Source organism: Pagrus pagrus (genome assembly GCF_965226575.1).
Source record: "Pagrus pagrus genome assembly, chromosome: 12".
Classification (NCBI taxonomy): Eukaryota; Metazoa; Chordata; class Actinopteri; order Spariformes; family Sparidae; genus Pagrus; species Pagrus pagrus.
In genome coordinates this window covers 29,809,066-29,924,595 of record NC_140196.1, presented here as the reverse complement: position 1 = coordinate 29,924,595, position 115,530 = coordinate 29,809,066, and the positions used below count along the sequence as shown (strand labels likewise).

General features: G+C 41.6%; 1 protein-coding gene across 4 annotated transcripts; it reads right to left on the bottom strand.

Annotated features, from left to right (window-relative positions):
• Positions 1-37,159: 37,159 nt before the first annotated feature.
• LOC311265990 (junctophilin-1-like) lies at positions 37,160-101,614 on the bottom strand. Of its 4 annotated transcripts, XM_084368173.1 has the most exons (7): positions 100,947-101,608; positions 79,703-80,462; positions 62,584-62,702; positions 56,859-57,128; positions 51,758-52,176; positions 50,390-50,486; positions 37,160-47,053 (listed from the first exon to the last, which is right to left on the bottom strand). In XM_084368173.1, exons 1-6 carry the CDS (start codon positions 101,323-101,325, stop codon positions 50,406-50,408), a joined length of 2,028 nt encoding a protein of 675 aa, XP_084224299.1. In that variant the 5' UTR covers positions 101,326-101,608; the 3' UTR covers positions 37,160-47,053; positions 50,390-50,405. The 4 variants fall into 4 exon arrangements, with proteins under 4 accessions (XP_084224299.1, XP_084224302.1, XP_084224301.1 ...); XM_084368174.1 differs by lacking the exons at positions 37,160-47,053; positions 50,390-50,486; positions 51,758-52,176; positions 56,859-57,128 and adding an exon at positions 68,046-68,152 and having other exon boundaries at positions 62,599-62,702; positions 100,947-101,612; XM_084368176.1 differs by lacking the exons at positions 37,160-47,053; positions 50,390-50,486; positions 51,758-52,176; positions 79,703-80,462 and having other exon boundaries at positions 56,934-57,128; positions 100,947-101,614.
• Between the last annotated feature and the right edge of the window lie 13,916 nt (positions 101,615-115,530).

Below are 115,530 nucleotides of genomic sequence, written 5' to 3'. Positions count from 1 at the left end.
ATTACTGGTGACTGTAATTCCAATCATCATTGTTTTCTATATGAAAGAAGTTGGGTAGGCACCTTTAACAGTAAGACGTGACAGTCATTGGTTTCTGTTTCTTTTTAAAGCCTTGAAGGGCAACATGCCACCATATATCAGCTCTTGGTTAAACTGCTCACAGAGTCACTATTCAACACACTCTAGTGATTGTATAATGCTCCAAGTTCCCCGGGTAAACACTACATTTGGGAAACTGCTTTCAGTTTCAGTGCTCCATACACTGGGAACATTTTACAACGTACATTTAAACTTGATACAGTTATACCTATAGGTCAGTTTAAGACACTAAGCAGGTGCTACTTGGTCGAGTGTGAACAAACAAAGGCTGCATAAGGGCAAGCGTTCGTTGCGGTGACAATGCGGAACCTTTGTGTGAAAATGGCTTGTGTCTTAAGCATCTATACAGGAAGGTGCTGCTGAATGCAGGGGGAGCAGATCAAAGTAGTTTGTGAGCAAACACTAAAATAAGGTGGAGAATTCAGTACAATTAAAATGCTGAAATTAAAAATAATGGATACAAATAATGTAGCCTATTCTTTCAGACATTTTTAATAGAACTCTAAGTCTAAGTTGCCAAAGACACTACCAGTTACCACGTTACTGTTATTTGGTCCTGCTTTTCCATTCACACAGACGCCGGCTCGCCTATGCTGCGGATCTGATACCACCTCCGGGGGAGCATCAGAGCAGCAGCAAACTGTCCCCCCTTCACACAGATGACGATACGGAGAATCGCCACATGATTCCCACACTGGAAGGGCAGTGTGAATGGAGCTACTGACTAATATGCAATGTATGCATTTCCTGGTGTGACAAGAGGATCATTAAGTTTATTTACCTGTATCAAATCAAAAAGGGCAGGCCATTTCTCTTTGAGTTCAGCCAGCTGCATGGACAGGCCAACCACTTCCTTTCTTCTAAAGCTGTATGTTCTGGACATCATGTCATTTATCATCTGAACATCATCCTTTGTCTTGTTTGCTGCAATGAGCTCAAAGTCTCACATTCTCCAGGCTATCATCTGTTTCACCGGCTAGATGTGGGGGTAGGTAGTTCACCTCAGACTTCCTTGGTTTGTTGATATTTTTGGCAGGCTGTTTGTCACCCTCCTGTTTGTGTTTCAGTGAATTTATCAGCAGTTCAGGGTTTCCGTGTGCTTTGAGTTTGTTTTGGTAGTTTGCACATTTGTATTTTAGGCTTTGCTTCCACCCGTAACATCCATTAAAAGAACCGGGCTCCCTCAAGCAGGGATGCTTCTCTATTAGTGCCTGTGCAACAGCGGCCCTCTGTGGATCATTGGGATAAGCTGTGTAGGAAAACATGGCCTCTGCCAGACGCTCCAGGATGTCAGATTTGACACTTGGGGATGTCAACAGTATTCCGTCTTTGAGAAACTTCTCATTGCTTTGCCTCAAAGCCATCTCAGTGTTGTAGGAGAAGATTGAAATGGGAAACACAGCAGGCCAGAGGCTCTGCCTCTCAGTGGCAGGGGGACTGGGAACCAGATTGTCTTGTGAATCCAGAGAAAGCAGATCATCTACAGAAGACACGTCAGATGTGTCAGGGTTGCGTTCCTGGGGGACCGTGGTCATTATGTCAGGGTTGCGTTCCTGAGGGACCGTGGCTATTGTGTTGAAGTTGTGTTCCTGAGGAGCTGTGGTGGTTGCATTGGAGTTGCGTTCCTCAAGCACTGTGGTCATTATGTCGGGTTTGCATTCCTGAAGGAGCGTGGACGTTATGTCAGGTTTACGTTCATTAGGGACTGTGCACATGATCATGCCTGGTGGCATATGCACAACTTTGAGTGTGTCTTTATCCTTCAGATCACTTGTAGAAGTTAGTGTGAAGAAGTCATCATAGTCAGCATCTTTGTAATGAACACCTATGGCTGTGATGATGGAAAACGCTTGTTGAAACACTCTAATCAAGTCTTCCACAGATGAAGGGATGCCATTTTGGAAAGTTATCTTCTTGATGTCATGATCAATGATGACTCGAAATCTCATAGCCTGCAAGTGAAGGAAACATAAAAACTGCGTTCACAAAGTGAAGCAGTGGAGCACGGCATCAGTGTCTCCTACCACCACAAATAGAATCTTATTCTGTGGGAAACATTGAAATGACCTCCCAGTGATACACATTGTTTTCCCAGAAGCCCAAGAAATTTGCACTACAACTTCAAGCTACAAAAATAAATGACATTTTAGCCCATACAGAGAACAAAGAAGACGTATACCAGAACAAGCTGCCTAATGAGCAGCAACCATGAGTCTAATCAGAAAATTGTGTATATATAAATGTTTTGTTGTTAATAATATTGTTATTATAATTAAGTCTTAATTCTAGTCCCTCTAGAACACATGCAGACATGTCAGTGAGATTATTGTCCTGAGTCCATAATTTGAGGTTCCGGAGTGATGTTTCCCTTATTACTGATTTATCTAAAGCCTTCGATACTGTTGATCATCAAATTCTTTTGCAACGCCTGGAATCTATTGGATTGGGTGAAAAATCTTCCAGTTTACAAATGGTCTCAATGCAAGAACACAGGCTGTTGTTTATCAGTCTAGATTTGTTGGTGTTCAGATGTGCCACAGGGTTCTATTCTAGGACCAGCTCTCTCTGACTTTTCAGTACAATTCATCTGTATGTGGGGACACCATTTTATATACAACAGCACCCTCTGTTAGCCAGGTGGTTAAAAACTTGCATAGGAATTTTGGTTCTGTACAGCAAACTTTGCTTGATCTTGAATTACTTTTAACCAGATAAAACACAATACATGCTGTTCTCTATAAAAATAACAGAAAACAGTTCAACTGAAATATATTACTTCTCTTAATGGGACACCAATTGAAAGAGTTTAAGGGCTTACTCTTTCAATTAGTGCCCCATTAAGAAAAGTAATATATTTCAGTATAAATACCTTGGTTTCTGGCTGGATGACAAGCTGTGCCTCAAAAAGCATCAATGTACTACTGACCAAGTCCTTAAAAGCAAAACTGGCATTTTTTCTACAGAAAAAAGAAATGCATTAATAGTCAAAACTGCAGAAAACAAACAAACTAAATGGAAAGTCAGCTCAAGACACATAATACTACTACTACTACTACTAATAATAATAATAATAATATCATTTTTCACCTGTAATAAAAAAGTATCGTTTTGTGGAGATTTTCAATGTATTCCTGTTCAGAATGACTCTGACTATAAGCATGATATTGGATTGTATGAAAGACTTTGGAGTAGACAATTGAGGAAGAATTAAAGAAGACATTGATTAATTGATAGATAATTTTCTCACATTTTGACTGTAATAACAATGAATTCTTAACAGGTTTGCAGAAAATCTGAATGGATTCCTGTTGACCAGAATGACCCTGACTAAAAGCATGACATATTTGGACTCCTTTGACATCGACTCCATCCTGTCCATCCACATAGTTGCAAATACCGAGGTTGTAGTCCATGGCCACCAGGTCAGCGACCTCTCTGGTTGCCAAAAACTGTTTTGTGTAGCTGCAGCAGAGAAGAAGCTGCTGGTGTGTCTGTGCCTGAAGGAGGGCAGAGATTCAGAGAGCAGACTAGGGTACCATGAAAATTAACAGGAAATAATGTGAATAAAATGGAATCATAGGGCTTGTTTGATCAGACTGTATCACATGCAGATACAAACTAATCTTTTGCCACATCATAAGCAGACATTATTTAAAACTCATAGAAATGAAAAAGAAAACATTTTAGCTGCATTGACCTCAATTCAGGTTGGACATTGATGAAGCGGGTGTCTAGTGAACAACCGATGACTAAACACTTTTACTCTGAAGGCAAACAATTCTCAACTTTCGATCTTACAGTTTTTTTCGATTGCTAAGACGCATTGGTCGAAACTGAAGCGACATGTTCAAAACTCTTAACACAGTCTGCATTTCCATCTTGCAGCTCAGCTCAACAGTTAATCTCATGCCCAAAAGTGTGTCTCACCAACAAAACACTTCATACTTGTCTCAAGAGAAGCTCATTCAACAAAACACTAGCACATTGTCTCACTTTGGAAATACACACAATCACTCTTAACAAACGGAATGACAAAATACTAACAACAAAGAACATTACATCAAATACATCTTACATTTCAAGTTTAAATGATTTTTGTCAGGTAAATCAGTATTTTATAAAGGATCTTTTGCACTTTAATGGTTCTAAATTATTGTATGCTGTAATATATTGCACCAACACTGAATCAGGAATGCAGAGATTTATTCAAGAACATTTGTGCTTTTGCATAGGTACTTCAGGACCATACAAAAAATAAAGATTACGTAAACAGAATAATGCAGAATCTCAGAATTCCAGGGGCAGAATACAAATTACAGTAAGAGATAAAACTAAACTCCTTCCTCTCCTGGCTGCTCTTCTCTCTCTACCAACTTCACCCGCTGCTCTTTGATCCATACTTGCACAGGAAAAAGCATCAGAAGCCTCCTTTTGTATATGCTTTCTAATGAGGCCAAACGCAGATCACCTGAATCAGTTTTCAGCTGAAAACTACCATCAGCTGTTTGGAATTGCATGTTTGTTTTATTTATTTTTATTGTCAATATTTTGATATAATTTTCAATAGGTTTCAATGTGGCTGCAGCAGAAATTCCCTGTGTTTTTCCCCCTATCATTCTGTTTTGAGTGTGTTTTTAACTGTTTTGAACAAAGTGTGTTAGCATTTGAAAAATGTGCTGTTAAAGCATAGTGTTTTGCAGGTGTGAACTAGTGAATGAGAAAAGACTTCATCCATTTCGGTGACTGTGGTCACTGAAAGCACTTTGTCTGAAAGCAATGAAAAGTGAGACACAGTTTGGCCCACATGCATTCTGTTTTGCAGACTGTGTTAAGAGTTTTGAACATGCCGCTTCAGTTTCGACCAATGCGTCTTAGCAATCGAAAAAAACTGTAACTTGGTTTGATTGAACGCAGCCACGAGAAGCTGGATGAGCTTTCCTACAGGTCTACTGTTCCAGTTGTTCAATCCGTTGGGTTGAATACAGTACCTAGTATAACAGAGGACTGACATATGTATCTGATAAGACGAGCAGAGTCAGTAGAAATGTAGAAAAACTTCCAACCTGCTTTGTTGAACTGGAACTCAGACCTCCCATCCTCCAGCAGCCTCCGCTGGCGGGTTATCTCTTCTTCGGAGTTTGATACTGTTGTTTCCAGCAGCCCGAATATCTCATCGACTAAACTTTTTAACGTTTGCAGTGTGGACATGGTCAGAAGTGTGGTAAAGATGCTGCACTCCGAGCTGACAGACTGTTCTTCTTCTTGTTCGCCGTCTTCTTCTTTTTCTTCTTCTTCTTCTTGACGTTGTTTGGCGGTTGCGATAACACATTGTTATACCGCCACCCACTCGCCTGTTACCCTCATTTTAACTGGTCTGTCTGATTTGGCTAAGTACTTCTCCATTAGGCCTTGACATCGATCAAAAAGAGAGAATGGATGGGGGTGGAGGGTTTGTTAGTATTTTCTTTTTCTTCCTTTCTGTTAATTTGAGGTTCTGTATTTGGCATGCACACTGCTGTTGCCCATACGACAGTGATTATCTTTACTATTTTATTGTTTATGTTTATCGATACTCATCTGTCAATAAAAAAGAAAAATTTGATCATAAAAAAACCTTTTTATAAATCTTTTTATAAATCTGTGGAAAATGCATTCCTTCCTACTACATATACTGTATACGTACAGTAAACAGTGGGGTCTATAAGCCTGGAAATGATCAGAAATTTGAGGATTCAGAAAGTAAGTGAAAATGATAATCTGAGCAAAGAGGGGCTTTATCAGGGGGCAGTGCAGGGACTCAAACTCTTTACAGTAACTGGATCAGATGTATCTAAAGCACAATCAGGCAGAGCCAGTGAACACACCATGAGAAGATCAATACATCAAGCTTAGTTCACTAAGATATAGAAAAGAAACTTCATCACAGATACAGAATTGACTAAATAAACAAACACCTGAACAATCCAATCAGCAGTCGTCCTGTCAGAAGAAGCTGTCTTGTAGTTTCTCAGAGGACGAGCAGCAGTTTCTAAACCACTTCTCAGGAGGAAACAAGGACAAACACTTGAGGTGGGCTAAGAAATACCAGAATTTCACAGTGGATGATGAAAAAAGTCTATTTACGGATGAATCCCAGTGATAGATTAGTGTCAGTATGTAAGGAGATGAACAGGAGAGAGAATGATACCTAGGGGAAAAGGAATATGATGTGAAGAAAACGTGGAGGCAAATGAGGGAATTATGATGTACACTATGTCGTTAAACCGACAGCTGTGTGATATGCAGCTGTCACCTGAACTCTGACTTAATAAGAGATGGGTTTTGATAGCTGATTCCATTTTGGATCCACTTCCTGGTTGGCAAAACCCCCCCACATTTTTTAAGCTTCGGCACTCAAAAATCTTTGATCAAACCTTTTATCTTGATTTTTCTTAATTAGTAAAGAACAATGTAGTCCAATAATAGTAGGCTTTGTGTCTGTATTCAGTCAACTGCCAGTGGAATGTGTGTTTTTATAGTTCAAGAGAGACAAAAAGAGTCAACTCTTCAGCTATTTGAATGCCCTTAATTGGTAAGATGGTTACAAAGTGATAAATGTATTGATTCACTACTGCTGAAACTACTTCAGCACAGCAGCTTCATTTGCTGCTGCTGCCATCACTTGAAGTGTTTTGACTGTTAATTGAATCTTCTGTCATCAATACAATTCTGTCTTCTTTGTGTCCCTTTGTTAGTCTCTCACCAACAATATTTTTCCCTTGCGTGAATGGTCATGTGTTGTGTAAGATTTCCTTTCACCACAAACAGGACAACTACATGGGTTGTGCCTTGTGTGGACTCTCAGGTGTTGTGTCAGATTTCCCTTTTGAGTAAATCTTTTACCACACAACTGAAGGATCTCTCTCCAGTATGATATCTCATGTGTGTTTGCAGATGGTGCTTCTGGCCAAATCCTTTAACACATTTTGAGCAGCTAAAACTATTATTGCCAGTATTACATCTTAAGTCATGCACAGAAACTTTATATTTCTTAGTATTTACATCTGTCTGAGGCTTCTTGATATCCTCCGAATCATCAACGCTGTGTTCAGTCACAGCTTCAGAGGAGTGTGAAATGTTGTCATCAGATCCAGATAGATATTTAAAACCAGAAAACTCAGACTCTGTTTTGTTCTGCTCCTCCACAGTCCTCTCCATCAGGTTCTGTTTTCATCTGTTCAGTTGAGCTGCCAGCTGGAGGCTCCTCAGTTTGTCTTTGATAAAGCTCTGAGGACTGAGGTTTTTCCTCATCTTCTCTCTTCACAGAGACGTGGCTTTGTGGGAACTTGGTGATATCCTCCTCATGCAGTCTTTGCAGCTGCTCACCCTCCTGACTGATCCACAAATCCACATTTTCCTCTTTGATGTGTGGGTCCTCCTGCTCCAGGCTGGGGCTCCACTCCAACTGCTCTTCTTTCACCATCAGGTGCTGGACCGAAATACAGACCCACAGTCAACTTCAAATCAACCCAAACTTCAAGTCAACATAAACTTAATACCTTTACTTATGGAGGTGTCATGATTCTTCAAAATCATGTTTCCATTTTTATGTAACAATTTGATTTCCTTTTTATAAAGGTTTTGCATGTTGCACCTGGTGATGGGATGTGCATAATCTACTTGTTAAACATGTTCTTGCTGACCTCTGGTGGAGGAAATGTTCAGATAAACTTCAGAGCCTTCCATAGAGCAGACTGGACTGATGAACTAGCAACACTTTATACGAGATCACTGGACTATATGCACTTTATGGATATTTACACTTTAATAATGTTTTTGAATTTTTTTTAATTGTGAAATTCAGTAAAGATATTTAAAAACAAATTAACTTGTCATTTGGCTTCTGCAGGTATACCTGTGGTTAAGAACCTACGGTTCAAACGTTTGATGAAGAATGAATCCTCACCAAGAGGAACGTGCTGCTTCAAGAGGAAAAGGTTGTTGCGACGAGGGAGATGAGACGGCACTGCACCTATCACAGAACACACTCAGTTTGGAATAATGTTATCACAGTTTAGTAATCACAGCTGAAAGTGGATGACACCACAGAGTTATAGTGTACTTTTTTTACATTAATGTGCAGCTGTCATGTCCTATCATTCCACAACCTAGAGCCTCACTCCAGTATATTTCAGTATCCTTTCCAGACAATGTTGATGAGCCAAATATTTTTTGCTAAATATATTTTAAAAATGTCAGCTGTTACTGAAATGGAGCAGTGACGTATGACTGCAGTAGAATCTGTGAGTCATACATCCTCCTCCAAGCTTGCGCAGCTGCACTGAGAAGACAGTTTGAGAAGCGGTAAAGGCACTGGCTGTGTCTCCCAACATACGAGTCATTGGTTCAAGTTTATATGGTGTAAAAAGAGTAGCTTGGCTCCTTTAAGGAATAGCGCAGTGTGTAGTGTGTGTGTTTGAGTGAGAGAGATGGAAAGTTTAGTTTAGGAGTTGTCTAGTGGCAGCAAATATAAAGTACAGGTTACAGACTGACCATGAATATGATGTGATGGTATGGATTACACCCATTCTCTGAGAAAGAATGTTAAGCATTAGGCAGGAGGAAACACAGACTGGAGTGGGACTTTAATAACTTTGCATAAACAGATTATCTTGCAAAATCGATTTCTGAAAGTGTCAAAACACACAGAAACAATGGGTGTCTAAATATGGTCAAACACAGCCTTGATTTAGGTGATGACAACAGCTAATTGGAACAGTGCGTGAAAGATAGCAAAAGAGGGCAATAACCTAATAACTGTTGTTTTCGGGGTTTTTTTTGCTTAGGGTCCATTTGAGGCTGCCCCCCCTTTGTAAAAAAGTCTAAACTGGCCTATCAAGATTATTAATAGGCCCTAATGAGAATTCATTAATGTGGCTACCCTGGAGTGGGCTATTTATTCTCATTATGTACTTGGCATTTCCAACACAATAATACCATGTTTTGGTGCAAAAGTTTGCACGAAAGTATGTAGTATGTAGTAAGGCATGTGTAGGCCTACTGTACAATTGAGTAGCAATACAGGACTATGTAGAGGCGACTTGAGTCCTCCCTGTGTTTGTGAAAATGAATAAAATAAAAAAGTAGCCTTCTTTTATAATAAATAAAACATATAGCAGCAGCCTAGCTTCAAAAGTCAATCTCAATGTGAGGTAATGCGCTTGTTTTTTTTTTTCCTCAGCCACTTACAGAATTCAGACCTCAGCCCTGAACATAAATCACAATGATATCAGTTCAGGGTCATTCAATTCACTGACAAAATTAAAACTTGCTTGAACAGATACTACTCTGTGTGTAGGCTATGCATTTTCACAGGGAGTGGCTACAGAGGAGCAAAGCTGCAGGTTGCTGAGCCCGATCTAAAATAAATCACCTTCTCTACTGCCAGATGAAATACAATGAACATGAAAACACTTAAAGGGCATCTTAAACATTTTGGACAAAAGCCAATTAAAAACAAAAGAAAAATTCTCTCAAATTTGTTCTCCTCAAATATTAAAACAAAAATAGATAAGACTTCTCCCTGTAGATTCTTTGGTAAAGATCAGCTGTATCTGTAGGTTCTGATTGTGCAATTGAGCAATGTAACTATTTTAATTTACTTGTTTTGTGTGCTGTCTGATTTCCTCAGTCACTGACCCTGACCGAGGAATACAACGATGTTCGAAGACAGGCTTAGTATCCTGGTGATGCACCAACATCTGCTGGGCTGCCTCGCTAAGATGACCCTTGTGGCCTGTTCAATTTCCACATGTAAACACCTGATTTCAGGTGCATCATCAGGCATCAATAAGCCTGTGATGTCAGCGGTCTACCAGAGATAGTGTAGCGTGGTGAGCGTAGTTTAAGTGGTTTTAGTTGGTCCTTGGTCACAATAACCTCGTCCCCAGCCCCTGACTGAGAAGCAGTCTTTGTTCTAGACCAACAAAGTGTTGGTGCCAGTCATGCTATGCGGGGTCAAGGTGAAATCTGAACAAGTGAGTCTTTTGCGGAAGATGGAGAGCGACTCTGCTGTCCTGACATTGGTCAGGAGTTCGTTCCACCACTGAGGCGCCAGAACAGAGAAGAGTCGTGACTTTGCTGAGCAACCTTTGTTTGCTCTCAGTGATGGCGGTACCAGCCGGCCAGCTGATGTAGTAGAGCGAAGTGCTCGCATTGGGGCATGTGGTCTGACCAGTGTTTGGAGGTAGATGGGTGAAGTTCCGTTGACGGCCTTGAAGGCCAGCACCATGGTCTTGAATCGGATGCGGGCTGCAACTCATCAAACAGCAGCACTGCTACACTGTGTGTCTGTATCTATTGATGTAAATGGTTTTCTCAATTTTCTCATATTCTGCCAACTGGACCATGCCAATGAAGCCATTTAAAAAATGAGAATGTATTGAGGTGCATGAAACAGAAACTCTTGAGAAGCTGCATTACATTTTCCTGCGTCAGTCATTCATGCTGCAACGCTGGACTTTATTGCAGAAAAGGAACACAATTCTTTAGACTCCAAGAATACTTAGTTCAGAAGGTGACTTGTAGTTTCAGTAAAACTATAAAGTTTAATATGGTATAACTGGCAGTTTATTCTGCCTAGAGTCGAGGGGAAAAGAGAACAGACAGTTGGACGTCAGGGAGCCTCAATGTCGTCAGGAGCCTTGCTTTCTTGTGGTGGGCCATCAGACACCTAGCTGTGTCCCCCAGGAAGGAGACCTTTGGTAATTGTCAGAGGTGGAATCAGACAGGAAGCAAACCGGCTCAGGAAAAGGAACTGCTGCTGGAAAATGAAAGATAGAAACACCTGTGCACTTCCACACACATGTTTAATAAATGTTTCGATTCCATCTGATGAGGATCCCAGTGGGATCGAAAGGTCTGTATCAAACGTCAGAAGTTTGTACTGTCCTTTACATGGTGTCAAATTCTCTTTTGTTTTTTCTTTCAGTTCTTCCACAGTGATTCAAAATTTCCTGTTGATATTCTTTTAATTCCTACATATCTGAAGTTGTTTCTTGTTCAATAGTGATGCTTCCAATCTTTATTGGGATTTTAAGACTTTGTGGTCTTTCAGTTCAGTTTTATTCACACACACACACACACACACACCTCTAGAGGGCAGCATGACATCTATTTTTCCAGCCTGAATCCACACACCATTTTCACTAGACCTTTTGTGTGTGTCTGTGTCCACAGGGGGGTTTATATAAAAAGTCATGTTGTACAGTCAGCATAAAGAACTTTATTTTGAATTCAAGAGAGAATCACTTACTTTTCAACAATATTTGCACAGGACAATTATGTTATAGTCAAGATTAGGATCAGGTCTGTGGTGGTAGGCCTTCAGTCTTCTGTTATCCTTACAATCCAACTCTATACATGAAGAACGCTCTGCTACGACTACTGCACTGCCACTGGACATAAACTGAGGAGCAGTTTGTGCTGGGACAGACCAACTTCTCCCCCAACATGATAAGCACATAGAAAATGCAGGGTTGGAATTTTCAGGGTCTTATAGTGATTTATAAGCTTTAAATGATCTGGTGTTGACAGAATAAATCCTGTGGTGAGACTGTGCCTACTTTACACAGGCTCACACCAGCATGCACAAGATTTTCTGCAGCAGTATGACGGTGATATGGGAAGATGGAGGTAATCATTACTCATATAGATTGTTTGCTTAATATTTTCCATTTGGCAAAATTTTTAATTTAGTTTTTTTTGGAGTCATTGGTTTGAATCAGTTTAGCTCTACACCTGTCTTAATCTTGTTTTTAGCATTATTCTTAACACATTGTTATGTTGTAAATGCATTATAAAGTTTATACTGCGCAGTTACACTGTAAAGATAACATATGTAAGAATTTTCCTTTAAAAGCTCTAACATCAACTTGACCTTTATTATCTATGTTGTTAAGTTGTGTAATCACATTATCCTCAATGTTTCCAACAATGTTCAAACCAGAGAAACTGATTACTGATTACTCAAGCTGATGGTAAGTTTCATTAGGTTGCTGCTTCGGCATACAGGACTAAATGTAGTGCGAATGAAACTACCTCATCTGAGAACAATTGTGCCCTAGTCACATCAGTTAGATTTTCATCAGCACTGGTGGCTGTTGAATGGTGTATACATCAATAGTGAAGTGAGTTAGACGGCAGGAACATTTGTGTTTTTTTGTAATACTCACGCAGTGTTTATCTGCCCCAAACAGCCAGTTTACTTTACTGTGCACTAGCTGTAAGCTAACGTTAGCGAGCAACAACACACACAAGGGTCTCTATGTGGGTACATTCAGGACAACTCTTGGAGAATTCATGACTCCCAGGAAACTCTGCTTCTCTCTCTTCTCTTTCCCCTCTCCTCTCTGTAACATTATGTTCATGAAGTAAACTACATTTCCCCTACAGCTCCAGTCAGCAGTCAACATTACAGAACAGAAACACCTGAAAACAGAGTTCAGTTGCTGAAGTCGGGTAGATAAACAGGAGTGAAGATAAATCCACTTTTTAATCTGAAAAGTTAAAAAGTAATCTCCAAGCTCTCCTCTCGTCAGTAAATGGCCTCGGATCAGAGCAGAATCCAAAGGGCCTCCAGGAGCTGCTTGCACCAACAGGGCTTAAGACCAGCCTGGTCTTAAACCCAGTTAGTTGTTGCTTGGTGTTCTAAGTCCGACCTGACAACTGGGCCAGTTGCACCACCTGGGCTTAAGCCTTCTTCTCTCTAATACTGCTCATCAGGGCTGGGTCTAGGCATAGGCGATGTAGGCGGTCGCCTAGAGCGCCATCTGCTGGAGGGGCGCTGCCAGAAACCCTCGAGGGAGAAAAAAAAAAAACTATAATAATTTTCTATGCCCATTGGCGCCCTCCCTTCGTGTTCTGTCTTGAAAATAATGAATATTAACAAAATAAAGAAACAGATAAACAATTACATGTTTCTCACTTTTGGTGCTGAGTCACGTGACGTGTAGTCATTGGCTGCGCACCTCAGAGGGTCAGATAGGTGTCACGTCAAGTGACAGACAGGTTGTTTTATTATTTTGCGAGATGAAACGGCCGTCAAAGCCCTCAGGTGCGCGATACCAAAAGAGAAGAAAAGAGGAGGAGAAGAAGTCCCAATATAAAGGTAACATTATGTCATCTTTTTTTAAATGCCGTTTTGTGTGAAGACGTTTCATTTGTATTAGCTTGCTAGCTAGGTTGAAATAAAGCAACGCTGGCTTAACACGCTAGACAATGACACTGATAGCTACTACGAAGGATAAATGACTCATGAATCAAAGTAGAGGCCGCAGGTTGTACTCTGTGTTGTTTATTGTGAAATAGTAGTGAATCTTTTATTATAAGGTAATTATAAATGTTATGTTGAACACACCACTAATGCAAATAACTGCTGCAAGCTGCAACAGTTGTGTGTCCTATTCTGTCTGCTGTAGTTTTTTTTTGTTTGTACAGTAATAAGTGAATCTACTCTATATCTGTCTAGATGCGCTCAAAAATTATTTCCAGACGCCCCTAACAGCTGCCGGAGAGGGGCCTTCTGATGCAACATCCACACCACTCTCTGAAGCATAAGTTTAGCCAATTGTTTGTGGTCTCTTGTGCACTGCTATGTTGTTGTTGTTGTTGTTGTTGTTATGATTATTATTATTGTTGTTGTGACTGAATGGTACAAGCTTGTTAGCAATTACAGTAAATTTAGGTTTTAGGCAAATAAAATAAAGTGAGGGGAGTAATCTCGCTTAGGGCACCAAATGGGCTAGAGCCGGCCCTGCTGGTCATGAATCTTATGCCCCGTCAGGAGCAGGCGTGAAGTCAAGGCTGAGGCGGTGCGGTGCGCTCATCTGTGCAACTGATCAGCTGTCAACAATGCATGTAGTCTATCTAGTCCAGTGATTCTCAAACTTTTTACACCCTGTACCACCTCAGAAAATATCCGGCTCTCCAAGTACCACCATTATGACCCATGTAAAAATATAGTAGTATAATTAGGCAACCCTTTTCAGCTAAATGTAGTTCAAACAGGAGTCAAAGTTATTCCCAATAGGAATTTTATTTAATGTTGACTTGTCAGCCACAATCACACTGTGCAAAGGAGTAGCACTAGAACTGGCACTTAAACTATGGCGTGATATGTGTGCCACATTCGTGAGAGAGCAATTTTTGAGCATGGAAAGATATATCTTGCAAGCACAGAAATTATATTTTGAAGAGAAATTATTATTATTAACTATCACACCATATTAAACTCTTTCACACAACTATAATGCAGGGCAACCCCTCACACACATACCTATACAGTACATTGTCACGCCCTCCACTTCTAGGGCTAGATAGTGGCAGCCTCCCCCCCCCACCCTCTCGACCCCCCTCTCTTCTCCCCCTCTCTCTCTTCTCCCTCTCTCTCTTCTCCCCCCTCTCTCTTCTCCCTCTCTCTCTTCTCCCCTCGCTCTCTTCTCCCTCTCTTTCTCTTCTCCCCCTCTCTCTTCTCCCTCTCTCTCTCTTCTCCCCCTCTCTCTCTTCTCCCTCTCTCTCTTCTCCCTCTCTCTCTTCTCCCCCCTCTCTCTTCTCCCTCTCTCTCTTCTCCCCCTCTCTCTCTTCTCCCCTCTCTCTCTTCTCCCTCTGTCTCTTCTCCCTCTCTCTCTCTTCTCCCCTCTCTCTCTCTTCTCCCTCTCTCTCTCTTCTCCCTCTATTTCTCTTCTCCCCTCTCTCTCTTCTCCCTCTCTCTCTCTTCTCCCTCTCTTTCTCTTCTCCCTCTCTCTCTTCTCCCTCTCTCTCTCTTCTCCCCTCTCTCTCTTCTCCCTCTCTTTCTCTTCTCCCTCTCTCTCTCTTCTCCCTCTCTCTCTCTTCTCCCTCTCTCTCTTCTCCCTCTCTCTCTCTTCTCCCTCTCTCTCTTCTCCCTCTCTTTCTCTTCTCCCTCTCTCTCTCTTCTCCCTCTCTCTCTTCTCCCTCTGTCTCTTCTCCCCTCGCTCTCTTCTCCCTCTCTTTCTCTTCTCCCCCTCTCTCTTCTCCCTCTCTCTCTCTTCTCCCTCTCTCTCTTCTCCCCCCCTCTCTCTTCTCCCTCTCTCTCTTCTCCCCCTCTCTCTCTTCTCCCCTCTCTCTCTTCTCCCTCTGTCTCTTCTCCCTCTGTCTCTTCTCCCTCTCTCTCTCTTCTCCCTCTCTTTCTCTTCTCCCCTCTCTCTCTTCTCCCTCTCTTTCTCTTCTCCCCTCTCTCTCTTCTCCCCTCTCTCTCTTCTCCCTCTCTCTCTCTTCTCCCCTCTCTCTCTTCTCCCTCTCTCTCTCTTCTCCCTCTCTCTCTCTTCTCCCTCTCTTTCTCTTCTCCCTCTCTCTCTTCTCCCTCTCTCTCTCTTCTCCCTCTCTCTCTTCTCCCTCTCTTTCTCTTCTCCCCTCTCTCTCTTCTCCCTCTCTCTCTCTTCTCCCTCTCTTTCTCTTCTCCCTCTCTCTCTTCTCCCTCTCTCTCTCTTCTCCCTCTCTCTCTTCTCCCTCTCTCTCTTCTCCCTCTCTTTCTCTTCTCCCTCTCTCTCTTCTCCCTCTCTCTCTTCTCCCCCCTCTCTTTCTCTTCTCCCTCTCTCTCTTCTCCCTCTCTTTCTCTTCTCCCTCTCTCTCTTCTCCCTCTCTCTCTTCTCCCTCTCTTTCTCTTCTCCCTCTCTCTCTCTTCTCCCTCTCTCTCTTCTCCCTCTCTTTCTCTTCTCCCTCTCTCTCTTCTCCCTCTCTCTCTTCTCCCTCTGTCTCTTCTCCCCTCTCTCTCTTCTCCCTCTCTTTCTCTTCTCCCTCTCTCTCTCTTCTCCCTCTCTCTCTTCTCCCTCTGTCTCTTCTCCCTCTGTCTCTTCTCCCCTCTCTCTCTTCTCCCTCTCTTTCTCTTCTCCCTCTCTCTCTTCTCCCTCTCTTTCTCTTCTCCCTCTCTTTCTCTTCTCCCTCTCTCTCTTCTCCCTCTCTCTCTCTTCTCCCTCTCTCTCTCTTCTCCCCTCTCTCTCTTCTCCCTCTCTTTCTCTTCTCCCTCTCTTTCTCTTCTCCCCTCTCTCTCTTCTCCCCTCTCTCTCTCTTCTCCCTCTCTCTCTGGCAGGCTGGAGCATGATGCGGGTGCAGGGCGGACAGGTGCAGCCACTCCGCAATCAGCGGATTGATCCGTGCGGGGAGAAACAGACACTTTCCACAACCCGACGCCGGACCGTAACTCGATTACCAGTCAGTGTTGATGTTACTCTGCTCTAACCTGTTTTCCTTGAGAACTATTTCTGATCCCTGTCTCCAGTTTCCCTTCCCCGCCTGCTCTCCTGTTTCCTCCGCCGTGGCTTCACCCAGCTCTCCGGATCCCCACACCGGCTCTCCCCAGGAAGCCGCACCTGTCCGCCGCATCTCCACCTGGCTGCACCGCATCATCTCCGCCTGCCTGCCTTCTCTCCTCCAGCCCCGCAGCCAGAGGCCGCCCAGCTCACTCTCTCGCGTCTGGTCTGGTAGTAGGCCTAGTAAATTCCCGTTCCTGTCTCGTTATTTTTGTAGACAGCGCTTTTTGTTAGTAGTTAGCTGCCCCCTGCTTTCCCGTTTTTGCGTAGTATTTCCGAGTGTGTTTCCTTTTCTTTTGGTGGTGCGGGTTTGAATTCGTCCCGCCAGCCCTTTGGGTGAAGTGTCACCCCTTCCTTGGTTCCAGTTTTGTGTTTGTGCAGCCTTAAATAAATTTCCTTGGTTTAGAATTCGTCCCAGCCTGGTGTCTCTTTGTCGTGCACTTGAGCCTCAGTTTCTGAACCGTGACACACATAGCAAGTGAGAGTTAACAACTGTGTGTGTCCCTGTTATATATTTCCAGGAGCAGAGTTTGGAGCGGTGGTTTGCTCCTATGTGGTGTTTCTGTGGTCGTCCCTCAGTCTGTGGCAGGAGGACACATACTCAGCTGCTCGTCTGCAGCACTTTGGTTTCTCACCTAAAACATATTTAATTTGTAACACTTGTGGGTCGGCGCAATGAGGAGACAGGTTCTGCAGTGTTTCAGCATTTATTTTCTCCAGTCCTGCGGGCGACAATCATTCACAAAATGTCGGCATCCGTCTTTTTTTTGGCTCACGCCCTCAGCCATGGTAAACATTTCTGTGAGTTACACATTTTTCTTTAATACTTTAAAAGAAAATTACAAAAACAAACTATCTGTAAAACATGAGGTGTGTATTGAATGAATGAATAGCGCCATCCTGTGGCAAAACAAAAACACGCAGACTTTACTACGTTTAAAACTTTAGAAAATAAAATAAAACCACAAACCTGCGGGCGACAATCATTCACAAAATGTCGGCATCCGTCTTTTTTTTGGCTCACGCCTAAACATACAGGAGAGCACTCATTACACACACACCACAGCACAACAGTCTCATGTAGCTTAAAACGAGGCAGCCGAGTGGCGCCGATATTCGTAACAAAATAGTATTTGGAATGATATCTGAACTTAAAAACTAGTGAAAAACACAGCTAAACATATTTACATCCTTCATGCACACTTTTCCTCACACATTCACTGACTTAAGACCACATTTTCATGGAAAACAAACAAAAATGTCGGCGGGACTTTCCAAACCGAAACTCACCCTCAGCCATGGTAAACATTTCTGTGAGGGGAAGAAGGGAGGGGCTACCAAACCTGGAGGACTACAGGTGCCCAGGAGGGACAAAAAGAAGGCATAACGTCCTCTTAGAGGCAAAAAGAAAAGAAAACTATTTAAATAAGATAAAATTCACAAACAAAATATAATAAATAATAAAGGTGCATTTCAACTCTGTTACACCCACCCCCACTGAATTTTATCGAATTAGAGCACACACACAATACAGCGTCGACGAAAGAGACCGCCACAACACAAGAAATCACAAGGGGCCAGCACAAAAGAATCCAACACTACATGTATCCCATAAGGATGAAGTGGTATGAGAGCAGCGCTTATCCCTCAATCCAGCAACTGGCAACAGGGTGCCTTCTACACCCCACTAGACCCCATAAACATAGCATAGTCAGGCTCACAATACAAGGGGGGGATGAACTACCACAGAAACACAAAAATGCCAGTAAAGGCTACCTGAGTAAAGTCTTAGTCAGTAAGTGCCTGGAACATGGATCTACATACAGCTTTGACATTGAACTTATCCTGTGTCACATCTTGCCTGGACATGGTCTGAATCAGTCTGTTCACAGGCTTAACCAGACGACCAAATCTTGACCTGACGTGGGTGTGCGTGTCAGAGAGGTCAGAGCGAACGGGTGAGGTCTGGTCAAATATGAGGCAAGTACCTGGGTTAACATCTGTCTGAGTCACATAGTCAGAAACAGGGTCTGAGTGTCTCACATGAGGTGCAATGTTCACAGCAGTCAAAAATCTAGAGTCACTGGTCACAGACAGGTCAGCCACATGGCTCTTAGGTGAGAGTGAGGTCTCCTGGAGATCAGGGGTCACAGGGGTCACGTCTGTAACGTGCGTCTCTGACAAAGGCGGATCGGACAACTGTGTGACCCACTCTATGGTCCTCATCTCTGAGTCCACAGGCTCTGGATCAGTCAATGGGGCATGATCTTCATCCACAGGTGAGGTACCGTCATTTCCAGCATCAAGGCTTGACTCAGTCTCACAGACTGTCTCAGGAACGGACGAGGCAAGGTCGGACATTGCACTTGTTTCAATCACAGGGAGGAAATTGGCCAGCATCAGCAGATTCCTGTGAACCACCCTCTCATGTCCAGACACAGTGTCACGGATCCTGTATGTGTGAGTCTCTGAGTTCACATCAACCACAGTGTAGATATTTGACTCCCATCGGTCGGCAAGCTTCTTCTTACCCCTCTCCTTCTTGTTGGCCAGAAGTACCCTGTCACCGATCTCAATGGTGGACCCCTTCACTCTCCTGTTGTATAGCTGAGCGTGCCTGCCCTGCTCTTTCTTGGCATGATCTTGAGCTATCACCATCGCTTCTTTCAGATCGTCGGCGAGAGATGCCACATACTTATCATAACTGGTCACAACGGAGTCATGGAGGACAGAGCGGAAGAGAACATCAACAGGAAGACGGGGGACACGACCAAACATTAGGTAAAAAGGAGGGAAGCCTGTTGTCTCGTGAACCGCACAGTTATACATGAACGTCAGAGTCTGTAAACGTCTAGGCCAGTCAGCTTTTTCTTCAGGAGACAACGCACGGATCATGCCACCCAAGGTCCGGTTAAACCGTTCCACGCTCCCATTACCCATGGGGTGGTAGGGGGTCGTGTGAGACTTCCTCACGCCTGAGACCTTGAGGAGCTCACTTATCAGGTGACTCTCAAAGTTCGCACCCTGGTCGCTATGGATCCTTTCGGGGAACCCAAAAACACAAAAGTACCGGTCCCAGAGAACCCTCGCCACCCGCTTAGCTGTTTGGTCTCTGCATGGAAACGCCTGAGCCATCCGGGTAAAATGGTCAGTAACCACCAAAACGTCAATAGATCTATTTTTGGAGTCCTCGGCTGACCAGAAGTCTATACAGACTAGCTCCAGCGGTCTGGTCGATGCTATGCTCTCCAGGGGAGCCCTTCCCTCAGGCTCAGCTGTCTTGCTGACAATGCACCGCTGGCAGTGGCGAACATAGTCTCTCACATCTCTGTCAAGGGACAGCCAAAAAAACCTCTGTCTTGTTAAGCTGAGACTCCTGAACTGGCCCTGGTGGCCAGCACCATCATGAACACCTTGCAGAACCTCAGGCCTGAGTGCATCAGGAACAACATATTGAAAGCGCTTTCCCCTGGTTTTCAGGTCCTTTGAGATCCTATACAGCACGCCATTAATCACAGTGAGCCTATCCCAGTGTTTCAAATATCTCGTGACAGAAACAGACTCATTAAACCTCTCTCTCCTAGAAGGCCGCCTGCGCCTCTCAACATAGACCAAAACACGAGAGAGAGTCCTGTCCTCCAACTGTTTATCACCAAGCTCTTTTTCAGTGTAAGCAGGTAAGGAGTCTAGGCCAGGTGGAATCAACTGAGGCAGGAACTGCAAAACATCAACAGCACGGGCCCTTGAGCCAGCATCCCACTCAACGTGAGACTGCAAGACAGCAGACACATCCTCTGACGCAATACACTGAGTGTGCAGGGCAAGCGGGCTGCACGGGGACTGGGTAGGTTTGCTTGGTGGGGAGGGTTTCCCATGACCACTAGATGACCTGAAGGCGTCCTGGACCAACACACTCGACATATCCACGGCTGTAGAGAGGAGACCTGCATAGGGTTCAACAAGCAGCCTGCAGCCAACACTCTCTTTAACAAACGGCACACGACTCAAGGCGTCAGCAACATTGTTCTGGCTGCCCGGTACATACTTAATATCAAAGTCATAGCTCGCCAATTTAGCAACCCACCGTTGCTCACAACAGTCTAGTTTTGGCTTTGTCAGTATGTGAGTCAACGGGTTATTATCTGTCCAAACTGTGAATTTGTGGCCCTTTAACCAGTGACTGAACTTGTCACAGACTGACCATTTCAGAGCCAGAAACTCTAAACGATGAGCTGGATAATTTTTCTGGGACTGTGACAATGACTTGCTGGCGAAAGCTATTGGTCTGGCACGTGTTTCGCCGTCTTGAACCTGTGACAACACAGCACCTATGCCGTCCAGGGACGCATCAGTTGACAGTAGGAAGGGGCGTGTGAAGTCAGGGTGGGCCAGGACAACACTGTGAATCAATGAGGATTTCAGTTTCTCAAACGCCTGCTCCTGTTCCAGTGTCCAGTCAGAAGAGTGCAGCTTCCTGCTTGACATTTTGGTTTTATGTTTCTTTCCTCTCATTTTCACACCCTTCAGCAGGTTAAAGAGTGGCTTGGCAATGGCAGAATATCCTGGCACAAAATGTTGATAGTAGTTTACCATCCCTAAGAATGATCTTATCCGCTTCTGGGATGGGGTCACACCATCAGGTTCCATTAGGTCAGCACTTGTCATGCCTGTGATGCTCTCAACTTTGCTCGGGTCTGTTGAAACACCCCTCTTATCTATTATGTGACCTAGAAACTTGACAGATTTTCTGAGGAAAAAGCACTTCTTAGGGGCCAACTTTAAGTTATGGCTGCGCAGCCTGCCAAAAACCATTTCTAGGCGCTGCAAAGCAGTGTCCTCATCAGGTGCAAACACCAACAAATCATCTAAATAACACAACAGACTTAGATAATTGTGGTCCCCAAAAATACTGGTCATCATGCGCATGAAACTACCGGGACTGTTGCAGAGACCCTGTGGAAGACGATTGTATTCATATAAACCCATAGGAGTAGTAAAGGCAGAATACTTTCTATCATCTTCATGTAGTGGCATGTTGTAAAAACCCGAAGTCAAGTCCATAGTACTGAAGAGGCAGTTGCCACCCAGAGCAGCCAAACAATCCGCTTGGTGGGGAAGGGGATGAGCATCCTTCAGGGTCCTCTTATTCAACCAGCGAAAGTCTGTACAGATGCGGAGGTCTCCATTTTTTTTCCACACCAGTACCAGTGGCGATGCATACTCACTTGTTGATTTTCTGATGATTTCTCTTTCTTCCATCTCACTCAGTACTTGACGCAGCTTCTGGTACTGGCTAGGGGGCACTCTCCTGTATGGGAGCCTGAATGGCCTGTTGTCAGACAGGTGAATGCGGTGTACAAAACCCTTTGCTTCCCCACAGTCCAACTGGTGGCGTGAAAAGACATCTTCATACTGTAAAACAAGGTGAGTCAGCCTCCTCTTACAGTCATCTGACACCTCACACGACTCAATGTCAATGTTGCACAGTCCAACCGACCTGAGTCTGTCTTTCACAGAGTTCACATCAGCGGCAGGTGGCACAGCTGATTGGGTGCAACTAAGCAGGGGAGCTCCTGAGGGCGGGGCAACATCCATGTCTTCAAGGGCCACACAGGAGTAAACATCAGCCAGTTTAGCATTGCGTCTCAACAGCACAGGCCTGTCAGAGGTGTTAATCAGCTTTAAAGGGACCCACCTATCTCCCCAAATTGGAGCCACAATCCTCGCAACCAACACACCTCTAGGAGCTGAGCGGGATGACGTTGGCTCAGTCATGACGGCGCTGCCCGGTGAAACAGCAGTGTTCTTGGGCAGTTTTCCCCAGATGAGATACTCACGGCCGGGCTCCAGGCAGACAGCTGAGTTACACCTGACTGTGCCGATCCTGTCAGGAGCATCCTCACCTCTCCAAGGGTTCAGACCAGCCAGCATGGACAGGAAACGTTCCATTTCTGGATCTGTGGGTGGGCAGGGACCAGAAACTGTCCTCCAATACGAGTCACATAATTTAGACTGGTGCAGGATGTATTTTAAGACATTAGTCCCCAGTATTAACTCATCGTTCTGACCAGGGACAACCAGTGTGGGGACCAGCATCTTACAGCCATACACTTCCATTTCTATGTCAAAAGCACACTTTGGTTTCACACGAAGACCCCCACACCCAATAAGAGTCACATTCACATCAACTTGTTTTTGGTCAGATAGTACACCAGTCTCTCTCAATCTCATCTCCGCTGTCTCACTGATGCTGCAGGCCATTGAACCACTGTCCATCATGCCACCCAATGTAACAACCCCACCCACAGTCACAGGTGTGTAAAAGAGACTGTCACTATTCCCAACTCTGTGAATATTCTGGTAAACAACTTCAGAGTCAAGGCATGAGCCTCTGGTGGACGTGTAAACAGTTTCAGCATCAGACATGTCATCAGATAGGGAGTTTGTGTCGAGACCCGTACTGCCTCCCTCCGAATACAGGTCAGTTAGTTTCCCTCAGACTGGGGCTGGGGAGAGCTATTGGCAGTACAGTTCAGTTTGGTGTGGCCAGGGGCAAAACAGGCAAAACACAGTCTGTCAGACATGCAGTGAGAAATGGTGGTGTGGCGTGTATCATTACAGATTCTACAGGCTGCCTCCCTGGGACGTCGACCCCGTGTGGCACGCTGGAATCTCCCACCTTGACTTTGATGAACAGTGTTGCGCTGCTCCATTTTATCCATCATCTCCTGGAACATGTCAACCATGCGGGTGAGAAGTCTCTCCTCTGTCTGCTGGAGATTTTGTGCCACCGCTGGAGCAGAGGCGAGGCTTGTGGAACGGCGGGGTTCATTCAGAACAGGAGCGGACATTGGGGGAGTGAGAGGGGAACGGTACACATGACACTGAGCTGGGGAGGAGAGAGGAGAGGGACCTGGGGTGTGACACTCTTCGGACGCTGGCAGGCTCACTGACGGTGGACTGGGCTGCTCAGAGGCGACAGCGGTTATGTGACTCTTTAACTGCGCAGCTCCAGCGGCCCTTCCATTAGCCCTCAGCTCTCTCTGGTAGTCATCAATTCTTTGTTGAACATCACGGGAGGTCCACTCATGAAGTGGCTTACACTTCAAGATGCAGGACAGTTCTGGGTCGGGGCAGTGTTTGACAAACATGAGAGCTACTTCATCATTCATGTTTTCCGTCTGCTTCCCCTGTCTGTGAAGACCCTCAAGAGCCAGGTCCGCTGCTTTGTTCAGTCTTATCCAGTAGTCTACTGGGTTCTCTCTGTGCTTGGGCAGAGTAGCATAGAAGTCAGCGAGGGGGAGACATGAGGGAGCATCACTGAAATACTGGAGAAGGACATTGTATATTAGTTCAGGTCTCTGTTTAACATTCAGTGTAGGATCACTGCGCAATGCAATCTGCACGACGTCTCTGGCCTTGCCCATCAAATGGTTCAAAACTTCTTCTGCCTGATCGTGTACAGGAACATTGTGTCTCTTGAGGTAAGTCTTAGTCATAACAATCCAGTCTTGAACTGAATACTTGTCAGCGTTGTCACCTCTAAATGTCTGGAGGTCTTTGTCAGACTTAACATGAACTGTCAAATGTTGGAGATCATGCTTGCTAACTTCATTGTGCGTGTCCTGTGCAGTAAATGTAGTCTGGTGGTCACTATGCATATTTACAACACCAGCTGACATTAGCTTTGTAACAATGGATTCACCAATTTGAGCACCTAACTGCCCTACCATGTCAGTGAGATGGTGGATGGCATCAGCGTCACTGGTAGGTGTGGAAGTGTGGGGTCTCTCCCTCATGAACTCATTACCAGGAGTGAACAGTGGACCTCGACCTAACCCCAAATCTGTACACCCATCAGCTGTTATCCTAGAATGCCCTACCTCTCTACTGTCAGTAAGATCAGAAAACAAAACACCCCTACCTCTTGGTAACACAGGGGTAGTAAACTTATCCATTGTTAGTTAAGCAGATCCCCACAATCATTAAATGTGCCAATAATTACATGTACTTGCGTTGTGTAAATACAAGATGCCGAATGGAATTGAAAAACCAAGGTAAGTTTTAGAAAAAAAATAATGTTTACACTAATGAAAGTTGCCAACCCACTGAGAAAGAAGAAGAGAGAAAAAAAAAAAAAGTCACTGTCCCCAAACACACTGTATTATGAGATCTGGCCACACAATAATCATGAACTGTAGATCAGGACAGCAGCGCAGCATCCGCGGCGACGAGCATCAAGCTGATCTGAAGATCCGAAGGGTCACGGCACCAGTGTAACACTTGTGGGTCGGCGCAATGAGGAGACAGGTTCTGCAGTGTTTCAGCATTTATTTTCTCCAGTCCTGCGGGCGACAATCATTCACAAAATGTCGGCATCCGTCTTTTTTTTGGCTCACGCCCTCAGCCATGGTAAACATTTCTGTGAGTTACACATTTTTCTTTAATACTTTAAAAGAAAATTACAAAAACAAACTATCTGTAAAACATGAGGTGTGTATTGAATGAATGAATAGCGCCATCCTGTGGCAAAACAAAAACACGCAGACTTTACTACGTTTAAAACTTTAGAAAATAAAATAAAACCACAAACCTGCGGGCGACAATCATTCACAAAATGTCGGCATCCGTCTTTTTTTTGGCTCACGCCTAAACATACAGGAGAGCACTCATTACACACACACCACAGCACAACAGTCTCATGTAGCTTAAAACGAGGCAGCCGAGTGGCGCCGATATTCGTAACAAAATAGTATTTGGAATGATATCTGAACTTAAAAACTAGTGAAAAACACAGCTAAACATATTTACATCCTTCATGCACACTTTTCCTCACACATTCACTGACTTAAGACCACATTTCCATGGAAAACAAACAAAAATGTCGGCGGGACTTTCCAAACCGAAACTCACCCTCAGCCATGGTAAACATTTCTGTGAGGGGAAGAAGGGAGGGGCTACCAAACCTGGAGGACTACAGGTGCCCAGGAGGGACAAAAAGAAGGCATAACGTCCTCTTAGAGGCAAAAAGAAAAGAAAACTATTTAAATAAGATAAAATTCACAAACAAAATATAATAAATAATAAAGGTGCATTTCAACTCTGTTACATCTACGTCTGGAAGTGTCTCAAATTCTTCACAGTGGTTTTTAAATTTGGGGGTAGAAATTTTGTCTAATTTGTTTATATTTGTCACAGCGGAGTAGAAAATGTTGCTCAGTCTCTACTTCTCCCTGTGAGCAGAGCGAGCAGAGTCTGTCCTCCCTGGGAGTCCAGGTCCGTCTGTGTCGGCCGGTTTCCAGAGCCAGACTGTGTCCGCTCAGTCTGTATCTGCTCAGAGTCTGTCTGAGTCTGTGGTCAGGTACGGTGCTCAGGTATTCTGCCACTGTGTACGGCCTGTTTAAAGCTGAATAACAGTCCATTTTGCTTTGGTTCTTTGTGGTGTCTTTCCAGTAGGTGATGTATTACTCTTTCTGTCTGCTTATGATTTGGTGGGGCCGGATGGTTTGGGGTCTGTCCTGAGGGTCTGGTGTTGAGGTCGGGGAGCTGAGAGTCAGGGCGAGCTGACTGAGGGGGCTTTTCTCCAAGTTTGTCTCTTGGGATTTTAGTGCTTTGTAGTGGAAACTCTGGGGGTCACTTGATTTTAGGTGGTTGTAGAATTTGATGGCTCTTTTTTCGATTGTGATTTGTAGGGGGTACTGACCCAGTTCTGCTCGGCAGGCGTTATTTGGGATGTGTCTCTGCAGGTGTAATATGTTTCTACAAAATTCTACATGAAATTTCTCAATTGGGTGATTGTCCCAGTCAGTAAATTTTAAATGTCTACTGAGCGGGCCCCATATTTCACTGCCATATAGGCAAGGCAAGGCAAGTTTATTTGTATAGCACAATTCAGACACAAGGCAACTCAAAGTGCTTTACAGGCACATACAATTACAATAAAAGCATTTAAAATACATTAAAACAAAACATTAAAACAAGTTAAGAAATAGACATTAAAACAAAACATTAAAACAAGTTAAGAAATAGGAAAGTAGGCTAAAATAGAATAGGTTTCTTACACCAGCTTCCTGGTTTTTTGCTGGATTTACCTCCCATTGTTCTACTTGTCACTTGTCCCAGTGCACTTTATATTTATCCTTAGGACCCGGTCGTCACCGTGAATTCAGTTTGTTTACGCTACAAATTCTGAAAAAGCAGCCAACCAGCGGTGATAACCTTAAGAGACACCTTGTCTCCACTTGGTTCCACTCGGCCCTGAGTTGGCCCCAATCCAGCGGTAAAACAGCTTAATAAGAAAAAACACCTTTTCTTCCTGTTAGCTCCGGCGTTCCCAGAACCCGGTATTTACTCTGCCCTGAATTGGTCCGAGTCGCCCAACTATCACAATGATCAACAGAAATCCAGCAAAAAATACTATTCACAATAACAGAAAACAAAAGTCACAGAGAAAATAAAAGTTACAGTGCAGTTCAAAGCCTTAAAATTGCTTCGGTGAAAGGCTGTGGCAAACAGAAAGTTCTTACACTAAATGAAAGCTGCAGTAAACAGTAATGTTTTCAGCCCTGATTTAAATGAGTTGACAGTTTGTGCACACCTCAGGCGTTCAGGGAGTTTGTTCCACAGGTGAGGACCATGGAAGCTAAATGCAGCTTCACCCTGCTTGGTTCTGAGTAGACCTGTCCCTGATGACCTGAGGGCTCTGGATGCTTCATATCCCACCAGCAGCTCTGACATGTATCTAGGTCCAAGACCATTTAGTGATTTGTAGACCAGTAACAGGATTTTAAACTCTATCCTTTGGCTCACAGGGAGCCAGTGCAGGGATTTAAGGACAGGTGTGATATGGTCCATTTTCCTGCTGTTGGTCAAATCAAATCAAATCAAATCAAATTTTATTTGTATAGCCCAAATTCACAAATCACAGTTTGCCTCAGAGGGCTTTACAATCTGTACAGAGACGACACTCTCTGTCCTTCGACCCTCGATTCGAGTGAGGAAAAACTTGCCCCCAAAAAAAGGCCCTTTTAACAGGGAAAAAAAATGCGGAAGAAACCTCAGGGAGAGCCACAGAGGAGGGATCCCTCTCCCAGGACGGACAGACGTGCAATAGATGTCGCATGTACAGAGCAGATCAACGAGATCACAATGTATTCAATTATAAGCGATGGTTGACAGGAGTGAAAGTACATAAAGATGTATTACAGCAATAATAATGAAATGCACATGGAAATGTGATTACTAGTGATAACAGTAGTAGTGATTAATGGTAAGGATGGTATGTAGTAATGCATTACAATAATAGTAGTGGAACGTATGTAACAGATGTGACTAATATTAGCGACAGTAGTGGTGGGTGTCAGGCAGGGTCATGGCAGTAGGCGCATCCACGATCCGGCAGGGTCATAGCAGTAGGCGCATCCACGATCAGGCAGGGCCATAGCAGTAGGCGCATCCACGATCAGGCAGGGCCATAGCAGTGGGCGCATCCACGATCAGGCAGGACCATAGCAGTAGGCGCATCCACGATCAGGCAGGGCCATAGCAGTGGGCGCATCCACGATCAGGCAGGGCCATAGCAGTGGGCGCATCCACTATCAGGCAGGGCCATAGCAGTGGGCGCATCCACGATCCACGACCCGGGCGCGGCCAGGATCCATGGGAGCCTGTAGGACTAGAAAGCACAAGGACTCCGGGGAAGAAGTAAGTCAGTGACATGCAGAGATGGGGCATGTATACAGGCATAATGTATACAGATGGAGAGGAGAGGAGAGGGGAGGAGAGAGAAGCTCAGTGTGTCATTGTCCCCCGGACTGGGCCTATAGCAGCATAACTAAGAGCTGGTCCAAGACAGGCCTGGGCCTGTCCTGGCCCAGCCCTAACTATAAGCTCTATCCAAGAGGAAGGTCTTAAGTCTACTCTTAAAGGTAGAGAGGGTGTCCACCTCCCGGACCGAAACAGGAAGATGGTTCCACAGAAGAGGAGCTTGATAGCTGAAGGCTCTGGCTCCCATTCTACTTTTGGAGACTTTAGGAACTACAAGTAATCCTGTGTTCTGGGAGCGTAATGCTCTAGTTGGGTGATAGGGTAGTATGAGCTCCTGGAGATATGATGGTGCCTGACCATTAACAGCTTTGTAAGTTAGGAGAAGGATTTTAAACTCTATTCTTGATTTTGATTCCTTCTTATAAAAGCAATAAAAGGGGAAAATGTCCAAAGGGGTGAAATCCTTTTATAGGCACTGTCTATATGTGGTGTGTGTGTGGTGTGTATATATAAATATATAGCTAACATTAAAGGATAACTACGTTTTTTTTACAACCCAGAACCTTATTTCTAGCATAAAATACGACCATTTACTCACCCAGATAACTTTGGTGTCATTTGGCGTCGTTCGGACGAAATTAGATCCAGTGGAGCGCTGCGTATATCCATATAATGCGAGTGATCCGGGCACCGAAGCACAGCCTCTATGAGCATTATCTGCCACGAAACTAGTTCATTTCACCAATATTTTGTTACGATACGCTAGTGCTATTCCCCTCTGAGTCCGGGCTTGTCTGTTATCAACATCCGGGGTCTGTAGGTTGATCTACTACCTCTGACCTGGAAGATGTCGTCTCTGAGCTGCGCGCGCACCCGCGACAGCCGGCTTGTTTACCTGTAGCTGCTACTGCTAGTTTGACCCCGGATGTTGATAACAGACAAGCCTGGACTCAGAGGGGAATAGCACTAGCGTATCATGACAAAATATTGGTGAAATGAACTAGTTTCGCGGCAGATAATGCGTTATATAGAGGCTGTGTGTCGGTGCCCCGTCACTCGCATTATATGGATATACCGGCGCTACACTGGATCTAATTTCGTCCGAACGACTTCAAATGACACAAAAGTTATCTGAGTGAGTAAATGATAATATTTTTTGCTAGAAATAAGGTCCAGGTTGTAAAAAACGGTAGTTATCCTTTAAGAATGAGCTGTAATTCAGTACAGAGAGAATCAGGACTGGTGACAATTATATATGTTCTGTGGTATTCAGTGGGAATACCACAGAACATATATATATACAGTTTATATATGTATATATGTATATATATATATATATATATATTAGTGTGTGTTATAATTTTATTTTTTTCCCATGCTGCCAAATATGGCTATTGGTATGCTATATTGGTATGGTAATATAATAATGAAATAACAAGTCATAAATATGAGATAAAAAGTATTTTTAATGTTGACATTTTATCTCATAATTTCGACTTTTAAATGTAATAATTATGACTTTATCCCATACTTATGACATTCATTACATAATTTCATTTTTTTTTTACAGTTATTATCTCATAATTCAGAAGAAAAAAAAGTCATACTCTCTACCTTTTATCTGATGATGACGGCTTTTTCTCTCATTATGTCTTACCATGGGAATATTTATCCACCAAGCTTAGTTTTCATCTCATCCTTGTCTTTAACTGGTGGAATCACAGTGAACCTGGTGTAAAGCCTGACAGTAGGTGGTAACAGACAGTGTGACTGCAGCAGGTAGGTTGATGGTTCACTCAGAACTGCTGCTGTGCTCTGTAACTGTTGTCATAATGTTTGTCCCACTGTGAGTATTTCTGCCACTGAACATGTCAGAGCAGAAACTCGTAATTGACTGTTTTGATTGTTTTGAGTGTGTAGGTCGGTGAAATGAATGAATCAATCAGCACACCTTACGCTACACTACACCCTGAAGTTATGTATGTTACATATTTATTTTTTAGCCAAACTGCAATTTCTTCCTCTGTTCCTCTTCGACTGTGACTGTACGGCAGCGGTCCGGTTCACCTGTCAGTTGTTTTAGGAACTGTGATATATGTTGTTTTGGTAGTCACTGGAAGTTGACCTATACAGTTGTTTAGGCATGACGATGTGTTGAAGATGGAGGGGGGTTATATTATTTCATAGCAGTAAGAAAAGCACAGAAGCTCACATTTATAGCAGTTCATTACAAATCCAGTGGAGTGCGATATTGTAAACCCTAATGAACGCTCTCCTACCGAGTGCAGATCTGGTCCATTCATGCTTTAACATGCGGTGCTTACCACTATGTATTAAACTCTCCCGCTCATATTGAAATAGTGTGACGATGATGAATGAATGAAGTAGTCTCGACCTTTTGAAATAAACCAATAGCCCTGGACACAGGGACGGACAGGCAGACAAAGGATCATAGATCAATTACCAATACTCAGCAACTTTTATTTTTCTTATTCTCGCTTTAGATTTCTTTTGGCTTCCAAGAACATAAATTGCACTTGCCTATTGTGTTTTGTCCTTGCCTCTGATAAACTTAAAGTAATGGAAGTAGACCCAGTTTGAAAACTATAGTCTGACTCTGCAGGCACTTCAGCATTTTGCCAACATGATTCTTCTTCTGGGTTTTTTTTTCCTGGTGGCGCGCTGGTAAATTCACACCAGTAAACACCTAATTTTGGTTGGACATGCACTACTGGACATAGTAACTGTTATAATATTACATAGAAACCTATTAGAAATACGTTATATTACTGTGTAAGTAATATATTATATTAGATTAATATATTACATCTCACTTTTGTAGTATGTCCCCCCCAACACTGGTAATATAACCATTGAGCCAGGTTTCATCGCTCGTATTACTCCTTTAATGTATTTGTTGATATTATTTCTCCATTCGTTCTTTAGTTCTTTGAGAGACAAAGAAAAGACTTTCAGGTTATATCGTATTATATACATTTACTAGAATAAGTACATGTATCAAATGGAAGTAGTCATCGTTTTTTATAAGATGTGAAACCAAAGAAGTTTTGTGCTCCAGAGGGAGGCGTTTGCAGAGTCACTGCAGAACCTACACTTGATTCTTGACGTTTCCTTTGCTGACCACAGTCCTTGGTCAGCTTGGGGCTCTCGTTGGTTGCTGAAAACCAATGCAAATGTTAACATGTGTGGTATCCCACGACAGAGAAGTGATGACCTGTGAAATAGGAGAGCGTGTGTGCATTGGGAGATGGTTGAGGTTTGACACTGTCTCCTGTTCACATGCCAGCGGCAGCCTGAAACTGACGCTGTTTGACCTTGGTGATTCTCACACTGAAATACTGGACCTCTCAAACTGTAGAACATGGACTAAGTTCACCGTGATCCAGTCCTGACAGGACAGGCGGACCAGAGGAAGGGGAGAGGAGCTCAGACTGAGCAGTTTTATTTAGAGTGATGAATGTCTTGACCATCTCTCAAATGTCTTAAGCTGACTGTACTTAATAAGCATTAAATATGCATAATCAATCGAGGGTCGAAGGACAGAGGGTGTCGTCTCTGTACAGATTGTAAAGCCCTCTGAGGCAAACTGTGATTTGTGAATTTGGGCTATACAAATAAAATTTGATTTGATTTGATTTAAATAAGTCAGGGGTTTGTTCTCAACAGGTTGAGCATTGTTAAAATGTATTTTTGCAACAAAAACACATCTGTGGCTGGGATGTCGTGACTTCTAGTGGTGAGGATGCACTGTGCTTTGAGAAGACTTCATCAATACCATAAGGAAGGGATTCTGGCCCCCAGATGCTCTGGGCGACATGGTATATAATCTGTTAAAATGACATGACACAGGAATCGTCACTGATTTCTTGTCCTTTTCAGGAAATTTGAGCACTTTGGTTATGAACATGGTTTCAGTCAACAAGATAAATTCAACCATGAAAGGTTGAACAATGCTGTAGTTGCAATGAGCAGATATGGTAGGAAACAAATGCTGCCTGTGATCATATTGTGACTTACCAGATTTGGAAATTACAGAACTTCCTCATGATGTTGATAAAGAACATAATCATTACAGCATTGTGTTTCCCTCAACAGGTATTTGCTGTTGCAATAAGTAATATATAAATATAACTTCCACCTGACAGTGTTGTGTATTTTGCTGAGACATAATTATCACTGAAAGAATCATTTGATAAATTGCGTGTTTGCTATTATCAAAAAAAGCATGCAGTATAAACCTCTCTCACTGTTGGGAGAGACAATTACTCTGATTTTATTGTCAGAAAATTAATTGGCAAATAATTTGATCCTTAAGTGAAAATTCCAAACATCCTCTGATATCAGTTTCTAACAGATGTCCTGCTTTACATTGTCATATATGATGTGAACTGAAAATGTTTGTGTTACCACCATTGACAGTATAAAATAGTGAATAGTGACGTCACCCATAGGTTTCTGAAGAGCCAGAATGAAGCTCAAAGTGGGCTGTTGGCATTTTGGCAGTACCTGCTAACTCCCAGCTAATCAAAAGCCCTTTTCGCACAGAGACTCCCCATTATCGCCTAACGAAGGCTTGCCTTTTCTCCGAATTTGTTTGTTCACACTGAACCAAGCAATTCCAGATTGAGGCCGCTTCAGTGTGTCAATTCATACAGCATGCAGGCACTGTGGATCCAAAAGAGGCGTGACGGTACACATCATGACGTTGATGTCTGTGTGGTTTTTTAATGTGTCTCCTCCTGTTAATCTAAACATGTATCGGCCGACTGTTTATAATCATATGGATGCTGTTATAATGTGATTGAGATCCTGACCCACCATGCATGCTGGAAAGTGACAAAGTTAAGTTTTTCGCTATAAATTACATAATCGACATCAGTAAACAGGATGCTGTCCGCAGTCGCCATGAGACAGTAACTACAACAACACAATAGTGGAAGGAGACAAAGACATGGAGTTAAAGTTTTTTGCTCTGAGTCACGTCACATCATCACCACCATTCAACTTTGGGAGCCGCCTCGCTCTGCTGCTGGAGACAGATGCTGTTTTTCAGGCAGAAATGTGACGAAGAGTCGGTAGGACAGACAGGATGACAGACAGGATGACAGACAGGAGGACAGACACTTCTCCACGTACAACTGCATTTTTTTCCTCATATAAGTTGCCAAAGTCACGACCAGTTACCACATTAATGTTGTTTGGTCCTGTGTTGTTGCTTTGTGGGTTGAAGTGTGGGACATTTGTCTTTTATTTGATGAGTAAAGGATCTGTTTAGCTGTCAGACAGTGAACATCATACCAACACACGTCTGATCCGTGCCTCAGGCTTTTTCATTCACACAGACGTCGTCATGCCTCTGTTACTACCTCCGGAGGCAGATCAGAGCCGCAGGGAAACTGTCCTCCTTCTCCACATCTGTAACATTCACACAGACCACGAGGCGGCGCATGATTCCTGCACTGAAGGGCAGTGTGAATGGGGCTATTGATGGGCAGAGAGGTGGAGCGTGGGTGGAGCTGAAGCGAGTGTAGTCAGTTAAACAGGCCCACTGAGCTGGAAGCTACCAACCTAGCGAAGGCTAACAAGCTCAAACATAAAAAGAAGTGAACATCCCCTCACATTATTCTTGTGAGACTGATCGCAGGATTATTTGCCACAAACAGAAAGAATACCAAAATGGATATTAGCCGCCAGAGAGCGAGCAAAAACTGGCACCGAGGGTGTGTGTTTGTGTTCAGCCGTTCTTTGACCACAGAAGCACACACTAGATACTCTGATTCTTTCTGTTAGCCTCCACTGTCTTTTCTTTTCTGCAAATAAGAGAGAATTACAGTACATTATGGTATGTTTTCGGCACCTCCGTGGCTTGTTGCTGCAGACAGCTTGAGGAGGAGTGAGAATAAATCCACTTTTTAATCCTGGTTTGAAAATCAAAGTGTGCTTTCCTTGACTCTGGGTGTTTATTCCTCGAGAAGCTCCAGGCTCTGCCCACGGCTGCTCACTCACTATTTGATCAGATAGTGCGTGTACGAGGTAGGTATGGCAACACCGCTCAGAGAACTGCAGTAAAACCGATTATGATTATTATTACATTAACATTGATTATTTCAGATGAGAATGCATAGTTACTGCTGTAGCAAAGCATATTCTTCAGTGTTTGTATTGCTGTTGTTGTGTACTGTCTACATATTTGAATAAATTGTACATTTATTGTTTGGTGGTATGTTCTTATTATTTCCATGTCAACAAAGCTCCTTTGAATTGAGTTGATTGAAAAAAATTCTGTGCTACAACAGGCAATCATGTGCTGCCATCTGAAATAATTATCAGTAAATGTAATCATAATCATAAACTTATTTATCAAATTTGCGGTTCTGCCACAGTTGTGTGTCTGGTTTGTCCAAATATCCAGTTCCAACGGTCCAAGACGGCAGAGCCACTGGTGTATGCTGGAGCTTGACTGATGATCGGCTGTGGGCACTATTTTCACAAATGATTCAGTTTACTGTATGTCATTCACTGAGCGTTTTTATAATGGTACTTAACTATCTTTACAACAAACCCTCTCAACATGAAAAATGATCTTTTCAGTTGACAAACATCAAATGTGTGATTCATGGCCAATTCAAGTGAAATCAAAAATGTGTTTCTTTCCTGCCTTTAACCACCAGACATCATTTTTCTGAAATAAGGTCCCATGGGGCACAGTGGAGGGGCGGGACCTCGCCTCTCTATACAGTAGGCGTCTAAACAAAGCTACCTGGGCTTAAAAAATAACACCTATATTCTGAAGAACGGACAGAGTTTGTCTATAAGAATCCTCAATTCAATCTTAAATGACTCAAACCTTAAATTAATATTGAAATGTCTTCATCCAGTAATGTCTAGAAAAAATTAACAGTCTTTAAATCAGTTTCATGAAGTGAAACCAAAAACCCTTCTGCTTATTTTATAAACTCTACAACCCCATGGACCAAATTTGCATTTGTCTAAGCCTCCACTCAAAAACGACAGTGGTATTGTATGCACCACAGATATTTTTTAGTCTTTAGTTTATTTTTTAAGTAATTTAGTTGGTCATATTAAAGGAACAGTTGGCACAAACATGAAAATAAAAACAGCTTACAGCTCGTCTGGCGTAATCCAAGCCTCTGGAAGCCCTGAGATCAGAAATGAATTTGAAAACACGTAATGTGGTAGAATACATGAACCTACAGACAGTCTGCACACTACCACTGTAGTTTAGCAGCTACAGCCAAGATTTCAGCTTTAATAAAGGGTGTAAATAACATCTGTTCAGATCAGTTTGTGATCTCGGGGCTCCTGCAGACTCAGATTACAGCAGAGGAGCTGCATGGAGACATCTGATGTTTTAAATCATCTCCAGCTACTTCAGTTGTTTAGCAGAATGCTGCAACTCTGTTCTACTGTGAAACTCAAGAAATGTTTTGTGGACTACAAGACTTCCCCTGACTTCACCTGCAGTTGGACAAACTACACAGTTACATGGACACTAGCTTTCACAGTTCTTCATCAGAATAATGGCAGGCTCTCTCAAAGCTTCAGTGTTGTGCTGCAGTCTCCAGGCAGGCGTGCAGCTGTCAGCCATCAGGACTATTTTGGTCGACGAAGAGCTGAGCCAACTTTCACACTGTAGCGTTAAAGTATCTCTAATGGAATATAATTCTGCATGCTGGGGGACAGATCACTGATGCTCTTTTCCTCCCAGCTATTGTCTCACTGCACCAAATCAGACTGTCATACTGTGACCATCACCAGAGGTCAATAATAGGCGGACCGTGGACCAGGCCTATAACAGATCAATTATTCAGAATTATTACATTTCTCTTTTAACTGCTGCAGCTTTTCTAGCCTTTACAGCTCTCGATTAGCAGGCCTATCTTAAATCTGTGCATTTGGACAAGCAGGGCCACTGGTATTGGAGTGGAAGGCTCACACACAGGGAAGACAAGAGACAATTAAGTGAGTCAGAGAAGAGGTATTTGGACTCTCACGTGTCCATTCTTCTCCAAGGAAGTTCAAAACATACATTATATGTCTCATATGTTAAGAGACGGACGATTATTAAAAGCAGTAAAGTTAAGTGCTACTATGACACAGAGGCCCCTGTTTAGACGGTCTATGGCGCAGCATGCTAGTATGTTTAGGGCGTGTCCAGGTCCATTTTTCTAGTTAAACTGTGGATAATCTGGGCATAAAGAGGTGCTATTTAGAATCTGAATTAGTCATGAGTGTGTTTTGGGCAGAATGAAATGAAACCAATCCGAGTGTTGTCTCGCTTTAAGAGCCAGGAGCACCAGGACCTGACACATATTAACCAGTAGCACTCATCTTCAGTGAGGGACAGGGATGTGATCCTCTGCTGCTGGACCCTCTGTCCCACCATTTCACAATCATCTGTCCCATCAACAACTCTGTTTGACTGCATATGAAGAAATACACTGATATTAAACTGAGGAGGAGGAGCTGCTGCCGCTCGGACCTCTGTGTGTGCTGATCTCAGTCCGTGGATCAGATAAAAAGAATCATCCTGATCAATAACGGTGGGATGAAAGGGAGAAATATGTCCTTAATGAGGGAAATATTAATGACATTACCTGCAGAGATCCTCCAGCAGCAGAAACCAAATGTGTATCTCTACATTAACACTTCACTTTAAGACCAACATACCCAGGGGAGCACAGGTGGGTGCAGGTACATACAACTACTATATACTTTCAATATACTGTGTATGGTACTAAGTCATAAGTCAGATATTATGATGTTCCTTTGCTTGAGGATTTTTTTTCTCTGACTACACCCTTTTGAATTTGAATTGAATACCCCTGACAGAGTATCCGGTGCATGGATGATGTACTTAGTGATCGTACATTCCTCGTTCCTTGTAGAGGACTGGAACCTGGAGAAAGAAGGCCGGGGACAAAGAACCACACACACACATCATCATGTAAAATGTAAACCCACTTTTTAATTGATCTCCATAGAAACAACTGCCAAAACAAAACTCCCAATATTGTAATGTGAAATAACTTAGAACAATATGTGCATTGAATCACCAGCAGGGATCAAGATGATAGTTGCATTTGCAGTCGAGCCAAACATCAAAATACAATCATGAAGTTTTAGAAAAAAGGCTCTCAAAATGCCTTTAAAAGCCTACACAATATACAGTGATGTAGAAATCCTATACATAGAGAAAACATATTGTCATTCTTATTTCAGATATCAGTCATAACAGCTTGTCCTGATGGGGCAAAACACTGATGGTATGTTAGAATTAGCAGAAACTTTACAAAAAGCATTTCAGCAAGAAAATGTTGGAGCTCATTTCATACACACCACAGCCGAGCTGACACCTGCAGACTAACTGGTCTCATAAAATGAATGACAGAATAATAATATTATAAATTAGCTGATTAAATCATTCCTTATGAGTCAAAGACTCCTTCATCGTCCCTTCCCTACTCTTCTCAACAACATCATTTCATCCAAGAAACATCAGATCAGTGCTGTTCCGGTCCTTTCTTTCTCTTTCATCCTCACATGACCTCTCTCTGTAAAGACAGCCTCATTTCCTCTCACAGATCAGAACTGAGTCGACGCTGTTAGTATATTCTCTGCTTCACACCCACACTCCAGCAAAGGTCTTCTTTATGGAGAACACAGGCATGCACCCACCACAGACCTTCCTCAGAGAAAGCTGCTCATGACCAACTACACTGTTGAGTCGGCTTAGATAACTCTCACTAATAAGCGAGTCTTCAGGATGAAAATACCTCTTTAAAAGAGCTCTGGTGTGGGCGTGTTGCCACAATAACAAGATAAAATACTGCAAGTGAATTAAAGCGAAGGCCAATCCGACACCTCAATTCTGCATGTCACTTCATACAATGGGACAGGATTTTACACCCAAGGAAAGTAGGGATGATAATCATTTTATTAAAGAGCAGAATTTCTAGCATGTTGATATATATTATGTGCTGTGTCAAATATAAAGCAACGTTTATATTTTTGTCTGAGCCCTAATCCTCAATCCTTGATGATTATGAACGGGGCTGTACTCTAATCTACAGAACAGTTCTCAGTTCAAACTCAGAAATCAGACTTTTGTCCCAGACTCTGTGCTGCAGCCGGCTGTGATGTTATCCTGTGTTTCTCTGTGTACAGTGACGCAGTGAATAAAAAGATACTTCATTCTTAGTCAGAGGCTCCTCGGCTGATATTTTTAATCATCCACACTCTGTATAGCAGTACTACATTTTTTTGTTGCAGTGCTGGCCAGGACACAGCCTGAAGTCCTGGTCACACCAGAAGGTGGTGCAGTGAAATTACAACATCTTAATACATACATACTTACATATATATATATATATATATATATATATATATATATATATACACATATACATATATATACATACATACATATCTATATATATATATACATATCTATATTTCTATATATATACATATATACATATACATATACACACACACACACACACACACACACACACACACACACACATACATATATATCACCTTCCCCTACTATATATGTATAGACTTGCTGGAGAGTGGGTCTAATGCAGTTTTCAGATCGGGGTTTTATACCTCTGCATGTAAACTACGTGCTTCAATACCATAACGTTTCCTCATTTCACCTGTCGAATACAGCACCATTCATATTTGGCCTCACATACAGTCGTGACAGTGCATTTAAAGCTGTCATTTCAACCATTAGAAGTACCACCTTCCCCTATTGTACATACAACATTTTCCTTAACAGCCACAAAACTGCGCTGACTACAGCCAGACATTAAAACACCATGGCAGTTCTGTTCGTTCTACTCAGCAACTAACTGTAGTAAAAAAGATTCTGACACATAATCAACCTCTGCCTGTCCATCAAGTCTGCATCTAATCTCAAAACGTCCATGCACTGTAAACCCTTTCCAAAGAAATAAAACGGCAAGAAAAACAAAACAAAGCTTTGTCCTTTAAAATACATTTTCTCAAAGGTTCAATGCAACATTCATTGCCACTAGATATCACACTACATCAGAGCACCAGCACCTCAGACCCAAACAAAGGCTCAGGTCATTTACAAGTTGGAAGAAAACCAAAGCAGCACCTTAATACACACTGCTCAGGAAACTCAGATCAAACTGTCAAAAGCAGGCCATGCTGATCAGATAAGGATCAATACTCTGTAGATGCAAAGCCTATCTCTCCCCTCAAATGTTTTTATATTCATAAAATAACATATTTTAGTGTAACGGTGTGCTGCCATGTTGAGATGGACACGAGGATGAGGGGGACGGACTCACATGCACTAACATGAGCACGTGGACGGACCAGCTACCAAAACAAAGAACAGAGAAGCTCAAAGATCACAACACACACCCCCACACACACATCCACCCACACACACGCACACATCCACCCACAAACGCACACACACCCACACACACACATCCACCCACACACGCACACACACCCACACACGCACACATACCCCCACACACACACACACACACACACACACAGGACACCATCACTCCACTATATCTTTACACAGCACTCGTGTAATCGTAGGCTATTTCCCACTAAATGGCTTTTTTTTCATACATTCTTTGAAAGGTCACTTTCTGGTGATAAGTTCCTGCAAACTGTCAGCTGAGAATTCTTCAAGCTGGGAAAATAAAATCTTTCAAATGTTTACCAAACTTCATAAGAACATTTATAACTTAAAATCCAGATTTGCAAAAATTTCTTTTTTCAATTACATCAAAATAGTCAATGCTTTACTCATCAGGTGTCACAATATCAAAGACCTCATGTCTTCACTGTCTAGGCAGAGGTCTCACTCTATTTGATTACATCCACACTCATGTTGTGCATCTATTTAACAATATATGCCAAAAAATGACAAAATATCTCTCTTTGTATTCTTATATCAAAACATAATCATTTTTCTTCCTGTCAAACAGAACATGATATGTGCTTACAGAGGCTTGAACCAACATATTTCAATCAATAACACAATGACTTCCACTGTCAATCACTCTTCAACGTTCAGCCACACACAGCTCAGATTTATTAGTTAGATAGCAACAGTGCAGTGCGTCCAGCCCGTCCTCATCAGTAAAACAGCTCATTAGGACCCATATTTACATTTCTTGTTACACAGCAACCTCTAGTGGCTGTATTTACTGCAGCAAAGGAGGACATCAGGTAAAGTAATGTAAGGAGCGACATGAGGAGGCTGGGGAAGGACAGTTGGGTCAAACAAGGACAGGACTTTCACCCAGGAGGCTGCTGTTCATGTCCACTGTGAAACCAAAAGTCAAGGGTGAGAGCTTTCAGCTTACTAATGTGATGTCACATTCATCACATAACTGCTGTTACATACGTAACGGAAGTACGTTAGTAACTGAAGTTACATAAACACTAGCTATTTTAAGCCAAACAGCAGTGTCTGTCCTAAACCTAACCAAACTGTGAGCCTATGACTAAAATCCAGTCGGCCTGTTGCTAGTATGCTGTCACACCTTGTTGCATTTCCCCTAAAGACTGTGGTTACGGCCCACTGGCTGGACTTATTCACTCTGAGGTGGTGTCTGTGACAGCTCAAATTATGCTTCAGTAACTACATGAAGCATATGATGTGTTCGTCTGTCTCTCTGCCTGATGGACACTGCTGACACATCCACTTCTCAATGCTCAAATCAAATTCTTCCTACTGTTCTGTCCCGGATGCCTCACCGGTTTCACTCAGACATACATCAGATGCAGAAGCTAGATACTCTTTCATCTGGACTATTCAGAGCATTTTAATGCCCTCATTCAGCTTGGACACATCTCCTTTTCAGTTTCACACTGTACTTAGTTCTGTGAGTGAGATGTTATGTAACAATGTTTTTTCCACTATTTGTTTAGTGTGAAGTTACTCTTACAGAGCTGCTTAATGTAAAGAAATCATTAGGACAGCCTCAGCAGCTTCTAGACACTTAATATCATACAGGTGTACTAAATCCTTTAAGATTTGTTTTAAACTCCAAACCCCCGCCTCCTGTGTTATATCTGTGGTCAGTCACTGGGGGTTACAGCAGACTTCATATTATATTTCAGCTATGTTATATACTTTGAGCTATTTGAAATATTCTAACAAGCCTGGATGAGCTGCTAAATCACATTGTTGTTCCTAAACCATGATAGTATGGAAACACAGCTGCTGGCTGGTAACTGGACTTTTCTTCTGAACATGCTGTTATACAGTATGTAATGTAGCTGTCAGTCATCTGTGTTTCTATCCAAGAATGAAGAGGCTGTTTCCCTTCAGCATTAAACTCCCAGAGACAGAATGAAGACTCATGTCAGTGGTGTTTCTGATGGAGTTTCAGTAGGATCCAATAAACCAGGGGTCCTCAAAGTGCAGCCCGCGGGTAAGTGGCCGCCAACAGAAACAGCTTGTGTTGCCCCTGAAATGTGCATTACATCTAAATCATTTCAATACTTTCACTTTTAACAGTCCACATTTGACACACAGCACATCAAACTGCAACCCCCGAATGAAACTTTTTGAATGCTACTGGTTGCAAGGCAAGTGAGATGGAAAAGCCACCACGTGAAAATGTTGTTTGGTTGAGGAGAGAAGAAGGTTTCAGGACAAACGTATCAACTCTTACTTCATCAGAGGACGGATGAAGTGGCCGGCCTCATCTGTTTCATGATAAATGCCATTATGAGACCAATCTATGTAAAATTCATGGGTTTTCCGCTGCAACCCATAATCATATGCTGGCTCCCTGAACTGGCCCTCAGTCATTAAACTCTGAGAGCCCTGCTATAAACAGAAAGGAATGGAGCTTTTCATTAAGGTATCAATCCAAGTTTGAAACTAATTTAAGAAAACTAAAAAGGGTCAGAGACTTTTGCTTTAAAGCAACACGAGGTAGTTTGGTCTCATTACTACCCCCAGCTGGTTGAGAAGCGCAATTATCTGTTACCAGTGTCGTAAATACTGTCGCTGTATGAGCATCCCTGGGGAAAAGGAATACACATGAATTTGTTGACGGAGCCGGCGAATCACGAAACACGATGCTTGGGCGTGAATGTGTTTAGTAACGTCTGAAAATATAACTATGTTTTCGGGAGTTACTAAATACAATCGCAAGCTGACATTGTGTTTGGTGTAATAACTACAACCAACTCGGTACGACAACAGTAAGTAGCATGCTAACATTACCGATAACAATAATAGCGTAACGTTACCTCCCGACCACACTGTTCAACAATTACGTTGATTATCTGCATGAACTAAGGAATCTGCAACTTTTCAAGACAAGACGTTCATAGTGTTTTAGTAAGTTAGTCATCGTTTACAGTCACTACATGAAAACATGCAAGCTATCAAAACGGACAGCATTAGCTTATCTCCCGGCTTTACTACGGTTATAAACTGTGGACAAATAGTGCCCCAATGAACACCACATAACAACAAATCAACTCAAAGTAAAAGTCGGTAAGATAATAAATATGTATATATGTAATATATGACTTACAAATCCAGTAGCATCAAGGCTAGGCCGTCTTGACCCATTAACCCATTTCTTACTCAGCTCGCGCCACCGAGTGTAAGCTAGTCCAATATTTATCCTTTTTAGGCTTTTTTAGCTGGCTCGGCCATGGCTCTGGTTTGCGAAAAATCCAAGTAGCTGCTGGCTAAATCCACCGATGAATAAACGTGTGACGTATGCCGTAAAGCAGGTCGCACTAGACGCCTTTACGTCAGATAGGTTCTGACCCGCTCTGTGAAGTTGCACAGTGTGGTTTCTGCCGGCGTGACCCCCCTCAGGCTGCAGAGACGTCACCATTCATCCTATTAACCGTTATTCTACCACTTAACTGAGTTTAGAAACATTATTTTAAGGTTGAAAAACTACCTAGTGTTGCTTTAACCCAACCCATCCTAACCTGTCGACAGTTACTCACATTAATGTGAGTGAATAAACACTTCATACATCACTTTCCTCTTATATCAAATGAACAAAACAAAACAAGCCGATATCTGCATGCTACACTAAGCACAACAATCATAACAAAATAAGTTATGCTAAATCCAGCAATAAGGGTGGAAACACATTTAAGACAATGCTTTTTCTTCTCTGTACGTAAACTTAATTAAGAATCATGCGTCGTGTGTTAGAACAAATTCTTTAATTTGAAACAACCGTTCACACACCAGCAGCAAAAGAGTTCCTCAGAACAGAGCTTCTAATTACACTGATGATTTCACAGCCCCATCTGTTGCCCACAAAATGACTGCTAATCTCACACTCAGCTTCTACTGAGCATCATTTTTCATGCTTGTAAGTTTAATTTCCTAATCATTTCCTGGAAAGCTTCCTGGAAAGAATTATAATTTTATGACACATAAAAAAAGGCGCATCAGCCATCACACGGTTGCCGGGATCCAACGTTGCCAGCAAATGTTTCCGCAAACCACACAGATATGTTCACATTTGCATGTGCCGTATGCTCATTACCTGACTTTCACGTCAGGAGGGGGAGGGGACAGTGATGGAGTTACAGGCGACAAGGCTGCCAAGCTAGTGACTGCAGCTCAAGTCTGCATTTGTAAATGTGAACCCGCTGGATCTGTTTAAAGAGACCTCGGGACATCACCAGCGTCCTTTGTGTATTTTAACATGAACATGTTTTCTTAAACCGAACCAACTGGTGTCTGTGTCTAAACCTAACCACAGAGTTGGAACGGTGCTGTGACAAGAGAAAATGGGAAAATTGGACCAAACCATGTCGACACTTGAGCTGGTTGTTGTAACATACAGATTTTTGAACAATGACTGATGACTCAAGTTTATCTCTTCACTGATAAAATCCATTGTTAATAATATATAGTTTATAATTATACATCAAATAGTAGGCACATTACCATGTTCAATTTGTTAATACTGCACAATCACCAGTGTTCTGTTGAAGCTGTATGGCAACAGACAAATCATTATTGTCAACTCAACATCAATAAATAAAATGTCCTTAACAGAGGAGTCATTTTACAAAAATATACAAACTAAAATAGTACAAAACTCATTTTTAACAACCCCGCCTTCCCAAAAAAGCCGTAAGTCAAACAACTAAGTAGGCCTTAAAATAAAATGATAGAGTTAACTGTAGCCCTTCAACAGATGTAGCTCTACACAGAAGAGAGAAAAAAAAAACAAGTCATTCAAATTTTCTTGGACTGTGATTGTCAGTGCAGTTGCATATAACAAAGAAAAATGAAGAAGAAAAACATCAGCTTTGGTTTGGAGAAGGAGACTGAGACCTCATATCGTAGTGTCTAAAGACTGAACACCACGTTTAGCTTGAACACATATTTTGAAACTTGACTTATTTCAGTCATTTGTCCAAGTCACAGCTGTCTGTCAGCGCCATGACAGCTCGTGCTTTGAAAACCTACAGTCGCTCACTCTTCATATTACAACTCCAAAAAGAGTTATGCAACTATGGTCCTATGATTCTGGTTGACTGCTGCAGACACTGTGTAATATCTGATGTGATAAGGAAGAATGAAACAGAACTGTTCCATCGCTGACTTCTCTTATCAAGTATCTTGACAGAGGAGTGTCCTCTGAATTTTTCCTCACTTTCTTTAACACCTACAGATATTGTACTGGAGTAATGCATGATGAAAACAATCAGGCATCTGTGAGTGCGTATATGTTTGATCTGATACTGAATTAGGCTTGATTGAATTAAAGGGAACTGTTTGGCCTTGGTGGAGGTATGCACTCTCCTGAGTGCCATTGTAGTTTCATCACAATCAAATAACTTCCTCTGACTTCCACTTATTACTGTCTCACTGTCACTCTTGCACCAAGGTACTGAGTACTGACTTTTCACTTTGCAGAAAGGGGGAGACGGAGTACATAAAAATCAAAGTTTTGGGAGGATGTTCCTGTGACAGCAGCCACAGCAAATCTTCAAAGCTAGCTTGCTGTAACAGGCTTTAGTTACAGCTACATCTGCTAGCTCACTGTGGGTAAGAGGTAAGACCCTGAGCGACAGCTAGCTGCTGACAGGTTGTGAATCTGCCAGTGGAATAAACTGCACCTGCTAAAAGGAGATAGCAATTTATAAGTGGCATCAACATTACACTGGTACAACATCAGGGGTTTCTGCTAATTACAGTCAGACAGGATAAATTGCACTCTTTGCCCTTCACAAAATCAGGGAGTGTATCTAAATGTAAATCCGGCGTACCTTAATTTGTCAATGAAAACATTGTCTATTTAAACTGAAAGCATCAGTGATGGCATATTCTAGCAGTGATCACATCAACAAAAGAGGGATTTCAGTTCCAAAATGACACCAACTCTTACTTAACAACTGCATCAAGGAAATGCACTACAGAAAAATATTGTTAAAATCCACAAATTAACCTTTTAAAATGAGGTTGAGTTTTCCAAATGTAATTGTAATAAAACCCCACTGATTGCCTCACGACCACCTTATCTGTATATAAAACGGCAGGCACTGAGACCCACTAAAACAGATATGAACAGATCGATAGACAGACTGATATAAATAGAGCCACTCTTCAGGACATGGCAGAGGGAGAATCAGCCGAGCGCTTCACATTCCTGCCTGGGCCCTTCTCTCCCACCACCACGTCACTCTGTAAAACGGTAAGGCAGCTGTTGGCTTCCATCAGCTCAAAGTGCATCTCCGAACATATCCAGTCCACCACCCAACCACCCACACCCACACCCACACACACACACACACACACACACACACACACACGGACAGAAGAAGCAGAGACGTGTGAAAAGTACGCATAGATATGCACAAACTTGGTTTCCATCCAAATAGGTTGGGGTGGAGAAAAGCTGAATAGAAGCAAAATTCAACAAAAGCTTCTCAGCCACTGCGAAAAAACGTTTTCATGCTCACTCGTTTCTTGAACAATATTTTATGCAGCAGATGGCAACAGGAAATGCACTGACTGATTAAATAATAAAGGCTTGGTGTTACTGACTGGTGAACGATTATATTAAAGTGCACCACAGTTCAAAAGAATCTTTCATAACTGCTTTGTCATGATTGCCACAACTGGCAAATGTGGTTGAGAAACTTCATGACAGCACATGAACAACGCTGGCGGAACTGAGGTGCAGTAATGACTTCTCTAATACTAATCAACACTGTGAAGGCACGCTCTGTTCTTCTGGTGGATCATACAGGTAACAAATTCTCTTCAACTCAGCTGGACGACGCACAGGCTTTTTATTGCAGCATTTCAAAACTTCCAAATTTGCTCAACAGTTGGATGGAAATGGAACTACAGACAGACAAGCACACACATTACAGGCATTTATAGACAGTATAGATGCCAGGTCTTACACTCAATCACATTCACTCTACTCTCCAGGCCCCCTGTTATTTCTATCCCTGATAGAGGGGCTCGGGGGACCCTTTCCAACCAGCGACTGCTTGCTTCAGCTGTCACTGCACTCTGAGTGAAGTCACAAATCATCGTCAGTCCAATCAGGTGGGACTTGGACACCATGGGTCGGGGGTGGGGTGGTTATGGTGGAGGTTTCATCTTTCTCTCTCTCTGCTTTTTCCCCTCTCTTCCCTCCCTGTTTTTTTCTCTCCACTTCTTCTCCTCCTCCTTTTCCTCCTCCTTCATGTGGCTATTTTCAGTCCTCCGTTTTGCCTGTGTCTGCCGTTCTGACTGGCACCATTTTTGAAAAAGGCCCCTTTGGCTGATGGAGAGTTAGCCACTCGGGCAACTAGCTTGGATGAGTCCACTGCAGGGCAAGAAAAGTTGGGGGTTAGTATAGAATGACATTACCATGCTGAATGACGTTCAGGGACTGTTTGCAGCTAACTCATACATATGATGTAAACATAATAAATAATAATAAATAAATAAATAACATGACAAGGAATTCTCACAGAGTGGCCGGGGCTTTTATTTAGCACACCTGCAAAGAGAACCAGGCGTTTTTTTGAAACAGGTTTATTTTAAAGGTTGGCCTTTATTTTGAATTGACTCTGCTATAGGGTCAGTCAATTGTTTGCTAACGCCTCGATTCCAACGGGCACGTCTCTGTTACCCGACATGTGCTGCTGTTTTGTTGCGTCTTCCATGTCACTTCATATCCCACTGGGCGCGGCAGAAGTGGAGGGTCATGCCTGCCTGATGTTGTTGACTTGCGAAGACTGCTTTCATTTCGTCATTTGTCTTTGGTTTTTGTGCTTCTACTGTGTTTGAGTAGGCTTCGTAGTTATATTATTTCGTAGCTAAATTGTTTCGTATTGTTAATTTTTTCAACTTTGTTTGCTGTAGATCCCTAGTCAGCACCGGGTGCTTTATTTTGAAAATTGGCCAGATGCACTATGCCGTTCCTCTCCCTGACTTCCTGTCTGGCTTGATCTGCTCTATGTAGACCGATGCAGCTGCGCTCTGCTTACATCAAAAATAGACTTGGCTGCTTCTGGGACAACGCTGAAACATGCCGTGGTGCAGCCAGTGGAAATGCTAGCATTGTCTAGAACAGCCACGAACAGCTACGGCGACCGTAAAGTGGCCATGACAGGCCAAGTGGAAACTGGGGGTTAAATGTCCCCCCCCAAAAAACTATCATGGCCTTTGGAAGTCAATGTTTTTGTTGTGAGAAATACTGATAAAATCCTGATGATTTGTTGGGATCTGAACTGAACAAACACACGTTCTGACAATTGGAGAACAAGATTTGTGGGTCCGGACATCTCTGCAGCCATAGTCAAGTCAATTTAATTTATAAAGCCTAAACTCACAATCATATTGCCTCAGTGGGCTTTACAGTCTGTACAGTGTAGGACACCCTCTGTCCTCCCGATCCCTCTCGCAGGATGGTCAGACATGCAACAGATGCTGCGTGTGCTACAGCACTTCATCATAAGGCTGATGTCACACATTTTACCTTCAAAAAAAAAAAAAAGAAAAAAAAAAGATGCAGCTCCATGCAATTTGGAAATTGCACTTAGTGATATTGCAATTCTGATAATATTTTGATTAACTGTTCAGCTCTAATTAACTCAGTGTAATAAGATACAGTCGCGGGTCAAATGTTTCCATCCACTCATAAAGAACATGTTCATTATGTCAGTCTTCAGTTCCTGTGATTTCTACAGCTCTCATGTTTCTGTGATGAATGAGTGGAACACAAACTACTTTGTCACAAAAACATTCATGAAGTTTGGTTCAGTAATGAATTTATTAAAGGTCTTCTGAACATGTGACCAAATCTGCTGGATCATTAATATACATACAGTAATTCTAATATTTGGTTAAATGTCTCTCGGCCATTTTCACCTCAGTTAGGTTCTTTTGATCTCCATCCACAAGCTTCTGGTCGTCCTCTGGCTGAATCTTTAACCGCTCCTCTTGACAGAATCTGTGAAGTTCAACTAAATTTGTTGTCTTCCTGGCACAGACTTGTTTCTTCAGCACAGTCCACATGTTCTGATGGGGTTCAAGTCAGGACTTTGGGAAGGTCATTCAAACACCTCAATTCTGGTCTGATTGATCCGTTCATTTACCACCTCTGATGTATGTTTGGATCATTGTCCTGCTGGAACACCCAACTACACCCAAGAGCCAATCTGCTGCTGATGATTTTAGGTTTTCCTGAAGAATTTGGAGATAATCCTCCTTCTTCATTATTCCATTTACTTTCTGTAGAGCAGCAGATTCACTGGCAGCAGAACTGCCCCACAGCAGAACTCTACCAGCCCCATGTAGGTTTGGTGTTCTTGGGGTTAAAGGCCTCACCTTCTCTCCTCCAAACATATTGATGCTCATTGTGGGCAAACAACAAGAACCAACAAGAAGCAAGAGCTTCTTTCTAACACAGCAGCCTCTCAGCTCATGTTGATGTAAAACACACCTGACTGCTGACACTGACACCTGTCTTCCAGCAGCTTCTAATTCATGCAGACTATCTTTTTGGTGGTTTTTGTTGACTCTTGACCATCTTGACCAGTTTTCTCTCAGCAGCAGGTGATAGTTTGTGTTTTCTGATCGTGGCAGTGACACAACTGTGCCGTGCAGTTTATACTTACAAAAAGTTGTTTGTATAGTTGATCTTGGGACCTGTAACTGCTTGGAAATGGATCCAAGTGACTTTCCTGACTTGTTAAAATCAATAATGAGCTATTTCAGATCAATGCTTTCACATTGTAGTGTTTGTGGCTGAGTCTAATGGCTGTATCAAACAGCCCTATTAAAATGGCCCCAGAAAAGTCACCAGCAGGTATCAATCAGAATCACTCAGAAGAAGTTAAGATGCTACAAAGAACATTTGATTCACAACTTTCTATAATCACCAGAAGTGATTGTTCAAGTTACTGTATGTATATTAATGATCCAGCAGATTTGGTCACATGTTCAGAAGACCTTTAATAAATTCATTACTAAACCAAACTTCATGAATGTTTTTGTGACAAAGTAGTTTGTGTTCCACTCATTCATCACAGAAACATGAGAGCTGTAGAAATCACAGGAACTGAAGACTGACATGATGAACATGCTCTTTATGAGTGGATGGAAACATTTGACACATGACTGTATGTTTCAAGTGTAATTATCAATTTCAGAATTTACAACCATCAGTTCAGTGACCCACATGTCCAATGGATTATTTATTTAATTCATCAAATTAAGTTAATACTTCCCAGCATGCATTGCACTAGGTTATTAATATCCAGAAATGATGGAGGCTATAATGTATCTTATGTGTCTCAGAGGAGTCAGATAGTCTTCTTTTCTAACCCCGTTCAACCCATTTCCAGCGGAGGGTCACAGCCAGATTAGCTGCTGTGCATTTTCCCCTCTCACCTGTTTATCACAGCACAAGGCATACATTCATACATCCTGTGGGATTATTTACAAAACTCCTGGCATAGTAAGCATAGATAAAATGCAACAGTGTGAGTAATGTAGCTCTGACTAAGATTGAACATACATGAATTAAGCAAAAGAATATATGTAAAAAGTTTTAAACATGGAAATTATTTTAATGTGTTTGACTCTGTGCAATGTATAAACTTTTGGACAAGCAGATTCTTTTTGGAACTAAGAACTTCAAAGAAATTCTTACCTGAGTTCAGATTTGGTCAGGTGAGGAAATGCACAAAAATGATTGCTAGACCTACGTTCAACAACATCACTAAAGCCACCAAGATCGAGTTCGGGCCCTGTGGAAACACAAGAAAAATTTGTTGTAATCAACTTCATCACAGATACAGGATTGACTGAACAAACAACACAAGAGTCCAATCAGCAGTCGTCCTGTCAGAAGAAGCTGTCTTGTAGTGTCTCAGAGGACGAGCAGCAGTTTCTAAACCACTTCTCAGGAGGAAACAAGGACAAACACTTGAGGTGGGCTAAGAAATACCAGAATTTCACAGTGGATGACGAAAAAAGTCTGTTTACTGATGAATCCCAGTGATAGATTAGTGTCAGTAACAGAGGGGTGTATGTAAGGAGACCAACAGGAGAGAGAATGATACCACAGTGTTTCAAAGCCACACTGCTGGAAGATGTTTTCAGACTCCTGCACAGAACTGACTCCACCCTGACGGAGGAGAAGCACCACTCCATTCTTCAGAGACATGCTCCACCCTCTGGTTTGACCTTTGTGGAGAAGGATTCATACTGCGGCAGGATAATGAGCCCAAACACCTCAAAGCTTTGACACAATTCTGTCAAGACTGACACTGACTTTCCTCCATGTCAGGTCAACTGCATGCTATCAATTAAGACATAACAAATACTGAGCTATTCCGAAAATTCGAAGATTCAACTTTTCACTCATATTTTGCAATTGTTTCTAATGTAATACTATTTTATTAATAATATCTGATATATCGGCTTAACAATATAAGTATTTTGACTAACTGTAACTGTAACTGTAGCAGTTACAAATACATATGACAATTTGAAAATACATTATATTTTGAAAATAATGAGAAATGTCAAGTACAACACTAATGTGGTAATCTGTCACTTTTCACAAGAAAACTAAAAAAGTTCACTGAGGAGTCATTTGGTTTTAACATGCACCTCCATTATTTTACCTATTTGTTGTTTTGTAGAAACAATATATGTCTGTTGGATATAAACGTATCTTGTTGTCACTTTACAGAAAATAATTTCAATTTAAATCAAAATTATAATACAGGTTAGCAATTAGTTACTTTCCTTAAATGGTTCAGCCCTGCATTCAATGAAGTTAGAGCTCTCTTATTTGTACCACATCCAAATTCTATCAGAATTAAACACGGGCAATCAAGGCACCATCTCTGCAAGGTCAACCATCTTGGCAACCATCTGCCACCGGGGCTCAGAGTATGAATGATTTAATGCTAATCGAAATTTGATCAGGTGATTTCTGCACTCAAAGCTACAAGTTAAAATCAAAATCAAAATCAAAATCAGACATTGTTAGTAACTTAATGAAACTCACCGACTCCTCTTCTGCAATTTCAGGAGCTATTTCCATACTAGCTTTCTTGGTTTCTGCGAGGTTCTTTGGTTTAGTTGATTCCTGTCTTTTTGGCTTGGAAGGCTCTGGTGATTTGGCATCCTCTTTTGGTGGAACTGGTGAAGGGCTTGGGGCTGGCAGGGGTTTTAGTGCTGGTGCCTGAATCGGTTTGGCAGGTGGCGGCAAACGTGCAAGGCTTGATGGATGGAAGTCATCGTCAACACAGATTGGTTCTTCAGGTGGCAGAATCTTGACATCTGCCTTGACGTGGTAACCGTGGTACTCGGAGTGAATCTGCCCATTGCTGGGGTAACTGCTACCTGTGGGGGTAACTTCTTTTTTGAATGCTGGAGGAGCCTCCTGTTTCCTCACTTCCAGTTTTGATGCTGCCTTTGTTATGCCTGCGAGGAGGACATGGAGAAAAAAAAGAGACTTGAGTCTTGAGACTTTGGCAAAACATGTCCCACGAAGAAGTGGGACAGTGCAAACAGTGCAAATTCCGTTGAGAATGAATAACATTTTCTTGTTTGAAATAATCATGGTTGATCATCTGTGGGTCTTTTACACAAGTGTAAAATTTTTACAATGTTTGTTTATAATTTCATATGATTATATGTCAGCTCAGTACCCACAAAACCAGTTGTCCCAAAAAGAATTTTCAACTTTTGCAATTTGACAAAAACTGTGAAAAAATCATGTAAAATGTACATTTACATTTAGGGAATTTAGCAGACACTCTTGTCCAAAGCGACTTACAATAAGTACATTTGTCACAAGAAAGAAACTACAACATATCACCGTCGATAAAGTAGAAAAGAAAAAATAGAAAAAACTATTTGAAGAGTAGAATGTAAAACATCTTAAAGGATAAGTACCGTTTTTTACAACCTGGACCTTATTTCTGGCAAAACATATGGTCATTTACTCACCCAGATAACTTTGGTGTCATTCGGCGTCGTTCGGACGAAATTAGATCCAGTGTAGCGGCGATATATCCATATAATGGGAGAGACGGGGCATCGACACACAGCCTCTATATAACGCATTATCTGCCACGAAACTAGTTAATTTCATCAATATTTTGTTATGAAATGCTAGCGCTATTCCCCTCTGAGTCCGGGCTCGTCCGTTATCAACATCCGGGGTCAAACTAGCAGTAGCAGCTACAGGTAAACAAGCCGCGCTGTCGCGGGTGCGCGCGCAGCTCAGAGACGACATCTTCCAGGTCAGAGGTAGTAGATCAGCCTACAGACCCCGGATGTTGACAATAGACGAGCCCGGACTCAGAGGCTAATAGCGCTAGCATTTCATAACAAAATATTGATGAAATGAACTAGTTTCGTGGCAGATAATGCGTTATATAGAGGCTGTGTGTCGCTGCCCCGTCTCTCCCATTATATGGATATATCGCCGCTACACTGGATCTAATTTCGTCCGAACGACGCCGAATGACACCAAAGTTATCTGGGTGAGTAAATGACCATATGTTTTGCCAGAAATAAGGTCCAGGTTGTAAAAAACGGTACTTATCCTTTAAAACTAAAAGCAGTGACTTTTCAACAATATTTAATCTTATTTTGTGGGAAGACAAAAAGTATCTCAGGTTTTTGTCAACACCGTCAAATATTTATGAAAAAGCAATAAAATCAGACACCAACGTGGTCAACTATATTCCCGAGGACCTCCTTTCCACCCTCCATGTTTGCTAAATGCAACAAACTCAAAAAAGCTGCTAGAAGTTTGGTATTTTTTTAACATATTTATTGCTTGGTCTACTGTCACAACCATGACATGTCAACATCGTCTCTTTTGTATAGAAAGCCATGTTTTAAATGATCACATAAATGTATGCATTTTAAAAAGAAGCCAGAGGCATCAAGCAACAGAGAGAAAACAAGATGGCTCCTGTATACAACTCAAAAACATCCAAATCATCCCTAAATGGGGCCTTGAATATAATTCCGGATCACAATAAACATTAATATGGCTTGTAATGTTTCATGTTAACCTCTTTATTTACAATAAACATGATTTCTCTGTTTTTTCCTCCACAAACAGGCCTACGTACCCCCAACATGAATGTGACCCTCAATAACTAACACTATAAATGAACGTAGTTGCACCATTTCACAACCATTTTATAAGATTTCACCAAAGTCTTACCAAATTAAACATAATTAACTTCATAGTCACTAAGTGAATGGTAAATCCATTGAATTCTTACTTTTCATTTGTTTATTTAAGGCAGTTATGGTGAGACAGCAGCTATCTGTAGAGGGGTGATGTAAAAGAAGAAGAGAATACCAAAACATGCAAGATGCCCAAAATTTCAAAAGATCAGAGCTTTGAAAAATACACTTTAGGGGATAATTAAAGAGGTAACTATGGAGCCCCTAAAGGGACATGGGGAAAAAAAACAACAAAATTAAAGATTTCTTGTGCGCACGAGATAAGGTTCTCGTGCTCACGAGAAAGTATCTTGTGCTCACGAGAAACTTTCGCGTGAGCACAAGAACAATTAAATTTTTTCCCCCCCCATGTCCCTTTAGGGGCTCCGTAGATAACCAGCCTGAAGAGCACTGGCAAAAAGAGCAATCTAGAAATCTTGTGATGGGATCACATCAGCAGCATGTACATGAGTACTTGGTAATCATGGGTCAAACCACCCTCATGCTCTGCAATTCTCATTTGAAAACGTAATCAAAGTAATGTAACTTAAATGAAAAGCAATGACTGTTCAGCTTACAATGGAAGTCCATGGTTTTGGTTGATAGTCTGAAAGGATTCAGAGGCAGTCTGATAATAATAATGATTGAGCATTAATGCCCTGATGAAGGGCATGAATGGATTCAAGGCATCAGAGCATTCATTGATATACCAAATGTTGTTACAAGTTATTAATCAATGCAACATTGACTTTAGTGGTAAAATTGTTGGAATTGATTGTTTTAATTAGGCCTCAGTGACCACCAACAGCTCCATGTCAACACCGTCGAATTGGTTTCACAATCTGTTCCTCAAGTGTAACTGATTTATTAGAGTAATTCTCTTTAAAATGAAAATATTTTTTTTTTGTCCAATGTTCTTATTTTGTGTATCAATTGCTTATTATAAAAGTTGCATTACGTAAGAGTTTCTAAAGGAGTAGACATAATACTGCATCAGCTCTGAATCTATGTAAGCCTAAATAAAATTTTTACAGTGTCTGACATTGAGGACAAACACTAAGTAATGACAGGAAAAAAGCGTATTAAACAAAAAAGTACAAAATCAGGAGGTTGCACTGAAATATTGCATGATTGCTGAGACCTTGTTCTATCAATATATAACTTTAGATTTCTTAGTACTTACATTTATCTTATTTTCAAAATTGAAACCTGTTTTATCCAGTTTCTCAAGAATCAGTGATTTTTGACTTTTTGCCCGGTGGCTTGCAGCTCCTGAGATCAGACCTCTTTTAATTTGTTTTGTCCTGACTTGTAGCTGCTAACTAGCTTTTCATAGTTGAAACAAACTCTGCTGTGAAAACTATGGGAAGACAACTATACTAATGTAACATAAACAGAGACCTTATACGTCTTTTTTCAGGGTGCTCTGCCTTTTTGTGCAGCCACTCCGAGGACTTCGAGTTGAAAATCTCTCAACCTTTCAGAAAGTTGGAACGAGCAAGCTTTAAAGGTGATTTTTGGAAAGGGCTTGAACAAAGACCTGCAGGATGAGTTAGCCACTTGAGATCTACCAGACTCTCTGGAAGGGATGATCTCTTTAGCCCTCCGTGTTGATAACAGGCTTAGAGAGACAGCACAGAGAAAGGGCTAACAGCGCAGGCTAGTTACCCCCATTCCCAGTTTTCCCACGCAGTTCCTCCCCTGAACAACGCTCCCCTCTTTGCCCTACCACTAACTCAGGAACTCCCTCTGCAGCCCGGAGACACACGTGCAGTTAGGACGAACTCGCCTATCCCCTGAAGAACATCAACAAAGCTATCTCAACAAGTTGAGTATCTACTGTGGTCAGCCTAGACATGTCCTCGCCACCTGCCCCTACATGCCAAAAGGGCAGGCTTGCTAGTGGGAGAGAGCACACTAGAGTGAGCCAAACCACTCCCACTCCATCTTTAAAGATGGCCTCATCCTTCCTGCCTCTCTCACGTGAGTCACTCCCCATCCACGTTCTAGTTGACTCCAGAGCAGATGATAACTTCATTGATTCAACTATAGTAGAACAAGCTAACATCCCCGTTGAAGCCCTCGATTCACCCAGTGGTAAACGCCTTGGACCGCAAAGTTTCTCGCCACCATCATCCACCGTACTGCTCCCATCACTCACTTCTTCTTTGTGGAGAAAAAGGACAAGACTCTTTGCCCCTGCATTTACTATCGAGGACTCAATGACATAACCATCAAAAGCAAGTATCCACTTCGCTCTTCGACCCCTCTTTTGAACCCCTGTGCCACCCCAAGTACCTCATCAAGCTCGATCTACCTTTTGCATTGCATTCATTTTGTGATTGCATATCACCTGGTCTGTGTCCGAGAAGACTACTTTCAACACCCCCCTTGGACACCTGCCCCAGCTGTTTTCCAGGGGCTAATCAACAACATTCTTTGGGATATGCTTAACCAGTTCGTGTTTGTGTACTTGATGAAATCCTCATCTCCTCCTGCACCATGGATGAGCACACTCAACAGGTGCGACTGGTCCTCCAGTGGCTACTGAAAAACAAATTATTTGTCAAACCGGAGAAATGTGAGTTTCATGCATCTGCAGTCAACTTCCTGGGTTATGTGGTGGCACAGGGCCAGTTCAGCCAGACCCGCCAAGATACGAGCCATGGAGGAGTGTCCCACACCCACGTCCTGTAAACAGCTCCAGGACTTCCTGGGTTTCACGAACTTTTACAGGTGATTCATTCGAGACTACAGCAAGTTCGACGTTTGTTTTACACAGTGTCCAAAGTTCTTTGGAATCAGGGTTGTAAACCACAAACTTTTGCTGTTGATGCTGTTAATCGCTGATATTGCAGATATTTTATCATAAGAATGACATGCTGGTCAGATAAATAATAACCCAAGTTGCTTACCTGCTGTCAAAGAATCAGCTGTTGGGGTTTTGTTGTCTTTCCAAGCTGGAGCGATGGTGGCAGGAGTTTTACTGGTGAAAAAGCTCTTTTTAACAGCAGTGGGTGAGGGAGTGGGGCTGGGCCCTGGGCTCTGAGACGGAGACTGGTTGGGTGTTGTGCCTTTGCGGTAGAAATGTGGGCTTCCTGATGGTGATTTCTCCTTTTTCTCCTCCACAGGAACCTCCTTCACTTCCACAGGCTCATTATATTTCTGCCGTATGTAGTCAGGGCCTGGGATAGCATAAATGCAAAGATAAGTGTGGCTACAGAAAAATGACTGAAGTAAGTTAAACTGGTTGACAGGCCTAGCATGAAAGGATAATTCTGGTTTATTACATCCTGGGTATTATATTCACAGAAAAATGTCTGTTATCATGTTCACCATCACCTAAGTAAAAATCCCTAAATCCCTGATTTATTGGATTACATGGAGCACACAGCATCAAGCAAATGCAGATATATAACATGCTGTCTTTTGGGATTGGGATTGTTGAGTCTCGTTCCCAGGTCTTAAAACACTGGTGCTTCGGGTTGGTGGCTTGGTCAGAGCCCGTGACATTTACCATGTCTTTTTACATTTCAAATTGATTTAATTGTAAGTGACTTGAACTGATGCTGCTACACACGTTTAGTACAGTGTGCTACTTACATGTAAACCTAGAACTGATGCATAGTTTTGATGGGTTTCATTCCAAAACACAAAAGGACACAAAAAGGACTTAAGATAGCCAATAACTCCAATGATATTTCATCATGAGTTTTATATTCATGCAAGGAATCATTTTTGTCACACAAAGAAAGGTGCCAATTTTCACAAAAGGTAGATATCTCTTTTTGAACCAAACTCTTCACTGTTATGATATCATGGACTTGCAGTATATTTCAGATAATTTGGCAGCAATAGTGTTTTGCATTTAGCTACTGTAGCTGTGTATTTATATTGCAAAGCAAAACAGTTATTTTTTTTTTTCATATTGCATTGCAATAGCCTGTTTAAAGTGATCATATACCAAACAACTAATCAGTGCTGATGTGTATGCTAATAGATAAAGGAGTGATGATAATACAGTACATGCTTTGAATTCCTTAGATATAACTATGCAGTGTTCTATGTAGGGGTGGCTCGATACGACACTAAGGATCGGTATCGGTCCGATATTTGTCAAAATGTCAGGATCGACCATCGGAAAAAACGTCCGATCCGATACCTAAGCCCAAATGCTCAACTTCACTTTCCGCGGCATGCTGTAAGACACTATCGCCTCAGCAACAGCAGTTGCGCAACGTGCTGTTGCGCCGCGTGCCGTAAACAGAGATGCAGCCGCTGCAGCATGTGTAAACAGAACGTCGTGAGTGACAGCCTAGCGACACAAAGACGTGTGGTCATGTTTACGTGACTCCAGATTGTAAAAATCCCTGAGGAAAAAAAAAAAAATCTCTGGAGACACCAGGCAGTTGTTTTTTAGTTTTTAGTGCAGACAGTTGATATTATTTATCTAAATAGTATTTTTATTATTTATTTATTTTTGTGGTTGGTTGAACAGCATTTCAAGAGTGCAATCTGTAAGACCTGGTGTTACATAAATGTCTTATAATAACACATGATAATGATAATATTTTTAAATTTCCAGTCAACTTTTAACATTGATCTTAAAGCCTTATGGAATCACTCCTTCTAAGTTCTACTACTCCATTAATGAATCTGTTACCTATAGGGCCCTGCCATCAGTCAATGGTCAGGGTCAGGCCCCTGACACAAAAAAACACGCTTGGGCACCGGTGGGCCGCTGGTGGGCCACCCTACCACTGGGCTTAACAAGTTTTCTGGGGGAAACCCAGGATTTTATTTCTTCCTTTAGGGGAGCAGAATATTTGTTTGCACAGTTTGAACATGGTGTTTCTAGATGTCCATATTAAGCAAAGTACGTCTATACAAATTATATGTATTATTAACATGAACAGGAGAAAAGACGGTATCGGATTGATATCGGTATTGGCAGATACTCAAAGTTGCAATATCGGTATCGGTATCGGACATGAAAAAGTTGCATCGAGCCATCCCTAGTTCTAAGTAGACCGGACGGCATTCAGCAGATGGCAGAACGCTCATTACAACCATCAGAGACTTGAAACTTGACTTGAACTCCAGCTCAAAGACTTGAGACTTGACTTGGACTTGCAAAAAATGACTTGTGAGCATCTCTTTTCAGTACACACAATTGCACGATGTATATGTTCAAAGTTAAATTGGATAGTTCAGTCTGAGAACCTGTGATAATGTTCACACTGAACAGGTTTTTTTACAGTATGCATTTTCTCTTCTAAACAAGTTTGGGTGGACTTTTTGGGAAGATTATGATGAGTATAAGAACAATGATAACTGTGTTGTACTGAAGTGCATTGACTGTTCATCTTGACTGCTACACAGGGTTCATCTCATGCCTGTCAAACAGGTCCCTCTCTGTAATGCTTGTATATACCTCCTCTTCTTGTGAACCTCTATTTTGTGGGATTCCTGTCCCATTAATTTTGGGTCCTCTCTTAACCACTCACATGCTACCCCTGTGGCAAATCTTGTGTAGACATGCCTCTGATTTCCATTGCTACACAGTTGACGAGCCAGGTGTATTTTCCAATAAAGCGTGGCACTGAGGATGCATCCTGTATTATGTCCTGCCTTGCTGAAATTACAATTTTAAAAATTTTGCTTGATTTTAAAGCTTTGAATTTTTGGGCTTTTGCCTACATCAGTGATTTGCTAACTCCTGATGAACTAATGGTTACAAAAAAGGAAGAAATGTTGGTAACCACTGTGCTTCATCACAGAGAAATACAACATGGTAATATTCAGCCTTTCATTGGAAGCGAGCCACCTGTTAAAAGAATGTGTTAAAGGCAACAGCGACAATGTTAACAGGAAAAACAGTAATGATTTTGAATGTGTCCAATAACCAGCAAGTTATTTCAACACAGTATAACATCACACAAATCTCCTTGTAAAAAACATGGGAATACACATCTACCAACATCACAAAAACAAATACTCTTGGACTTGTCAACACAATGGATGATGTACACTTCCACATGAATCCAACAATGACTTTGTAGATGACAGTTGGTTGACCAAGGTAGTTTTCTTGCCAGGCTTGGCTCCTGGCATCACAGGGTTAACCCCACCGCCATCCCCACTCAGACATTCTGAGGGTCAAAAACTGGCATTTTTTCTTGGAGGCTGTTTTCGGTCCCACTCCAGCCATGTTCACTGGGAGGCTGCTGAGCCTGGTTCTGTTGCCTGCTCACCTGGCTCGACTTCTGGTGCCCAACTTGGTGCTGCTCCCTGCCAGCCACCCCATCCCTGACCTGAAAACCGAGTCAAGTCTAAAGCTCCCGTGCTAACTGTAAAAAAAGATCAACACTCCCCCAGTGCTCCAAGCTCCCTGACCGGGGCAGAGTCAGCGGATATTGCGCATATAGGGCTAATTAAACTAACTAGCTAATGGAGGCTGCATTAGCAGAAGTAAGCAGTTAAGTGCGCCACATTGGTATTTTCCTAGCTACTGTAGCGTTCAGACTTTGTGGGGCCGTGTGAGCATGTTCACATGGGAACACAGGCGTCAAGGCTCTCATCATATACCCCTGCCTGGTCATGTCAAGCCAAGTCAATTTCAATTATATACGGTCACAATATATATTATATATAAGTAGGGCCAGGACTCAATTAAAAAACTTTAATTAATTACAAAGCCTCTAATTAATTAGATAATCGAAATTAATCGCATTTTTAATCGCATATAAATATTTGACCTGAGAACAGTGAGAAGCAATTTTTTTCATATGGGTTTTAGTATACCATTGAATAATGACTGAATACATAAGCTTAAAGGATAACTACCGTTTTTTACAACCTGGACCTTATTTCTAGCAAAATATACGTTCATTTACTCACCCAGATAACTTTGGTGTCATTTGGCGTCGTTCGGACGAAATTAGATCCAGTGTAGCGCCGATATATCCATATAATGCGAGTGACGGGGCATCGACACACAGCCTCTATATAACACATTATCTGCCATGAAAGTAGTTCATTTCACCAATATTTTGTTACGATATGCTAGTGCTATTCCCCTCTGAGTCCGGGCTCGTCTGTTGTCAACATCCGGGGTCTGTAGGTTGATCTACTACCTCTGACCTGGAAGATGTCGTCTCTGAGCTGCGCGCGCACCCGCGACAGCCCGGCTTGTTTACCTGTAGCTGCTACTGCTAGTTTGACCCCGGATGTTGATAACGGACGAGCCCGGACTCAGAGGGGAATAGCGCTAGAATATCGTAACAAAATATTAGTGAAATTAACTAGTTTCGTGGCAGATAATGCGTTATATAGAGGCTGTGTGTTGATGCCCCGTTACTCGCATTATATGGATATATCGGCGCTACACCGGATCTAATTTCGTCCGAACAACGACTTCAAATGACACCAAAGTTATCTGGGTGAGTAAATGAACGTATATTTTGCTAGAAATAAGGTCCAGGTTGTAAAAAACGGTAGTTATCCTTTAAGCAACAAAACATTGTTTATTTTTTTTTCAAGGTGGTACTTTACCTTGGAATGGACCTTATCGATCGATTAACGATTACCTGATAAGATGCAATTTCCGAGAACCTAAATTTAAGGGGAAAATTTAAGCTGAACATTCCTTATACAGGACTCTACACTAGTTTGTTAGTTTATTTTTAGAGCACAGCACAATGAAAAATGTTTAAGTAACACGTTATTTGGTAAATGGTCTTTCCTGCCACTACACTATGATGATTACTGTATTTAACTACTTAAATCACAGTAGCATAAACTGATTTGTTGAACTCAGCCTGATGTAAGTAAGGGATAATGTAATGTAACTATACATTATCCCGCTTATTACACGGCCTTACGAGTGAAATAAATAATAAATAATCACCCACAATGATTCAGCAGCGACAAGGATTGCTCGGTAAAGTTTTAACTTTCACTTTCACTTTCAAGGCCGGCCTGAGAGAGGAGCTGGACAGCGTGCTGTGGTTGGTGTAACACGTTTAAAGTCCAGCTGTCTTGCTTATGTTGCTATATGTTGCCAGGGCGGATCAGAGCGCCGTCCCTAGCTGCCCTCATGTGTCCAGTCACAGACATGATCTGACGACTTTCAAGGCCGGCCTGAGAGAGGAGCTGGACAGCGGTGCTGTCTTGCTTATGTTGCTATTGCCAGGGCGCCAGTGTCGGTGGCTTTTTAACTCGTTAAATAATTGTGCTCCAGTATAATCAATACGCCTGAAACTCATCCAGTGAGAAACGTTCCGCGGTGCAAAAATAAGTGCGATTAAAATGCGTTAATTTTCTTAACGCGTTAATTTTTGTGTAATTAATTAATCTTAATTAACGCGTTAAAGTCCCGGCCCTATATATAAGTTATCTCAGGGTATTTTCTATACAGAGCAGGTCCGTCTGTACTCTTTAATAACATTTATTAAGACCGGACAATTCCACGTGATTAGCATTCAATCAGCAAGGAAACAGAAGAGGGACAAACAACAAGAAACACACATGAACTACAACGAACCGGAAATGAACCTGGTCAACTTAGACTTACTAAGTTTCAACAGTACAGTCGACAATAAGTGGGGCAGCCATTTTATGCTGCTGCTGTTACAGTACCTGGCTGATGGAAAGCCGGGGAGAGCTCTCTGGCCACAGCTCTGGCAATATCTGAATCCTGACTTGCTGAGTGTGCAGCCTGGTCTGCAGCCTCTGCTTTGGCCCGGGCATGGGATGTCCTGGAGAAACACACAGTAGTACATAGAGTGAGTTTAGTAACTAAGTGTGGTTGGCTCTGTTTTGCTACGTACAGTTCATTTGATAGTGACTTTAAAAAAAATCTTGACACTTCTGAACAGAGATTTTTGAAATTTAATGAGATTATTAATCGCACTAAAGCGCTTCAGTACTCGTTAATTTAAAGAGCTGGCTGATTGACTATCGGCTGAGTAGTGACATCCAGTCTGGCTGTCAGTCTGCGGACACCCTCACTACCTGTCTTTTAACAACCTGCTGATGAGTTTCAGGTTAACACTGCTGTCTGACTGTACAGTGTGTTTAGAGGGGTATTGTAACTTAAGTTAAGTACACGGTAAAAGCACTTCTAAGCATTTTTTAAAGACAAATAATTAAATTACTTAGGCCAGAAAATTGGACATCTGAAAATGTATAAAAAGCAACACTGTTCTGGATCATTATTTCACATAATTTTTTAATGTTTTCACTCAAACTTGACAAATCTATAAAAATCATTGAAACAGAAGGTGGGTAATTCTCTTATTTTGTGACAAATTTGTTTTGACATGTTTTGTGCTGAAGGTTATTCAGTTTCACCTTTAAATATTTTCAGTGTCCTCACCCATCTCGAATGAAACTGCTGGTTTGTGGCATCTGGTACTGCAACGATTTTTTTTTCTATTTGTGAAATCACAGTGAGGAGAATATTTCATATAAGATTAGATAGAATCAGATGATTTAAAAATAACAGATGTGTCAGGAAAGGTCAAAAGGCCTCATTTAATAATTTCATGGTGCAGTTTTATCCACCCACAGAAACTGTGTCAGAGTGAAGTGTAGTTGTAACGTAGCGGTAGAAGAGTTGTAGTCCTGCACATGCCTGACACTGAGACTTAGGTACTGCCAGTATCTGTATCTTTAAGACCTGACTTGACTGACCCTGGTTAGTGTAGTCAAATTTGAGCTCTGAACCCAACCAAAGCCATATTTTGGTTTTATTTCATCCATTACTGGCTTTTTACATGCTAGGATTATGCAAGAAAGTGGCAACCCTGTCTATGTCCCTCCTGTCTATGGGAATAGCATAGGCACTTGGTACACATGACACCAAGGGCATTCCCACTGGGCACTTTTCAAACTCCTATTTTTATGTAGGGTAGAGATAACAGATTTGTTACAGTCGGAGCTTCTAGTGAATTGCCAAGCCAGGTGTCAGAACAGAGCCAGTGAAAAAGTGTCACAACTCCTCAAGACCCAAGCTGGGTTCCTGTGTCTTGTTTGCCACTAGCTGATTAAAGTGAAGAGGTTAGCCCAGGAGTTAAAAGCTAAACCTTTAGTGGCAACTGACCTTTAAAGTGGACCGGCATTCTCATTTGAGTGAAAAGCTGATAAAAGTGTCTCCCAATGGCCAAACCACTGCTCCAATGGGTCAATGGGTTTTTTGAACAGGTTTTTGGGCAAATGCCTGGAATAAGGTCCGTGGTTAAAACAAGCTCAAGAGATTTTCATGTATGATTTATTAAGTGCTTCCGTGAGTTAAAAATGGTAAGCGGTTGCTAACAAGTGTCTACATGAGACTACAGAGGTTGTCGGGGACATTAAACGTCATCACAGCGAACACGGAGACTCATCTACTCTCTAGTCCGTCTTTACAGGCCCACTTTAGTTACAAACTATTCTAACTCTGACTTTACAACTTGTACATTGATGAATTTATCGTAAAGTGTGAATACTATAGTTTAATAAGAAGCTCAGTGATGGCGTTGAAGTCATGTGACCGCAGGGTAGTTTGTTTAAAGCCTATTCTATTGCATTACAAAAATCACAAAGTGGTGTTCATCTGTGAAGATTATCTTGCTGAACAAAACATGTAAGTATCACAAACTCGAACGCCATCTTTTATTTTGCCTCACTCTGGTGACTCCGATGCCGTCCAATATGCGTTTGTGTTCGACTAGGTGCCACTCACTAACTTTTGAACAACTGTCGTACCACACTGACAAACAATCCTCGTCCGATCCACCACCTACTCTCAGAAATGTTCCCACATTTGATTTGAAAGAAGCAAGGTCCTAGCTCTGGTGTCTCAATGAAGTCACCACAGCACACAGTCAGTCACAGTTTCTTCTTCGGTTTTATTGTGTCTGCTTCTTCTCCTTCTGCTTTTTGTTGGAAAACAGCTTTAAGATGCACAGACTGGACTGGATTGTGGATCTGAGCGGTCATGTGGTCATCTCCCCTACTGACATGTGACTGAGTCAGACGAATTATTCTTATCACTGCAGCCAAACAGTGACATCCATACTGTGACGTTCCATGCGAATACATGTACCATTACACCCCTACAAGACATTTGTAGTCCCTACACACATACTAAAAAAAATGTGCCCCACTTAACTGCTCAAATCATTGCAAATGAGAGATATCTTCAATTGATTGCACCCACTCAGTCTTTCAATGTTATTTATGATTAAAAAAAAAATCCCACAATGACTGATTCTGTCTGTGTGTGTGTGTTCAGCTGGCCGATGAGGCTGTGTGAGACAGTATTCCTGTCAGCTGTTGATAAGTCCTCCTTCCTTGCCTTATTTAGACAAGCACTATTCTGACACACACACACACACACACACACACACACACACACACACACACACACACACACACACACTTAGTACAGTGCATTGACTTCATTGACTTATATGCATTTCCTGGCAGCGTGGAGGTCGACCAAACTGACATATTACGATGTCCACAGTGAAACATCACAAAGGATGATGGGGCAAGTAGAGTGAATCCTAACCAGCTTATCCCTGTAGTCAGCTCTGCTCCTACACTCTCAACAAAATACGAGAGCGAGGAAATAAGAAGCACAAACAACAACGGCACAGTTGAAAGAGACACACTAACAGCAACCCACAGGAGATGAAACTCTGATGCTAACAATGTCAGCGAGCATCGTGGGTTCACCAAACAGAGCTGGTTTAATAAGAAAATAGTCAACGGAACAAAGAGCAACAACAGCCTCCGCTGTCAAACATAGCAAACCCAGAAAACTTACCCTGACCATAACTATAACCACTACTATAACCTTAACTCTTACCATAACCTTAGACCATGTCCTCTCTACTAAAATTGATTGATTTACACTATGGGGACTTGAGCTTTGGAAGGCCTGTTTGAACAGTCACACACACACACACACACACACACACACACACACACACACACACACTTGCATTGTTTCTTGGCCAGGTCTTGAAAGAGAGATTTTTTTAATCTCAATGAGGCTTTTACCAGGTGCCCCACCTGTAACTAAGAATTGAAATGAAAAAAAGGTTACACACACACACACACACACACACACACACACACACACACACACACACACACATATAATATAATATATACAGTTGCAATCAAAATTATTCAACCCCCACTGCAAATTAGGTTTACTGGCAAAATGTACAAACTAGCAGCTGTTTGCAACAAACAAATCAAACAAGAACAATTTAAATAGCTCAACACAACTAATATTACAAATGGTTTCTCCAAATCCAACACAAAATGCCACTTTTAATGACTACTGCAGTCTCAAAATTACTCAACCCCTTTATGACAAGCATCTTTAGTACTTAGTAGAGCACCCCTTTGCTGTTATGACCTGCTGCAAATGTGATGTATAGCCAGACACCAGCTTCTGGCAGCGTTCCTGAGGAATCCTAGCCCATTCCTCATGGGTAAAGGCCTTCAGTTCACTAATATTCTTGGGTTTGCGTGCTGCAACTTTTTCAAATCCCACCAGAGATTTTCAATGGGGTTCAAGTCAGGCGACTGTGATGGCCACTCTAGTATCTTCCAGGACTTCTTCTGAAACCAAGCCTTGGTGGACATTGAGGTATGCTTGGAATCATTGTCCTGTTGGAAGGTCCAATGACGTCCAAGCTTCAGCTTCCTCACAGACGGCATGACATTTTCTCCCAGGATTTCCTGATACTTGATTGAATCCATCTTGCCCTCCACACGCTGCAGCTTTCCAGTGCCAGAGGAAGCGAAGCAGCCCCAGAGCATCACTGAGCCACCGCCATGCTTTGCTGTAGGCAGGGTGTTCTTTTCAGCGTATGCTTCATTCTTCCTCCTCCAGACATACAGCTGATCCATAGGCCCGAAAAGTTGCAGTTCTGTTTCATCGCTCCACAGAACAGAATCCCAAAACCTTTTTGGCTTATTTATATAGTTTTGAGCAAATTGGAGCCGACTTTTCTTGTGCTTTTGGGTCAGTAGTGGTGTACGTCTTGGAGTTCGGGCATGGAGCCCTTCAGCATTTAGAATGCCCCTTACTGTGGAAACTGAAACCACAGTGCCTGCTGCCACCAAGTCTTGCTGCAGGTCTTTTGCATTCAGACAAGGGTTTTTGACCACCTGCCTCCTCAGGACTCTGATGGCAGCCGTTGATAGCTTCCTCTTTCTGCCAAGTCCAGGTAGTGTAGCCACTGTTCCTTTAAAGGAACATGGGGCAGGATTTGTGAAAACATAAACCTGCATTTTAAGTTTTTTAATGCTAATGGGTGATGAAGCGTTCAAAACCAAAAAGAATGAGCCAACCCACGTATCTCTCCATTGCCTTGAACAGGCTGTGTGCTGCATAATGTACTGCAATTCCGGCCCGAATTTCCCGCGCAGTCTTGCGGACTTAACTCCGATGACGCTGAATGCTTGTCCTTGGATATGGGAAGAAGGCAAGCGCGGTGGACCCGAGCTAGTGTTTGGGTAGTAATGGATTCTGCTACGGCCAGCAAACGACCCACCACCACACAAAGTCCACTAAAAAGTCATACTAAGAAGAAAACAAAGGCTTTATCAGTGGCATGACATGAGTCGAAACGAAATTACAACCAAAGCCGGGCTGGCACCTGAATAAACATCGGATACGCGTTTGACTCATGGACACATCAAGGTGTTGACCGGGCCTCCAAATTCCCCAGATCCCAATCTGATCGAGCATCTGTAAGACGTGCTGGAGCAGGTCTGATCCATGGAGGTCCCACCCCCCAACATACAGGACCCAGAGGATCCACTATAAAACGCCCTGGTGCCAGACACCACAGGACACCCTCAGAGGTCTTAAGTCCATGTCTTGACAGGTCAGAGCTGTTTTGGCTGCACAAATGGAACCTTCACAATATTAGGCAGGTGGTCATAATGTTATGCCTGATCGGTGTATATACATATACACACATACATTTGTGCACTGTCATGCAAACCCGCATGCACAAGCACACACAAACTGGCAATAAAAAACTGTCCAGGACTGTGCCTACTTGCTTCTCTCTCTGCAGCCCACTCACCTTCTCTCCAGACCTCTCTGTTTTCTCACTATGTTCCCACTCGCTCCTTCACTCCCTCTTCACTTGGTCTTTTGTCCAGATGACAAGAAAAGTGGCACAGCCTGAACCTTTTTACATGTTTATGAGAAAAAAGGTATTCATCAGCTACGGCTGCACTGGGTTAAAAGCATGTACTCATGTCTCTGTCTATTTAAGCATGCATAGAGGGATATACATGCATTTTCCCTGTGCCTATACATTAGACATTGGCTTTCAGGAATACAAAATAATCAGAGAAACCACTGTTACAAGTGGAGCTGAAACTCCTGCCCCATGCTGCTCCTCAGGTAAGTCTTAATCAGTTTCAATTTGGAGAAGGAGTGCTCAGCTATTGCCACTGTCACAGCTAGTGTCAAAAATAATAGCAGGGCAGTGCACACCTCACCAAAGGAGGATGTTATGGACTGATGATCAACCATCAACATCTTAGCAAGGTGGGAGACTGAGGTCTGCTGAGCAATCTCTGAATCTCTTAAACAGGCCCTGAATGACAGCAGTTGTGCAGGAAATGTAATTCCTACAGTATGTCCCTGTTGTGGTGGTCAGACCGATGTTTTGCTTTTTCATACAGCTCATCAATCACCTGTGAGCTGAAGAACTCACAATGAAGAACTGACATGAATACCAAAGGGGTGTAGGGCCTCAAACATGTCTGAGGTTGCTTGCATACTGTTAAATCTTTGGGAGAGCTGGTTGATTATTGTGTCTAGATAAGTGTTAAAAATGTTCGACAATAAAAATTTGTCGATGCGAAATTTTTGCGTCGACGCGTTGTATTTATTATTGTTATTATTATTATAATTTTTTTTAAAAAGATTTGAGCCAGAGCAAATCGCCTAGCAACGCTACTAGAATGCGCACCACAGTGTGGCGTAGAAGGAGAAGACGGTTCCACAGAAGAAGAAGCAGTAGCAGCAGCAGCAGAAGAAGAATATGAATGATGGCGGAACATGTTGAGGAGAGCAGGAAAGCAAGACCAAAAACGTCCAAAGTGTGGGAACATTTTGAAAATAAAACTGCGAAACATGTGACGTGCAAACTTTGTCAAACACAGCTGTCATTTCATGGCAGCACTACAGCCATGCATGAGCACCTGAAATGTAAGCACCCTGGAGCTATGCATGGCGTACATGCTATGCGGCATGTACGCCAGACGGGTAAGTTCATGAGTTGATCTGATAAAAGTAATTTGTCTTAGTTAACAGTGAGTTATAGCTGTAGCCTATCTGTTTTGTAGTGGTTTGGAGCATATCGTCGCTGTTGGGTGGAAACCTCCTATCTTCAATATATGGTATTAAATTTATGTGTGACACTGTAGTAGGCTACAAACCTACAAGCAAATCAAACCAAAATGGATTTGCTTTTTTTTTTAAGACATATTCATCCATTAATGTGCAACCAAAAAGTGATTTGTGTACAGACGTGAAGGGTGGCCAGTAGAATCGATTATCAAGTCAAATCTGCAAATAAGAGGTTTCTTTCTGACAGCAACGATATCAGTAATAATTCATGTGTAGGATATTAAATCAGTACAAAACAGTAATAATATAAATTGGATAACCCTAACCCTAACCCTAACACTGAATAGTAAACCTCCACTTAATGCAATGGTTTATAACATAATAATAATAATTCATTTGTAAGATATGTAATCAATTAAAAACTGTAATAATTAGTATTAGGCATTACAATGTGATAAAACAATGCATAGATTTCAGCTTCTTAAATGATACACAATGTATGTTATGTTTTCAAATACATGTTTCATGGGTTTTTAATTTGCTCTGAGAATATGAGGTAAAACCGAAGTCGAAACAGATGCTGCCAAAATAATTGTGACTAATCGAAAAAATAATTGATAGATTAGTCGACAACCAAAATAATCGTTAGTTGCAGCCCTACTCTAAAATAGCTTTCTGAGTTGGACAGGCGCTCATCTCCTCACAGTTCATCATAATGATGTTTCATTCTTCTGACTCTCATGTTTTCGAAGGTGGTCTGAGCTCTCCATCTCTCTGCGAGCACCTGTGCTGTCATCTTTGCCTGGTCAAAACCGACAGGCTCTGTATGGGGATCTCCAGCAATGCCACCGCCTTCTGTATGTCAGTGTTTGTGGCTTGGAGCATTTTAGAAACAGCATCCACACTCGCCAATACTTTAGTCTGCAGAACCACGTGAAAAATAAAAGTGGATTCCTCCATTTTTTTCTTTAGTCCTACTGCTTCACCACGCTCATCGTTCTTGTTACTGGTCAGAGATATTTTTGTCAGTCCTTTCATTACGTCCACATATCTGTACCATATAGCAACAATTGACTCATATCTAGAAGAACAGTGGGTGGGACACAGTCGCTTCAGTGTAACATCTGAGTCAGCTGAGGGCTCTGTGGAGATGATGCCAGTAAGCATGGCCCACCTTTTAATGCTGTGGCCAAAAAAACACATACAAATGTTCTATGGTGTCATAAAACTGGGCCACCTCTGGTATGATTTTTACTGCATCATTCAGCGGTAAAATTCAGGTTAGGTGCCGCAGAGTGTACACATGTCACAAGTGGCTCCACCTATATTGGCCGCTCCGTCATAGCCCTGCCCACGACATTTAGAAATATCAAGGCCATTTTTTGTAATGCTGCCAACGATTTTGTTTTCCAGCTCACAGATGTATTCGATGCATCCTCAAATCCCAGAGAAGGGATTTCTTTGATATTGATAACTATGTCATGACATATCTGTATACTTGATGTATACAATGATGCCAAGGAGTTTCCACTGTTCATACACCACACAAGCTCCAACATGTATCTGAGAGGATTCATGTAGGTTTTTTTTTTTCAGGCAAATGCCCCCAATCTCTGACTCCGTTCACCAATGCATTGTTTTAGTGGGGTGAATTGTGGTCTCCAAATAGAACCTTCCGAAAAACAACAATTATGTTGATTTCTGGGGAAAGGACCATAAGGTTTACAAGACCCTGTAGTTATGATGCAACGTTTTTACAGGATCGAAAATATTTTCATCAAAATGTCCCCTATCTGTAGGGGAAGGCTGAAGTGGCTGCATCCTCCTGCTCTTGTTCTGTCTCACTGGCACTGACCAGTGTCACATTAACCTGATCTTGGCTTCTGTCATCTCCTTTAGGTGTTGCTGCTTTTCTTTGGCCACTTGCAACTTACTGACTGCAACTGAACTGTCTCACTCTGACTCTGTCTCTGATTGGTTAGACCTGCAACTGATACATGTATACAATACATAAAATACATGTATGCCTTCTCTTAAAAGTTTCATCTAACATAATAGCCTAATGTTATGATTATTTAGACCAATTTTAGCTAGCTTGCAGCTCAGGGGTTACCTGCTGCGTGCTTGCTGACACATCACTGAGGGCAGTGGCGTAGCCGCTGAGACTTGCTCGGGCTTGATAGGAGTGAGTCTGTCCGGGGGGCTGGCAAGTGTTGTAAAAAACCCAAATGTATCCAGTTTAGGGAGCTTTGCCATCTTCTTCTCCTGCTCTTTTTGCTCCTGCCTTTTCTTACAAACACTTTTATGTTTGAGTGGAATGACTGCTCTTTTCACTTGTCTGTCTTGAAGGATTTGGTGTGGAGTCCTGTCGCCTTTGTCACATGATCAAATAAAGACTTAGGATTGGGAAACAAAATACACACATTACCCAGCAATCATCATTGCATCTGTATATGACATGAATAGCAAAGAAAATAAGAAAATATTAATTCAATTGAATCATTTTTAATAGTTTATTCATAGTTTTTATAGTATGTGTAAAATAAGCCTATATATTTTTTTTATACTTGATTCCTATTGACTTTTTTCAATAACTTGAGGGTATATATACCAAATTATATTGCAGATAAAGAAGGTCATGTTGGGATTCAGCGACTGAAAGTACCATTGTGAATCTTCATCACATGCCCATTAGGGGGCCAATCTCCATCGGGTGGGGCCTGCTCACGTCACAGGCCACTGTACAGCCTGGGCCCCAGTGCAGCCTGGGCCCCAGTGCGGCTGCATTGTCTGCGTTGTCTATAGCTACGCCCCCGACAGGACAATAGCCAAAATCTGAGATGATATGTAATCTCCTATCACAAGAACTATGTAATATCGATATATTGTCCAGCGCTAAATTATTTACAGTTTGAGAAAGTAAAGCAATAATCACTGTCCTGATTCATTCTGTTCTTCATTTGTGTTGTTTTCACACCGATAAAAGTACTGTTAATATTGTCAGATTGATAAGCAGTATCTGTTAGCCTAGCATTTTTTAAATCTTAAAGATACACATCCCTAAATATAATATTGGCAGAAATTAAATATAATATTCAAAATTGAGTTTTTACTAGTGTATAATGACATTTAACTAAGAATCATTTCTTTACCTTAGAATGAGCCTTTGCCTTTTATATCTACAGAGGGAGCAACTCCTTTTCCAACATGTTTGTACAGCAGCCCGGAACAGACAAACCAAACAAAGGCTTGACAGAGGCAATTTCATGTTTTTCGCAAGTTTAGCGGCACCATAGGGGAGAGTGAGATGAGGGGTGTTCAGTTTGTGACAAACTAAAACTTTCAACTACATTTCAGTTATTCTTTTTTCGTCAACAATATTGAATGTTGATAGGTCAGAATCACAGGGTAGCTCACGAAACAATATGCGATACACGGCCCACAATACCAATAATATCACATAACAGCGATTCTGCGATAATCTATGTATTGAAAGCGCTCATAAAACGATATATCACGATATCTCTCTAACTTAAGAATACAAAATGCTTGTCCAAAGGCAAAAGTCCAAACTGTTAGAAACAGCACAGTTCTGCAGCAGAACAGGTTTTTCAGTCTGTATATTAGATTTACACAACTATGAATGTAAAAAATGATGGGTTGAGAGATTGTGCTTTGAGTTTGGGGATGGAAGATTTGCTGGCTGTGTTCATTGATGTCAGTGGTGTGTGAGTCAAAGTGTAGTTTACTGTCCAGCGTGTTTCCAGGGGATTTGAAGCTGTCACCAGTGATGGAAATGGGGCTGAGGAGAGTTTAGTCTGTGTTGGTTGTGCCAATGACCATTTTCTGTATGTCTTTTGATGTGAGATACAGTTCCTCTGCTCTTTCTCCCCAAAGCCTCAAGTTTAAAGGATATGGTCACAATTATCCAGGGCTGTCTTTAAACAACAGCCTGGTGTCCATGTGAACATGGACATTTTTGCTTGTTGTAACAAGTCCTGTTCATACTGGCCATTACAAGATTCCTTCCCAAAGTGATTCCAAGTTGGTAATAGCGGACAAACTCTATTGTCCTCGCTCTGTGCAAAAAAATATTGTAAAGTTGATCTGAGGTTGAAATGAGGCTTCAACAGTCTGAGTTAACACAGAGAGGGAATTTATCAATGTAGTTTCACATTAATAACTATAAAATGGGGCGTTGACTGTTTTGTATACTAACTAAACTGAATTCAAATATGATTAGTACGTAGTACATAATGTACAAAAGTTGCATGTATGAGTGTATGACACGTACTAGGCCCAAATGAAACAAATCAACATTACAGAGAACCTTACTACATTTAACAGTATATGGCCAGGTAAGGGGCATCAATCCCAATTACCGTGATTAACTTATTGGCACCGGAAGGACACGTTTGTTTTTTTTTACCTAATGGGTAGGCGTGGCTTTTTACAACTTTGGTTTCATTTTTTAAAATAGTTTTGGCATCAGTTAGACTCACACTAAGCTAACCAAGTTAACTGCTGAGATCTTGGAACACGGTGACATAAACAAAGGCCAATAGGGCAGGAAACACAAGCAGACGATCAGACGATCAGACAGGTAAGAAACAAGTGTGTCCAGATTATCTAAACTACTTGATGTGCAGAAAGTAAGTTAGGCCCATTCTGCATCAGCTATGAGATTCCGCTGTTATATAATAACCAGTATTGTTATTTTTTCTCAGATTTGGCTCCGATACAGACTCGCCTCTCTGTCGGTAGTCACCACTTTTTATTCTTGCTCAGTGTCCTGCCACCAGCTCCTGATTGGTTGCACAGCATGAGTGATATCCTATAAACACTGTAGGCCATTGTGCCACAGATGAGCAAAGAAGAAGACATTTGCAACAAGGTGCTGCTCCTGTTGGGTGGAGCTGTTTTGAGGGTAATGCAGCAGATACTGCTGAAGTTACAATAAATACCACAATCTCATGATCTATTTAGGGCCATGGGTTACCAAGGCCGCTGTGTTCACTGTACCAGGTGAGCTAGAGTACTAGGCCACACCCAAGTGAGCACGCCTTCAGTGAAGTCTGAAATGGGACTACTAATTGAGAACAGGGGCATTTAGGGAAAGACTCAAATTTGAGTACAGCATTTGAGTGATTAGTTTTAGTTTTCTTCTTTTCTTGCTTTATAAAGTTTGGGGAGACATCTTGTTTTGTATTTAAAGTCAAAACTGTGTTTTTGTTCTTGTTCCTACAGTTGAATGTCTAAGTTTCACTGTGTAGAATGATCTATGTGCAGAGGTTGACACGAGAAAGCTGTTTTCACATTCATTGCTCAAAGTGTAAATTTTCCTCTGTGCTCACTGAAAATCCCATTTTAAAGATGTGGACCAATGAGCACAATTTGTTACATTACAACTAGGTCGAAAGTTAATCCTGGTCCATTATTAAACTTACAAAAGATTGATGTTGAAACTTGCAGCTTGCAGTGCAAGAACACTGAGAATGGACTTCTCAGTGAAGGGGGAGAACTTTTACAATTAAACATAATTGCAGAATCATAGATTTGGGATTTTTTTTTATGAGGAAGAGGTAGTATATTTAATGTGAACAATTTTAAGAAAACACATTTTTTTGTGAAACACATTATTAGTCAAAGTACAGTGTTTAATATACATCTTAAAACATGTCTGGAACTGTAAGAAATGCTGCAGCACTTAAAAAGCTGTCTTTTGCAGCATTTAATGAAACAAATGTTTCAGTTTAGTTTGTGTTTTTCTAAATTTCAACACTAAGATTTTCTTTTTTACTGCAAATGTACATTGGTTCCACATATCAGTTATAAGTCTCTGTGATTATTACTAATCAATATTCGGTAGTGGGTGGGTTCGTTTTGCTCTTATTAAATCAATACTTAGTTAGATGACAGACGCTACAATTACCAACTGTCAATCAGGCATGATTAGATGTCAGGCATCTACTCTGCAGCGGGGCTTGCAGCACAGTTGCAGCGCAGAGAAGCAGGAGTCACATTTCACTTACATCATGATGAGATGAAGGACAACTGACTAACAAGATGATGGTGGAGGATTTTTGTCAAAGCGAAAAACAAAAGCACCTTTTTGGCATATGTCGGATTCAAACCCAAAGCTAACAGGGAACCTGATAACGTTAATGATGGAAAAGGAGTTGTTCCCTCAGAGAAGTTGGAGGTGTTCATCTTGTTGCCTGCAGCTTTTCATCAAACAGCTCCTTCTTGTTTCATCAATCCCACAGAATATTTAGAACTACTCTGACATACTTCAATTGATCTGCTGTCAACAAATGATGAAAACAACCATTCTTTTGCCCTGAAGACACATAGTATCGATACGTTTGTGCCAAATATTGATATTTTAATTTAAAAAATAAGGCGCTCTAAACAGATTTCCAATTTGACTCCAGCATCGCTACTTCATGGCTCTTCACGGTGGCGCTCATCATATGAATGACAGAAGTTAATTGGCCAAAGAAGAGGAAGTTTACAGCTCTGGGATAATGGTGGACATCAATGTTAAAAAAGTTACATTAAGAGACGCCCCAGCCACGTTTGATAGGACAAACAAAACCCATAAAGACTATGCGATATGTAAGAACTGTCTGGTAAAAGTAAAGTACACAGGCAGCACGCTGATCAGTTGTTGTCCCTGAAGAACATGCATATTAGAGGATGAATTGAAATGTTCTCAGGTTTATATAAAACAAGTTGATAAGCAGTTAAATGTGTCCAGATATACACAAATCAAGATTGTCATGCTTTAAAAAGTTGAAGCACTAAAATGTGTCAAGGTGAACATAAAGACAAGTTTGTTATGCTTCTAAAAAGCACAAGCATAAAATGTGTACAGGTCACTAAAATTTGTATTTTTTTATGTGCCTTTGATAAAGAAATGTTTATTTTCTTTTATTTTTTTACATTCATTTGTTTTCATAGTTGTGTAAATTTAATATACAGACTGAAAAACCTGTTCTGCTGCAGAACTGTGTTGTTTTCCGACAGTTTGTACTTTTGTTACAGTCACTGTGTTTGTATAAGAGGTACTATGCAAAGTTCAGTTGTTCAGTGTTTCTCCTCAGTTCGACGCCAAACTGTAGTGAATCGGATACCCGCAAATTGAAGCAAACATCACGGAAATTTGAAAGGAAATGGCGTTCCACCAATTTGGAAGAATCTCGCTTAGCCTGGAAAGATAGCCTTAAAATATATAGGAAGGCCCTCCGCAATGCCAGAGCAAGCTATTACTCGTCATTAATAGAGGAAAATAAAAACAACATCAGGTTTCTTTTCAGCACTGTAGCCAGGCTGACAGAAAGTCACAGCTCTACTGAACCATGTATTCCTGCAACGCTCAGTAGTAATGACTTCATGAGCTTCTTTAATGATAAAATTTTAACTATTAGAGACAAAATCCATCATCGCTTGCCCTCAACTGGTACTATTGTATCTTTAAACACAGGAACCTCAGAAACAGTTGCAAATTCTGACTTATATTTAGACTGCTTCTCTCCCATTGACCTCCACCAACTAACTTCGATGATTTCTTCATCTAGACCAACAACTTGTCTCCTAGACCCCATCCCAACTAGGTTGCTGAAAGAAACTTTACCTTTAATTAGCTCATCTCTACTAGAAATGATCAACCTGTCTCTATTAACAGGATACGTACCACAGTCCTTTAAACTAGCTGTAATTAGACCGCTTCTTAAAAAGCCTAATCTTGATCCAAAAGCTTTAGCCAACTATAGACCTATATCCAACCTCCCTTTCCTCTCCAAGATCCTTGAGAAAGCAGTCGCCAACCAGCTATGTGACTTTCTTCATAACAATAGTTTATATGAGGATTTTCAATCAGGTTTTAGAGCACATCATAGCACAGAGACGGCACTGGTGAAAGTTACAAATGACCTCCTAATCGCTTCTGACAAAGGACTTGTCTCTGTCCTGGTCTTGCTAGATCTTAGTGCTGCATTTGATACCATTGATCATCACATTCTACTACAGAGACTGGAACACTTAATTGGCATTAAAGGACCCGCATTAAAGTGGTTTAAAGTCCTATTTATCGGATCGATTTCAGTTTGTACATGTTAATGATGAGTCATCCCTGTATACCAAGGTTAGTCATGGTGTTCCTCAAGGCTCCGTGCTTGGACCCATACTATTCACCTTATATATGCTCCCTCTAGGAAATATAATTCGGAAACACTCCATAAACTTTCATTGTTACGCAGATGATACCCAGTTATACTTATCAATAAAGCCAGATGAAACTAATCAGCTAACTAAACTCCATGCATGTCTCAAGGACATTAAGACCTGGATGACCTGCAATTTTCTGCTGTTAAATTCAGATAAAACCGAAGTTATAGTACTTGGTCCTAAACACCTTAGAGATGCATTATCTAATGATATAGCTAGTATGGATGACATTAACTTGGCCTCCAGCACCACCGTCATGAATCTGGGAGTTATCTATGATCAAGATATGTCCTTCAACTCCCACATAAAACAAATTTCAAGGTCTGCATTTTTTCCATCTACGTAACATTGCAAAAATCAGGCCCATCCTGTCTCAAAAAGACGCAGAAAAGCTAGTCCATGCATTTGTTACTTCCAGGCTGGACTATTGTAATTCTCTATTATCAGGCTGCCCTAACAAGTCTCTAAAGAGTCTCCAGCTGGTCCAGAGTGCTGCAGCACGTGTACTGACAGGAACTAAGAAAAGAGATCATATTACTCCTGTATTGGCCTCTCTGCACTGGCTCCCTGTAAAATCAAGAATAGAGTTTAAAATCCTTCTCCTCACCTACAAAGCTGTTAATGGTCAGGCACCATCATATATCCAGGAGCTCATACTGCCCTATTACCCAACTAGAGCATTACGCTCCCAGAACGCAGGATTACTTGTAGTTCCTAAAGTCTCCAAAAGCAGAATGGGAGCCAGAGCCTTCAGTTATCAAGCTCCTCTTCTGTGGAACCATCTTCCTGTTTTGGTCCGGGAGGCGGACACCCTCTCTACCTTTAAGAGTAGACTTAAGACCTTCCTTTTCGATAGAGCTTATAGTTAGGGCTGGCCCCGGCCTGTCTTGGACCAGCTCTTAGTTATGCTGCTATAGGCCCAGTCCGGGGGACAAATGATACACTGAGCTTCTCTCTCCTCCTCCCCTCTCTATCTGTATACATTATGCCTGTATACATGCCCCATCTCTGCATGTCACTGACTTCACTTCTTCCCCGGAGTCCTTGTGCTTTCTAGTCCTACAGGCTCTCATGGATCCTGGCCGCGCCCGGGTCGTGGATCGTGGATGCACCTACTGCCATGGCCCTGCCTGACACCCAACACTACTGTTGCTAATATTAGTCATATCTCTGTTACATACGTTTCACTACTATTATTGTAATGCATTACTACATACTATCCTTACCGTTAACCACTACTACTGTTATTACTAGTTATCACATTTCCATTATGTGCATTTCATTATTATTGCTGTAATACCTCTTTATATACTTTCATTCCTGTCAACCATCTATTATAATTGTATACATTGTGATCTCGTTGATCTGCTCTGTACATGCGACATCTATTGCAGGTCTGTCCGTCCTGGGAGAGGGATCCCTCCTCTGTGGCTCTTCCTGAGGTTTCTTCCGCATTTTTTCCCTGTTAAAAGGGTTTTTTTGGGGCAAGTTTTTCCTCACTCGAATCGAGGGTCGAAGGACAGAGGGTGTCGTCTCTGTACAGATTGTAAAGCCCTCTGAGGCAAACTGTGATTTGTGAATTTGGGCTATACAAATAAAATTTGATTTGATTTGATTTGATTTGATTTGAATAAATAGAGAAATCATGCACTTTACCTGTCTCGCAATATACCCACTATCACAGAATCGCTGTATCGTGATATAGTTGGTATTGTGGGCTATGTATATGTATTGCACAATATCATATCGTGAGCTATCGTAAGTGCTAAAGTCACTGAAAACATTGCTTTTCTTGTCACTAGCCTATTTGTTGTTTTCAAACTGAAGCTGCAGCAGTACTGTATGCATAGTGAGAGTCTTTTCACATAAAAAGCCAGTGTACTGGATATTACCAGTGTTGTCACAAGCTTATTATTATACATGGCGACCCAAGTATCAGCGATAACAAAATCGCCTGCACCCACATCTCAAGTTCAAGTGCAGCCAGGGACCTTGCACCCATTATCTTGGGCCTCACTTTCTGTCAGCTCTCTTCAGCACGCTTTTTAACATAAAGGCATGAAACAGGCCAAAATGTTTAGTTAATGCTATGAAAGAATACATGCATGCACAGTGATTTCTGAGATTATCTTACACAGGATATTTTACCTGGAGATGGCAATCTCCACTTTGGTTCTGGCGATGGCTGCAGCTCTCACTGCTCCCTCAATGGCTCGATCCACCTTCTGTTTGGTCTTGGTGTTCTTCAGCGGGATCAACTGCTTCCTGATGCTCCGGGCCAGGGTGTTGTTCTTGTACTTCCCTTCTTCCTTGGTGCCATCAGGAAAGATGGTGCAACCGTAGCCATGGCGCTTGTTATTCAACCACTCACCTTCGTACTTCATGCCATTGGAGCGCTCTGAGACACCAAAGCCACTGCGCTTGTCATTCTTCCACTCGCCCATGTAGGACTCGGTGGTGGTGGCATCCACATTGTCCTCCAGAGGCAGGTAGTCATCCCCTGGGTCTCCATCTCCAAAGCTGATGGTGGAGTTGGCGTCACTTGAACTGATGCGGCTCATGGTGGTGTCACTGTGTGCTGAGCTGCGTTTACTGGAAATGGACGATCTTGAATCCGATTTGCGCAGTCGTTGAAGGCTACCGAAGAGAGAGCCACGGCGAAAAAGACCCTTCTTTTTCTCCGAACCTTCTCCGTCTGAGTGGAAGTTGAGTACGAAGCCACCACGTGTGCCAGCAGGGCTGTCAGACAGGCTGTCACGCAATACTGTACCATTACTCTGCTCACTGCGGAGGGAAGCCAGTGAGGTTCGTAGAGGGGAACGGATGACAGAGGCCATACCATACGGAACACTTTGACGTACGCCGTAGCCATGACGCATCCCACCAGTCCACTGACCCTGGTATGTACCTACAGCAAGAACAAGGGAGGGAGGGAGACAGAAACTAAACTGTAAAATACACTCATATAGGGCCATATCTTACCAACAAGTGTCATTGCTAGTTTCTTAATAGCAATTAAGTTGCCAATATCATGGCTAGTGCCCACGTTGTTTAAGTAGCAAAGCCAGATTATGTTTAACTAGTATAAAGGAGTTGGACATGCCCTGAATTCACTTGCACCATTGATTTTAGACTACAGTGTTTAAAAAGGGCTCATAGAGAGACAGAAAAAAAAAAAGGAATGATCCAATAACAGAATTACTGATAGATTACAGAAGTCAGTGAATAGAAGCATCCTTGGAAGTTGGATGGTTTAGTGTTCTCAAGACTGGATAAGTGAATAATTGGCAACAAGAACTTAAGTCGACTAGAAAGACATTTAATTCATCCATATTGTACAACCCAGATTCCAATAAAGGTGTGACACTGCATAAAATATAAATTAAAGACAATGTGATCCTATCTCAATCCTTTTTGGCATACTCTATACTTAATAAAAAATAAATAAAAAGGCTAAATATTGTCGTTGATGGTGAAACGTGACTATCTTATCACCACTGCATGCATTACGAGGGTGTGGCCTATGTAACATACAAGTGCCTGTGTGCCTCCATGAATGTTGATCATGGGGAGGGCCTGAGGGCCAAAGTGTCATCTTAATAAAGAGAAATGCAGTGTGTGCAAGTGTGAGACTTTTTTCGAACTTTCAAGTCTAATTCCAGTGATGATGCGTGTTGCTTATTATAAGAACCTTTAGGTGATTCAAAGCTTTGTGTCGTCTAAAAGCTAGGGTTGGTCAGCTATTCTAAAAGTCTTTTTTGGGATATTTATAGAAAATCTCTTAACATCCTCACAGCAATCAATAAATCGAATGCTCTGACAATAAGGGAAAAACAGTAACTATGGCCGTTGCAGACCTTTAAGAAGCCCATCCAATTGTCTTAATCGGCCTATATGAAAAGGCTGGACTCATTGCGTATCACCAGAGCCTTCCACAGAGCTAGGCGAATGCATTGCAAACACTATAAGAGAGCTTGTGGCACACAAATGACAGAGAAAGTGGAGCCAACATTTCCAAGTGTTAACTTACTATCTTGACAGTGATGAATACTAACAATAGCCATGGTCATTGTTAATGTTCATCATGATAATGTGAGGTATGTTTACTTGTAACCTTGATACCTGATATGGTCAGTGATAACAGCGATGTGCTGTGCTTGCAGTACACAGCCACTGGGCCTGCTCTTCAGCAGCTTGATAACTCAGTACCACATGGTGTACGGCCTCTGGGCTCAATAAATGCTGCGGCAAGAACACACTCCTGTAGTGGCTAATGTTAGCATGAAGCACACATCCAGAGTAACTGTTGTGCTGGGTAGGCTTTTTCACACTGAGGTACGTTTGTGGCAGCTATATTGCTTGTGTTTATATGACTGTGGTATTTCAGATTTATGTATTTATCAGTCTTAAAAGCTCAGAGAGCACATTCGCAAAATGTAGCGAACTTGCTGCTAACATATCTCCCAACTGGCCAGCAGTGAGGGCTAAGAGGCAGTCTGAAGTCAGGCAGTGCATGTGCCTATTGTAAAACAGCTTTGAAAAAAGTCTCAGTTTAATACAAATGCGTCTATATGGCCTACATTGGCAAACGCCTGCTAGACTGGATTCCAAAAGTGAAAAAAATATTTTTGGATTGCTGAGAGTTGAGGTGTCCTACAGCGTGAGGACAGAAGCTGCTGCATTGCCAGACAAGCAGCAGAACAACAGGCTTACAACATTTTATGATGGCCTTGACTGAGCTATACAGTATCTTGCTGTTAGTTTATTATTAGGAAGACATAACATCACCAGGGAATGTTGATAACTGTAGCTTTGGCTCAGCAAAATTAATATTACCAAGCAACTAATCTATTAGCTGCACGATTAAATGTAACAAAGTTGTATTACCTGTTACGTTACTAAAACATTTACTGTGTTCCACCGTTGTCATGTGACTTTGTTTTTTACAGAGCTTTCTAGTCACTTTTATCTCATTGGTTTAGTTTCAGTTCTCTGTTCTACCTGGTTCCCAGCAGGAAGCTGTTTTTGGTGAAAAGCTCTAGTACACCCCCTGTACACTATGTGCCCGGGACCAAACAGCAGACAGACAAAGTTAGCAACTGGCTGGTGAGCAAAGTGGAGAATTTAGCAGCTAATGAGCCATATACCTTTCTCTGGAGTTGGTGGACACTAAACCACAGCTAAAAGGAGAGTGAATGTTGGGCTTACATTCTACAGAGCACGTGAGATCGAAACTATCAAACACTGATTTGATGCTTTGGCCCTAGAATTAATTACTGTACTTAATTACAACGACAGTAAAGGTGATCATATACTTGAACTGTTGCTGTGAAATGATACAAAAGTGGCCATTGACAATTGTCATCATGTACCTCTATGAAATTCACCAATCTTTGGAACTTGCCTTAGAAATAAATTACTTACTAACAGGACAAAAACAGCTGGAACGAACATCTGTACATTTGTAAATGTACTGTATTTTGACAACTTGGACATAAACCAGTTGTGATTCTAAAACCACCACCAGTGAGTGTCATTAGGTGATAAAACAGTTAGCTTTGTGGCCTAGTTAGGAGAGCTCAGGCTCTGGCACTGATGGCTACAGCTGAAGAATGTAAGAATGTGCTATTTTAAAAGATGGAAGTAACTTGAGACACTGGGAAGTCTGTTGGCTGGCCAAACATAGATCCAAGCAGCTATCTTTCTATGAGGAATAAGCCTTCTTCACAGTGGTAGACTGAAGACACTGGAGCAGCCTCTGGGAAAACTTGTTATTCCTGTGTAAATCGGACTGATCCATTCTAAGTGGGTTCCTTGATTTACCAGGGCCTTCTTTCTAACCCCAACCTAATCAAGACTTAGGTAGACTGCAATAACTGAAGTGATTTTTTTGTGAGAGCTTGTTCTTTTGATATTAATTCTCATTTAGCTGATTGGTTAACAACATTTTTAGCTTGTGGCTCCTTTTAAAGTAATTTACATCTGTGACCTCCATTGTATATGCCAGACACCAGTACAACCAGAAAGATTTTTTTCCCCTTTCTTTTGTTTGAATATTTGTCTAAAAAGCATGAAACTCTGGACATTATCCTATAATTCACAGAAAAAAATTTGGAAAAAAATCAGAACATAATAAGCCTGTTTGTCTAAGAAATTAATTTTTTTGGTTTTCATCTGCTTTTTTTAAAAAAGAAAAAAGAATCTTGTAAAAAGACCTTCGGTGTAACATATAATCAGATAGAACTAAACCACCGTGAGCCACCCAAGGTCCTATTTGTGTTGCACATGTCCCCAAAAATCTGTCAAGCACGCCTTAATACTTTGCCGTAGTTGGCCATGGAATGGCCATGGAGGATAGATTAAGGGAGTGAGATGGTGCCTGGACACGGTCAAAAGATGTGACCTCCTACCAAATTATCATAGTTTATTAGGGTTGTGAAGATACACTCAACTCACTAGAACGAAAAAATACAAAAATAAATAACACAAAGCTTTTCTTGGTATTGTTTTTTAAGTGTAAACAATAATCAAAGTAGTACTCTCTCAATACTTAAGGTTCAAGCAGAGACTGACCAAATTTCTCTTCAAGCATAATACAGAGCTGACAGCTGGCTACAACTACACCGGCCAGCCGAAGATATGGTCACATTCTTTTTCAAGAATATAAGCATGTCTACGTTTTCTGGCAGCAGTTGAGTCCTTTGGGCACTAACTATGTCTCCTTCAGTTGAAAAGACACGCTCACTTAGAACGGAGGTAGCAGGGATGGAAAGGTATGCTATCTTTGTAGAGGTTCGGGAGCACTGTGTGAGTAAAATGCACATGTGATGGAATGGTGTACTGTGGCTCTAACGTGTGGAGGAGTCGCTGGCCTCATATCCGCTGCAATGAAAATGCAGATGTCTTTCATTATTGCTGTGGCTCATACAATGTCAGACTCCATCATGCTGGCTGCTGCTCTGTGTCCGTTAAGTACTGATATTGCGAGACAGCTTTTCACCTTGATAAGAAATATCGTCACGTTTTAATCCCGTAGCACGAGATCTCGTCACATCCCTATAATTTATAAAGGATATTTAGGATATAGCCATTTTATAAACAAGACGTAAACTACAACACTGACTATCCTGTGCTGGACCAGCTCCTGTGAGTCAGCTGTTTACTTTGTTCATCTGTTAGTATGGCAAGTTTTTCCTTATACGAATCAAGGGTCAAAGGACAGAAAATGTTGTTCACTGTACATATTGTAAAGCCCAGTAAGGCATTGTGATTGTGATTTTGGGCTATATGAATAAAATGTATTTGATTTGATTTAAAGTAAAAACTCTCACCAAAATGCAACCTAGGCTTTTTTTGTGAAGGAACCCGAGTCAAACCTTTGTGTAAAAGCATAATTACGATGAAAAGCCACTTTTAAGATTTACCATATTTTTGTTAATGGGTTTAAATCATTTTCAATGGCGTGCTCACGCTAGCAGTAGCTTGCTCCGCTCGCAGTCCTGCCAGTCGAGGTTGCGAGCGGAGCAAGCTACTGCTAGTGTGAGTTGTTCAAAAACCTTCTTTTTAGTAAACTCTGCAGTGTTTCCCCTACCGTTGTATAGGGGGGGCGCCCCGAGCCCCCCCTGAAAGTCAAGTTAATTTCATTTATATCACCAAATCACAGCAGAAGTCATTTCAGGTCACTTTTCCTATAGAACAGGTCTGGACCGTGTTCTTTTAATAAATAATGATGTTACTGATCTAATTTAAGCGAGGATATTTCATTTCATTTTCTTCATCGTCGCACATCTACACTTCTCCTCCGCTCTCTGTTTTACGATGGGCGGAGCTTTGCACCGGCGTACACACAAACAAACACGTGAACACACACCTACAGACAGACACGGAGAGAAGAGGACAACATGTCGCGTCGACCCCCACTGCCTGAAAAACAGGCAAAAATATCCACGTTTTTTAAGCGCACTCAAAGTGATTCTGGCGAGGCAAACGTTAGCTCTGCTGCTAGTAGGAGCAAGAGTATCTCTGCCGCTGCTGGTTCAAGCACAGAGCAGAGTACATCCATGGAGCAGAGCAGTAGCCATCCTGCTTCACCCCCTCCCCCCAACAAGCAGCACAAGTCCAGTCACCATAGGTTGACAGGGTTCGACCCAACATGGCTGTCAGAGAGGAAGTATTCCTCCTGGCTGTACAAAACCAATATTGGTAAGTAAGCAAAAAAAGAGAAACAAATAAAACACAGATAGATGGATAAATAAACAAAAGTAGATTGTACCTGTAATTTGTACAAAAAAGAAAGATATTGTAAAAGTTGTTGTAATTGTTGGAGAGAAAAGAGAAAAATATTGTAAAAGAGTGTTCTAAAGTATTGTTATTAAAATGATTCCTGTTTGTTAACTGACAGCCTGTTTGTCCTGCCCTCCCGCCCCGCACCCCAAAGTGGCTTTTTCGTCATAATTATGCTTATACATGAAGGTTTGACTCTTCACAAAAAAGCCTAGGTTGCATTTTGGCGAGCGTTTCACTTTAATAGAGAATCCAGTCTGCAGTGTAGTTCAAACACTTAACTAATAAAGCAGAGAACTGTAAAGTCACACAGGGCTTAGAAAGTTTGTATTACATCTAAACTTCTGTCTATACTCAGCACACTCCCTTTCTCTCATCTACATGGGCATTGCCTCTCTCTCAGTGGTGGACAGTAACGAAGTAAATTTACTTGAGTACTGTACTTAAGTACAGTTTTTGAGTATCTGTACTTTACTTGAGTATTATTTTATACTTTTACTTTCACTCCACTACATTTGAAGGACAAATATTGTACTTTTTACTCCACTACATTTCTATTAATGCTCTCGTTACTCGCTACTTTTGATCTTACGTCAGCTGATGATTTTTTTTTTTGTGCAAAATTCAGAGAAAATAAACTGTTTCTGCTGATTCGCGTATGGTTTGTCTTAGTCGTATTGCCGTACCTGTACTACGTCATGAGCACCCGTGGCCTTATCTCAAACCCATGTTTGAGATTTTTGTCACAAAAACTGATTCGATTCAGTTTAAATGTTTGTTGTGCTTACCGCGGACCAATTATATCACGGACTCGTCTTCCAACCGGAAAAAGCACGTCGCGGTATGTAAAGTAGCTACTAACGTTAGCTAGCTTAATGTTTGTGAAAGAGAGAGTGTGTGTGTGTGTGTGTGTGAGAGAGAGAGAGAGAGAGAGAGAGTGGGTGTGCACGCGTTAGTGAGGTGCGGCTGTCTTTGATGTGGGTTATCCGGCTCATTTTTGTCTATGATGTATGATATAAGTAAACTAGCCAATAAGTTGTTTATCTGTAAATGTCAATATCAGTTCTTGTAGTGCCTGCATCTACATCTTTTTTATGTAGAGAAAGCGTGGATGTCAGATGCAAAAATATACTGAACTGACCGCAGCTGTCTGCAATATATTTCATGTGTTGATGAATGCAGCTGAGTCTGTGTTCTGAGGCTTCTTGCCTTTATTTGCTTATTTTTGAGCTATAAACACGTCTGTAGCAGAATCGCATCAGTGTATTGTATAATGACATTAAGCTACTTTCCTTTCCTGTATTTCCTGAGATATTTTTTAAATACTTTTACGTAAGTAATTTTTTAAACAAATACTTTAGTACTTTTACTTAAGTAATATTTTTGACTAAGCTACTTTAACTTGTATTGGAGTAATATTTGACAAGGAGTATCTGTACTTTTACTCAAGTAGTGAAGTTGTGTACTCTGTCCACCTCTGCTCTCTCTCGCTCTTGGCAGCACAGTAGTCTCCATTAAAACTGATAAATTAATACTGAGCCAAATCTATGGCCACTTCTGTAGTGTGTAGTTTTAACACAGAGTATAATACACTACCTGGCCAAAAATAGTCACCACCTGCATTTAACTAAGCAAATAGGTAAGAGCCAACGCATTATTAAAACTTGGAAGGACAGTGGTGAACCATCATCTTCTAGGAAGAAATGTGGCCGGAGAAAAATGTTGACTGATCGTGATCGGAGATCACTTGAACGTTTGGTGAAATCAAATGGTAAAAAATCAACAGTAGAACTCACAGCTATGTGTAATAGTGAAAGTAAGAGCATTTCCACACACAATGGCCCTCATTTATCAAACGAACGTATAACAGAAAACTGGGTGTATGGTCATTTCCATGCAAAGCTCGGCATTTATCAATTTGGACGTGAGCAGAGGCTACGATCAAATCTCATGTCAAGTCTCAACTCATGTACACAAGTTTTCATGTCAGTGTTGATAGTAAATCTGGCGGAGTCCGAGAATTGTTATTAGACCATATATCCCTGACATTAAAGGTAGCCTACTAGTTTCAAATAGTTTGCAATTAACGGGGTTAACAGTTTATTGCTGTAATATTAAATCCTCTTATATTTTGAGAAAGATTTTGAGGCAGGTGACATAATTACATATTGAAAGCAATGTGGTAGGTTAGATGCTTACTCAGTTACCTATTTAAACAAGAGCTTTGACACTCATCAAATCTCGACAATGGCAGATCTGGCTCTGTTAGACGACCTATATGCGCCCGTAAGACGTATGAGGGTTTTTTTCGGGACCGCAGGGATGTTTTTATGGAGAGTGATGAGTGGCTATTAAGTCGCTTTCGACGCTCGAATGCCATACCTGTGCCAGTGCAGGTGCTCGCCACATCGGGGTTCGGTCCGGTATGTCACAGCCAACCATTAGCAGAACGATGCCAGCAGTGTTGCTGGCTATCAAGTCCCTTTCACGTCAATACATTCAATTTCCTTACAATGGTGCTCAGCAAACTGTGATTAAGAGAGAATTTTATGAGATTGCTGGGTTTCCTAATACGAGTGGTGCGATTGATTGTACCCATGTGCGTCTGAAGCCACCATCCATGAATAATTACGCATTCATCAATCGTAAAAACTATCACTCCATAAACGTTCAGGTCATTTGTGATGCCAGGCTCTCTCTCCTGAATGTGGTAGCCCGGTGGCCCGGTGGGACGCATGACTCCTTCATTTGGCAAAATAGCAGTGTAGGGACACGGCTACAGGAGAGTCATCTCCTCGGTGAGTAGCCTAACTACTGCCTTAAATTAATATTCTAAAAGTAATCAAATTACTAACATTTTGTGTGTGATTCATGTGCTAGGTGACAAATGCACACACGGGCCACATTGGAGCGCTGCATCGGGTCGCTTAGGGGCAGATGGCTCTGTCTAGGATCCGCGGGGGGAACCCTATTGTACACGCCAGAGAACGTTTGCAACATCATTTTAGCCTGTGGGGTTCTGCACAATATTGGGCAGGATAACAGGGTGCCATTTGATGTCCCGGCGCAGCCAGATGAACCTATGCCCAGAGAGCTGTGGCCAGCAGAGCCCCAACTGGAGGCTATACAAAGGAGACAGGACCTCATTCATCGCTTCTAAAATGTGAAGTGTTAAATACTTATGTTTGGCAACTATTCAATACAGGGAAACAGACAATGCACAACGTTTAGTCAAACATTTTATTCATCTGATGCACGTTTCAGGTTTTCGTTTATCTCTTTTAAAGTGTCGTTTATTGCTATCAGTGAGCGATTTATCTCCGCCATTGACCGACACATTTCGGTTTGTTTTTCAAGGACCTCTGCTGACAGAATCCAGGGTCGTGGCGGTGTGCCTCGTGCGTGGTTGAGGTGGTGGTGTGCAGTTGACTGGCTCTGTGGGACTGGCTCCAGACCAGTTTCTTCAGCCGAAGCCTGAACAACGCCACTCGTGCCTGGCTCCCAATGATCTGAAACATCATTTAAATAACAAAATAAACTCTGACTGCAACCGTGTAATTATTTAAACTACAAACATGGTTCCTACACCTTTTCCCAAGTCAAATACAAACACTTTTCATGGTGCATTTGCAAGTTTTTCCAGCATCATACAGCTGTGTTTAATTTAAATATAGGCTAAACAGCCAAAATGCTTCAAGCATTCAGGGATTGCCAGCACCCGAACCCTATACAAAAAATATTAGTAGGCTATTAAATGTTCACCATTATCTGGCTCAGACTCAGGTGGTGCGTCTGTGTCTCCTCCGACACTTATGCCCGAAATTGAAGAAGACGCGTTCAGCGCGGCCACCCGCTCCTCTGTCTGGGTCAATGCAAGGCTGGGGTCCAGCTGGCCTCCTCCAGTCAGCGTGGTACTGCACCTGAGGGTCGCAACACGCTTTTTGGTGGCGAGTTTGAGGTCTGACCATTTTTTCTTGACCTAAATATAAATTGCGATATAATCGATTATATATACATATACACATATATGACAATACATATCGTGGATGTATAAATTAAATATACAAACCTCAGCTGGAGTTCAATTGACGACGGCGACGCTGTTGACCGCAGCAGTGATTTCTTTCCATATGGCATTCTTATGACTTCCTTTGATGCCACTTTTCAGGCTGCCAAATAAAACTACTTTGTTTAATTGTAAGTAAGATGTTATGGTCTTAATTTCAAGGTCGGAGAAGTTCCTCTTCTTGGACGTCTACGCATCTCCATGTCGTAAACTCTAGGGGCGAGGCCTCTAACCTGAGAATATTTAAGGGTGTGATATTTAAATGACGATTGTTTTCAGCTTCCACATTTATCAACGCCCGATCATTCTTATGCTGTGATCGGCAAGATACGAACGTTTCATGACTCACACATGAACCCTGTCGTAAGATGATTTCTGCGCTCGGATCTGCGCTGGTTTCTACATGAGATTGATAAATGAGGGCCAATATGAAGAGAACTCAAGGGATTGGGACTAAACAGCTGCGTAGCATTAAGAAAACCACCTATCAGAGAGGCTTATTGGAAAAAAAGGCTTCAGTTTGTTAGGGAGCATAAAGATTGGACTCTGGAGCAATGGAAAAAGGTCATGTGGCCTGATTAGTTCAGATTTACCCTGTTCCAGAGTGATGGGTGCATCAGGGTAAGAAGAGGGGCAGATGAAGTGATGGACCCATCATGCCTTGTGCCTACCGTACAAGCCTGTGAGGGCAGTGTTATGAGCTGGGGTTGATTCAGTTGGTCAGGTCTAGGTTCAGCAATGTTATGTGCCCAAAAAATCGTTAACCAGCAAATGTTAGCCTTAAGTATCAAACTTGTTAACATAGCTGTAGGATGTAGCTTGAGCATGCTAACTGACAAGTTTTAATTTACATTCATTCTTGAGATAAAAGCATTTAACTGCCTCTGCAACGTAGTAGATTCGCAATGCAGCGGAGCCAGTGGGAGTAAACACATAGACTAGAGCTGCTGTGGTGGAGCGGAGACGGACCGAACACAGATCTGGTGGAATTTAGGGGTTACACAGACATGGGAAGGGAGAAACTTTTGAGAGGTCTATCTTTTTTCTATTTCTATAGAGGAAAGAATTTCACACAAGTGTACTTATACAACTGGAGCGATGATAATGATCTTGAAGCTTAAGTCTAGAAAGCCTTCTCACAGAAACATTAAGCATAAATATCACAAACTGGCATGGTTCATCATGGCCCAGGACAGGAAGGCTTTACAGCGGGTGATTGAAACCACGTGAACATCACTGGTACCATCTACAGAGCATCATTGACAATGGTGAGGTGAGGGGCCTGTGCAGAGAAGAATACGCCTACCCAACTTACAGTCTGTTCACTCCTATTCTTGACTGTGCCTTATTACAACATTAGTCTGACACTGCCCCAGACTGTGCCCAAGAGTGGCCACATTAGCAGAGCAACATGCAATCTTCAAATTAAACAGACAACGAAATAAAGAGTAAAGCACATAAAATATGGCAAAGCTGACTTTCTGCACAGTTTTTTATAACAAGACTATTTAGGTTAACATTACGGTTGTGCATCTCTACCTTATAAGACGATTCGATATGTATCTAGATACATGGGCTACAATCAGTTCAGGGACAATACTTTTTATTATTGTGGAATTATTCGATATGAAATGATTCCGTACAAATTCAATTCTATCCAGTTTGGGTATGATACAATACAAACCTATACAATTCTTTGTTTCATGTGGACACGCATTTTCTATTATAAATTAGAATAAGCCAATTCTAATTAAGTGGCATTGCTTACCTTCAAAAAGATATTTCATAAGACCACGGAACACCAGGGAAGCCTATGTATTTTTCTTACTATTATGTAAACAGTGTGCAGTATGGTTCAATTCAGTACATAATGTCAGTAGACAGTTAACAGTGTGCAGTATGGTTCAATTCAGTACATATTGTCAGTAGACAATGACGGTTAACAGTGTGCAGTACTACCAGCAGTCACAGAATACAGCTAATGACAGCAATACGTTCAAAAGCAGACAGGTCGTAAGTCCTCAACAATAAAACGTGCTATAGATGCTGTGATTACCTTTGACCCGCCGCGTTGTGGCTGTAAAAAGAGTTTAATCTCTGTGTCTTGCTAGTGCTAGCTTTACTAGCATCCTCGTTGTCTGCACAGGTTTCACCATGCCGGTTTCATGGTTTTTTCACAGGTTTCACCAGGTGAACACTAATTTGTCATGCTGCCACTGTACTTAAACACTGTTCTACAGAGCTTACAAACGGCCTGCTTTTTGTACAAATTTCCATCCTTCAAATAAAATCCAAATCTCTTTCAGACTTGACGGTCTGCGTTGTCGGTCATGTTGCTTTTGTCTGCTTGGCAACGCTACGCTAACATCCCACGCTGACCTTTGAATTTTTAAACCCCTGGTAAACATTTACCCACCCAGTGTAAATGGAAAACCTACCCTTACCTAGGGGTTTGTGGGTTTTAAATTCTGGCCCAGCTGGGGATACAAAAACTTTGAAAATCCTGAAACAGAAATGTCATGTCTTATCTGTGGATCAGGGGTGGTTGCGGTTTAGGAAGTCATTAACTAATTGGAGGGTTGGTGGTTTGATCCCTAGCCTCTGCTGTCTACATGTCGAAGTGTCCTTGGGCAAGAAACTGAACCCCAAATTGAGCAGGAAACTAATTCATCAATTCCCAGTGGCTCTTCCATCGGTGTGTAAGTGTGCATATGAATAGCTATTGCTACTGATGAGCAGGTGGTGCCTTAAATGGTAGACCTTGCCACCAGTGTATGATTGGGTGAATGCTGACTTTTGTTGCAAGATGCTTTGAGTAGTGGGTAAGACTGAAAAAGCTTTAAAAATGCATAAATGCAGTCCATTTACCATATTAATACAAGTATATCAAATCATAAGTAACTATGACAAAACATGAATAAATGATTAAACTAACTTTTGCAAAATAGGTAGGTTTATCACCTTTACTTCCAGGACATGGATTTCCAGTTGGTGTCCCCTAGTTTTATAATACAAATAGCTGTCTTGTTGTCATTGATTGAACAATATTTTTATTTTCATTATACTTCATTTAGTTGCTGGTTCAGGTGTTAGTCCTGGTTGATTCCTTTTTCCGGACTGGACTGTGGGCATTTTCGTTTCTGAACACTGTGTAAATGTTATTGTTTGTTGCCTGTTGTCAGTTTGACTATAACCCAGCCATAAAAAAGCCACACACTAATGTTTTTTGTTGGACCACCTTTAGCTTTGATTATGGAACGCATTCGCTGAGGCATCGTTTTGATAAGCTTATGCAATGTCAAACATTTATTTCCATCCAGAGTTGTATTCATTTTTCACAGAGATCTTGTATTGATGATGTTTGGCTGCTGTGTAGTCTTCTCCAGCACATCCCAAAGATATTCACTGAGGTTCAGGTCTGGACTCTGTGGTGGCCAATCCATGTGTAAAAATGATGTCTTGTGCTCTCTGAACCACTCTTTCACAATGTGAGCCCGATGAATCGTTGCATTGTCATCCTGGAATATGCCCGTGTCATCAGGGAAGAAAAGATCCATTGATGGAAAAACCTGGTTATTCAGTATAGGTAGTCAGCTGACCTCATGTTTTGTGCAGATAAAGTTGCTGAACCTAGAGCTGACCAACTGAAGCCACCCCAGATCATAACACTGCCCTCACAGGCTTGTATTGTAGGCACTCGGCATGATGGGTCCATGATTTCATCTGCCCCTCTTCTTACCCTGATGCTCAAATCAATATGGAACAGGGTAAATCTGGACTCATCAGGCCACATGACCTTTTTCCATTGCTCCAGGGTCCAATCTTTATGCTCCCTAACAAACTGAAGCCTTTTTTCCCGATTAGCCTCTCTGATAAGTGGTTTTCTTAAGGCTACACAGCTGTTAAGTCCCAATCCCTTGAGTTCTCTTCATATTGTGTGTGTGAAAATGCTCTTACTTTCACTATTAAACATAGCCGTGAGTCACGATTTTTCTCCGGACACATTTCTCCCTGGAAGATGATGGTTCACCACTATCCTTCCAGGTTTTAATAATGCGTTGGACAGTTCTAAACCAAATTTTAGTAGTTTAAGCAATCTCCTGTTGTTTTCTTGATGCAGGCCAATACTTTGACCCCTTTGAACCAGAGTTACATCTTTTCCATGACCACAGGATCTCTCCTGAAATGGTTGTTTAAGAAATGAGAAGCTCCTCACTGCATCAGTTAGGGTTAAATAACTTGTTGCCAGCTAAAACATATTAATCACTGCAGTAATCCACTGGAAGGTTCTTATCTATTTTCTTAGTTAAATCCAGGTGGTGTAGTGTATGCAATTAATGACCGGGTGCTGGCAGTGACAGTGTATGCAATTAACACAATTTATTTAAAATAGGAATACAAGTCAATACTTGGAGGTAAAGCATTTAACATGCCATTAAGTTGATTAATTTGATTTACTATCAAGCTCTCTGCAGAAAGAAGTTAATATTTTGCCATTATGCTGACCATTAGAGAAATGTGGTAAGTTTGTTGTGTAACTGCAAAACAACAGTTAAAAAAGTATGGTGGATAACTATGTAGCTCTTAAGTATTCAATATTAATAAGTTAACCAGTAATTTAGAAATAAATACTCACATGAATAAATTGTGCAAAACACATAAATGAAACAATAACTTTTTAAGAGAGAGAGAAAAGACTCAACTTTGTACTTACCAGTTTTATAGCTTTTATTTCATAATCTAACTTTTTATACAGTCGCTTTTCATGACAGTGGCATGACAGTTTTCATGACAGTCATGTGCCCCTTTCCTTTAAAGCTGGTAAGCTCAACAGCTGCTACCAGAATCAGCCATTTAGCACGTTAGCTAGAGCAACAACAAAGTCAAAGTCCAACCCTGATTCCAAAAAAGGTGGACAGCACCGTAAAACTTTGGTAAAACAGTATGTGAATATTTGCAGCTAGTTTCAGATATGTCAATGCTCAACTGAAGAGAGCACAAAGACTATATATTTCATGTTTGACCTCATCAGCTTCATTGATTTTTGTAAATATATTCTTATTGTGAGTTTGATGTAAGCATCACTTTTCAAACACGTTGTGACAGGAGCAACAAAAGAAGTTGTGGAATGATCCAAAAACACCTGTTTGAAACTTTCCACAGGTAAACAGGTTCATTGGTAACAGGTGAGAGTATCATGATTGGGTATGAAAGGAGCATCCTCGAAACGCTCAGTCACTCACAAGCAAGGATGGGGCAAGGTTCAACACTTTGTAAAACACATGATTATATAAAGTAGATTACTACACGTCCAGGAACACCTTGTTAAACAGCTGTTGGTAAACACAGTTTATGTGTAAATGATTACCAGCTGGTCATGTTTTCACCATGAGAGCCTGTGTGTGTGTGTGTGTGTGTGTGTGTGTGTGTGTGTGTGTGTGTGTGTGTGTGTGTGTGTGTGTCATTATGGTAAAAAATGGTCCTGGAGACACCTATTGTAGCCGGAAGTAACACAGCAGTGGTTTTGAGTATTTTGGAGTTGTAGTTCTGAATCAACTGTCTAGCTGCTGCTGTAAATAAACAGACAACATGGACACAGACACTAAGGCTCATCCACACTAATACGTTTTCATTCAAAGAACTAACATTGAAAAAAGACAAAAGAGAAAATGTACTAACATTATCAGCAGTGTGAAGAAACAACAGTATTGACATTAGGTCAAATCTGTGTACTGAGCTACAGCGATGTCTACTAAAGTTAGCCCCCTCCTGTCTAGTAACACCAATTTGTACCTCAAAAGGCAATAGTCTGATAGTATAGTACATAGTACAATACAACAGTATACCTTCTGAATGATCTTTTACTGAACTAAGACGAGCTTAATTGCGTCATCATTGTAAAACATGCTTCAGTCAAACTAAATAAAAAGTCACCAATACAGTCTTGGTTTGTCTTTCCACCATCACCTGTGGTCAGTTCACAGAGTAAGACATGAAAATATTCCAGCTCTACACGTCGTTTTCACCCTCTGCTAATGTCCGACTCTCTCTCTCTCTCCTCTGCTGCTTCATGTCTCTCCTGTCCCCGTCTGCCTTGTCTTCTAGTCCCCCGGAGTCATAGTCCTGGTCAGAGCCGCTGTAAATCACCTCTGTACTGTATCCCCTGTCTTCAAACTGACCTCTGTCTCTGAAGCTGTGTTCAGTCTCAGTCTCGTTTCCAACCGTGTTACTGTGATGATGTTCAGTGCCCTGCTCCTGCAGCGGCTCTTCCTAAGCCAGTGCAGGAGCAGGGCACTGAACATCGTCAGGGATCCCTTCCACCCTCTCCACACATTCTTTGAACTGCTCCCATCAGAAAAACGGCCGAACAAACTAAAAGGCCGAACAAACATACTAATCAACAGCTTCCTTCCACAAGCTGTTAGACTGCAGAACTGCTGATCTGGAACATGCGCACTACTGCACTTCATGAGCCTTAAGGGTCGAATATACTACTCCTACTACGTGATACGTAATCCGACTCGGGGAGCATACGTCAGTCCGACGGCCCAAAAGTCCGACCGCCCATCTCTCCGACTACTCATTAATCCGACTTTTATAGGCCCATTGGCCCGACTGCCCATTGCTCCGACCAAAATAATCTCTATATTCCGACCAGGGCTAAATCCGACCATCCAGAATTCTGACTTTGGACCGAACCGGCTCTGGGTCATGGCTCGAGGCGAAGGAGATTCACAGTCACAGTTTAAAGTAACCCCGGGTAGGCTGAGCTTGCTTTTATTCATAAAATAATCAGAGCACAAAAGTTACCCGGGGCATGCCCCCCCCCTGGTTCCGCGGTGTATGATTCGGGGTCACCTCTAGTGTTAACAAAAGTCAAAACTAACGGAACATAACTGTAGCCTACCCAGCACCCCTCAAAACAAACTCCAGTATATGGTTATTGTCCCCAGCACTTTTCAAAATAAACTGACGCCCCACTTGTGCAGCCGTCTTGTCTGTGGATTTCACTGAACAAAATGTCATGCAGAGATTTTTATTTTTATTTTTATTTTTTTAACTTTAGTTTCTTTTGGATTTTTGTGCGTATTATGTAGCCGTTTTGGTCCGTGTTTGTAAGTCTTTTTTTTCCTGGATAAAATTTTCTAAAGTTGCAACATTTGGGGTCGGAGTGTGTGATTGAAATCCACCACGGTCTGCTTCCCGTTCAAGGCATCTCCTCCTTCGGATGCCGAGACTTTGTGTTTATTAATTAAGCTTTCACTGTTTGTATCACATCTGTGCACATGTCTTAAAAAATAAAAGGAACAGGAGCAGGACCCACGCGCTTTTGACTACACTGTGGCGCCGTCAAAATACAGGAGATTAAGTTGATATCTCAGTCTATCCTGCTTCTGGGCCGGATTAGTCGGTCTAATAAACTGTCGTAATTACTGGCAGTCCTAACACCGGGCATACTTAAGTCGGGGGAATGGGAGGTCGGACCAATGGACGAAAAAATATAGAAATGTATGGTCAGAGAAATGGGAAGTCGAAATTTTGGGTAGTCGGAGAAATAGAGAGTCGGACTAATGGACGCAAAAATTAAGAAATGTATGGTCGGAGAAATGGGAAGTCGGACAAATGGGAAGTCGGACAAATGGGAAGTCGGACAGACGCCATGCACCCATCCGACTCCGTAACCACGGAGACCCCTCGAGCCTTCGCAGTTCTCCGTCGTGGTGCTGGATACGCAATGCAATTTCCCTCCCGATACAAGCGTCATTGTATGTCTTTAAGGAGGTTACGTAAAGGTTCTCGTATTAGGCGTTCTCGGCTAGGCGTTCTTCGATCGGGTTCATTCTCGATTGCGAACCGGTCAAACTCTTTCGAAAGTAATTCCGGAAATGATGTTTTTAGAGGACCAATCACAGCCCTTGCCGTCTGAAAAATATTTCATGTGCCCGGAGAGTACGGACAGGGTCTCCAACAGGCTCTCCGGCGACGGAGAGGGCTCTCCGTGTCCGTGTACAGCACTTTCCGCAGTAGTATAAATTGGGCTTTAGTCATAGTTTTAGTTTTAAATTATAGTAATATATTGTGTGTATTTATTGTATTCATGTTATGGGATCCTGGAGAAACGCAATCTCATTTTTGCTGCACTACTTTTGTAGGTACAGCTAAATGACAATAAAGCTTTGATTGATTGATTGATTGATTGATAAATGGGAGGTGGCTAAGCCCTGCTGCCCTGTGACTCCCCCCAACATCCTCATAACAAATTTCCCATTTAAACAGAAGTTTGAACTTTGATCAGTCGACTAATCTAAAAGAAAGAAAACACTCCGAAATTGAGCATAATTTAATCAATTAGGTAATATATTGTCTGAAAAAATATTTCTATATGAGAGTAGCAGCGTTTAACCAGTCAGCAACACTTGTGCACACCTTAGTAAGCATATTCCCTAATTTTTGTTATTGCTCCTTTCACATGTGAATGTAGCCTTTTGTTGAGGTTGATCATGGCCACTCTGGACAGCTGAAAGTTTTCTCACCATTTTCATACAAACCACAACGTAAAAGGCCTGGGCGACATGGCTAATACAGTCTATCAGGACAGTGAAGTTTCATATCTGCTGATAACTATAATTATTCATCATCTTTAATGACATGTCCCATTTTTAATCATTTTTAAAGATGAGGTAATAAAAAAGGTCAAATTTAGCCACTTTATTTTGAATATAACCACTTTATCAAGACACACAGGTTATAATTATGTCAACACAACAATGAAAAACTCAAACATTAATAAAAATACTGCCATACTGGCGAGCTGACCCACTCTTTTTTAATTCACAGTTTCCTCTCCATCAGCACGCATTATCTCACTCTGGTGGTAATGGATATGCTTGTGTTCTTCTTGCGGTTGGTTTGTAAAACACTCGGCCAGCGGCAGAGCTGGTGCAGCAGATTGTGATCCGTATATGCCCCAGTTGGCTGGTGCAGCTGCAGTGTCTCTGGGCTCGTAGGCAGAGCAAACAGGCCAGGCAGATGAAGTGTTGGACCCGTCATGCCTAGTGCCTACCGTACACTAGGCATGACTGACTAACTGAAGCCACCCCATAATGGCACAGTTATGATCTGGGGTGGCTTCAGTTGGTCAGCTCTAGGTTCAGCAAAGTTATGTGCCCAAAAATAAGGTCAGCTGACTACCTGAATATACTGAGTGACCAGGTCATCAATAGATTTTTTCTTCCCTGATGACACAGGCATATTTCAAGATGACAATGCAACGATTCATCAGGCTCAAATTGTGAAAGAGTGGTTCAGAGAGCACAAGACATCATTTTGACACATGGATTGGGCAGACCTTAACCCCACTCAGAATCTTTTGGATGTGCTGGAGAAGACTTTACACAGCGGCCCGACTCTCGAAGAGATCTCGAAGAAAAATTGATGCAACTCTGGGCATAAATAAATGTTGTGACATTGCATAAGCTTATCATAACGATGCCACGGCGAATTCATGCTATAATCAAAGCTAAAGGTGGTCCACAGAAATATTAGAGTGTGTGATTTTAAACAGATGCAGGAGAGTGAAATGTGCACAGAAAGATTGCAAAATTGCAACTGAGTTGTAGTTATAGACAGACCCTGTGGTTGCTCAAGCCTACAGGAGCTAGCAAACAATGCCAAAACGAAATATGCCATATTGAAATAAACTTTATATCAAGCAAAATTCATTCAATGTGAAAATGAATGACGAAAAACCATTTAATAATAATAAATGTAAAAATACATCAGTATATAAATAAATTGTAATAATTTCTTCAATTATTTCACAAATTGTTGGTTCACTTATTTTATATTTTGTATATTTTACACAATTTATCTCTTTTCATCGGTTCTATGTCATTTAATTCATGTAATACTGTGCACTTTGAGGTTCTGTCTATAACCATGCATGCATAGCAATGTTTCCACTACAGTCATTCACAGAAAATCACGCTAAGTCTTCTTACTGGCAGTCGACCAACACAGACATTAGATCCAGTGAAAACTATAGTCTCATTAGCATACAGTGGCTCTGTCTCACTGAGGTTAATTGTCCAAATTATTGCTGGGTCCATAATCTACCATATTTTGCTCTTGCCATGTGGTAGTGTTGTCTGAATGTCTATTGAGAATTACTGCATAACTGATGCACTCGGTAATAATTCATAATGAATTCTTTACACCACGCCCATTATGATTATTATTTATGACTTTGCACAAATGGAAAAAAAACAAAAACAAAACATATTTACAAAAGTTTGGAAAAAAAGTAGTAAGGATGTAGGATGTCAGTTTGATTCTGCTAAAGACCAGCCTGGATTAAAACTTTTTTGTGAAATAAAAAAGTACTTTTATGTTCAGCAACAGACAAAACTAATGAATGTGCTAATTAACCTAAAATGATCAAAGGGCCACAATCAGGTTGTTAAAGGTCTGGTTTCAGCCCACCACAACCAGTAGAATGGGTCTGCTCTACACTTTGGATGCCATATGTAAGAAATGACCCAAGTAGTGTCTCATATGGGTTCTCACTCACGCCAATTAACACAAAATACAGAGTACATTTAGTGACTACAGACGAAACAAATGACTTTGGATAAAGCCTTAAACTATTTAAAGAAGTGTGTGTGTCACAGGTTTGAGACAGGTCAGTCATGTTGGTGGGGGCGTAAACCTTATTACACAATCTAACACCAGGGACCGTTTTGGAACAAATCTGACCAACAAGTAGTCATTCTAGTGTTCACCGAGACACCAACGCTATGGATTAATATTCGTGGCACCAACCAACCAAACAATCAAAACATTATTTGATTACAAGCCTGGCAAAATGTAGACTTTCCACCTCCTTCATGCATTAATCAAATTAATGAACTAGCTCAAAGGTAGTCTATATCCACAGTAAAGCTGCATGACAGTGGGCTGTTACAGAAGCTGCTGTGTTTCTAAAGATAGATGTTCTAACAGTGATAAATGAACTCTGTGTCCCCTGTGATGTCTCCCTCTCACCTCCATCACCGTACGTCTCCACGCCATACCCGTCCTGCAGTCCGTTACTCCAGGTGCCCTCGTACCTGGCCGGTGTGTTCAGGCTCTGCCGGACTCCGTAACGGCCCTTGAACCCGTGAGCCCACTCTCCCCGGTAAATCCACCTCCCCTTCGTTTCTACGCCGAGTCCGTGGCGTTTCCCTTGTGCCCAGTAGCCCTGGTACACGTTTCCGCTGGGCCAGGTGTAGACGCCGACCACCTCAAACCCATTGGACCAAGAGCCCGAGTACTCGCCCTGGCCCTTGGGTCCGGTACACACCCCATGGCCGTGGGCTTTGCCGTCCTCCCAGCCTCCGCAGTACGTGCCACCATCGTCAAAGTCGAACCGACCGCCCGTCATTCAGAAACGGAGGGTTTCTGTGCTGCTCGGTTGCTTATTAACAAGTCCAGAGTGTGCGATGTGTTCTTAGATGCGAGGAAATGTTGACAGGGAAGCCCCGGCGGCACTGGGAGCACTCTGCGGGGGTCTGAGGCGGCGGGGACTGGTGGCGGCAGGGCGCATCAGCAGTGCTCAGTCGGTTATTGAGACCGGGACGTGGGAGGGTGAGAGGCGGCCGCCACGGCTGCTACAGTCGCTCCACTAGTGGCTGACTGCTGGGATACTCTCCCACTCCTCTCTGAAGAAGACTGCTGAGGTGTCGGTGATGAGACAACACGGTGCTTCCTGTTTGACTTTTCAAAACAAAAGCCATTCAGACAATATTTTTGGAGTATTGCAGCAGTTAGTATGACTGCAGGAGCAACACAGCAACAGGTGGTGTCAGCCGACAGGGATCACATTTATCGTATGTGACCACAATAGTGACATTTTGATATAAATTAGTGGCCAGGCCGGCAAATGCAGGGTGGGATCAGCTCAACAAACTGCGTCTTGTATGGTTTCTGACTTATGATTGGGTGGCAGCCTGCACCCTGCAGCGCACTGTGCGCCCCTCTTCTCCTGCTGTCCAGGCACTAACGCACAGCTCTGACGCAGACCCGTGAGCCAGGGCATGTTGAGGAGGGTAGCTCTGGCTGCACACACACCTCCACACCGCTCTTGAAAAATCACACATTCAAATGCATAACCTGCTTTGACTCGTGCATGGATTTGAACAAATGAGTGTTTCCTAATGTTAATTTAACTTTAGGAACGTTTTAGTTTATTAGCCTCCTTTTATCAGAATCATCAGGAGGAGCTTCTTTGTACCAGATTTAGAGCTAACTAGCCTTCAAGATAATTCAGCAGTCCATTTGTTAAAGGGGCACTGTGTAGTTTTGGAGCAGAAATTAAAACTGAGAATTTTAATATTTACAATATTAATGACGTAATAATTCAAACTTTTTTCCATCAGTGAATAAACAAGCTGTTCTCAGAGAAAAATAAGGTCCCAGAACACTGTTTGAAGCTAGAAAGATGGCAGGGTCCGCCACATATGAACAAAGTAAAACAGTAAAAATTGTGTTGTCCTTTAAGGTCAGTTTGTTTATTCAGTTTATTCAGTCATGAAAACAAAGAGAGTTTGTTTATGTAGTTTGTTTAGACACAAAAAAGATCAGCCAATAAAAATGTTTCTCTGCTCATTAACATTTCTTCAACACAACTACAGAGTGCACCTTTAAATGGCTAATATCCCCTACCCAAAGCCCCGCCCCCAGCAGCTTTCCACCAGCCAGTGATTACTATTGTTCTTCACACTGAAAGATACCACACTACTATGGAGGACTGAACCTGCGAAAATCAGAAAAAAATAATTTTTTATTTTATTTTAAATGGCTCAATAAATAATATGCCATTAAATGCACAACAAATAACATTTTAAATAGACGTAGGCATGAGTTAATTTATGAAATAAATATTTCTGCCCTGTTCCCTCTTTATTTATTTACCTTTTTCTTAATTCAACCATTTATTTACTTTCCCAATTAAATTTTCCCTTTTATTTATGAATTTTAAAATTAATTTATTTACCCATTTATTTCTGTAATATTTTCCATTTGCATTTTTTCCCCTATTTATTTTCACACGCTATTCCTGTATTTCTTTTTACATTTCTGTATGCATTTCTTCATTGCTTCTTTATGAGGGAGCTGTTATTCAAGGCCAATCACAGCACAGTAGGGCAGGACTTGATGGAACACCGAACAGGCTTGCCTTGAGGTGCTTAAAGCGTCTACAACCAGAGGGGTGTACTTACGAAGCAAGATTAGTGGGTCGGCAAGGTTTGTTGAGTCTAAAGCTAGAGTCTTCCGTATCACTAACATGGCTCTGTTAACCTGGCTAGATCACCGTGGTAACTGATGCTGCAGACCTAACCTGGTCTGGACGAGGTTATGTTCAGGGTGTCTGCTTGTACTGAAAGTTTTTTGCCATAGGAACCTCCATCAGAAACTCTGAATAAGAATATTGTTTTGTTTTATTTTGAAGGTTGTTCGTGCTCTTACTGAACTACTGAATGTGTTTGTAGTGTTCCATGGCCATTTATCCATGCTGCCATAAAACTGCAGAACATTAAATGTTCTTTATATATCAATCTTATAATGTTTGCTTGCATATAAATGTGGTGTGATTCCTTACCATTTGAGGTTGTGTTTTAATGCATGGTCCCTATTTGCTGAAGTATGTTTTATACTGCTGGTGTATTGCAATTCAATGAAACACTGATTAAAAAATTTATTATTCTCTGTTGGTATTAATCACAGACAAAATTCAACTAATAAAAAAATTATTTCACTTTGATTTTGCCAAAAACTAATTGATCACCACGTCCTTTGTTATATAACAGTGTCAGACCTCAATGCAACTCTCGAGTATAATCTTTAAATATTCTGCATCATATTTGCTATGTAAGCACTATATATAAATTATGCAGAGCAAACTGACTGGCAAAATAGAATTATTCACAATTATTCATTTTCTACTAGCATTCCTGCCTTAATTGCAGCAATAGTGTTGTTTTTCGCTGCAATAGGCAGATTTGTTTGCATTTTTAATTGGCAATAGTTGAAGTGTCCTTACATTTTGTGCAGAAGAAGAGTCACATGATGCATCAAATGACCCTTTAAATGGGAATGCGCACAGAGCTTGAAGAAGAAAGCCCGACTTAACAAAGCAAGTCTTCGTGCCCATAATCTCTGACTGAGGTTTTGTCGTGCCAGCTCACACAAAGAAAACCTGGCTCTGTTGAACTTGCTTCGCAGTACAGGGCTCAGTACTTTATGAGTAGGCCCCTATGTTGTTACAAGAGCATGTGGGCCAGGTGGTACACTGTCCTGTGAATGACTTCACAGCAAAAGCAAACATGGATACAAACAAATAACGCAAGTTTCAAGCTAAGTGTTGCTTTGATTTGAGGAAACAGTGAATGTGAACAAGAACACTCCGGAGGGCACCTTTCATTTTTATTGAACCAAGCTTATGATAAAACAAAAGGATAACCCCTGATTGTTTGTCATGCCAATATATTCATTACATATGTATGTATGTATATATATATATATATAGCCTCCGATGCCACATCTGTCCCTCCTTGTTCAACCTAAAACAGTGGAGCACACACAACTATGTTTCAATGACCACAAGCAAGTGACTGTGATTTTGTGATTACTCTGCTGCCTTATTTGGGTTTTACAGTAATCTATGTGTAAGATAGTACAATATAAATATGTAATGTATGGGGTTATGTTGAAATATATTAATGATTATAAAAGCATTGTAAAAAAAAATCATGAATGCCAAACATATTTGCTACTGTGAAAATAAGTTCTGAAAAGTTTACAAGATTATACTATGTGGCATAATCTGTGTTGAATAATGTCATGTTCTTTTTTTTTTAAACACCAATTAAGGGTTAAATTTAGCATGAAGGTTTTGAGGAACTGTAAATGTACTTGCTGACAATAAAATTGCAGCTCCACATTGGTCTTTCACAAGTTCCCCCTCAGTTTAACTTTGGTGCTACTGCAGAACCTTCAGAAAAAAATTTAGTCACCTGGAAAAAAAGTAGGTTTAAAACTTGATAACTGAGCAGGCTGAGCTGTGAAAACTAGATTTTCCAGAAGATGGCAGTGTTTGTCTATGCATTGAGATGGCAGTACTCTGATCTGTCCCTGTCCACACATGAGGTGGACTGTTGCATTCTTAGTGAGCTGAATCCAGATGTCCACCCTCTGGACTTCAGTTGTACATACAGTGTCATGTTCACTGTCATCATGTCACCTCTGTGACAGCTTAAGACTATTTAAGCCACTGATGGACAGGCCGGAAGACTAGAGTGATAAAATGCATTTACCTCGACAGCCTGTTCTTCTACATACTGTACGTCTGTATTCTTATTTTTTTGTTATTTTTGTTTGTTTTACACACTTATAATAAGCTCATTTTTGTTTTTTCAGTCGGAAACTTGAAAAACCATGTCATTGTGGGTTATTAAATAAGTGAAGTTTTTACCTCAAAGGGACTCTTTTGAAGTTTGCAGAAAGATCGCTAGTTCCCGTTATGGAAATATTGAGTTTATTGAATAAAATCAAGCTATTTTTTGCAATTGTGACGTAAAAGCTAAGCCATGAAGAACTGCTGTGATCGAAAGTGTTTTTGTCCTAAGATGAACCATCTTGTACCCCCATCAAAGGGTTTCTGTGTTTTGTAACAACTTTGATATCATGCATTCTTTGCTTTCGCCGTAACCAAGACTGTTCTGTGAGAGAAAGTAGATAAAACTACTTGCTTGTCTCTCTCTCTCTTCTCCTGCTCTACCGGCTACATGGGATAGGATTTAGAAGTTTTTTGCAGGCATCACAGACACTTTATTGATCCACACACTGCCTTCATTACTGACGTAGGTGGCTAACATTATTATTGTATTTATGTTTAAAGTAAATGTCATTTTAGAAACTTGATAACAATCATGTAGTAAGTATTTCAGCTATCTATCTGGTATTGTGTAATTTCAGTGAAAATTTTCAAGAGGTGATTTATGCTTCTTTGGTTTTTGCCTTTCCTTTTTCGTGTTATGTAGCATTTGTGTGCATGTATAAGGTCTGCAAAGTGAAAAAGCCCAAAGTCCACGCCAAAGGGAGTTACTGTCTCCCACAGAAAAAAACTGCTCCTGCACTGCCAGAAATGCCTGGTTTCGAGTCGAGCCTTTACTTCCGTATTATGTGCATCACTATGTAACAGGCTTTATATAAATATATGTATATTTCTATATATATATTATAAAATATATACATTCCAGTCAGTCAGCAGACACAGTTGCTACTGCTGTAGTGGAATTATTTGTGATCACACTACACATGACCCACTCTACTCTGCCTCTGATTGGCTACATCCTGCCCGTTAAGTAGTGCACATGTGCAACTCTCACTAAAGACTGAAGAGAGGCGAGATATCTCACTCTGTAGCTGAAATGGAGCGGTTAAGACAGTGTGAAAAAGCAATGCACCATGTAAGATTTTTTTGAAAATTAAAGTATGTAAACCTATTCTACTAGGAGCCCCAAATAAAAGTATGAACCTGAAAATTAGCGTTACATGACCTCTTTAACTTCAGCTAAATTAACTCCCGTTGGCCTTCTTGAGGAACAAACACCCTGTTACCGATTAGAGAGTGGTTTTATCTTCACTCCTGTTTATCAACCTGACCGCAGCAGCAATCCGTGGAGTTGATTTCCATTGTCGGGTGTTTACTGTAACATTGACTGCTGACTGGAGCAAATGAATTGGAGGGGAAATTAACTTTGCTTCATAAAGCCATTACAGAGAAGAGGGTGATAAAGAAGAGAGAGAAGTCAGCCACCACTTGCAATTGTACTTTTGTGTATTTTGTCTAAATAAATTTGTCGTGGCTTAAAAAAAACAAAATAACAATACAATCACATGAAAAATGTTTATTTCAAATTATTACGTATGGTTATTCATTTTGAATTTTTGTTCCATGCGGCGGCTGTAGCTCAGGAGGTAACGCAGGTCGTCTAGTAATTGGAAGGTCACTGGTTCAAAACCCGGCTCCCTCCCAGCTACATGTCAAAGTGTCCTTGAGCGAGATACTGAACCCCAAATTGCTCCTGATGAGCAGTTGGCACCTTGCATGGCAGCCTCTGCCATCAGTGTTTAAATGCTTGAATGGGTGAATGTGGCAAGTAAGTGCTTTGAGCTGTCAGTAGACTGGAAAAGCGCTATAGAAATGCAAGTCCATTTACCATGTATTTTTTGGTCTCAAACACAGTCGATCATTGAAGGAAGCTGAAGCCATCATTCCCGGTACCATACTCGTATGACAAAGTGCATGGACCAAAGCTTTGTGACTGGCACCTAACTCATGACGAGCGAGCACTTACAAGCCTTACAAGCCTTACAGTAGCTTCTTTGAACACATGCTGCAGATCAAGCACCCTCAGTTTGTGGCACCAAGTGCTGAAAGGCTTCCCATCTCCACCATTTTCCTCTATCCTTGCCCAGCACCATCTGTTCTTCACATCATTCCTTTACTCTCTCAAGTTCACCAGGTTTAATAAACGTTGCTTCCATTGGAGCCGAGTTGCAGGGCTACCACACAGCAATCACGTTCCTTGGCAAGACCTGCCCTACTCTGCCTCTGGCTAACGCTTGTTGGTCGGCCTTATACCATTTGTAAGAGGAATTACTCCTTTGCTGCACTGAAGATGGTTGGTTAAACCACATCAAAAACAAATCCAGCTGGACTTTTTTTTCTTATTCTAAACTATTCATACGCCGGAAATTCGGCAACACACCGGAGTACTTTAAGCCCAGGGCAGGCTAGTGGCAGTACAGGTGTATTGCTGCTCCAACAGATTAGTTGTATAACTCAATTGAAATCTCCTGTCCAAATTGCTAACCTGACACTGGCTCGGGGGTTGATCAAATTCACCACTAAATCAATTCACCACCAACGCCGCTTGCCCTTGATTTAAACACACAGACACACACACACACACCCTTGAGTGTGCTGTTGCTCACTTACAATAGCTTTTGGTTAGTGCACAGTAAAGTAATCTGGCTGTTGGCGGTGGATAAACACTGCATGAGCATCGCAAATATACACAAATGATGCTGTGGTTAAAAATCACTTCACTGGTGGTGAAAATATTGTGACTCAGACACAAATGTTCACAGACAAAGTGATAAGTTCAAGCTTTATCACTGTTAAGTCTTGTTCCCCAACATCCCTCCCAGGAAGCAGCAACAGGTGGGATAATGTAAGTACACAACTTATATAATGTCATATAAAATTTTTATAAAAATGTTATATGACCTTTAGGGGGAATCAAATATGTGATTTGTTCTAATATTTTGTCAATTGCACACCTTGGGGAACACACCCAGCAAGCATGCCTTAGGACAGAATGTGTTTTTATGCCACTGTGAACAACTTTTGGAAATTCCAAAAGTTAAAGCTCTGGTCTACGTTCTGAGAAAGATTTGAAAAAAGCATCCCCCCCACACACACCCCTCCCCTCTGTACTCCTTAACCCCTCCCCTCCGAGCTCGTATGGCTCTCCCCTCGGAGCCTCCCATGACACACCCCCTCCTGCAACAAGCACCAAGAGCAACAAGCCGGCAGAAACCAAATACGGTGCCAGCTTTGAATGCGGAGTAACGATGTCAGATTCACAGGTAAAGTTATTACAATGTACGTTGAAACTCACGTAAATCTTGTAAGTCATTACAATGTCCATAGCTAAGCTCCACAGCCAAGCTAGCCTAACGTCATTAGCATGCTACAGATACGTTACACTTTACAGCTACGTAATGAGTAATAACCCAAACAACATATACAGTCATTACTTGCTGACAAGAAATATAACGTTTCTGTAATGTTACACACCAAAATCATTCACATATCTTAGCCACTTCTAAAAGTTATTGAGGGCCAAGAGACTAACAGATGCTGCTGTTAGCTTTAATCACAACGATCGCTTCCACATTGTGGCTGAAAACTAAACCTGCATGAGCCTCGGACCAGCTGTGTCCCAGCTGTTGTCTGAGTAGCACCACGACCGCGACACAAACGTGCCCCGTAAACCGTAATCTCTTGTGTATGACAGATAAGACACACAAATACACACATTGTAAGGCGTATATGATAATCCATCATATCGATTTAGCAAAGGCTTTGTTGAAAACAAATGGACAAGACCGGGAGGAGGGTTAGCAAAACAGTTGAATAGTGACCGGGCGAGAGGTTGTTATGGAGAAACAAATCAGGACAGGATGAATGAAACCCCTCCGCTTCGCGTTGGGGTTTCATTCATCCATTCATTCATCTTACTTGCATTACTTGCTGCTTCATTTAGCTGCCACAAGCAAATAAAGACTGATTTGGTGTAAACATGATAGCAATTTTAGCTTACAATGCTAACATACAGGCTAACGTCTCCGTCAAACAAGTAAACAAGTGTTGACAATAATATTGCAGAGACAGAAATTGTTTCGACACCGTCTAATAACACAGAAACAAACTAACGGCAGCTTTCACAGTCATAAGCCAGCATCGGCATGAAAGTTATCTGTGTCACAACATCCACAATAAAGACGAAAGATTATCTGCTCAACAAAAACTCTGCTGTATCAGCATCGCTTTTCAGGTCCATATCTTCACGGAGCTTTCGCCACCATTCAAATGATGACCCAATGTTACAGGGTTTGAGCCCTCTTTCTGTCACATCTCCACTTTGTCTCTGCCTTTTCAGTGACAGACTTGGGCTTTTCTTTCAGCCTTTGTCGGTGGGGCAAGCAGAGGCCGTTTGCTACTGTCGCTCTGTTTTCCCTCCATACCTGAACTGCTCAGGGCCAAACAAACCTCTTGCCCGCTTGTAGTTTCAAATGTGGAAGTGGGTTGGGACGAGACGTGACCAGGAGCAGGGGAGTGAGCGAGGGGAATGGATGGAGGGTCCGAGAGAGAGAGTGCAAATTTGAGCAAGGGGAAACTCCCATCCGGACTGCATGGCTGCTATTGGTCAATTTCTTTGCAGTTTTGCAGGCGCTAGAGAGAATGGATTTATTTGGTTCCTTTTGCACTTCACATTGTGTAGGTCGTACTATTGGGCCATAACCACCATCTAAATAATGTTAATAATAATGATCAATCTTTCACATCGTAGACCATAGCTTTAACTGTTATCATTTAATGTGCTGAGTGTGTGGACCAGTGCATGACCGACATGAACCTGTGTTTACCACTATGAAACCGGAGGTGAGAGAATTGAAGGAGCATGAGGCTATGTTACATCCACTTAGGAGGTTATGCATTTGTCTGCTTGTTTGTTTGATGGTTGGTTGGTTTGACAGCAGGATTATACAAAAACTACAGAACAGATTTCCACCAAACTTGGATGGAGACTGGGTCTCTGTCCAGAATAGACCTCATTAACTCTGGGTGTGGATCCTGATAAAGGGACAGATCCAGGATTTTAACATTGTGAGATGGCGTTTTTTAACATTTCCCTTAATTTCTCAAGGAATAACACATGGATCTTGATGAAAGATTACATGAAAAGCAGGTGTATTTAGGTGGCTGGTGTCTATGAGTGAGTACAATTTGATGTAGATCCTCATTAAAAACAGAATCTAGCGGATTTGTTTGATTTGATATTGGATTAGACTTGATCGAAATAAAGGAGACTGTTGGGCCTTGGCAGAGGTATGCGCTCTACTGAGTGCCATTCTAGTTTTGTTATATGAAAAAACAGAAAATCTTCATGTTCCTATCCATTATGCCTTGGCACAGGTCATTAGCTTGTCCACTATTAATCCTCACTTCAGTGATCAATAAAGCTTACTGGTTGTTGTTAGTCCAACTGTGCTGGCTATGCCACATGTATATACAGTGTACACTAGCAGATAGAGCACCTCTGTGCTGTTATGAATAACTGCAACAGTCATGTTTTTCAACCAGGAGTGCTTTTTGGTGCTCGGAGAGAAGAGGCAGATATGTGGCCTGTACACCCTGATGTCAGTCTGTCGGTCAGGTGGATAACACTGATGCTCTGTTAAGTGTTTGCCTTCAATGAGGGTCACATAGAGTTCAGAGAAATGGATGAAGACAAGCATCTCTGATGTGTCCCGATGCTTTAAGCTTTTCACATATTGAAGTGAAAGCTTTCTGTGGTGAGGTTTACTGCTTTACTAGCATTCTGAAAATGAAAGCGTCCATTACTGCTGATTGAATGCATCCATTATGGCTGCAGTGTGGTTACAAGGCCACAAAAGAGGACTGGAACTACAAGTATTCGTTATTGTTAAGGGAAAGCCTTCAACCAGTTGACTAGCCACTTCCATTCAGCTAAATTTACTCTGAATCCTAAACAATTTGCTGATATTTAACTAACTAACAACACTGTTTTAAATAAATCTTTACTTTGATTTACAGATAGCAAGTAGTTGAGGCGCGCTCAGGGTTAGCGTCAGCTCACAGCAGCATTCATGACATTTTACTCTCGGTTACATTGTTGACAATTTGTATGACAATCACAAAAGCATTAAAGCACCCCAGAACTACGGTATAGATGGGACAAAGCAAGTCAAGTCAGGTTTAATTATACATTTTAATTGACAGGTGTAGACTAAATGTGCTTAAAAAGAAAAAATGACAACGTAACAAAAACGTATACGATAAAAGATAGATATAGAAGGTTCTACGTATATAAAAACATATAAGATTAAAAACACTAAATAAAAAATATGAGATGAGAAGGTAACACAGTAAAACGGAATCAGACCAAAAAGGATTTATTTTCATTATTTTTTTTAAAAGGGAATAATAATAATAATAATAATAATGATAATAATAATAATTATAATAATTCTTAAGTACAGTGCTACCTGTTAACCAGAAGCTGATTTAGAATTAAGTGTAGGTTAAGTGAGGAGAAGTTCACTTTGTAAGTCTGCTGTGTATTTAGTGAGCAGAGTTCTTACAGTATAAACGTTTTCATGTTATTAAAATATAAATTATCAAGTTAAAACGTTGAACTTTTCTCATTCTTACAATATAAATTATCAAGTTATAATGTGAACTAATTCACGTTATTACTATTACATTTTCACATCATAACATGATATTGTTGTTTTTTTCTTTCTTCCTTATGTGGCATCAATATGCTTCTGTAATATGTTGTTTCAAAGGGTCCACTTTTTGAGTTAAAATACCAAGGTGGCGTTGTTAAACTCTTGCCTATAACAAAATGTAGCCAGGCTCTGTTCTAAGCTGGTTACACAAGTGTAAAGTAAATATGTACAACACAACACTTGTTATTGATTGTGTGTAGTTTTGGAACGAAGAGAAAAGGGTAGGTTGTATTAATGGCAAATGGCTTAGAAACTGTTTCGACATTAAAACACTTGGTAATGCCTTTGCTTTTGTTTTTCTTGCCTTTTAGCTGCTTCTCCTCTCATTTCAGATCCCTTCCTTTCCCTGTGTGTTTTCCCGCCACTGTGGTCGTTCACCCCTCACTGATGTTTTACACCTGTGTCTCATTATCCCTCCTCCATTGTGTATAGTCTGTGTGCTCCCTTGTCTTCTGTGCCAGATCATAGCTAATTTTCCAGCATTTCCCGTAGTGATAGCCGTTCTAGTTGTTTTTGACCCTTTTTTTCAATCATGACTTGCTCTGCCTGACCCCTCTGTTTTTCTTGCTTTGCTGACTGATCTCCGGTGTAACGAGCCCATCTTCAGTAAAGACTTTTTGCCTTTTTAACTGAACTGTCTCAAGTCGTGTATTTGGGTCCTAATCTAGCGTGTCAGACCATGTCAACGCCAACCTGTAATGTCAATGTACACAAATTACAGGTAAAAATGACAGCATGATTATGCATTTTTGATGGTGCAGTAGTCCAATGATTGAGTGACTGAATAGTTCCTTTGTTTTGTTTTACTTCAGGCAACAAGAACTTAAGAAAATAAGATGACGAACAAAGAGATCACTAACTTAATGAAACAGGAGCAATGCTGTGGATCCAGTGGATTAGATAGGAACCTGCCTCACATCAAGCAAAGGCCAACAAGTTGATCAGGCAGTCCTCTAACGCCAGGTTCAGACAGGACGCCGAAGCGCCGTGCTTGGAAATTCTCGTGCGAGCCACAGCCCTTTCGTTCACACCAGAATTTCTCCTCGCCGGTCGGCAAGCGGCTCTGCTCCTCGGCTGTTCTGTAGTCACAGCGTTGGAGCTGTCCTTGTAGAATGTATGCTGGGTGTCATACAACTCCCTGTACTTCTCCACTTCCACAATCAACTTTACATCATCCATCTTCAACAACTCCGGCGTCTCTCTGCCTCTCTCTCTCACTGTCTCTGTTTGCATGTGTATGTTTTGACACCCCACCCCCACCCCTTATAGCCAGCCCACTCCGTGTCTCTCTCTCTCTGTTGTGTGTGTGTGTTCATCTCGTGCTCTGATTAGACACACACACACACACACACACACACGCACACACACACACACACATCGCATTCGTCAATCGGGCTGTTTAATTATTGAAAATAGTTTTATTTTGAAATTTGTTTTATTTTGAAAATCGACCGGATTCTCTCGTTGTTGCTTTGTTTGATTTCCTGCCCGGCTTGACACATTCGGCCACGGCATGAAAAAAAATAGACCAGACGCCGAAATGATTGCTGCATGGCGCTTCCCATGTGAACGACACCACTGGTTAACATGAGCGCCGAAAAAAAAATAGCTCCGCTCCTCGGCGTTTCACAGCTAATTGCAGCGCTTCGGCGTCCTGTCTGAACCTGGCGTAATGCAGATATAATAAGAGCAGTATTGGTTCATACTGTGTTAGCTCAGAACGTAAAAGTCAGATACACAGAATTCAAGAGAGATGAAGCATATTACTGTGAAGACAGTCACAGCGAGAACAGTAAAAAAATACAGGCTCCAACAACTGGCAGAAACCACTGGGGCTTTTTGTATGAGAGATGACATTAACCTGTCTAATGAAGAAATGAGCGAGCCACCAGTCAAAATCACCTGTGCCTTCAAAGCAAAGATCACGCTCTTCTACCTCAGTGTGATGACATAGATTACAACAGCCAAGAAAAGATGGAGAAGCTTTTTCTCATGGACACACTGAAGAGTCTATATCAAAAGTTCCTCCAGTGGACAGAACCACCTCCTATTCTCTGCCATTTGCACCCTTCCTGGGTGCCCATCCCTCACTGGCAGATGAACTGACACCTGCATATGTAAGCTTCATGAAAATCTTGGGTTTATTGTCCACCAACTTTGTGTCATTGACCAGTCAGATGTAATGAGGACAGCTAACAGGCTTGCCAGTGAACAGGCTGGACACACTTGTGTGTCCAGCCTGCTGCGTGGCGTTACCGCTCACTTTTCATTTCAGCTTTAATGTTAACATGTTTGACCGGCCACACTGGATGCATGAGATGCGCAGCTCAGCAATGCAGCTGCCACGCAGTACACAAGCGTCCAGTGTGTCCAGCCTGTAAGGTACCGACATTCCAGATTGTGCTTTGCTTTTCCAGGTACTGAAAGCCCTCAAACAGCCATCAAGCTTTTTACAGAATAATCTCAATTGTGAGGTGTCAATTGCGGGTCCCACGTGGACCTTTCCTGCCCCCCCAGAGACAATGTCCTGTGGTACAGCCACATGTCAGGTAAATGTTGTTTCTGTCACAAGCTTGGTTCATCTTTTATTATTTTCTTAATTTGTTAATATATTATCCAGTCTGTAAAAAATATTTGTTGGACTGCCTTATCATCACCACAGCATTTAATACATCAGCATGTTGTTCTATAAATGACTGCAATCATTCTGTTCTGTTTGTTATTGCAGCATTTCACCTCTGTGACCCTTTCTTCTTTATTGACAATACCTTGAAAAGTGTGCTGAAGCTGACCTTTTTTATTTTTTTTTATTTGAATTTGCTTTATTTGCTTTGTGTAAGGGGACACAAAAAGATTGGGAGTTGATGGATTACGGTGTAGGAAGACAGTCAAGTTATCAATGACATAACACATGAAGGCCTCTAGGGAGAAATGGTGAAGATATTGGGTTACGATTCCATGAGGATGATGTGTTAGATTTTTTTTGGAATGGTATTCATTTGGAACTTGTCACCTTTTTTTTTTTTTTTTTTTTTTTAACCAATAAAATAAACTCTGAACTGCAGGGAGAGAAGAACAGGCTAGATTAGATAAAACCATAGTATGCCTTCCAGGCAATATGCCTGCTATCACAATTTAATGAGATAATTACCTATCCTAATCAGGCACTCATTCCCCACTGGCAAAATTAATTGGATAGGCATTTAGTTCTTCAGGGGTCCATTTTAATAGATTTAAAATGGTTTACTTTTAAAAGCAATGTTTCCAAGTTCTTTTAAAGTTTGTAAGGGGCTACCGCACCTGCTGCTTATCAGGTTAAGATTTGGGTGTAGATTTTTTTATGTGGTTGGATCAAAGAGAGGAAGAAAGAAAGAAAAAGAAAGAAGGCAGAAGAAAGATGGGAGAAGGAGCTGATTGTTGATTTTAGAAAGACGGAGGCAAAGACACACCCCCGACTTCATCAGTGGAGCTGAGGTAG

Excerpts from the sequence above, each read along its gene's own strand:
- LOC311265990 (XM_084368173.1), bottom strand. The coding sequence starts at position 101,325 with ATGACGGGCGGTCGGTTCGACTTTGACGATGGTGGCACGTACTGCGGA. Across the intron at positions 57,129-62,583 it reads CCCGGCTTTCCATCAGCCAG|GCCCTGACTACATACGGCAG; the intron begins GTACTGTAACAG and ends ATGCTATCCCAG. Across the intron at positions 50,487-51,757 it reads AAATTGCAGAAGAGGAGTCG|GGCCCGAACTCGATCTTGGT; the intron begins GTGAGTTTCATT and ends GTGTTTCCACAG.